We start from the raw sequence: 114,240 nt of genomic DNA, 5'->3' as shown, positions 1-114,240 counted from the left end.
ACGTTAATCCATACCCCATGATCTCTCTTCACAATATGTTTTGCATTAGAAATCATACATGTGACAATTTGCGATACATTTAATATTCCTTCCTTTCGATCACTAGCCGTGATCCATGACATATGAAACCTTACCTCGGTAAAAATTGAACAGCTCAAGTTTGTGTGGTTGACTCCCTTTTGAAGAGCTAGGTTTTCAATCATCTCAATCCCTCGTGCTCTATGAGTAGGCTGAAGAACAACCATATCCTCTACAACACTATAATCATTAGAAGGGTCAGGTGTAGTACAAACATAGAGACAACTCTCCTCTTCATTGACTTTGTCATCTTCCTTATCCTTTGCTACGTTGTCCTAGCTATTACTGCTACTACTATGGAACTTTGATGATGGATGAACTTTGATGCCGCAATTGCTACAATATTTGTTCTTGTAGCATCTCTTTGAAAGTGTCTTGGCTTGCCATAAATGGTACTTCTTTTTATTGTAATTTGACCTAGATGATGATACCCAAGATAATGATGCAAGATATGCTACTCCATTTGGTGTAGTCTTCTTTGTTTGCTTCTTTTCTTTTTTGTGAATTGTACTGATGACTTGTTGCATTGAAACTGTGGGATCCTTTTGCTTTAGAACTATGATTATGTTATCATAGGTGTCACATAGAGCACTCAAAAGCATAGCTACTTTGTCTTCTTTAGGGATCTAGTGCTCAATATAGGTGATCTATGTGATTATGCTCATTAACCTACTTACTCGGCGACATATGTCCTCCCCTTGAAGCACAATTACCTTATAAAGATTCTTCTCTAAGATTATTTTAGATTGCTTTTGGTTAGCCCTCTAGAATTGTTCATGCTTGAAGTGTTGTGGCGCAGTCGTTTGTGAAGTGGATGTAATTATCATGTATGGAAGCGATAATTATACCTAGATCTTGCTCATCTTTTGCATGTACCTATGCAACTTGTTGAGTGTGCCTTTAGAGGTGGATGTCTCATTTTCCCTAAGCTTGTAGCCTGTATAGCTATTTACTCATAAGGTATCATCCGTGTAGCTTCATCTGCCACGCATGGAAACCCTCCTCGTTGAACTTCTCAACTTCTTTGTCCCCCATAGTACAAAATAGAGGGGTATTAACACTTGGCAGTGTGCCAAGGTTGGTGTGGTTATTTTGTATTGTGGGTGATTACCTTGAGTGTACCTGATCACTTTTTTGTGTGGTTTATTAGCAAGATATTTTTCACAACTGCTCATTTACCCTATATTTGATATATCACTCTTGTGCCTCTGTAGCACTATTAATTTAACGCGACCTTAGCTCTTTGGTTTTCCTTTAATAATTAGTTTATCATATACTTAGATTCTCTTGCTTAAAGCCTTTATAGAATTATCAATTTGATCTGACCATTTCTCATGGAATGCTACCCACTTGAGCCCTTAAACTTTCACCTCCTGTGGACTTGACCTCTTCCTGTACTACTTAGCATAAATGGATTTCTAAGATAAATATGCCTATTAGGGTTGATGGTTACATTGTATGGAGGATGATTTTTGGACCTCCTATCATATACATACATACACACAAATCTTATGGCATATGCCTTGACGATCTCATAATCCTTGGGTAGGAAACCGACCCTTGTGAAGGCTCTTGATGGGTGTTGAGATTTGGCTTCTATGGGACTCAACCCTTGATGCTCACCTACCACATTTGTTCACTTTTCTCTTCCCCAAAACATTCTCATGTGTTATGTTCTTTCCCTACATGCTTCTCAGAGTCGTCCTCACTCTGTCATGGTGATTTCTTGGCAGAGCCTGCTAAGTTGTCATTGATAATCCCCCCTCTCTCTCTTCCCCCATCCCTTGATCTCACGTGGCTTACTGTACCCTTCGCTATGCCGCTTCCCTGCAACTCAATATGGACCTAACTGCAGTTCTATGTTTCTTATGGTACCTTAGCCTCTACTGCCTCAGATTGCATTGGGATTCTTTGTTGAAGGACGTGATGACTTTTACTGTGATGGAGGGCAAATGACTCTCCCAAAGCCTACATAAAGGTGAAGGGTGGTTCTTCCCCTAACTTAGCCTTGAATCACTGTATTGATCTATCAATTTGCGAGGAAGGGTCGTGTGGCTGCTTGCTGGCATACTTGCTAACATGGATCTTGTTGAGAATTAAGAAGCTTCACCGGTTGGTGCCAAACTGCCTATTGTGGTGTTTTTGGTTGAGACAAATCACTTTTATTGCATTGCTTAATTTGATGTTTTAAATAATTTGCATAATAAAGCGTGTCGCTTGCTAATTTTTATCCTTTGGTGGCTTAACCAGTAAAACTTGGAAGTTTGGCAGTAGCATTTTCATGTGTTATAAATGACTTTTTATCTCATACTTTAACAATCGTTCATATTGCTTTGCATATGTTATTAACAAGATGGAATTGCTTTATGATTATTTGAATAGCAATAGGAGTTTAAAATAATATTTTTATCTCCTTCTACTGGCATGTTGTTACACCTTTCTGTTGTTATCTCGGACTGATAGCTGCGGCTTGATTGATTGAGCCATGTTGCTCCTTCTCTGGTGCCCTTTTGTGAAAAATTGTAATACTTTGTATATATTATGGCAGTGATCATCTTGATTCTTTTTGCCAGTTGATGATTGGTTATCTTGGGGAGAACCGCCTTTGTTTACTGCAAATATATTGATGAGATTTGGATGAATATAGATTTAGACATGATGAGGCTGGTCTTGACCTAAATGTGGTGTTTATTCCTTCCAAACTAGAAGGAATACTTGTTTTAGTTAAATTATTTTTTGCACTAACCCTTTTAAACTAAATATTTTTTGCCTTTTTTAGAGTTTTGACATGCTCTACCCTATGGTAGGTTTACTTCTGGTTTTCTTGGAACACCTACTCCCTTAGGCGTAATTATGGGGATGTTTTACCTGCATGCTGACAAACCTTTCTAACTAATTGCTTAAGTTATGTAGATTGAGAATACTTTAGTGATAGTTATATTACAGATCCTGGCTAGTGTTGGGTGTATATAGCAGGAATGATAAAACTCTAACCTAATTTACATAGGTAGCTTATAAACTATGTTGAATCATATGGGTTCTTGAAGCTGTGCAGTTTTAGCTGCATGGCACTCTGTGGCTTTACTTTGAACCGCCCCTGAGGCAGACTAAACATTATGCTTTTCCTCTTTGATTTTTCAAAGAAAACATGACTCTGGTATGATACAGATTGGGCAGTAGCATCTGGTGGTGGTATAAATGATTGTCTATCTCATATTGTAACAACATCTTGTAGTGTTGTGCAGTAATTGCTTTGGGAATCTAGCAATTACACTAAGAATCTAGAATAATCTAGTATTACTCCCTCAGCTGGCCTGGATACACTTACCCTCTTGGAGATAGTGTTTGGGATGAATGGCCTTCAGGTTGATATACCTTTTTCGATTGATGACTTCAATTCTTGAGTTTGAGAAGTGAACTAATGACTTAATTTCTTTTTGCAGTAAAGAAAGATGTATAACTTATTTGGTTACATCATGTTTTTAATTTTTTTAAAGGGATCTTTCTGACACTTGGATCATAAGGGGTGGTGGCCTTCTGATCTCAATGAATACTCTTTAAATTTAAGGGGAACTTTTGACACTTGGATCATAAGGGGTGGTGGCCTTCTGCTGATCACTATCAAAACATATGGATATACACTTCTTTTGGATTATAGAGTTAATTTTTTGTGTGTAAAGGGATCTTTTTGACACTTGGATAAGAAGGGTGGTGGCCTTCTAATCACTATAAAAAAATATGGATATATACTTCTTCTGGATTATATACTTACTCTTTGATGGATTGTCAGTCTCCTAAATACTTTGCACTATTTGATACTCTAAAAAGGATTGTAGGTTTAAGTTAAAAAGTTTTTTTAAGTAGGACATGGATAACAATTGATACGTTCATTGACACCTATAATATGTATTCAAGGCTAATAAATATGCTAGCTTGTTTATATGGATGCAAGTGAGAACTCTATCTTTACTTAGGATCTTTTTGGCTTAGCTACTATCCGACATTAAAGAACCCGACTTCCTCTACTTTAGAACCATTTTTTCTACTATCTCATGTATAAATGTGCGCACTAGAATGATACTTCATTCTCTTTTTGATGTACAAAAACAAATCTAAGAGTGAGTCATTTTTGTGCTAATCTCTCTCCTTTGTCTAAAGCGAGCTGTCTTTTGAACTTTTATGTTCTTTTGTGTATAAGTTTAATACAGCAACACACATGTCCTAAACACAACGTTCTCCCAAGAAGCTGAGAGACCATGACGTTGGCTCTAGAAAATTTATGTCTATAGGTTTTGGTCACTCATTGTCTCTATAATTCCTTGTTAGGTTGATAGGTGTTAGGTGGTCTTTCCTTGTCTATTGATTAATTATTTCGATTCTTTTGATTTCAGGAACATTTTACCTGTAAACAAACTACTCTTGGATGGACGGTTCACTTGAGGACTATCCAGAGAAATTGGTAAAAGCATGGAAAACTTCTATTACTGACTATAAACAACACCCATACTATTTTCTTGTGTACTAGTACTCGTGCTGTAATAAATTAAATGTGCTTTAAAATCTATCTCTCTCTACACACACACACACACACACACACACACACACACGCACACGTATAACTAGTTACAGCGTATTGCTACTTCCTTGGTAGTATTAGCTGGGGACTGTTGGCTTGGGGAACCTTTGGTGAATCACTGGCTTGAATTCACTTGGTGATTTTTGAAAAATGTATCATGAGGTGGTACCCTAATGGTACCTAACCCACACACACACATATGGTACTGGCGTACTGATCCTAATGGTACTTGTGCATTGGTACAAGAACTAGTACTGATACTAGTGATACTTGTGTATTGGTAGTGGTACTATATTAAAGTGGATTGATACTGGTGCTACTGTGTACTAGTATTGGTACACACTAGGACTGTTGCTATTGTACTGGTATTGTTTGTGTAATGTATTATACTGGATTGGTACTGGTGCTACTAGTGTACTGGTATTGATATAATTTACTGGGACAATTGGCCTGGGATACCTTTGGTAAATAACCGGCTTGAATTTGCTAGGGTATTTTTTAGGTGGTGCCTTTATGGTACCTAACCCTTAGTTAATAAATGAGTTCTGGGTGGGCTACCCGGCTCTATAAATGTTGTCTTCTCTGATTTATAATGTAGTGGCTCCCCCTTGGGACGGGTTTGCGATTCAGCACTCTAAGCTGTGTGTGTGTGTGTGCTTTCCTCGAGTGTTTGAACTTCTTCAAAGCAGGAACTTGCGGATGCCATGGTTTTGCATTATCGACAGGTGTCTGCTGCTCCTTCTCAAACATCTTTGGCTGCTCGCCATGCGCGTCAATTGATGCTTTCCTTTGTTACTCCGATTATATCCCCACAAGATGCATGTGGTCTTGAGGACCCCTTCACTGCTTCAGAATTGCATAGTGCGTTGCTTGCTTTGGGCCGCTCGCGGTCTCCCGGCTGGGATGGGCTTACTGTGGAATTTTTCCTCTCCTTCTGGGAGGATCTTGAGCATCCGCTGCTTTACATGATTAATGCGGCATGGGAGAAACAAGATTTGCCGACATCTTGGAAAGAAGGTTTACTTAAATTGCTGCCTAAGCAAGCGCTTTGTGAGTGATTCTCTCATTGGCGTCCGATTACTTTGATGCCGGTGGTTTATAAGATATTGGCTAAGATGTTGGTGCACCGCATTTAAGGACCATCTTTTTGTAGGACTCCATCAGGCTCAATATGGTTTCATTCCACGTCCCCAGACTATGGATAATCTGGCTAATGTTTTGATTGGCATGGAGTATGCTAAGTACACTCAACAAGATGTGTTGGTTATGCAAGTTGACATTGAAAAGGCCTTTGACACTGTACAGTGGGACTTCATTGCCGCCACCATGACGTGTTTAGGGTTTGGTCCTAAATTCACCAATGTGGTTTATTTTTTGTATGCTTGTAGTAAGTCTTCGGGGATATTAGAAGGTGAATTAACTGAATCTTGGCCTCTTGGTTGTTCGGTCAGGCAGGACTGCCCCCTTAGTGCTCTGTTGTATGTTGTTGCTACTCACGCGTTGTTGACTTATCTTGATCACTTGACCTCTGTTCAGAGTCTGCATGGTCTGATGTTACCTTCGAGTCGTACATTCATTGGCCAGGCTTAAGCTGATGATTCGTTGTTTATGCCTGTTCAGAGTCTGCATGGTCTGCGGTTACCTTCGGGTTGTACATTCATTGGCCAGGCTTACGCTGATGATTCGTTGTTTATGCCTCGTAATCAACAGGAGGATGTCAAGGTGATTATGGAAGCCTTGGAACTGTTTGGCATTGCAGCTGGGCTTAAAGTCAACTTTTGTAAATCAAAGCTTCTGCCTCTCTGTTCTTGTGATTGGCATAGTATGTTGTGGCCTGGTGAGATTGTGTCTTCAAATGTGATCACTAGGCATTTGGGTTATCCAATTGGATGGAATGTTGCTCACTCTCAGAAAGTCGATTGGGTTATGCAACACTTGAATGTCAAATTGCATTACTCGAACCTTTCAACTTGGCCCTTGCATGTTCGTTTGCGAATTATTCAGAGTATCGTGTTGGCATATGTTCAGTTCTTTTTGCCACTGATGCATTGGCCTCGCCAATGTCTTGATTCTCTTATATTGGACATTATGTCCCATTTGTGGCGGACTCATGCTACCAAAAAAGGCTTACGCTTGCTGTCGATGGAGAAGCTTTGCACTCCTAAACGTTTTGGTGGACTGAATATCTTAAATTTGCGCAGGCATGTGTATGCGCGGAAAGCTATGTTGTTGCCCACTCTTGTGCAACAAATTCAGCCTTGGACTTTGATGTTTGCATTCCTCGGTCAGCACGTTGTTACGTCTGCTTTTGGCCGTTGGCAACCCTCTCTCTGGGAGGTGCTTTTTGGCAAGATGGAAGGGCACATTCCTGGATGTCCACTTGCTTCCTCTCTAGTATCTTCTTGGAAAGAGGTTACGATGCATTTATCGTGGACTCCTCGGCAGGAAGGTGATTCGATCCGATTGGAAAGTCTCCATTGGAGCCGGGCATTCTCTCTTACTTTGGTTGACCGCTCACCCCGTCAGGCTTACTTTCTCTCTGGTCGTGGCATTCGAGTGGTCGAGGATGTGGTCGATGAGGCTGGATATACTTTTGAGTTTTCCTTGGTTGCTCGTCGTTTTGGGTTGGGCATGCATTACCGTCGGTTTTGGAGAGAGCTTCAAAGCATGTTGCTCGTGCCTGTTTCACCTTTGCCTGATGGTGATCACATGTTTGATTGGGCCTTTCAGGAAACACCTTTTCGAGCTATTTCTGTGGGTCGAATTTATGCTATTCTTCTACCACGACCATGGCTTGATGGTCATTGTAATGCCATTTGGCGCACACACAAATCTGGCCTCTGGTGGAGGAGGCTCCTCTCTGCCTTGTGGAAAAGCCATTTGCCTTTGAAGGAGCGTTTGTTTCTTTGGCGCTGTTTTCTTGGAGTGCTTCCTGTTGGCACTTTTCTTTGGGCGCGTCATATTCGTCCTTCTTCTTGCATTCGTTGCTCGACTGCAGAAGAGGATATTTTTCACTTGTTGTGGGATTGCTACGTTACTAGAGACTTGCTTCGACATGTATCGGCGTGTTTGCAGCTTCGTTTTCCTTGGGTTGTCTTTCACAAAAGGTTCTGGGCATTTGGCATTTTCTCACCGACGTTACAGCGTTTTGCGGTCTTCTTCATGTGGGTTAGATACTGGGCTTTCTGGACCGTGTGGAGTCAGTGTAATGCTTACATGGTTCATTGTACTCATGTGGATCCATTCCCTCTCTTCAGGCTTTCTCTTAGGCGATCGTTACGATTTGCTTAGGAAGCCGGTGATATCACCTTAGAGATGCATCAGCTTTCATATGAATGTTTTTAGCTACACTCTACAGATGAGGAGTTCTGTGCTCCTCCCCTTGTATATGATCTTTTCAGTTGGTTTTCCTCGCTTTGAGGTTTCCCACTAGTAAATTAATCAATCAAATTTACAAAAAAAGTGTGTGTGTGTGTGTGTGTGTGTGTGTGTGTGTGTGTGTGTGTGTGTGTGTGTACAAGGGGGCACTGCTGCACCATTCCCCTCTTGAAGCCGGGCCCACAATACGACTATTAAGGAAGGTGGCTACTTGCTCCAAACCCTATAAAAAGGTGAGCTTTACATGGTCACTTAGCATTGGTGTTGTGTGTGAGTACTTGAGTAGTTGTCTATACATTAGGACTGTGAGAGTTTTCCTGCAGAGGGATAATGTTAAGTGTCGGAGCTATGGCAAACGGCATGGATAAGCATGCTATTGTGGAGCTTGCTACTCCGACTCATTCTCATATGACTTTTGGCATTGAAATGGACTGCTATTGTTTGATGGTTGTGAGTATTCCTCATGCATATGCCGATAGTGGCACTTGAATAGATTCTTCTGCTGAACTTTATCTCATGAAAGCTTGTAAAGCACAAGGGGCTTCATTTGGTTTTTTTAACCTTATAAATGATTTTATCTTTGAATATATTATTATCTTGACCTTTCTTATTATTTATCTTTGAAAGCAATCTAGTTGGGTGACATCTATAACACGTGGGATACCCATGCATCACGTGCATTCGGTACCAGTGCTAACTAAATGTTGTGTTGTTTCCATGGGTGCAAGTGAGGGTTACCTTCTCAGCTATTGTTTTCAAAGTTCGTTGGCTTGAAGATGCGGACTATTATATCTTCTGGCTCTCGATTTGAGCACTTGTGTATAAAGACCCTTCTGTACTATGAATGGAAATTATACCTCCTTTTCATTGACATAGTGTCTAGTGTCTTTTGTAAAGTAAAAGGATTCTTTGGTGAATATGTTATATTGTTATTGAAACACATACACACCTAACACCAAGAATAGTAGTGATACTATTCAAAGACCTAGCTACTATATTTTAATCCCTCAATGTCTATCCTAGATAATTTTGCCTTGGACTGATCCTTGAGGGGATGGGGCTCTCTTCACACGACCCTTATAGGTTTGCCTGGTCGGTTGAAGGCTGAAGAAGCTACCACTTCTTACCTTTGGTGGAATATTTCTCTAAATAACTTTTTATGGACGTCGCAAAACTTAGCACCATCTCAAGGGATAGAGCTTCCCACGGTGCCTCTTTCTACAACATCATTTCAGGTACTTAGATGCATACATGACCCTATGGCATCTGAACTGATAGTAGGGGCTTCATTTGATCTAGCCAACTCTTTGGTTCAAACCATGTCGTTTGATAAATGTGTCCATACCCTTGCCCAACATGTCAACAACTCTAAGGAAGGGGTGGTAGAGTTATCTGAATTCAATGAAAACATTCTTGCCCTGACACTTGCTCACAAAGGGGAGTTAGCCAAGTTCTCTTCTAATGTTTTGAGGAACAGGTTACTTTTTAACAAACTACACATTTGAGGATTCCTTTGGGATCAAGAGCAAAACATAAAATATATCGTTGATAGACTATGAATGACAACCATACTTTTTTCAAACTGGCTACCAAAGCCTTAAAACTCCTACAGGAGTAATGTCTTCTCTTCCTTGAAGACATTATCTAATATTGTGTTGATAAGACTGATTTCACCCTTTTCAAGAACATTTTGACGTATTGGCACATCTCTGCTAATGCTTCATACTCAACTTTTGTTACTCTCATCTACTTCACAAGGCAGTAGGCCCATACACAATGGGCTTATTGCCAACCCATTGTGTATGGCGCCTGGGATAGGGTGCGTACACACACAGTGGTACTTAGTTATAGTTTTTGGGATTTTTTTTCACCTCCATACTATGGGATTAGTCCCGTATCTATTATCTACAAATAGGGTTTCACTTAAAGGGTTTACTACCCTATTACCATCTACTTGCCGTGAAGGCACACTGGCTCTCTCTGCAAAACGTAGGTGGCCTCACCATTGTATAATACTGTCGGTTCACTCATGGTGATTGTACTCATGACCAGGGTCTGGCGGGCCGACTCCCTCCTTCCTCTATAGAAAGAGGGGAGGGCACTTCTCAGGCCCTCACTTAGCTTTGTTTGGTTATTACTATGCCTAGTGAAATTTGCGTTGTGTCTTGACATTGAAGCATGGAGCTCACTGCTTCTAGTACACAAGTCTGCTTTCTTGGCCATTTTGGTTTTCATTGCAGGTTTTTTATAAAAGAAAAAAAAGGGGGAGCATTATATTGAGGTTACTACTGTTGAGGAGGTTTTTTTAAAAAGCATATTACTCTTGCTCTGTTATGGGTTTGTGATATTCCTTGCTGAGAACCATATAGGGCTAAACATGCCCTGGCATGGTGACTATGGTCATTTGCGGATCTGCTGAGGATACAAGTGTTTACTGATTGTCTATTACATGAGGTTGTTCTGCCTTTTTTTGTTGGGGGCTCCTTTCTGCCGGTTTGCTGAACCTGACTTTACTTGGTTAAGGGCTACTGAGCATACCATAAATGGCCTAAACTAGCAGCACCGTACTGCTTGAATTAACAGAAACTGTCGCTGTGTGTATATATATATATATATATATTTTTATTTTTATTTTCTTTTACTAGTCGTATAAACTATCTCTTTCTGTCACTAGAATAAATGGAGGTACCATTTTTTCTATGGTTTTTAACCATAGTTTCCAGTATAAACTCGCATTTCCTTTTGGCTTACTAATTCTGTCACAGGTTGGCTGACTACCTGGTGCCGTACTGCATGAGGGTTTTTTTACTGGTTTAAATATTTGTTATCATATTAATGATAAGCTTGTTAAGGGGTTGCTGCTCCATCCTACCATATACCATTTGTAAACTTATATTGGGCCAGGTAGCACGCTTTTATCTTTTTCAAAAAAACGATTTTATTACCAGTAAAAACGACAAGTCTGTTTTACTCTTTCCACTGGCTCACTGACGATTTAATGTTCCCATTTACTTGGGAATTTCTTGGTTACTGGCCGATTGTTGCTTAGGAGGAGTTTTTGAACTTAAAGAAGTTTTACCATTGTACATTGCTTCTTTGCATCATTATAATATGGGAGGCCGCCATTACTGCAGTGTTTGTGACTGTTCCCAGAAATGCACTACCTTTCAAGTGTTACTTAGACTTTTTGATATGGTGGAAGTAGGGTGTGAACCTACTACTTATGGGTATCAGATGATTCCTTGGTTACACCAATTTTTTTTGGGTACCTGTTGGCTATATCCTGTCATATTGAAAAATCTACAAAGGTTTCCTGTTTTTTCTCACATTAGGAATTACATAACATATAACATGTGAAGATCTTTTCAAAACAAAGGAAAAATCGTGTTCTGATTTAGTTTCAACAAGAATTTCTTGCCACCTTGGCTGGCCATAAGGTGATAGAAGGTAAGTATACCCACAAAATTGGCGAGTTTTGATAAAATGGACCGAATTACCTTGCCATAATTTAAAATAACACTTCATTGAATTAGCCTATGGCTAGGATTAGAAATATTTAAAGAAGTTTTTTGCACTAATTGGTGCCTTTAGTAAAAGATGATTAAAAAAAGGGGGGGGACTATGACACTTGGATTAGAAAGGGGTAATGGCCTTCTAATCAGAATGATGTGAAATTCTTCTATAGTATCTTCTTGGGTTTCTTTTTAAAAAAAAACATTTACTATGGACTAAGCTTGTAAAAAGTTGAAAAAATTTGTAAGATTGGCATGGATAACAACTGGTATAGTCCATTGATACCTTTAAAACACATCCAAGGCTAACGTATTTGTTGTCTTGTTTGGATGGATGCAGGTAAGGACTCTTTCTTATCTTGGAAGGTTTTTTTACTTTGGCAAGCTGACCTACACTGGATGGAACACTCACTTATGATTTGGGAAGTTCTTTTACTATCTGTATATACTGGAAGGGGACCTCTTTCCTACAAACATTGTACTTAAATAATTATAATACTGAGGTGTTTATGTACTTATCTATTCTTTGTTCCATTGCCAACTGTCTTTTGAATGTAAAAGTTCAATTATGTCTTATTATCTAAGATTAAACAGCTACACACACATCCTATACATAAGGTTTTTCTTTTTAGGGAAACCGGGATGCTGGCTTTGAAAATTATCTTTGAAATTGAGTTCTTGGTTGGACCGACATTATGTAATCCCTTGACTGGTTGACTGGTGTTAGGTGGTCCTTCTTAGACTCTATTTCTGGTCCCCTGCTCATGGCTACTATAGTCTTTGACTTTGCCGATTTAAGGTTTACACGCCCAAAACTACAATCACTGTTTCTACTTTTATTTATGTTTATATTGTTCCTTTTTCTGGACTGCATACCCTATAGAAAGACAGCCCGCATGAGCACTAAACAGAACCCTGAGAATCATGCAAATGTTTTCGAACAGATTAAGCTATACCTTAAGGACCGTAAACCAAAAAATGCTTTGGCAGTTAGAACTAGGCCCTTCCTTTCTAGGAAAGCCAAAGATTGTATTAATTACTACGGTAAGTGAAAGTAAACCTCACCACACTTTTTTGAAATATTGCAGACTCTTGCTCTCTCACAAGGATTGGAATTGACCTCGGAGCCCCTCTCAGTGACCACATCTCTTGTACTCAGATATATTAACAACTTGGATGCTTCTCAACTAATATATGACTCGGCTCTTACCTCTGACAAGAAATTGTCTGTCTTACATATGCTGTCTTTTAATGATTGGGTCAAAATTTTGGCTACTCTGGATAAAGACTCCATGGAAGGGGTGAATTTAATTACCCAATACATAGCGCAACTTCCCTTACTATCCTCACAATACCAACAAGAGCTTGCCCTATTTTCTTTCTCTGGTGCTGATCTGTTTAACTTTCTAAGGAAGTTGTGAGGTCTCAATCCCTCTTTTGTCTGTACACCAGCTACTCCAACTATTCCACAAACTGGTGGTATCTTTTGTTGGGATAGTGCAGCCCTTGAAGCAGTTAAGGAATTTCAGAGTAATCTTTGTTCTCATAATGACTCTAACCTCCTGGAGATGGTGCCTAAGATATCCAAAGTTTTTCCAGTCTTACCTGTTAGACAAATTGAATTTGAAATTCTTGGGTTTGACCATCAGCTTTGGGTCCTGCCCAACAAACCGTTCTTAGTACCCATTTTGAGTGAAACTTGGGTTTACCTTGCCAACCTCCCTGCCTCTACTGTGGAGGACTGCAGACTCAAGATTTTGAAGGAGGACAATTTATAGACAAAGGGGAGTCTATCAAAACACCCTTCAACCTCAATCTCATTGACCACTCCAAATGCCCCTCCAATAGCGGCCTCTACATCTATACCAAAGGAAACATGGAATTTGCTAAGGGTAACCCGGATTTCTACAATGAATCCATCTGGAATGTCTTTTGACCTTATGTAAAGTGTGCCTACAAATTTCTTGACCCTAAAGCCTCTTGTGAATCCAGCATCATGTGGTTCGATCATACCATTTGGTTTATTTTCAACCATCTGGACCTACTCTTCCCAGAAAAACCTGTGGATTTTCACCTCTCCCTCATTTTCTCTTGGTTAGGTGGCCAAGCTAAGTAAATTGTAATTGCACAGATTGCCTTTGACATCTTCCGTGGACTAATGATGATATCCTTAAGGAGTTAAAATCTGATGAACCTGGGATTTACTTACCTACTTATGCTAACTTTAAAGGTGTTAAGATCATCACTAGTTTACTTAAACCATGTATTAATGAATATGACTCCCCTGCTCTTAAAAGACCCAACTATTTGACTACCCCCAACTCCTTCACTTCCTTTCTAAAACCTAGCTCTTCCTCTAACCGGGGAAAAGCTCATAGCTACACTAGGGGTAGAGGCAGGATTCCCCCCATCACGAATTTCTTTGAAATGTAATCCTTGGTGATATTGCAGGTTACTACAAGTCCTTGTGGAAGAAGAACTCTCGACAAAGTGGATCCGAACAAAGGATTTATCTACATACACTGTCTCTTTCACAATGTACTTCTCAATTGGATTCAACCAAAAAATCTTTTTTGTGTGTGCTTTGAACTATTTTTTGGCAATCACAAATTACTTGATAATATACTCATAGGATGGAAGTATCAATATCCCCTAAAGAATTTAGTTTACAATAATGACTTTCTTTGGCAGGATTCTATTCCCAATTGTACATGCTTTCGATTTACCACCTTTGCAGGAACTTTGAGGCACATGGAAAACATGTTTGTACCTATGATCTTAGCATTATTGAAAATATTAAAATACGTAAAATCTTGGCCAATGGGCTCAATCATATACCTAACTTTCCCAAAAACCCCTACCTTGCTCTATCAGCTATACTAAGCCGCCTCATTGACCTTGTCAGTGCTCTCCAACTGGAGATGACAGTCCTACCGGACTTAATGAAAGTTGTGAAGGAATGCTTCCTCGAAACATATCACAAATACTTTTTTTTTATATTTTTGATTTTCAAAGTATTTTTGATAAATGGTTTGTTGTCAGGCTTGACAAAAGCTCTAACCATCCCACTCTTATTTGCAAATACCTTGTTTGGAAGGCTGCCCACGATCGAGTATCTAGAAAGGAATTCTGTAGTATTAACTCTTCACTACAAACAGTGACTGATAATATCTCAAAATACCTAGGGAATCTAGGCTACCCTGTATAGAACACTAAGCTACCTATATTATTTCCCACATATAAGATTCATAAGCATAAGTTCAGATGGATATCTGATGCTTCCAATGGTATCTTTACTGATATCACCAAGGATATTACAATATGCCTTGACCTTATACTAGCCGAATTTGAGCTTATTTGTGCCACTAAACAAAAAATCTGCCAGGACTTCTTTCATATTTAGTACAACCCCTTTTGGCTTATGAGAAACTCTACAGAAGTCTCGTTTAACCTTCCACAGCAAATCTTCCACATTTTTTCTGCGGACATCCCCTTGCTGGGGAACTTGGCCTTAAGACCATTCTTGCCAAGGTGATTAAAATGGTTTTCTCCAATGCTAGAAAGAAGAAACTTTTTTACATCTCTCTTTCCAAAAAAACCCAGCTGGACAAACAAACTCACTCCTTACACTTCAATGAAGCTAAGCTTGGCTTTTACATCTCCTGGCTGCTTTGTAACTGCACTATAGTTTCCGGCGGTTTATGCTTCAACCAATGCCTAGGCATCCCCATGGGATTCTCTTGTTCTCCACCTATGTGTAATATTTACCTTGCTTTCTTTGAATACAATTGGTTTCTCAAAGCCATGGAATCTTGCAAAAATAATCTTTCACAGTTCAGACATACCTATAGATATATGCATGACTTACTAAGTGTCAACAATAAAGACTTCCTCAAAGAAATTTTTCTGATTTATCCTCACTGCCTTAAAATTGAACCCACTGCAGGGGATCGGGGAGCACCACAGACGGAGAGTGAGAGAGAGAAGGAGGCACACACACGATGTGGGTGGGGAGACTGTGAAGTGGCAGCTCCCCCTATACAATATACTCACTATATGTATAGGGTAACAGTGGGCGGGCGCCCATGACCTGGGCGACCGGTCAAGGCACATAGGCCTTAACCCCAACAACCTCCCACTTAAAGGCCAATGTGCCTTTAAGCAAGATCTACTAGTGTACAACTAATAGAAGGTGAGATATTCTCTCAACCTATGCCCACTGACTCTCGATGAGCTAGTGCATCCGGCTCTACTAATAGACAAACATCCCACCTGCGGAAGCCACACAGAGCTAGCTCCAAGATCTGCAAAGAGTCGACAAGAGCTCATGCACTCCTGCAAGTATCGGTCCAATACCTGCAAACCTCCCCTATGCTCTATGCCAAGATCAGTCATCGAACAACTAATCAACCCTGCTGCAAATGCTCCCACTGCAGCTGCTATGTCGGGCCTCGAGATAAGCATCTCGTACATGAGGACACCGAACGTTGATGCAACCCTGGCAACCTTTGCCACCTCCAACTCAGAACTCAACTCATGGCAATCCTGTCCCCTATCATAGAGACCATGGCACTTTGACTCCGAGCTCTGGAGTGACTCCTCGTGCCCACCACATATCACATGTGTACCAAGAGTATCCATCTGTCCTGAATCTGCATCAAGCTCTGGGATAAGCATATCAAGAAATGACTCCACAATAGCCGACATCTCAGCATCCATGTGAGTCATCTCTTTCATCACCTCTGATAACTCATCCTGTTGTGACTCACTAGAGCTTTCCTGCTCTACCTGTGCATCCGTAGACGCAACCTGCACAACAAGGTCACTGCTCTGCACTCCATGCAAAGCATCCTGCAACCCACGAGCAAAAGAGACTGTTCGGATCTCTCGCTCTCTGCATGGCTGTAAGATAATTGAGACTGGACCATCTCGTACCAGTACTACATGCAATGGGTACCATGTGCCAACTCTAGCACCTCTCGCAATCACTAGCGAACCCAAATGCAACACAAAAGATCGTTGAAGCAGCGATACCCGACATCCACTATCCCGTAATTGTCTGCAAATCGCGTCTCAGATTTGGCACATAACGCACATGACGTAGGGTAAATCTCATACCACTGGGCAAGGACAAACATACGTCTCCTGCACCCTCAATGTCATACACAACACCATCAGCAATGTGCACACAACCAAGTCTCCCACTAGAAAACGTGTTAAACCACTCACGATGCGACGTGACATGGAAAGTAGCATCTGAATCTAGTAACCAATGTGAACACAATGTGCAATCCGATATGCAATCCGTAGACATAAGATTGTCTGAAGACAAGCTAGATGTAAATGTGACATCGCCGTCACAAGCATACTCAGTAACCACCGTACTGATCTCACTAGTATCTATCATGCCCAAATCTACATCACGCATCTGTCGCCTCCATTGTCTCAAACGCCTGAAACATCGACGCCTAATGTGCCCTCTATGTCCACAATGCCAACATGTCAAGTCTCTACGCCGTCGAGACTTGCATGTGGGACCAATCTCTCCCATGGACATAGAAGTGGGACTAGACTCCCTTGTAGACATGGATGTCGCGTACATAGCATGTAAACTCTGCCATAAAGCATGAGTTGTAGTCTCCCTCGAGACCTGTCAGTAAACAGACTCAACCAAACGCAAATGAATCGTAGACATGGCTAACTCATCAAGATCCTGCCAATCATCATCACGCATAGACTTGGGCTTCGCCGATAAACCACGCAAGGGTTTATCCTGCCCCAAATCCGCCAATGCAACAAGCATATGCTCCTTCCAAGCAACAAAATATGCACCATCAAACTGTGTCAGACCATAACGCTGGAAGTCAAATGAAAAATCAGCCATAATGCTCGCAAAAGAGCAACCAACAATGAGTAGCAAATGTCAACCAAATCAGCCCTAAACTGGCTCGAATCGCATCAACAAAAGTCTGCAAATATGGCTGCAAATCAGTCCCAAAACAGTCCCAAATTTCAGCTCTTAAACAACTGCATAAACAAGTCACAAACGTGTCCCACATCAGCCTACAACTGAGCCATACATGGACACCTGCAAAGAGGAAACAATGGCTGAAAATTCAGCGCTCAAATAAGCCCTCAAACCTGCATGTAAACTTGTAAACCTGTAGCTGAAACCTGTTGAAAAACCTCAAGCCATTAGTGCTCGAATCCGGCTACCTAGCTCGTAGCCACACAAGCATACATCACAATACTCACTCCTGTGAGTGTGCCAAGATAACTGTACGCCTGTCAAACCGTGAGCTAATCACCAAGCCCACACTGTGCGGTATCGATGCATACACACGCACAAATCTCCCACCTGCAGAGAACATCGCACGCAAATAATGAGTGCAACCCGCAATCTCTACCTAGATCGCATCAATGATGCGCAGAAAACTCCTGGGAAAATTTCGCCAGAGTTTCGTCAGTAAAACGGCCACAAAACCAGTAACCAAACTGACTGCACGCTCAAAACCATGAGCAACCAAAGCGCATCAAACCGCACTCCAAATGCATGCACCAATCTCCACACTTTGCATACATCATTGCAAACACCTGCAAATCTAGTACACAAATATCTGCTCTACCTGACTGCCAAAAAACATGCTCGAGGCATACATTGCCGAGCTCAAAATGCAATCACATTAGTCTCCCTGAGCATCAAACCACATAAGGAATACATCGTATCCTCCCACCTGTGAGGAAACTTGCAGCAAATATCACTCTCATATCTGAGAGCAAACCATGTGTGAAATCCTCGACACACAATAAACAACTGCTGCTGCAGAAAATTCAGCGTTAAGAATTTTAAAATTCTGATATGACGAGCGCGTCCGGAACATGCCAAAACCCCAAGGTAGACTCCTGGATCACATGTATCCGAGTCCGGGTGTGAAAGCTATACCAAAAACCTCTGTTTCGGCCTAAAAACGCAGCATAAACTGTCAAAAGAGGGCTGAAAAATGCAGCTCCTCAACCGTAGCTCGAATGAGGTTTTTGATGGCTCGAATGGCTTCGAAAGGGGGGTAAAACACTAGGACATCTGATGGAAACGCTCTCGAAAAGCTGAATTTGCCGATGCCGAAGTCGAAACCCTGTTTGCACTCTTGAAAGTGCGCGCGCGCGGACGCGATTTCGGGAATGAAACCAGCTCTGATACCAATTGAAGGGGGATCGGAGAGCACCACAGACGGAGAGTGAGTGAGAGAGAAGGAGACACACACACAATGTGGGTGGGGAGACTGTGAAGTGGCAGCTCCCCCTATACAGTATACTCACTATATGTATAGGGTAACAATGGGCGCCCATGACCTGGGCGACCGATCAAGGCACATAGGCCTTAACCCCAACACCCACATCTTTATATGAGATCATTACACCCAATGGGGCTTTTTTGCACATCAGTTCAATTCCTTAACCTTTCTATCTCTCTTCATGTTCCGTCTATCGATGGATATGACCTAAGATTTGTTTGGAAAAGAGATCTCCTGAAACTACCACTTGTGGAATTCATAAAAAAGAATAGCAATAGGCCTCACAAGGCTACTATTAGCTCATGTATCAGCCTGCTACACTTAATTTGCTATTCTTCCTCTGATTTTTTTCTTGCCTAGGAGGATGTTAATTTACTAATCAGAAAGTATTGCCTTAACGGGTTTAATAGAAACCAGGTCTGCAACATAATTACACAATCTCTCACCCAACATAGTTGGCCTAGGCTACACTTTAACTAGGATAATCTCATTTCTCTAATAAGGTAGTAGGCCCATACACAATGGGCCTACTACCGACCCATTGTGTATGGCGCCTGGGTTAGGGCGGGTACACACACACACAATGGTACTTAGTTATAGGTTTTGGGCTTTCTTTTTTCACCTCCTCACCATGGGACTAGGCCCATATCTATTATCTACAAATAGGGTTTCACTAAAAGGGTTTACTACCCTATTACCATCTACTTGTCGTGAAGGCGCAGTGGCTCTCTCTGCAAAACGTAGGTGGCCTCACCATCGTGTAACACTATCGGTTCACTCATGGCAATTGTGCTCATGACTAGGATTTGGTGGGCCGACTCCCTCCTTCCTCTATATAAAGAGGTGAGGGCACTTCTCAGGCCCTCACTTAGCTTTGTTTGGTTGTTACTGTGCCTAGTGAAATCTGCGTTGTGTCTTGACATTGAAGCATGGAGCTCATCGCTTCTAGTACACATGTCTGCTTTCTTGGCCATTTTGGTTTTCGTTTGCGGGTTTTTTATATAAGAAAAAAAAAGGGGAGCATTATATTGAGTTTACTACTGTTGAGGAGGTTTTTTTTTAAAGCATATTACTCTTGCTCTGTTACGGGTTTGTGATATTCCTTGCTGAGAACCATATAGGGCTAAACATTCCATGGCATGGTAACTATGGTCATTTGTAGATCTGCTGAGGATACAAGTGTTTACTGATTGCCTATGTGTGTGTGTATATATATATAGGTACCATGTTTTCTATGGTTTTTTACCCTAATTTTTGGTATAAACTGGCATTTTCTTCTGGCTTATTAATTCTGCGCAGGTTGACTCACTACCTGGAGCCATACTGCATGAGGGTTTTTTTACTGGTTTAAATATTTGTTATCATATTAATGATAAGCTTGTTAAGGGGGTGTTGCTCCATCCTACCATATACCATTTGTAAACTTATATTGGGCTAGGTAGCACGCTTTTATCTTTTTCAAAAAAACGGTTTTATTATCAGTAAAAACGACAAATCTGTTTTGCTCTTTCCGGTGGCTCAGTGACAAGTAATGTTCCCATTTACTTAGAAATTTCTTGGTTACTGACCAATTGTTGCTTAGGAGGAATTTTTGAACTTAAAGAAGGTTTACCATTGTACATTGCTTCTTTGCATCACTATAGTATGGGAGGCCGGCATTACTGCAATGTTTGTGACTGTTCCCAAAAATGCACTACCTTTTGAGTGTTACTAAGACTTTTTGATCTCAATAAATATGTACTGCTTATGGGTATCCGATGATTCCTTGGTTACACCAATTTGTTTTGGGTACCTGTTGGCTATAACCCGTCATATTGAAAAATCTACAAAGGTTTCCTGTTTTTTCTCACATTAGGAATTGTATAACATATATCATGCGAAGATCTTTTCAAAACAAAGGAAAAATCATGTTCTTATTTAGTTTCATCAAGAATTTCTTGCCACCTTGGCTGGCCATAAGGGGATAGAAGGTAAGTATACCCACAAAATTGGTGAGTTTTGATAAAATGGACCAAATTACCTTGCCGTAATTTAAAATAACACTTCATTGAACTAGCCTATGGCTAGGATTAGAAATATTTATAGAAGTTTTTTGCACTAACAAGAATTTGAATTCAAAGTCATCCACAAGCCAAGTAAAGATTATTTTGAGGTAGATTTTATATACGAGGCAATGCCAATTGACATTATTAGCATGAGGTTGTATGATGAGCTCCCTGATGCAACCTTGTTCAAAATTGAGAAATATATGGAAGAACAAAAAATGGAAACCTACCTGCAAATAGGAGAACTACCCATTGGTTGGCCTATGGAAAAGGAATGAGGACTGATCATTCAAGCTAGGAACTTCATGTGGGCAACCAAAGCACTATACAAACTAGGGAAGGAAGGACTGATGAGATGGTGCATGCCAATCGAGGAACAAATTGAGTTGCTAAAAGAAGCTCATGAAGAGGAAGCGGGAGGACACATGTCAAGAGAAGTAATATCCAAGAAATTGTTACAAGTCGGATACTTTTGGGATTTCCTCTTCAAGGAATAGCAAGGCTAGGCCAAGGGATATGATGTGTGTCAGAGAATGGGGAGTCCCTTACCCAGCAACATGGGGCCATTACAATTGATTCAACCCATGGCTTCGTTCATGAAATGGGAAATTGATTTCATGGGACCCTTCAAAATATGAGACAGTAGAAGTATATAGTGGCAAAAATTGACCATGTCACCAAGTGGGTAGAGGCTAATGCGCTCACAGATAACACAACCGAAAAAACATCTTGTTTCTTATGTGAGCACATTACTACCATGTATGGCTTCTCACTGGAGTTAATCAATGACTAGGGCACACATTTCTTGAATGAGATAGTTGAGGCTCTGACATAAGTATTTTCAAGCACCAAATCAATGAGCTATTATCCAAAAGTACAAACAAAACTTTGAAGGGCATATTAACAAAAATGGCACAAACAATGAAAAGTTCCTAGGATATGCATTTACACGTTGCACTATGGGCATATAGAATAACGCTCAAAGTAACAATAAAACAAACATGGTTTCTTCTGGTGTTTGGGTAGGAGGCCATTGTGCCATTTGAGTTTACCATCCTAGTGTTGCAAACTTTAGTTTAATATTAGGTAGAACTCAAAAGCAAACCTTCAGAGTCGGCTACTCATAGAATTGGAAATATTGGATGAGATACGTCACAGGTCCCTGTGGAAATAGAAAGTAGCCAAAGAAAAATGAAAGCCTATCACAACAAGCAACTAAAAAAGAAAATGTTCGCGGAAGGGGACTTGGTGATGTGATTCCTTGGGAAGCTAGACACGAAGAAGAATAGTTTGACCACTAGATGGGTGGGATCCTATGAGCTCTACCATCTTTATCATAATGGTTTATCCAAACTAAAAGACCTTCAAGGAGTTTAGCTCCCAGATTGATTAAACATGGGAAAACTTAGACGATATCACGGCAGAGGCCAAGGCCAAAGTGGTCAAGGGGAGGCCAGGGTACCAAATTAGGAAATTAACATGCCACCAGCTGAGGACACCTCAAGTGAACAAGGTTGACAGAATCGACATCCTGTTACGCACCAGAACCCAACAAGGGAAGTAAAAATGACCAGGGCCAAGCGCCGACACACAGGTCGAACACATGAAAATGAGGAATCACAAGAGAATATTAATCGAGCTAGAATCAAAGGAAGGACACAATGACTAGCATTTAAGAACCACTCCATACACTATCACTCTCACGATTTTATTGCTATTAATGGTGGGATTTTGAGCACGTTCATCAATGGAGAATAGCATGCAAGGTGGCCCAAGAAACCTAGGAGTGGAGAATAATGATCACTCTACTAGTTCTATGCGTTCATCGTTTCCTTCTCTATCTGTGTACTCTTCCTCACTACACTCCTCATGATATTCTTCCTCCTTGTTTGCTAAATGTAAGTACACCACAAGCTTATTTTTGTAGTCCTGCACGATGGATGCATCATCTAGCATCCCCAAGGCTATGAGCATCAATGTAGTTGACCTTGACGAAAAGAAGCAATCAAGGTTTGAAGTGCACAATTAAGTAGATGAGACCATAGTCAACGAACTAGTGTAGAACTATGACAAAGAAGCACGTCATACAATAATCAAAGGCAGCATTGTGAGAGCCATCAAAGAGTCTTTAAGTCAGCACTTGGGCCTTCCAGCACATACAGTAGGGTAGTAGAGATGGACACCTGACATGATGGCTCAACACTTGGGCAAAACAAAGAAAGATGTGGCCAAAAGAAAGAAGGGAGCCTAGGGTGTCCCTACACAACACCTAAAGGAGCATGCAAAAGTAATGAAATTGGTGGCCCATCTGGTGTTTGAAGGAGGACAAATACCTCTAAGAACAAGTCTTCATGGAAGTGGCTAGTGTGTTTAGAAGGGGTAAATGTGACTAGGCCAGACTACCAGAGAAGGCCATAAACACGCAAATGACATCCATCAAGGAAAAGGGCAAAAATTATACACCTACGCTTCCATATGGCAAGAACTATATAATCAAACCAAGAAGGGGGAGGTGGCAAACAAGAGTTCCATGAATGACAAAGGGACATCCAAAGGAGGAAGCTCAACTTTTGAGCCAAAGAAGCTAAATACTTGGGCAAAGATAGTAGAACAAGGAGCAAGTCTTGGGGATAGTAGTTCATCTCAAACTAGCCTCCAGAAAGGTCCCCTGGCATTGCTACAGAATTCCAAATGTGATGGATCAATCCAATCGCATAAATCTATTCAAAAGAAAGTCTAGAAGAGATCCTAGGGCCCTTGATAATAAAACATCGATATCTTTAAATCCAAAAAGCACCTCGGGTACACAAAGTAAAGGAAACCTAGCAGAAGGGGACACAAATAGAGTGGAATGATGCACTGAGCTTAACGTAGACTTGGAAAAAGTATTATGAAAAAATGTAGAAGCCATAAGGGCATCTCACAACCAAGGCACTAGATGACCTCCAAGGCATAATACCATCTAATAGAATGCCAGTAATAACTATGCAAGAGGAAGAAGCCAACCCAATTGTGGAACTGGAGGCACAACTCAATAATGGTGGCCATAAACACTATGACCCTCCAAGCACAACATATGTTCAAGGCAGCTATTAAGGGGTCAATCAGTTCTAAAATCAAAGAGGAAAAGGTGGCCACCACATAGTTCATGGGCTTGTGGTACAGGTACTTGGGCCCGCTACTCATGTCAACCACGATCTGAGAAGCTAATTCAAAACAAGGGAGGAGAATGTTAGTGGTGAGAATCTTTGTAGGCCTCTAGCAAAGTGGTAGATTGTAAGTCTTCACAAATGGATTTTTGGTTGAGTTGGTGACATTTACCCTATCCTCATTGGAGGAACTACTTTGTTGGGGTAAACATGATCAGGCCATATTTTGAATAAACTTCAATCGAATCATCTGATAATGTCACTAACAAAAACTATGTTGTAGGTATCACATGATTTGTCATTCATTCCTACAACATACTTGGCAAAAACAAAGCATTCCAATTGGTTAGCATGCAAAGACAATAAAGAGATGTTGAGTTTGTATGATGCATGCGTGTCCAATATGTCCAATTCTTTGCTTCAAAGTGTGAAAGTGCTAGCTTTTGTGGAGGACATATATCATGGGGCTATACCATCTACAAACTAGTTGGCTCGTCCCATAGAACAAGGGCAAGTACCCACACCAACAGCTATTGCAAGAGAGGTTGAGGATTACATCGGAGGAACTCCTCTCTATCCGCATTCAACTGTTGAAGGGGATAATGTTATAGTATCTAGGAAGTGAAAACAAGAGGGACATGTCAATTGTCAAGAAGAAAATGCTTCACATTGGCCAGAGTACCTGACGCAAAATGTTGCACAAAATTGAAGAGGTATGCAAACAACTAGTAGAGTGGCTTCTCAACAATTCAATGAACATGATGAGTGATTGGTGATAGAGGATACACATGAAGAAGAGTGTAGTGAATTGATGAATTTGGAGGCTGCAGGATACACGAAGAAGAGTGTAGTGATAAAAACATGCAATACGCATTATCGACCAGGTATCTCAATTCAAGCCTCGAAGCAAATTGACTCAACAGTTACAATGGAAGCTCAAAATTTACAACGTATTGTTGATAAGGCAAACATGTCTGAGAGATTCGTGGTTGGTACAACCAATTTATAGGTTTAATACAAGGTATAAAGTTCACATCGCAAGTAGTCCAATGTGTACATGTGGAGACTTTGTCGATTGAGTGGCACAAAGCAAACCATACATGGAATATTTACTTTCTATTCCATTTCTACTTTGGATTGTGTGAACCATAACATATTTATCCATCAAAGCAAGCTCACCAATAAGAATATACTTTGAGTGTTCAATTGTCATTGTACTGTGTAGTCAAAGCTAATGATGACCCTATAAGTATTGTATCCCAAGAACACACATGCCATGTGGTCTAATTTTACCTTGCATTTCTACTTGACACATTTTGCAGTAATTCATTGTCATAATGTTGTTGACTTCTTGTATGTGCATAATTGTAAAGTGTATTACGTGGCCTAAACTAAGTCAAATTTTAGTTTCAATAGAGAGAGAAAGTGTGTGGGAGAGCGTGGGGGAAAGAGAGTGAGATAGCAAAAGAGCTAGAAGAGAGAGAATGAGAGCACATCTTGAGAATGTAGTGAGAGGGGTGCTTGAGAGATAGAAAGAAAGAGAGGGAGAGATGGGTAATAATAAATAGGTTGAGAGAGGTATAAAGAGAGAGGGAGAGCTAAATTGTCGACTACAAAGACACAAGGGGGGAAGAGAGATAGAGAGACCACTTCTCTCTGTGTGCATAATTGACTTAAAGTTGACAGAGATAATGAGAGTGATAGAGGGAGTGAGAGGGAGGGATAATGTAGAGAGATAGTGAAAGAAGCCCTATTTACACGCTTTGAACCCTAATCATTATCCCATCTCCATGAAGCACATTTGAGACCACCTCCTATGCTTAGTTCGACAAGATTAACAAGATTATAATCTATCGGGTTGTTTAAGCATCTCTCTTAACAAAGAGAGATGGATAACATAAAACAAAGCTCCCTCCCAAAATCTTACTCTAACCCACTTCGCAAGTGAGCATTTTTTGTAAAATACAAAATTTAGAGAGAAAGAGAAAAAAAGCTCGCTCCATTCTAATCCCCTTGTTGCATTGGTATTAGAGAATAACTTGTTTTCTTTTCTTTCTAAAGAATGTACGGTTTGAGCTAGCCACGTGTGTGGGTGTTACATGAATTCTCTTATTTACAAGAGGAAATTCACGATGTCTAATATTCAAGAAATTGACACAAATTTGTTACGCATGAGTTTTAATGATGATGATGTTTCTACACAAGGAATGACATTTCACACAGCAATTGCAAGAAGCACAAAGAAATCCTAATTTGCAAGCATTCATTCAAGAAAAATTACAAGCTAACAACTTAATTTCTTCCACAGGATGGGTACCAATGATAGAGACTACTCTAAAGGAAGAAAATCCTGATTTGTCAAAGACTAATCAAGCAAGAGAGATGAATCTCCCTCAAGACTCTCCTGAATAGCATCACTTCATGTGGGCATAGTCCTCCTGTACACAATGGATTTATCTACATAGAGTGACAATGAGAGCAAAATTTCCTATGACGATAAGATAGCTCCATGAAGAAGACATGTTAAGTGCTCTTTAGAGTATAAACCAAGCATATAGCTAATCCAAGATTAAGCTCTTCCTCTTCTCTAGAAGAGTTAAGCAATCATTGAAGATCATCCAAAAGACAAAGACAGAGGATGCCGCCTTCATCCTCTTCTCCCTCTTTTGATCCATCAAAGAAATCTTTCCTCGCATGAAATCATCATGTATCTAAAGGTAAGAGGAAGAGAGGACACAATTGTTCTCATCGTGCATGGAATAGGGCCCATCGTATGAAAAGATTTAAAGAAGGTGGTAAAAATATTTATTTCCTTTCTTTTGGAAGCTATGGTAATATTGATAAAGTATTGAATTCTATTCAACAATTTGATGTTGCTTTTTGGGGGAGAGAATTTCACAAAGCGGTCCAAGCTACACCTGGCAACTATGTATCTACAAAAGGCTAGCAGACAATGGCGGGCTAGTCTCAATGCTAAAGGAGAAGCACCCAAGACTTAAGAAGGAGTGTTCTGCAATCCTAGTACAATTTCTCAACAAGCAAACAAAGGATGAAATCTTAACTAATTGGAGAAGTCTCAACTTGGAAAGAGGTGAGTCTATTCAAAGGTTTCTGAACAAGTTTTGAGACTTACATTTCAAAGCCATTGTCTACAAAAGAATAGATTTTGTGGAGCAACATTGACAATTTTAAGTAGGACTTTTGGAGGATATGCGAGAATATGTCAATGCATAGAGGCCCAAGACCATATTGAAAGTAATTCATCAACACTATGGGGTTGCCTCTAAAACATTTCCTCCTTCTGGGAAAAATGCTCACAAGTTTCCTAAGAAGGTGGATAAACCTCAAGGAGAAGCGGAATTCAACTCGGAGTCCAAAGCCAAAAGCCAAAGCAACAACCATGACAATAAGAACCATAAGAAGAAGGAGAGGGAGTTTAAAAAGGTAGCAATAAATTCATGAATATACTCAAGTTCTCATGCACAACAACTCATGTCAACAAGGAGCTCCACTATGCTATGCATGGGATAAGATTTGAGATCAAGATGCTTTCATTCTATTTGATCCTAGTTCTACCCACAAATTCATCTCTTGAGATATGGCTATCAAGTTGGATATTCATGCTTCTGAGTTGGGTCCCTTCAAAGAAGCAGATGTGGATTTTGAACAAAAAAAAGCTCAAGTTACTCCTCTAATTGGTAAACACTACCAGGGATTTGTTGAGCACAAAGACTTTTATATTTCCCCTTTGAAGCATGAGGATGTTCTTTCAAGTTCACCTTGATTTACACCTATGTCAGCTAGTCTTCAATTTTTAGAGAGTTATGAAATTTCGGCATAAGGGTAGAGAAGTAATCTTTCAAGCTAATACCAAACGTAGCACAATTCCTTTTGTGTCCCAAGAATCTTCTCATAGATCAATGAAGAAATCTATTTTTTTGTACATGGTTTATGTCAAAGAGTTTGTGTCTAATGGCGAGCTACTCTCTCCTCATAATTCTAATTCATCTTAAGAAGATTTTCCTTTAAAAGCATTTCTTGATGAGCATGCCTCTTTGTTTACTAACACTATTCTTGATGAACTCCCCCTTCTAGAGGTGAAGATGACTATAAAACTAAACTCTTTCTTGGAATTTATCCCCCTAACAAACCCCCTTACCTCGTCTCTTTTGCACAGCAAGAAGAGATCATGAGGCAAGTGTTGGGGTAAAGGCATTGTGCCTTTGCCAAAGGTCAAGTGTCCGATGCCGACCGCCCATTGATCACACTAACCTTATTCTTCATATACCAAAGAATAAGGAGCTTCTCATATCTTGGAGGCTTGCTCCACCACCCACACAACGCTCTCTCTCTCTCTCTCTCTCTCTCTCTCTCTCTCTCTCTCTCTCTCTCTCTCTCTCTCTCTCTCTCTCTCTCTCTCTCTCTCCGGCATCACAATGCGTATACATGCATTCCATGCTCGAGTGCACTCACAAGTGATAACAAAGTTGTAGGCTAAGCTTGTGTGCGCACCACAGGCTTGCAAGTGGGTTTGCTTGTATACACGAAAGCTTCTACGCCAGCATTGTGTGCATGCAGATTGCAGCACAAGAGAAGCCTGTATTGCAGGTCTAAGCTTAGGCATGTATATTCATCTTGTATAGAGCATGTGTAGCTTGCAAGCCATTGCTGATTTTTTGCAGAGAAGAAGTAGGAGCAGGAAGTGATACAGCTTGTTTTTGTTGTTTTCGCCTCTCGAAATAGATTTTTTTGCATTTCTCCATCGTATTGTTTGGATAGATATGATCTAGGAGTCTAGGTTGGGTTTTTGGCATATTTCGAACACGATGGTAATTTCCATTTTTTGAGTTTCTGATCACAGTATATGAGGTGCAACATCAACAAGTTTGTGCTGCATTTTTGGGCCAAAAAATGATGTTTTTGGCATATCTCTCACACCCCGACTCGGCTTTATAGGATCTAGTAATCTATCCTAGGGTTTTTGCACGTTCCATGTTCTTTATATCAAAATTATTAAATTTTGAGCACTAAAATTTTTATAGTAACCTACAACAATCTCAACATATAGAAGCTTTGTAGTTTGATTCCTACATTGCAGAGCATTATGCCTTTTTCATCTTTGGCTATGTATATCACACTGTGGTGCTATTTGAGAGAGAAATTACCTTGCATTTGCAAGTGCAAGTCATTCTTTGGGAAGTGACTTTCGGAATATTACACATTCAAATGAGGCTCTATACGCATTATGATTGTGTGGATTTTTCTCCAAAGAGTGGTTTTAAGCACAAGACTTTGTGCGGATCTGCTATGTATGCATATGCAAATACAGCTTGAGCTAGGTAGAGCTCGCAAGTAGTAGATTCATAGGTATTTTGGATAGGTGTAGTAATCCATAGAGCCACTCATTCAAGAGCGAACTAATTTGCCAAGGCTTTAGTAGTTTCATGTATACCGTTTTCATGCGGTTTTGTTGAGATTTTTGAGTTTTTACTCAGTTTTCAGAGAAAAGTCTATCGAGCTTTTCTTAGATTCTCGCCATACTTTGAGTGTATCTACAATTTTACTCTCTGATGGTTTAATGGTCAAGTTTGACTCCCAGTTTGATAGGTTTTGTCAGCTTGGACACAATTTAATGTGCTTACACCCACTCTCACACCACGAGTGAGAGTTGCCTATCCTCGTGTCACTACAGATGACATGCTTTACATTTTTTCTCTAGATCTTTGCCAACATTTTTCTTGTCAAATGCGTTTTGAGTATGTCTGCTCACTATTTGCATATATGGTTATGCGCGTTACGCTCAATTGAATTGATTGTCCCAAATTGTGTACCTATAGATAATAGATTGTGGAGCTATTTTATGCATATGTGAGCATTGGTTTTGATGCAATTGATCATGTTTTTCATGATTGTGTAGTGGTTGAGGTATCTCCCACTTTGTTGCTATTTTGCATGGTTTATGGTTGAGATTTCACTTGAGCTTTTTGCTCAGTTTATCGGGAGACTCTGCCAATTTTCTCCTAGGATTTCTCGCCATAGTTTCTTGGCATTCACTTATGGTTGCAGATTGTGTGATAGCTTAGAGTTGACAATGATGACTCGTGGGGGATGGCGGTCTCATAGTTACTGCTACTTGCGTTGTTGGCATTGTGGGCACACAGGGCACACTAGCCTTTACTGTTTCAAACATATGACGCAGCAATGAAGATCTATGCATGATGTAGATACGGTTTTGACACATGCTAGAGTGGTGGCTTCATATGCCAGTGACAATGATGTCATGTTCCTTTAGCGTTCCTCTTGCTTACATGTCTTCTAGAGGTGACACTTCTTTCATTGATTGTTACATGAAGATGTAATTTTTCATATCACACCACATCGTGAGTAGTTTAGCACCTTCTCTAGTGGGAGCTTTGGTTATCTACACTTGGTCGATGGTTTGATATTTGACATTACAAGTACAGGAGATGGTTGCATATCATTGCCTACTGGTGCATCCTATACGCTGCGACATGTGCACTATGTTTCTCAACTAAGATAGAGTTTGATCTCAATGAGACAGTTAATAGATTGTGGGTGCAAAACATACTTAGAGAGCAATCTTTTCAAATGCATTGCAGTTTGTTAATGATTGCCAGGGGAGCCCGTAGTGGCTTGGTATATCCTATGCATGTATCTGAGGTATGAAACGACATGGTCTTGATTTTGTTGATGTCATACATTGAGCGAGAGACAAAACATGTCTCCTCACGAGTGAGCTCCAATATGCTCAAGAGTCGAAGCATTTAGCTATGCAAGACATGCCAGTAGACTCTGTATAGCGAGAATGCTCTAATGAGACACAACAGAGGTTGTCAGAGTCTGTGCATGTAGAGGTAGAGCGACAATGCTCTAGTGAGACACAACAAGTGTTTTCAGAGTCTATGCAGGCAGAAGTAGAGCAGGTTTGCTAACAATCCTAGAGACATAGTCAAAGATGATGGACATGGAGTTGTTTGATATGCTCATACTAGAGGCTGATGAGTTGATGCAAGGATATACAATTCCTCCTATGGGTGAGAGGGACATAGCCATCTCAGTATACATGCAAGCTCTAGCATGGATACACGTGCTTGCCTATCACTAGACCCAATACGACTACATGTAGATCAATGAAACGAGCAAGAGGGCATAGATTGAGAGAGTCTCTCACTTGTTTTCTTGTACATGCTAGTAGGTTAGCTTGTAGAACACACTTATTGGCACATTTGCCTTTAAGTGGGAGATTGTTGGGGCAAAAGCGTTGTGTCTTTGTCCGAAGCAAGGCGTCCGATGTCCAGCCACCGACCGACCACACTAACCTTATTCTTCATATTCCAAAAAATAAGGAGCTCCTCATATCTTGGAGGCTTGATCCACCCACACAACACAGTCTCTCTCTCTCTCTCTCTCTCTCTCTCTCTCTCTCTCTCTCTCTCTCTCTCTCTCTCTCTCTCTCTCTCTCTCTCTCTGTGTGTGTGTGTGTGTGTGTGTGTGTGTGTGTGTGTGTGTGTGTGTGTGTGTGTGTGTGTGTGTGTGTGCGCGCGCGTGCGTGCGTGCGTGTGTGTGTGTGTGTGTGTGTGCACATTCCATGCAGGAGCGTCCTCACAGCAAGTCAATGAGTTAATGAACAAGGGAATGATTCATCCAAGCTCATCTCCTTCTCTCTGGTACATTTAGTGCAGAAAAAGGATGGTTCATGCTAGATGTACGTGGACTATTGTGCTAAGAAATGAGGTTTTTTTTACAAACTGCAAAGCTCTTTCTACTTCAGTAGGATTGACCTTAAAAGAAGTTATCACCAAATGTGTTGGGGTGTGTGACACATCCACACCACCAACTAGTCAGAACCCTCTCTACATTGGAAGCCTACATATTTGACATCACTGCTTATGGCAGTAGATTCTCTCTCCCAAATCTAAACAAGAAGCCTAAGCTACACACTTTGTATCTACTTTGCATCCTATCGCTACCCCATCACTCTAGCCCACTTTGTACTCATTTGCACATTAATCTACTCATGTTTTTCTATCTCCATTAGTGTCAATCTCTCTCTTATCTCTTGTAATTAACTCTCTACTCATATTGTGAATGGATCGTTAACACTTTTGTCATAACACCATTCCCTTTCATGTGGTATCAAAGCCAACGGTTCACACCTAGGCCTATCTTAATTACTTATCTTAGATCCTAAACTTCTCTCTTCGCTTAGTTCTAATTTACACACTAATTCACTTGCTTAATCACTCTTCCAATTGGATACATTCATGGCAATACCAATGAGCTTCTATTCTTTTGATTGAGTTTATTTAAGAACTTGATTAGTGTTTGTGCTTTCTCTAATCAGATCTTAAACTGCTCTCTTTTCTTAGTTCTAATTTACACACTAATTCACTTGTTTAATCACTCTTCTGATTGGGATATGTCCATAGAAATACCATTGAGCTTCTATCCTTTTGATTGAGCTTGATCAAACACTTGTTTAGTGTTTGTGTTGTATCCAATAAGCTTATGATTGAGCATCTGGTTGCGTTCTTGCATTTAATATGCTTGCATTAGCATTTAGCATTTTCATCGAGAAATCTCTCTTAAGTTGATTGATTGGGAAATTTCTCTCTCATTCGCATTCAATTTCCAACCAATTCTTTGCCTCAATTGGTGTGCATTTTCATGTTTTATTTTGCTCATTTTTTCCCTTTAATTACTTGTGTGTGCAAGAATGTCTTTACAAACTCTAACAATCCTCTAAACTCTGGATTTGGAGCTAATTAGCCCGCTAATCTCCATTCTATTCTTTGGTGTGTGTGTGTGTGGAGTTCTTTTTGCTTGTGTGAATCCTACCAAGACCCTATTACCTATTGTTGGATTCCACCTCAAGCAACCCCATGTGGGGTGTGTTGGCTAAGGCCTTCACTCTAACTTAGGGGGGAAGCGTGGTCATGTGCTCAAATCAAAAAATCCCTTTTAGCATCTAGCGGAAGTCAACAGTCGTTGAATTCACTTCATAAGGTGTTGATTCCACAAAGGGGCAGTTCATATGAAGAGTGCCAAGTTCCCTTTTCTTCTTGACGGATCGGGTGTCAAATCACTAAATTCACTTTACTTTGAGCTTTAGTCTCTACAAGGGCTCCGTCTCATGCCAATCCTCGTCTAAGGCCCTTACTCAAGGGCCTTGGATGCCAACCCTTGTCCAAGGCCAAGCAATTAGCTGACCTTCACCCCAACATGCTCATTGCCATTTTCTCACTAGCCCATGCTCCTCCTCGTGCTCACACCAGGCTGTTATCCTCTCAATTGGGCTACTCATTGTTTACTACCGGAAGCTCAACCACCTAGATGTTGACACCTATTTACTCTTTTGGGCTCATTTGAAATTGAGGTCTCTTTTTGGAGCTTTTTCCCACGATCCTCGAGATCCTCAAGCTCTAGTAGCCGTTCCCACTAAAAGCCCTATTTGTCACAGTAGCCACCGAGGGCTAAAGGCACCAAAGGGATTGAACTTAACCCATTTGAAATATATGTGATATTCAATTTAAAGGTTGTAAAACCCCACACCATGCATTTGCAAACACATATCTCCGCATTTGCACAAACCTTATGCATTCACATTTTGCACATGCACAAAGAACAATTACTTGGCTTCATAATATAATCAAACTTGTACAAGGATCAAACATTGCTCGACAATGGGTTAGACCGTCCTCACTAGCATAGCTTTTTAAAAAAATTGGCACACATATCATGGCAACATCGGCATCTACATTAAAGATTTTCATGACACATTTGGAGGGGAGGAGAAGCATCCACGCAACAATTGTTTATAAGACTTTGTTGCCGACATTGGCCACACAACACAAATGACATCGGAGAAGCCCCATTTGTATTTGACCTACAACCTAGTTGCCTACCATTCTCTAGGTGATGTATATTTGGTATATACCCTTCTTTAATTTTCAAAGGACATGCATTTTGATCCTACACCCAATTGAAAATTATCTAGGGAGGATATTTTTTACTTTGGTTAGTACACCCTATTGTTAAATTCTCCAAGGAAGGACACCATTTGTAATTTTGGGTGCTACTATGACACACAAGGGGAGGCTTGTTGGGGTGTGTGACACATCCGCACCACCAACTAGTGAGAACCCTCTACATTGGAAGCCTACACATTTGTCATCACTGCTTACATCAGTAGATGTTCTCTCCCAACTATATACAAGAAGCCTAAGTTGTACACTTTGTATCCACACTTTGCATTATATCACCACCCATCACTCTAGTTGACTTTGTACTCATTTTCATATTAATCTACTCATGATTTGTTATCTCCATTAGTGTCAATCTCTCTCTAATCTCTTTTAATTAACTCTTTAATCACACTATGAACGGCTCGTTAACATTTCCGCCATAATATCATTCCCTTTCAAAATCCACACGCAAGATATTCATAAAACCGCATTAAAACCACTTTTGGTTTATATTAATACATAGTGATACCTTTCGGTCTCTCTAACATAGGGGCTATATTTAACCGAATGATGGATAGGCTATTTTGTAAATTGAGCTTATACAAGGCGTTCTTTGGTGATACCATAATCCATTTAAAGACTCTTAATGAGCATAAAAATCACCTTACGAAACCTTTTTAAGGATTGCATGATCATAATCTTTACATCAACGGCAAGAAAAATGAAGTTTCCTTGCAACAAATTCAGTATGTAGGTCACCTAAAGAAATCATTGTCTTACCTCAAAAGCTAAAAAAAACCAACCAAACTCTAAGGCCTTTGCCCATTCACAAGCCAAAAGCTTCTTTTGTTGTAACCGGAATTAACAAAATGCCTCTGAAACTCATCGAAATTCCCAAAATACCATTATATAAATTTTAGATGGATTGCTCTAAATTTTACACAGTTTAATATTTTTATTATAGAGATCTCTCATTAACTTTTGTATATATAAAAATTTTCACCAATGAGCTCACAAATAGAGGCATTTTGTGTATACTAATAATAAGCTACTTCAGGTTGAGAGCCCACAATACCATCCAAAATCCTAGTTCTATCATCTTCGGTTGAGGAAAAACCAATTTTCCTATGAAGAGTTGCAAAAAAGAAGGCGTTCAGAGATGTTTGAGAGAATAACAAAGGATTTTTTTGGGAGTTTGGAATAATAATTTAAGAAAATTTTTGGCAAAATATGATAGGGTATTTTGGGAATTTCTCCCAATTCCAGGGGTAACTTGATAATTTTCCCTAAAATTAAATCGCAAAAGGAAGATTACATAAGGCCCGAAAGGTAAGGTAAAGGATCTGACCTCGAAAAGGCAAAGAAAGGTCCTTGGTTGGGGTGTTGGTGGGGGGGGGGGGGGAACAGAGTATACAAACAAGCAATTTACAAATTACCCAAGTTACGTAGCCATGAGATAATCATGATACGTCAAGATTCTTTTGTCTAAGTAGAGCCTAAAGAGAGTAGACAACCATTTTTGCCACCTGATAGAATTTTGACAAGTCTTAATGTCCATTTCAAAGGCATCCTTGATTAAAGACATAGCACAATTCATTGCCTTAGAGAGGTCAAGCCTAAACAAAGGAAAAGGATGGAGATTGGGACGACCATAGACAAAGGTGGATTAAAGCTAACCAACGAGCGAGGTCAAATTCTCATGTGGGCTGTTTTTAAGCATGGTACTGAAAAAGTAATGTGGGACCAACCTATTTTCTTGGAATAGACAAGTTACGCTAGTCCCACACAAGGTACACACAATATAAAAGCAAGGTAGTCCTCTTGTCACTATATGCCTTTTGAAAAGACTAAGTAAGGTTGATGGCATCAACGAAAGAGAAGTGGGGCACGGATTGGATCCGGAGTGTCCACTTGGTGATTTGAGGAGTGGGCAGGCGTTTGACTTTGCTGGCAAAATAGAGTAAACATGGGCAACATACATTACTCAAGAACGCCAATCTCGCACGAATGTGCCCACTGACTAAGCATGTTGCATGATATCCACGCGGTTAGAAAACACCAAATAAGTCTCAAAAGTGAATGTTTCTTTAATGCGAATAGACTCTCAGAATTCAAAAATCCTTCGTAAAAGACGTCCTGTGCGTGCCTCTGCTTTGCTAATTTCACAAGTTTGTTGTTACAAGCATGGAAGAGCATGGAGGTAGCCAACTTGCTTTATGCATAGCGTGAGGGGTACCTTCTCTCCCTCACCAACATGTGTTTCATGCTTAGATTATTCATCAACGTGTGTGTAATAAGACATAAATGAACTTTAACATTCAAAAGACAGGTGGCTTTAGAGAAAAGGCAATGATTAGTACAAAAAAAACTCAGTCTTAGAGTTATCTTTGTACATGGCTTATGAGAATGAGGCCTCATTCTAATATACAATGATACTGACTCATTAAAGAAGTACTTCCCAAGTAGTAAGAGCAAGTGTAATCATGGACATTCATTTACTTCAAGCCAAAAGAATTCCAAGAAAGGATAGAGTCCTCACTTGCATCCATTCAATCAAAGACAACAGATACATTAGTTTTGATTGCGTTTTACATGTGTCAATGGATAATATCAGTTGTTATCCATGTCTAACTTACAACTTTTTTTACTTTAAACAAATATCCAATGTGTACATGTATTTCAATGTTGTAGAAAATTTTCTTTTTTTAACTTGTAAAAAATACCATTACTCCTTTGAATTATGGTATTCATTATATATATGGTTTTTATATAACCCAATTTTTAATAAACCTTAAATAAATATTTATATATGTATCATTTTAATCAAAAGACCACCACCCTTTCTGATCCAAGTGACTTAATACCACCATTAGTTCAAAGTTATTTTGTGCCTACACCATCAAGATTTTACGTAGCAAGTTTGTCATTCTTTTACTTAATGTGGCAAAATTAGTCAGACAACTCTCTTAGACTATCTTACCACCTCCATCTTTAAAACCATTAGTCAAAACATAGTAACTTTGTCCTTAGCATTAGATACAACCGTCAAAACCATCGTGTTACACTTCAAATAGTTTCTCTGTTGCTTGGCTTAGGCAAAAAGAACTTAGCTAAGCATATCAAATCCTCTACTTTTAGTTTGAGTAAGAGGAACCAAAAGAATATCAAAATTGTATACACAAGTGTTCATAAGCCATGCCTTAAGTGAAAAAAACTCATTATATTCAAATTGTTCAATCACGGCATGGTTATCGAAAAACCTCCATCATGGTATGCAATGTGACCCATATCATAGTGCGCAATATATCATCAGTGTGACACCACGATCAACCCAACAAAAAACCATGCATCAAATGCAACAAAGACTCATCAGACCCGGCCCCTGCTTTTTTGTTAAATAGTTTATCTCAATATTCCAAGCCAGTACGTACACTGATGTATCTTGCTTTTTTAATGGCATCAACGGCTTAAATCCATAGCTAATAGCCCAAAATGTTGAGTAAGTACGCAGAACTAGGAGCCCAAAACCTAGGGCTCATACTTATTGCCATGCTTACCCGCGAAGTGAATGGGTACAACCTAATACCAATTATCACTAAACATTAAAAAGATGACCAAAAGTCCCAGTTTTTTTGAAAGCCAGCCAAAGCATTCATGTAGAGATATCTACACCCGTGCAGTCATAAAGCACAAGGCATGTGAAAAAGCCCTTTATAAATCCTTGCAATCCTCATTTATCTGCTCAGGCCAAGTACGCTTTATGCCTAAAGTCGAAACAAATCAAAAGAAATTATATCGACCATTGTAAAAAAATTGTCATCAAATAAAGCCAAAGAAAGTACAGACTGGTTTTATTTTAATGCTCATGGCCGCTAAATCTCAAGCCACACCATTTCCCCGTATATCATATAAAACCAAAACGTATGATGTGAAAAAAACCAATTAAAATTTTTTTGTATAGAATACGGACCTGGAAAGCGCCATATTTTTCCACAAGCTCCACGGTTAGACAATAGGCAAGCTTCTAGAAAAAGCCCTCAATCTCTCTTTACACCAACACAAACACCACGCAAAAAGGCTAAGTGAGAGACTCAAGGCCATCCTCACCTTTGTATAGTGCTTGATGATGATGCAGACCTATGTCTCTCGATTTCCAAAGTGTCTGGCTACAAGCGACATCCGTCATAGCCCCTATAAGGGGACTGAGTGGGAGAGAAGAGAGAAAGAACATCATGTAGCATACGGGTGTACAGAGCTCATATGACAATAAGGTCATGAGATAGATAATGTAAGCGACAGGCATGAACTACTCGATATGCACAAGATCATTTAACTCGATACCCAAAAAAACCCGCCAATTAGCATTATTATGGGGTAATGTCCCATACTCTATGCGCCTTTGACAGGCTTAACAAAGTTGTGCTTTATGAGGCCACTCCAACAAAGGAAGAGGGGAAGAGGGGAGATTTTATATTTGAGGGGTCGTGAGGATAAAGAAATCAATGAAGAGTCGGTTTTTGTACTTGGTTTAATACTAGCTGTAAAAGTACTTAGGTGTGTGTGTGTGTTTTTTTTTTAATGTTACTTTACATAAATATCCACAAAAGAACATATACATGTTCAAAGACCAAGATAACCAAACAAAAGACAAATGATCTGCATAAAAAAATCTTAGGTAGACTATTTTATACAAATAAAAATTCAAGGTGATACGCGTCACCATCCTTGTAATATAAAAGAAAAGTCAATTTATAGCAATTATTTGCTTCCTTTTTGCTCAATCTTGATCACAATACCTATCAATTGAGACCAAAGAGAGTAGCCCTCACCTGCACCCATAGAAACAACACAACAATCAATTAGATTTGATTCTTTATGAAGGTGATGCACGAGCATCTTAGTTGGTATGCATGTCACTAAGGCCCAAAAGTAGGTGCTATCAAACATTATATGAATCTTTTTGTACATTAGTAAGGTTTATTAAGATAACTCAAAACATACAAATTTCAGAACAGCCCATTTTATGACAAGAGTTACCAACCCATTTCTTTATTCCAAAACCCATATGTTATGATTCCACGGCCGATAAGTCTTATACAGGATACACCATTGTTGTTTTTTTCTATGGAGTTTATAAAAGTTTTTAGGGGTATATCTTAAAATTTGCCTCGTCTTTAGGAGCATAGTAGGCAACATATTCTGCGTTGGCATTTTTTTGGTTTTTCTGAGACTTGCACCCTCTTTATCTGATCCCAAATTGTACTCATTCGAGCAATCAACCTATCCTCTTTACTTGGCAACAACAGAGTAAAGATTATTCAACAAAATTTTGTATTATGTCTAGCCATTTCAGACAAACCATCGTAAGCCTTCAACTTATTTTTATAACGACATGATTTGACTAGTTATCACATCAATATGATAAATCTAGTACCGCCAAGACGATAGATACTCGTTCAAGATCAAAGTTCACAAATGCTTCCTACTCAGCCAGTTGAATCCTAACAATTTGTGAATGTAGAAGAGGATGATTGCTTCTGGGATGCAGCTATTCACCTAACTGGACTGTATCCACAGAGAGAAGAAGGCTCGCTCCAAAGCTGGACAAATTGTCTGGGCAACCCAACTGAAGCGTTGCTTGATAAAACCTCAAGTAACCATCAAGATAGGGTAGTAACCTACCTAGCCTTACTTTACTCAAAATCCTACCTTCCAGATTCATCATATGAGACAGTTCACAAATCAGTCGTAATGCCAACATTCCAACACTTCTTCTTTTATAGCTGCTAGCCTCACCCTACAACCAACCCTCGGCCTCAACCCGGTCCAGTGGCAAGGTGACATCAAAATAAAAGGTCAAAATGTCATACTTGACTTCTACAACTATCCAACTACATCCCTTAACTTCACAAATTTGGAAGCCTGATATCTCTTCCGCTAACAATTAATCTCATTAAGATAGAGGTCTTATCCTACAGACTACTACTATTTTCCTCAGCAAAGAAGAGAGATTAGTAACACATTGAAAAAACCCAGAAATGCATCAAAAAGTTCGACCAGCAATTAATCCCATTAAGCCATAGGTCCTATCCTGCAAACTACCGCTATTTTCTTCAGCAAAGAAGAGAGATTAGTAACACATCGAATTAGTTCTTACAATATTGTCCTAGCTGGTATGGCAAGCTCATTTCATGTAGCCTAGAAAGGGAGAGCCAGGCAAGAAATTCTTCACCACATAGACAGAAAAGCGTAGGCCGGCTGGCCCTAGCAAGTAAGGAACACAAAAAGAACCATTCTCTATGTACTTGGTTGACAGCCCAACATACCCCATGAGCATGGTTATAGAACACAGATCTTTAAGCTATGCAACCCATGTTGTATATTAGCAGCCCTTCATGTCATCAACAAAACCCACAAATACATCAGAGAGTTCGGCCAGCAATTCATCTCATTAAGCCAGCTATCTTACCCTACAGCCTACCAATATCTTTCTTAGCAAAGATGAGAGATTAGTATCACGACGAGAGGAAAAATAGTTCACATTCTAGTACAATATTTTCCTAGCTATCTTATCCTACAGCCTACCAATATCTTTCTTAGCAAAGACAAGAGATTAGTATCACGACGAGAGGAAAAATAGTTAACATTCTAGTACAATATTTTCCTAGCTGGTATGGTTGGCTCATTTCATGAATCCCAAAAAGGGGAATCCATGCAAGATATTGTTTACTTGATAGATGAGAAGTGTAGAGCAATTGCCCCTAACAAGTGAGGAACACAAAAAGAACAATTCATTATGTACTTACTGGTTGACAACCCAACATCCCCCATGAGCTTGGTTACAGAATACTGATCTTAAGTTTAGCCACCCAGGTTGTTTTATCCTTATTCGAGTTGTTTACCTTGGTCTTAAAGACCCCAATTAAGGTACACAACGGTTTTTTTTTTAAAGAGCCCTCCCTCCCAACCCTTGAGGTTAGGCAGTTATCACCAAATCCTATTCCATTCAATTTCAATTCCAGCCAGACACCAAATATCACATAATGCCCATATCCATTCTCAAAACATGAAACTCAGGTTAGAACCAATCCAACAGAGTGCAAGAATCTCCCATAGTCAGACCCAAACCTTACTAATCAGCACAACCCAAGTGTGAGAAAACGAGCACTGTGCCAGTGCATCTTGCTTATTAGACTGTCTACTACTCCCAAATTAATGCACAGCGACACACATGCAATAAACCTAACCAAATGCTGACCTGAGAAGTAACAGCCAACTCCACAAGCACCTGCTTTCCTTGCCTTTCCCCATGATACGATCTCCAAAGAGAATGCAACCCGAGAGTGTAAACTCGCACACAAGCAGAATAACTCTAAGTAAGGAAATCCTCACCTTTTATATAGCATTGATTGCCTATGTACAGGAATGCCACTTGCCTGTGCATTACTATTGCAAGCCTGTCATCGTCGACCCTCTCACAAGGGGATGTGGATTGCATTGAAGAGGCCTCCAGAAGTTTCCCCCTCTTACTCTCTCTCTCTCCCCATGAATTGGCGTCTGCAGATCGCACCAAATCGGCTGCTTGGCAGATAAAGCACACGCCGCTGCATGCGAATATGCGAGCTACATGCGTCTGCCTTCAGTTTCTCGAGGCATAGGCTAGTCCTGGTCGTTCTTCTTGTTCACTTTTATGGTGGATAAGGGGAGCGGCCGGGCTTGCCCCACCCGACTCCGAAAACAAAAAACTTTGAAAGTGCAGCCAAAAAGCAAGCACGCAGTTAAAATTACTATCTACTCTAAAAACAAGTGATAAAATCACAAGACCCGCCCTTGAGAGGAGTAGTGGAAGGTAAATATCACTATTGCAATTTAAACAAGTGCAGCAATTCTGAATTTCTAAAGGTTGTGTCCTGTTGGATTGGTACAAGACATAGAGCACTACAAAGATTGAAAGATCGCAAAATTTGTAGTGCATACAACCAGACTAGACTTCATTCAATGCAAACCTTTGCACTATATGCTGTATGCCCACTTTCGTCCAATGGGACACAATATTAAGTCCAAGTTCAAAGCCTTGCCATGATTCAATTTTGAAGTGCTTGTAAAATTGTACAAATTTTCTTCCAATGCAAGATCAGAATTGAGCAAGGACTTGTGAATCTTAGCCACAATTTGTTAGAAATATGTGAAAACTTGCTCATTTCTCCTTTTTATTTTCTATTTCCCTAATTTTAAGTTTTTAAATTATTTCTTTAAATTTGTTGTGTAGATGGAGCAGTAGATGGCGATGCCCAACAGTAGACAAGGGGGAGGAGTGCATTAGCGATGTTGAATCCGGTCAACACACAAAGATGCATATAGAGGGTTATGGCTACATTAGACACGAGAGGTGGTTGAGCCGCATTGGACAAGGCAGAACAAGAAATTCTAGTCAGCACAGCCAGCACAAGCCGTCATATTCGTCAGCAATTACAATGGACAACCCTTCATTTTGCGTTATGGGAGCTTCGGCCATCTGACCATATCAGTACTTGCGCTTAGGCTCTCTCATGGAAACCCCTTATTGGCTTTGCTTTATTTTCCAGTCTCAACCTTGGCAGCCACAAACGGCCTTACTTGGCCTCTCCAATGCCACATTCTCCTGCAAAATGGCCTTCAAGCCTCTCGATCTTGTTCACCTTCAGCTCCCGGAGCTAATATCCCAACCCCCTATGCAATGTGGACTCCGCTTTAAAGCTCGCATTACCAAACCACTACTCAACTGCAATACCCCCCTTTTGAATGCTTTTGGCAAGCCTTTAAGGCTAACTGTCTTCTCTCCTTTGTGCTCTCCAAGCAACCTGGCTATGACAGGTCAAGGAAAAAGGTGCAACCTCACGACTATACCCAACCGTAACCTGTCCTTCAAGTACAAAAAGATAATCTTGAGCTCCTTAAATTGGAGCAGTCATTCTGCGTACACACTATGTGACCTCCGTATGTGATGATAAACATCTTTAAACTCTCTGACTAGTTGAGCTAGAAAAATATCTTCAACTTGTTAAAAGCCACATCTGACACATACATTTCAATGACATCTGTTGTGCACTTCATTTAGTACATACTCAACCACCCCACCATCTGCTTGCTAGCTTGCATGCATGGGCTTCTGGCATGTCCTTGAAGAAGCGACAAGGTTTGGCTGGATCATCATTTCCCACCCCTAGTTGCAACTCACCCAGAACATTATTTAGGTAAAATAGGACTCTAAAAGAGAAAATGATATATAGAGAATCATACAATGAGATTGTATAAGAAAACGATGATATATAGCCAATGTACAGAGATAGAGAAAACAGATCATCTGTTACATCACCCTCCTTGCTCAAATGCCAGAGGCTCCACCAAGCATGGTGTAGCCTCCACCTATCGCCTAGATCAAAAGAAACAGCAATCGCTTCCCATGACTGATAGCCATCATCCCTGGACCACATATATGACATTGGCCATAACCTTCTACCTATAAAGCGTGCATGTTCAAGCCGTTTTATATGCCATCTCTTGAAGCACTTGCACCATAAGCAACTGGCATGCCACCTGTTAAAGCGAACCCCATGGCATAATCCACATCAAGAAAGTGTTGCAGTCGGTGTAAAGCTATCTGTAAAGCAATCATTAATAGCACATCTATTAACACCATAGCATGAAGTAACAATACCATGACATTTGCCCTCACCTGCTGTATAGCCAAGCAAACGTGTTCCCTCTGCAAACCTATATCTAGAACCTCTATAATTGGCTCAGAAACCGACGCTTGAGTCCCAAAAGTATGACTTGTTGACACTTCAACCTGCTCTTCAAACTCCTGCTCAATCACCACAACGTTGGACAAGCAATATAAAAATTGATCTGATACCTCATTACTTGTAGGGCTGGCAGCACCTTCATCTCTACAATAAATTGCCGGAGCCACCTCTCCACGGCCACACACCAACTCTCAAACTACAAAATGCACCTCTACATGTCCATCAAGGAAAGGTTTCCCCATCCCCTACATAGACAAATCACTTCAACATGACAATCTTATTGTTTCTAGCTCCTGAAGTCATTCTCAAGAACCCGTTCTTCAACCAAGTTGGATGCACAAACAAACCATACCTCTTCTTCTAGCAGGGACTGACCATCATAAGACATAAGAGAGAGTTGTTCAACTAACTCATTCACATAGGTACCTTTGCACTATGGTCCTCTTCAACCTCCATTTGGCTTGCATGCAACTCTTATAATAATGAGGATGCTCCAATCATGCTAATGATCTCCCACTTTGATCAATGCTCGTTTAGATCCTTGTCTTCTTAGCTCTCGGTCTTCTACACCCGATATGGTGTGCCCCTTTGACTCTCTCAAGACTCATGTATCTCTCTTTGATCTTTTTCATGCGAACCTTCCTAATTTGTGGAGACACCCTTCTCTTGCTTGGCTCTTGGAAACTACCCTCTACAGGTAGCACACCCTTAAATGGCTTTAGCATTCCCTTTTTATCTTGATCGACCGCCCTTGGCCAACCTCCCTGTAGCGCCTCCTCTCTGGACTGTGAGCTCTCCACAATTGGCGGCCCTGCCCTCCTGTTCACACCCGAGCTAGCCCCTCCTCCTCTTGGTTGCTACCAACGAACACCTTCTATCACTTGAAGCGATTGCAGATTCCCTTCGTCTAGGCTGCTCACAGCCTTCCATTCTGGCAATAATCACGAGACCTTATTTCCCTGTTTGCCATCCACAATAGCCCCCTGCAGGGCTCTCTTCTCCTCTCGGGCTCATGGCCTCCTGCTTCTCTGCTTGCAGCTCGTTACTTAATTAACATACAAATGGTGGAGGTCGAGGACCTATGCTCTGTAGCACCCCAAGGCCCTTCACCTTCGACAACTCGGACCTCCCCCGATGCTATTGCCTCCCCTTGCTTATATGCAAGCAACACCCCTTCTCTACAACTTGTCCTCCCTGCTTCTCTGCTCAATCAACAATGGCTACCCCTTTCCATGCAGAACTGAAGCCCAACTCTTCTTTTCCTTCGAGCCCATTGTAGCGCCACCCTCCACTGCGAGCCATGAACTCCACTCCACTGCATGCAGCAGCACCACTCTTTTCAGCTGCACGCTCATTTTCTTTTTCCTTTAATTTTTACTCCAGCTTTACATTTTTATTTAAAACCCTTCTTAGCCTTGCTTCAGTTTCACCATTGCTGACCATATCCGACCACCGAACTTTTTCCATCTGCACACCCATGGCATGGCCTCGATCTCCGAGCTCCACCACATTACAAAACTCGTGCTTAGCCTCCCGTCGCCTCCGAGTGCCAACCTTCTCTACACAGTAAAGACCTTTTAATGTCATCTTGCTTCAATCCGTGAGCGACATGTAAGAGCATCCTTTGCTTCTAAGTGGGGCATTACCGTTGTAAACTGGCTAGCCTCCTTGAGCTTTATACACCATAAAGTCCACGTGGATGCGTGAGACAATTATCATAGCAGGGGGACTCGAGAAGGGGTGGTGTCGAGAAGCTGCCCACAGAGAAGATGTAGCAGACAGGCGGACTCAAGAACGGTCGGTGTCCTATAGCAGACAGGGGGACTCGAGAAGGGGTGGTGTTGAGCAGTTGCCCACAGAGATGTTGTGGCAGACAGGGGGACTCAAGAACGGGTGATGTCGAGCAGCTGCCCACACAGGCAAGCAATACCTGGAGTAGCGGCAGTTGGAGAGGTGATTATGGGAGCACAAAAATCATAAGGTTCCTAGCCCTACACCTTCACTTCCCTTGAGACGGCCCACCTTCAATTCCCTCCAAACGTATTCTAGCTACACCCACCCACCGACCCACCCACTAACTATGTGCAATGATGCCAAAGACACGATGCCATATGCCTCTTCTCAAGACCTCCATTTCAATGCTTCATCATTTTCTTGACATTGTTTTGTAACAATGAATGTCTACTATCTTATTTCAATCAATCACCATTTTTGTCCTAGCAAAAATTGTTTAAAAATGCAACTCAATCTTTTTTCTATTTTAGTCAACAAAAAGAGAAGGCATCTCTATAGCCTTTGCCCTTTGGATAGACTAATAATGAGTGTGCCAAGCTTATGTATAAACTTAATTGCGTGTGCATGTGTTAAAGCATTTCTCATGACATCGTGTCGTCCATCGAGACATTGGTAACCCAAGCATTATCAATAGACCATGTATCATTGTATGTGTGTGTGTGAGTGCGCGTACGTACGCGCATACCCACCCTACCTAGACAGTAGACCCATTAGGTATGGGCCTACTACTACCTCAAAAGAATGGAGAGTAAGGCTGGGTTCACAAAGCATAGCGGAAATAGCAACCTGCATGAGGTGAGCCAATCAAAAGTCGTCGGCTCAGGAGGGCCCATTCACAAGGCGCGGCGGTACTGAAAGCCAAGCCTGCCAGCGCACGGAACAACTTCGAAGATTTTCTTCCGACCCCCCCCCCAACCAGTTGCGGCTTCCGCCCACCATGTAAGCCTGTCAACGTTCCTTTTTTTTTCCAACCAAGGCCTAACGTTCCATTTTTTTCCAACTATATAAATAGAACCCATTTGAGCTAAAGAGTCCATATTTTTCACAGAGAACAACATGAAGTTGCAAGGAGCATTTTGAGGCTTGGAAGCATCCACTGTGGTAAAGTTTTTTGCCTGAAGAACCTCTTCTCTTCCTCTCCTCTTTTTTCATTTTGTGTCGACACAATGATGTAACGTCCATGTTCTTTGATATACTAACCTTTATACTCGTGTGCCTTGATAGATTGAAGATACTTGGAGTGTTACGACGTGCAAAGCTTGTGAAAAGGTATACATGCTTGTGTATTGAAGCACGCTCTATTTTAAGTGTTTTTCGATGAGCATGTCCTAAAACTCTCTCTTGTTTTCTTGTGATGCAGGTAACATGGAGTCCAACACCTCTCAATTTCATGATTCTCAAAGAGAGGATGATGACACCATTCTCTCTCAAACACAATTCTCCCAACCTTATTTCAATCATTTCTCTCATTTACCATTTCCTATGCCTTCTCATGGTTTTACGGCCATGTTGAATTCTGCATCTCCAACCTCTCCTTTCATGAAGCACCCTTCCAACCACCACCATATCCCTCACCTCCTCTAAGTGGCTCAAGCCCTAATTCTCCTATGCTACCACAAGCTAGTCCGAGCACTCCTCAAGCATCACCCATTCTAATTCCGAACCATATACCTCCACCCCTCCCCTCTCTCAATCTTCCAAAGGCCATTCAAAAGCATCTAAGAAGAGACCAACCAATAATGAGGAGGTACCCCAAGGGATCCAAGTGCCATCGAAGAAGCCAAAGACAACCAAAAAGAAGGTTGTTGTTGACTTGGGGAACGATGATGACAACGACAACAAAGGGAAGGGCAAGTAAGTGGAAGGACTTTTGGGTTGACCAATTGGTTCACATTCGGCGAGGGATGAATGAGTAATTCAACAATCCTCAAAAGCAAGGAGTCAACTTGTTGGCCAAGGTGGCCACTCAATTGGCTGGCACTTATCTTGAGTTTGGTAAAGATAGTGAAAGCTGTCATAAAAAAATTTCAAGCTGTGGTAGCTCAATACAGGATAGATAAAGTCCATAATAACATTTCTGGCAATGACAGGAAGCGGACTTGCAACTGGTATGATGTGGTAGATGAATACTACCATGATAGAGCTTCGGTCACACCTCTTAGTCATGCTTCCTCAACCACCCAAGATCCTGCTGCTCTTGGAGGTGACAATAGTGCTTTTTCAGAGGCAAAGATGTCGGAGCCCGAGAAGGCCCAAGCCTCCACCACTTCGACACGTCGCCCACCTCCAAAGTATGAGGAGTCATTGGTCCAAATGGCCAACACAGGGAACATACTTTTGGAGCATCTTAAAGACTCCTCTAAAGAACAACATGCCTTGGAGAGAGAGCGAATTCAGATTTTGGCTAGAATGCATGCCACCTTGAATGGATATCTTGACCTAGCTAGGAGTGCTGACAAGTAGAGAAACTCAAAGTCTTTCGCACTTATGCTCTATTTTTGGCGATGCAAGCATAGAAATGTTTTTTGCAAGGATATCTAGGCTTTACGTTGTTGTAACCCATTTTATCATGATGATTAGTGTACTTTGTTTCCATGAAATTTCTATTTGAACACAAATACACACATGAAAAATACAAATCATAATAGTACTAAGCATTCTCTATTTTTCACAATGTATTGCAAGAAGAAGATGGTTCTCTCCAAGGACTTAGCACTCCATTGTGCTTGGTTGTGTTGCGTGGCAATTAATGGGTTGCTTAAGGAAACGCACATGCGCAACGAGGAGGCTTTAGTTCAATCCTGGCTCCATGTGACACAATGCATGGCACGTTCTATTGATTATAAGAAGACTGCAAATCGAAGGAGAGGGCATAAGCTTAGAAAAGCTTGGGCATACCCTAGGCCACAACACTTTCTAAACGGCTATTTGTTGGGTGCATATTCGACGCGCATGTTTAAGCGGTGTCTACGGGTGAGCAAAGAAACTTTCCATTACCTCCGTGGTAAGCTTGCTCCTTTCTTGAAGAAGCAAACCACAAACATGAGGGAGGCCATAAGTGTTGAAAGTAGAGTGGCCACGGCTCTCAATAGGCTTGCTACAGGAACAAACCTTGATCCCTTAGGTGATCTCCATGGGTGTACTAAAAGCACAGTGTATAAAATTGTCCATGAACTTTTTAGGGCAATTGTGACATCCGGCCTTAGGGATCTCTATATTAGATGGCCTTCAAACTCACGTTTTGCCACACCAGCAAGTGAGTTTGAGGCAATACGACACATTCCCTTTGTAGTTGGTGCCATAGATGGTTCTCACATTCCCATCATTGCCCCAAGGGACAACCATGTAGATTACTTCAATCGGAAAGGGTTTCATTCAATCCTGCTACAGTTAACCGTGGCCCCAAATTGTTCAATATGGAATTATGATGTGGGGTGGGCTGAGTCAGTCCATGACTCCTTAAACTTCACTAGAAGCGAGCTAGTGCAACGATGTACAAAAGGTGACTTGGGCAAATTATTTTTTGGTGGGCAATTGCGCTTACCCATCACGGCCTTACATGCTAGTGCCCTTGTGCCCTTCAAAGGATGCAAAGAAGGATTGTCACATGCAAAGTACTATTGGAATTTCATCCAATCAAGCACTAGGATGCCAGTTGAGAGAGCCTTTGGCATGTTGAAGACAAGGTTCCGTATATTGCTGAAAAGATGTGACATGAATTTAAAATATGTGCCAGATGTTGTTCCTGCTTGCCTTGTGCTCCACAACATTTGCATTTGCCACGGAGAAAGTTTTAACATGGAATGGGTACGAGAAGCTGAAGCAGACTTTGGCACTTATGGTTCAAAGGGAAGAGGATTGGAGAACAGCTACATGCTCCTTGAGGGAGCTATGTGCTACTATGCCGATACAAAGAGAGGACGCAATGGACCGTGCTCAAGGAGGCGATGAAGGTTATGACTTTGGTTCAGGTTCAGAGCAACGAGACAATCTCGCTAGGACAATGTATAGAGAGCATGCAAGGGCTAATGTACAAGAATTCTTTGGCAATGATACCTTGGCAGAGATGGAGTCATCATCAATGGAAGCATCATCATCATTAGCTTCTTCCTCTTCTACATAGAGCTTTGTAGAGAAACCTTTCATTGTGAAATTGGCATGCTTATTATGTTTGTGTCCTCTTTCAGCTTGTATCTCATGAGATTCCTTTAATACATCTTCAATGTAGCTTCTCTATATGTGTTTTCTAAAGGTTTTTATGTTAATCAAATTTCTCTTCCGCCACCCTGTGTGAATGCATGGGGCGGCGGAAGATATGTTGGTTTTCTATTTCCACCTCCCGTGTGAACTGATGGACGGCGGAAGAGTTGGAAATGAAGCTCTTCCACCTGGAAAAGGGTCTTTTTCTTTGCTATTTCCGCCGCCCTCTTGTGAACCCAACCTAAGTGAATGTCAACCTTAGCTCCGGGCGATGGGAGGTCAACAAATGCAAGTTTTCAATATGCCCATGTTTACATTTGTGTGCAGGCATGGGAGCTCTTTGCCCTCCCTCCATCTCCAACCTTGTTCCATGCACAATGGCATGTTAACTATGGAAAGAGATTTCTCTTTCTTAAGCAATGCATCATGCACATGTTTCATGGTAAGCTTGCTCATCAACAAGTGGTTTCCAAGTTGATTTTTGTGGATAGCTAATGCTTGGTAAGAGATTAGAGAGAGAGAGAGAGAGAGAGAGAGTCTCGGAATTACCTGCCACCATTGCATGCATGCACGTGCCCGCGCACATACACTCGCACACACTTGTTGATGAGCAAGCTTACCAAGAAACAAATGTTGGCAAGGAAGACTACCCCTCATGTTGTGCGTAAAACGGGTTGGCTACCTCCATCCACTTCCATGCTGCAACAACAAGCTTCCACACATTCCAATGGAAGAGGCCTTCCATTGCTCTCTCTCTCTCTCTCTCTCTCTCTCTCTCTCTCTCTCTCTCTCTCTCTCACACACACACACACACACACACGCACACATGCTTGTTGATGGCAAGCTTATCATGAAACACATGTTGGCAATGGAGAGTAGCTACCCCGTAGGCTATGTGTGAAGCGGGTTGGCCACCTCCTTGCCCTTCCATGCTTGCAACAGCAAGCTTGCACATGTTCCATTGCTTGCGTGCATGTACACACACATACACACACTTGTTGATGAGCGAGCTTACCATGAAACGCATGTTGGCGAGGGAGAGTACTTACCCCTCATGTTGTGCGTAAAGTGGGTTGGCTACCTCCATGCCCTTCCTTCAATGCGTGCAATAGCTAGCTTGCAGAGTTAGAAAAGCGAAGGCAAGCACAAAAGTCTGTCACGAACGATTTTTGAATTTTAGGCATTCACTTTCGATGCTTATTTGGCGTTGTCTAGCCACGTGGATATCATGCAACATGCTTAGTACTCGTGCCATGTTGGCATTCTCGAGTCACGCCTGTTGCCTTGGTTTACGTTATTCCGCCAATGAAACCCGAAGCGTCCCTGCCGTCAAGGCCATGTGAGCGCTCCAGATCCCCTCGCCCCATTGCTCTTCAACCTCATTTACTCCCATCCAAAGGCATTTAGTGACGAGCATGTAGTGCCACACTTCGGAACAAAACAAGTGTAGTCCTAACACAAAGATAATTTAAACAACGTTCACATATACTTGTGTTGTTGTTAATGAGTGCTAGCTTAGTTGGAGCAAGAGCCCCTTGTGTCTAACGTCTTGGCTTCAAACCCCCTTGACAACTCGTAGCACTTAAGAGGAGGTTCTCCTAGTCCATACGATGGATTGGCCATCCTTACCCGACCAAGAAGACTCACCTTAAGCGTCGGGTTGCCTCCACCTATTATGGGGGTTGAGTGTGTAAGTAATTCTGGAAAAAAAATATTGTTATCTACCTTTCTCTGAGCCTTGCAAAAGAAGCACTCAATAGCCACAAAAGTCACAATCACTAGCGAGCTCCACAACCGTTCCACCAATGTTGAGCGTATGCAAGCACCTTAGAGAGAGAGAGAGAGAGAGAGAGAAGAAGAAGAAAAAGAGAATTTTTCACGTCGTAGAAACTATCTATCTGACGAGGACAGTTGAACTACAGACCGGGTTATTCAAAAGGGAAATGGCATAACCAATCTACCACAATTGGGTGATAGAAAGGTCATACCATTTTCCTGACACCCACACACACTCGAGAAGAAGAGAATTGGTCCCTTGATTTTTCTACTTACCTCCTTTCTTTGGTTGTTCACCTTAAGACATCAATTTTGGGTACCAACTCATTTGTTTGGCTGACTCTCAGTAGATTGGAGTTGTTACACCCTCCATAGACATATCCTCCTATTGGCTTACAACTTGCTCTTGTGCTTATTGTTTGCTCAGTGGAGGAGATGATCTCAATGGCTCATATAGAGAGCTGTCCCTGGCTTGCCTCTCCATTAGTCTTTCCTTACTCTTGGTGGGCATGCATCATATTTGTAATATTACTGAGAACTGACATCAACAGTTGTAAATGGTTGTAGCATGAAAAAAATCTGTAAACCTTCATAAAATCCATTTCGACCTAATTTTAATATCTTCCAATGCTGTTAAATTTGAAGTAAGAATTCAAACTTCTCCAAAAATCGATAAGCCAACCTGCGATGCAGAAACCAGCATAGCCCAGATCCAAAAACGGAGAGGACAATGCATCTAAGCTCGCATACATCTCTTTACTGACGTAATGCTAGATAAAGCATTCAATAGAAGTCTTTATTCAACAAGGGCAATTGCATCACCAAACCATCCTTAATGTTTTACAGGCAATCGATTTGTCCTAGCACCAATCCTACAGGCTGCAAATATCACCACACCTTGGCACACACTAGCACAATCCTGCACAAGGGACGCAGAAAAAGAAAGCACTTATTGGCAGATCAGACAGATTCATTAACTTTTTAGGGTCCACACAAAGCATTCTGTGATGGTAAACAAAAGAGCTAAGTCATAAATTTTCAAGAGAAGGAAAGGTTAGAGAATGCAGAAGAAAGATGCAAGATTCAAGGCCGAGAATGATTTGCTGACTTGAATCCCAAAATGTTTTCAATATTCAACTTTCTACCACACATTGAATGTAAACCGGTTAGATGGATCGAGGAAGTTGGTCATACATGCAAGGAAAGCTTCAAATGCTTCTCCTTCAGGCCCGTTTACTTGTACAAACTCATACAACATCCAACGAACAACTTCAATGAATAGGGTTCTCCATTTTTGTTCCTAAAATGGAGAAAATTAGGAAAATTGACCAACTCTTGTGAGCTTGAGTAGTTAGCTACAATGAGAAGAGCGTTAATAAGATGATAAAATTGCACAGCAAGAACTTGAGGAATGGGAGTAAAAGCCCAGTAGCTGCCCCACTCGTACTGGGGGCAGTGAAAGCCCTGCAGCAAAAATGCCAAAAAAAGGTAAAAGCAGACAAGTATGATCCAAATTCACATGAATGCAGTTATTTAAATTTGAAAGTAAACATACGCTTTTTGTTTGGAAGCAAGCAGACCACAATAGATGGCATTGTCTGGTACTGCTGCTTCTGTCTGGATGCTATTCTCCGGATTGAGCACACGGATGTAGAGCTCCTGTCCCAGGTACCAGTTGGGCAGCAGCTCCGAGCGCAAGTTCCACATACCCACATTGTCCAGTTCTACGAGTACTGCTGTCCAAGATCTTGGAAATACCTATGAAAATCCCCCATTTTGGTTGAAATGAAGAGAATTCATAATAAATGAACGAGCATGAATTGAAGTGTCAAAGAAACTCTGAAGATGGAAGGTGAAAGAGAGACAATTGGAAGGTCAGAGGGCACTTCCATTCTCTATATAAGTCATTCTAGCATCTTATTTTTGTTATTTCATTCTTTTAGACTTTAGTCAAGTTCTCCTTTAGACTTTAGTCTACAAAAACCTAGCAAATAAATGAAATTTTCAAGAGTAGAGAGAGGGTAGGATGGCAGGGTAGTGTAAATTATTAGCCCCAACACATTCAGAAAAAAGGCCGGGAGCCACACACAAACGAACCCATACACAAACTCGTCTACTACCTGTGTTGTTGACCTTGCTACTGCATCAATCTTGTTGTAACTCCCCCTGTTAGCTTCTGTCCATTCTCCTGAGCCAAACCTGCCCCCAGCACCATGTTTCAGCTAAGCTCATACTCATACATAGAGAGCAGAAAGCTTAAAGTCGTACCCAACAACAAAGAATGCGTATCCATCCAAATGATAGCTCTGAACGACACTGTCGTCATTCTGAAATATTATCTCCATAAAACCTCTATATCCTCCAGAAATTACAGAAGTGAGGGAAGTCAGAGATGCAGGACTGTTTGTACTGGGCCTGCTAGGAAAAGCATCCACAATAAAGACTCCACTCAGCCTATAATAGTCAGCAAGTTTGAGAGGAGTAGATGGGGTGGCATATGACATTCCATTTAATCCATAACGTAAAGACCCTCCTCCTTGGATGCTCATGGGTCCACTACCACGCAATAGCAACGTCTGAGACACAGCAATCTGACCATAATGAAATGATCCTTGGGGGTTAGGCCGGGCAGCACCTGCTGACAAGTTCCACCTGCAAACAGCTTTTTTGCAGAAATAATGAGCTATTTAGGTCTTGAGAGCACGGGCTATCGAGGCAATGCTTAAGGCAAACAACGCTTGCAATTTGCTTATTCATACTTAGAAACTAGAAGCCCTAGCCCAAAGACTTGCAATTTGGGTTAGAATATTAGTAGGTGAAGAATCCACAGAGACAGAAAAGATATGCTTGGGAAGAATGCAGCCAGGATGCTAGTGTTGTATTGGTAGCGTAACATTGTGATTGCTATCTGAAATTTTACAGTTTAAATTCCTATTAAATGGTTTGATCGTTGAATATACTTGAAAGAGGCCTAGCTAAAGCCTAAGGCTCTACATCTTTTCAACAAATAGCATTCATAATATCCTTCCAAGAGCAAAAACCCCGTGTGTATCTTGAAGCCATGTGTGGAAACTGAAGCAAGAGCAAAATATGCAACGACATTTGAGGCAATATTATTCTCAAAATTGGAATGCCTGTGGACATGCATGCCACTTAGGTGCTCTCCCAAGCTGCAAATGGAGAAATTCCCTTCTTGAGTCTTTTTTCAGACAAACATGGAATACAAATAATAATCCATAGACATGTTCAAGGCGTCAGTACAATGAGCATGAAAGCCTGTTTTCATGGTTGACAGTACAAGACAACTCTTTTAGTTGGATCTGTCATAAGCCTATTGCTTCATCTCTTTGACAATGTGCATTGCTGCTTGTTATCATTTCAAGAGCTCATGGTGAAATCACCTCTTGTACTAGTGGTCGCACTTGGCAAGTTGCAAATGGAAATATGCCCTGAGCAAATAGGATGTAAAAGTGCCTTGGTCTAGAGTTCTTGCCCATCTGGTCATACACGTATACGAGTGGAGGGCAACAGTCACAGATTCAGAGATTCAGAGACAAAGGGAGGCTCTCCTCTAGTCACACATGCATACGAGTGGAGGGCAACAGTCACAGATCACGAACTTCCCTCAGAGAGCTGCTCCACATCAGGCAGAAATTGTCAAAGGATGTTGATGCCCCAGAGCACTAGGATACCAAGCCCAGAGAGTACATCACAAAGGCCATCAGAGAGATTTGACTGCGACACGAGCAGGCCAGATAGAGGGAGAATAAGCGGGCTTTCTCAGACCCTCTAGCTATGCCGTGGGGGCTCTTCAATCCCTACCCACCTATGCATGCCATTATACACCCCCAGTTTGATACCAAATGGAGCTAGATCGTCCTTTACATACATCATTCATCCCCTTAGCCCTACTAATTTCAAGTCCATTAGAGTTAGAGCTCCATCCTTTCATCCCTCCTCCACATGTAAACACACTGCCACGTCAGTCTATTCATTACGTAGCATGTTTATTTTCAGCACACTGGTCCTTTTCTCTGGATACCCAGAGGAGAACAACATGTACACTGCTCCGTCTCATAGGTGGACTTCGGCCTTTAGAAGGTGTTGATAAGGCTGATGTATTGTGTGATGAGGATGTTGATGATGAGGAGGATGTAGGTTAGGCTTATATACCTGCCCACTTTAGGTGCCCACATTATTTTTATCTTTTTGTTCCCCAAGCACTGTAGCAGAGTCACACATGGATGTAACCTTTTGGTCTCACAGCTCATTTTGGCCTTTTGAAGACTTCACATACGCACGCACTCATACGCCCATGATTGAGGGCACTTGGTGACACCCCCCCCCCTTTCCAAAATGGCTCCAGCCGACTCCGCCCATCTTGAACTAGGCCACCACCACAAAGAACTTGTGCGTGAAGCCATTATAACAGACCACAAGCTTCAAGCGGAGTCGAGCAAATTGAAAAAGGGATCCGAGCCCTTGGAGAAAGAATGGGAGAAAGAAAGAGAAAGAGAAATAGAAAAAAGAGGAGGATAGGACTGCACGAAAGAGGAAAATTGGACACGAGAAAAGGAGGTGATGAGATTGACCGCCTCAAAGGGGACGTTGTGTCAGACCAGTCCTCAAAAGAATAAGGAGAAATGCCCGTTGTGCCAACAGAAAACATCAAGGAAGAGCTCACCAAGGTGATCACTACGAGCATAGAGGAGAAGATTGAAGCCAAGAAGGATGGATGGGTGGAGGTGATGAAGGAAAGCCTTCACAAAGAGGTACAGGAAGAGTCACAAAAAGAGAAATTGCAATTTGTGCACAACACCTTGAAGGAAGAGAAGTTGAGGCAACCCGCCGCCTCAACACCTGCATCACCAGCATCACCAAGAAATCATCTCTTACACTAATATGGAGTACTGGGCAAAGATCAAGCTTGAAAATAGGAAATTTGCGTTTTGCCAGGTATGGGAAACCATATTCATTAAAGGCCAAAAGAAAGAAAGGGGTTACCTTATGGATTGAGCTTGAGTTAGTGACCAAAGTGGATCCTGACCATCATCTGGTGGCGGAGGAAGTGAGCCAGTGGCAGGGCCCCTGGAATTACTGTAATGCAGAATAGCTACTCCATTTGGCTGTGACCACTTAGTTATGTCAACAAAACGAGCACTTGCGACAATATAATAGTCTGAGCTAGCATCCTGATCCATGGTGACTAAGAAAGAGTAGCTCTGCCCAACATGTACGTCCAAAGAGCTGTAGCTCTGCTGTGCCACGTAAGACCCTTCAGTTTCCACCAAAAACAAATTGTGGTTTTGAATCCGGAAGTTGAGAGACGAGCTTGAACCCACATTTGAAACACGAAATCTGTACGTCTTTCCTGTCAAGTGGCAAAGGAAGAACACACTCCAATTCACTGAGACCTTTCAAGAATGTTCAGTTTCAATTTCATATTATGTGCTTTCCTAAGTAAGCACAGTATCGAGTGATAATTCATTACTAGCAAACTGACCAGTTTCACAAATTTAAAACAGTTATTCCTCAAGAGAGATAATTCCTATCATATAAGCAGCAATACCTCAGCCTGCACAGAGGTGAACTCCATGAGAAGAAAATGACATAACCAAGAGCAAATTGAAAGAAAATGTGCCCATTCATAGGCTTCCAGTTATACCAAGCCCACCACGACAACCTGAAATGAAGGACAGAGATCATTTCTACGGGCAAGCAACGACCAAAGATCAAAACCAGGAAAAGGAAAATAGGTTCTATTGAGACCCTTGAAAAAGCCTACACTAATTTCAGTTCCGGTTTAGGACCTTTTCAAGACTTCGGTCCCTCTTAGGAGCTATCAATGAGATCATAACATGCTTGGCCTCAAAATCCTCAAGAGCACCCACTCACTCACTGCACTTTACACAATAAAATGGGGCCTGGGCCTTGGCGAAGGTAGTCATATCAGTTTCCACATTCAAAGAAATGATGGACCTATCTACAAGTGTCTCGTTGCTCTTAAATAAATAAAGCTACTGCTCTATGCCATGTTGATAAGAATTGACTACTGATTAAGACAGACCTTATGCCGAAAGGGAGAAAATGTGTCCATAATTCTGCCTAGCAACGAGATCCCACATCCCATTCTTCTTGCTACCAATCAACACCAATGTCATAGCTCGTCTTCATGGTTCAGGGGAGAACATCCAAATCACTTCTATAAATTCTTTGTGGCACATTTTATAGTACTCATAATCCATTGTCTGTGTCCATCAGATTTCTGAACAGTGTACATCCTTAATAACCAATCTAATCTCATGGATGCGTTCCCTTCTGATAGCGAACTCTCATACCACTCCTGAAAAACCAATTAGGCCCTTGGTTCCTACTACTCAATTTGAAAATTGGTGTTGCAGGGTCATGCAAGCTAACATTCTTATCCGCTTGCCATGCACGACAGTCTTTCTTTAGATGCCCAATCCCTTGTTCATTCCTCAGCTATCATGCCCTCACTTACAAAGACCGCCGCATGGTAGTAACTGATTGTAAAAGCTACCGGTTGTCTTTCTTGTTACCAAGTTCCAATGTCCCCTCTCCTGTTTTTACTGCACTCATACCAGGCATGAAGGCAATCTCATATGCTGGAAGCTCTTGGGATTAAGAGCTTAGTTGCAGCATATTCCATCATTTTCCCTTGCAATTCCATCCTTATTGGCAGCAAAGGGGTTTTTCCTATTCGCAAAAAGAGCACAAGAGTTTATCCCAAATGGCAAATAGGGAATGCATTCCTCCAAGGTTCTCTATGTTCCCCAGCTCCGATTGCATCTTATGTCCATGCACGAGGTGTGCAAGCTTGGCATGGAGGTGGTCTTCACGAAGCATTCAGTTTCTATTCAGGACCGCAGCTCTGGCAAGGAGGTCAAAGGGAGCACGGCTGAGTAAGTGCCAAGGTCTCTACTCAGCCACGTTTAAGCAAGCATACTAGATGAGAAACGAAGTACATAGAGCATACAAGATAGAAGACCACAAATGGTCCAAAAGTCATTTGCCTCAATATTTCAACCAATTCATATATTTATAATATTGTGAAATGTTTTGAAAAAAGAAATGGTTCAGGATTTGAAATCTGTTTCTATGATGAGCAATATACCCATATTGCAAGAAAGGTAATGGACGTAGGGCACAAATGGATGTCAATTGGGACATTAATAAAGGGACTTGAAAAAAGACTCCTTTTCAAGGGATACATTTTCTTGCCTTGATTGTTGTCAATAGGTTGGGTGACTCATTGATTGAATGAGCAACAGTTCCAATACTGTAAGGCGGATAATAAATGCAGGGAACAAAATGATGTCAAATGAAGACACAAGTGCAGTTTTGTCACATATCAAGGTTGGGAGAAATTTTGCATCAGCATTGAGGAAGTATCCCTTTTCAAGGGAGCATTGCCTCCTCGCTCAAATCAGATGTTTACAGAGACAAAAACCTGTACATCATGATAATAGTTAACCCAATGTAAGAGATAGAGGTCAGTACTTAGATTCCTCCGCAAATTGCCCTGGTAGAATAATATACAGATGTAATAGATATCATGCCATAACAATGAACACACCCACAGCAAGTAATTGTCTCATAAAATCATTGTAACAGGGAATGGGGGGAACACAGCCCAAAACTTCCGAAACGGTGTTCCGGACGAGTCCCGTTCCCGAAACGGAGATGGGAACGGAACACCGTTCCGGAACGGGGTTTAACCGGAACGGTGTTCCGGAATGGGCGGAACATGAGACAAAACAACGAAACACGGGGCGGAACGGCCAAAAGTGGGCTTTTGGGGGCAGATTTAGGGCTGTTCGGGGAACATATTTGGTGCAAATTGAGGGCAGATTTGGGGGCAGTTTTGGGGTTGTTTAGGAGTTTATTTGAGACTAAGATGAATGGAGGTAATTCAATCCTTACTTTAGGTGGACCGTTCTAGCCCCGTTCCCGTTCCCGTTCCCGTTCTGGCCCCCCCTCCTCCTCCCTGTTCCCGTCCCGTTCCGGACCCTCCCATTCCCGTTCTGGGTAACTATGCATAAAATAGCTCACCCCCGCCCCCGCGCGTGCGCGTGTGTGTTAAGTGTGTGTAAGCGAGCTGCTACCCGTTCTATTGCCCTGTGCAGCATTCTGCCATCATGAGCTCCTGCACAACCTGCGGACTCCTCCACGCTCATCTGCCTGCTGCCTTTGCCCCTTCATGTGCCTGTCGAAGCTATTGACTTCGTCGACAGCGTTGGGCAGCTAGCAGCTTCTGGCAGACCTGCAGTCCTGCGGGTGCGTCGGTGCAAGCGTGCGTGTGTGTGTGTGTGTGTGTGTGTGTGTGTGTGTGTGTGTGTGTGTGTGTGTGTTTGTTTGTTTGCTGGCTCTCTGCAGTTTTCTGCCCCTAGCTTAGCTTTGTACAACCTTCCTTCTTTGCAGTTCTATAGTCTTGGAGTGTCTGTAGGTGTGTGAGGAGTAATTGTACAGCATTTCTTCCTTGCTTCTGTCACTTGGTGTGTGTTTGTTTTTGTGTGTGTGTGTGTGTGTGTGTGTGTGTGTGTGTGCGCGCTTTTGAGGAGTGGCGTGTACCGTGTGCGTACCTTTAGATTTGACGGAGTGTTTTTACATATGGCTTTTGCAGCTACGTATAGGATAACCCCTGCATCTACAAAAGACGCAAAGCGATGGACTCTTCATTGGCTGATGCGATGTCCCTCATCAAGGAATGCTTACACGAAGATTTTGAAGATGCATGCACTACCTAGGAGGGCCCGGAACCTGAGAAAGTGGTCCTCATTCCTATTCAACAGCTGATGGTTCCTGTCGCATGTATTGCCATGGGCTCTTACTAAGGATTATAAGTCTCAAATGCCCAGTGTGGGTGTAGGTGGTGGATTTTCCCCGTACATGGCATCATTTTCTTCCGTTGTTGTTGGCTGCCCAATGGGGAAAATGGTTTGCCCTCCCAGGTTGGATGCGAATACTAATAGATTCTACATCTTGTGGGACATAACAGATGTTCCTACGCCAGCAGGTATAACATTAAATTCAGGTGACTCATTCGTAGGGAAACGCCCCTTTAAGATGAAATGGGGCAAAAATGCCAACTCATGTTTACATTGTGGTAAATTCGGTCAAATGCAATTGGAATGTCAAGAGCAGGACCTTCCGCTTCTACCTTACTGCCCCCAAACCTTCCCCTCCCCCTCCCCCAACCCCCCCCCCCCCCCCCCCCCCCCCCCCCCCCCCCCACCACACACACGGCACTTGGACATAATGGTGCCTCGACTGTAGCAGCGCCCTCCTTCGAGGATAAGGGGAAGAGGAAACAGGTATCGATGTCTACAACACATTATTCCATAGTTTCAAAAGAAAAAGAAAAAGAAATAGGAAAGGGCAAAGACAAGGACACAGTGAGGAATGCTTGGATCGTTCCCAATGTAACAAACTGCTGATGTGTCGAAACCGTGATTCTGCTAAAACCCTAACCCTAAAATCAAAAACCTTAATTCTGTTAAAACCCTAACCCTAAAATCAGAAACCGTAATTTCTCCTGAAACCCTAATTCTGTTGAAACCCCAACCCTCAAATCAAAGACCCTAATTTTGCCCAAAACCCTAATCTTGTTGAAACCCTAACCCTAAAATCAAAAACCCTAATTATGCTTAAAACCCTATTCCTGTTGAAACTCTAACCCTAAATTCTGCCCGAAACCCTAACCCTGACCTTGATTTGCTGACGTGGCGGGCTGACACATGGCGGACTGTACGGACACCAACACGATTTACGAAAAGCTGGCAGCTTTTGGCATTGCTTTTTGGACCAGGAGCTTTTGAGTTTTTAAGGCTTTTCACTGTAATTGCTTTTTAGGCCAAGGGCCTTTAAATATGAGGTTAGGGCTCATTCTCTAGCATGCTTCCTGGAGAAGGTGCAGATTCTGGAGTACCGGCTTGTACTTTGTTGATGCAATATAAAGAAATACCGAAAGGGGCGCCAAGGTTTGGGGCCAATACTCTCTGATTTCAATATGTTCTTTTCTATTGGCACGTGGTGCCCGCCTTGTGACACCCAAAGAGACGGTTAAGGTTCGAATCCCAACTTCTTCCCGTAATTATGTGCCCTTGCTGAAGACTGCATATAAATAGCTTGTACACAGTAGAGAGCGGTACTAATTTGATTACATGTTAACTTTACACAGAGCACTGAGAAGAAAAGAGAGCAAAGATGCGTTGAGTAACTAGAATGTCACTGGCACACGCAGACTAACACCATGTAGGCCCCAGAGATGGGCGTCCCTTTCGGTATTTCTTTATTCAATTGATAATGGACAATCTAACCACTTAGATCCAACTCTCACCCAACTGTCCAAACCTGTCAAGGGCTAAAAATGCAGGTTTCCGACCGCAACATACGGGCGCGAAGATCCCATGCAGCTCAAAAGTACACCTCTAGGACGGATTCCCTCGCATTTTAGAAGCTTTTCAGTGAGTTGTAACAAAATTTCAACGCATTGTAAATCCCTATTTTGCCACTGCCAAGTGCCCAAAGCCCTATCTAAGCATGCCAAGGCCTTTCAGAGGCTCCCCTGGTGTTCTCTTGCAATTTAGGTGCGAAACCCTAAACATGCAAAAAAACACAACATGCTGTAGTTCTCTATTTTGGATCGTTTTTAGTGGAGCGAACACATCTACGCGTGTCCCAAGGGGACCCGCGTGCAATGGGACAGTTCCCCTGTACTTTGGACGAGTTTTCGTGCGAGAATACTCTCCAAATTTGCAATCTTTCGTTATGGAATTGTGCGTACTTGTGGGGATTAGCAATTAGCTAATCCGGTGTTCAGAAGGCTCTTGCCTTGGCAAACGCGCATAAAACCCTCAGAATTGTAGATGATCATCTGAGTAGGCCAACTAGAGGGGCATTACCATATGTCCAACGGGGGGAGAGAGAGAGAGGCATGAGAGCAAATCATCGTGCTACATGAGACAAAGGAGAAGGCAAGCTTTCAATTAAAGTTGTGAACCGCAAATCATCGCGCTACATGAGACAAAGGAGAAGGCAAGCTTTCCATTAAAGTTGTGATCATGCACCCACTACTCACAATCACTCTGTAATTCACTTGTGATAAAAAATCAGCCTCCACTTCAAAAATGGGTGCCCCCTCTTGGGATGGATCAAACAAAACCCCTCTAGAGCATAGTTACCAGGAACTGGAACACGGAACGGGAACACGGAACAAAATGCCATTCCCTGTTACGAGTACTCACGTTTGAAACACGGAACGGGGATTCGGAACGGGAACTTGGAATGGGAACGGGGAACGGAGACCTGAAAATGGCCATTCCCTGTTACTATGCTCTAGAGCCGCCAAGTGTCTAGATTGCCTTTTTTGAGTTAATTCTCTAGTTCCCACCAACTTATAAGTTGTGAGTGACTTGTCGAGTGACCCAAATTCCATTTGGCGTGCACAGGCTTCCATACTCGTCAGAATTCACTGCCAACTTGCCCGACTAGTCAAGACTGACCGATCTAGACTCCCGATTGAGAAACCCATTCGATCGCAGCCCGTTTTCACACTAGCCAAGCAATGTCTACTTGCATCTTTTCCAGGGTTCCGAGAAAAACAAGTAAAAATAAAATAAATAAAAATATGTAATACATATTTAAAGAAGGCAACACGAAACATACACCTTTTGATGACACACCCCACCCTTGGAATATTGCAAGCGGCCTCGCTTGCATGCCAATAATATTACATGCTGATATCTCTTGATATCACATACATTCTATGATGAGAATCGAAGACATACATGCTTGCGGAAATGTAGCATTGGACGATAAGACAATCCCACCAACCTAGCTACCACACATATATCAAGCATAGAAGTCATTTGATGTACTCTCAAGCACAAACTTCTTTAGCGAAATTATGTATGGAAAGAGTAGATACAATTGCTAAGCTACTCCTTTAAGCATCATAAACCGTGCTCTCACCTAGCTCGAAAGAGCTACATCAAGCATAGTTACAAGGGACGGGGGGGACGGGCCCTAGGGCCGGGGGACGGCCGTAACCGTGACGGGAACGGCTGGGAACGCTGAGGGACGGACGCAAAACGGCCCGGACGGGCGGGTCGCAGGGGGGACGGACCGGGGTCGGACGGACCGGATGGGGTCGGACCGGAACAGATTCAAAAATATGCCCATTTTTGACCGTTTGCAACGGCTCTGTGCAACCCCAACTGCCATATTTTTGGAGCCTTGGCCCTTGGGAGGCTATAAAAGGCTCCCTTGGGCCTCTTAATACTCATAGTCTCAATGCTCAATGCTCATTCTATTTCCCTCAAGCTCAAGGCTCAAGCTCATTCCATTTCCCTCAAGCTCAAGGCTCAAGTTTGAACTTTGAAGCTCTCCTCTCCCTCTTCTACCCACTTTGAAGCTCTCCTCTACTCTCTCTCCACACAAGCTCTCCACTAACTCTTCTAACTTCTAAGCTCTACTCTCTCGAGTCTCTAACCATCATGTCATCTCAAGCCAACTCCACTTCTCAAGCCGCTTCTTCTCGAAGGAGGCCCGCCGTACAAACGTGGTCGTGGTGGGATGAAGTCGACTTTAGCTCGCGTGGCAAAGGTGGCTGTGCAAGACGATGGACATGCAAGCTATGTCCATACAAGAGATCGGGTGGTTCAAACAAAGTGCGAGCCCATCTTCTTCATGAACCCGGTCACGAAGTGAAGTTTTGCCCTCATGTAGCTCCCGAGAAGAGGTTGGATCTTCTTGAGAAGCTCACAGTGTATGAGGTTGCGGAAGCGGCCAAGAGGGGCCGTTTTGTTGCCGTTGATCCCTCCGCCACGGCGACACCGCGAGAGCAACGGGAAGCCAACCTTGACGACATCGCTCGAACCTTCAAGAGCCATGGATCTACACCGTCCTCTTCCGTTCCGCATCGCCAAACCACTCTCAACGAAAATTGGAATCCTAAATTGAAGAGGTGGATAGGTCGGTTGCCCGATTCTTCTTCCACAACCACATTGCCTTCCATGCTTCGCAATGAGTTTCCCTTGGCATATGCACATTGCAATCTTCCATTTTGTATTCATAATGGGTTATAACTTCTCGACTCTCGACTCTCGACTCTCCAGACTAACACAACATGCTCTATTTTGTGTCGATAGGTCTCCATACTTTCGAACCATGGTTACAAAAATAGAGGAATATGGCTCCTCTTATGTGTCACCTTCATCGGAGAGGCTTCACACCACCCTCCTTGACAAAGAGAAGCTTGCCGTGGAGCAAGCAGCCCAAGCAACAAAGGTTTTGTGGGAGACCAATGGCGTCTCTCTTCTTGTAGATGGATGGAGCGACACCCGCAAGCGGTCCATCCACGGGGTGGTGGCCTACTCTCAGGGGGAGATGTACTTTGTGGAGTCACATGATGCATCCGATAGTGGCAAGGCCGCCGAGATGCTTGCTGCGGAGTGGACAAGCACCATAGAGATCACCGGCCCGGAGAATGTCCTTTGTATGGTTGCAGATGGAGAGGCGTCAAATAGGGCAGCCGGAGCTATCATTGAAGGCATGTATCCCAGCATCCATGTCACATTTTGCATGGCGCATTGCCTCAATAACCTCCTCAAGGACATAGGGAACTTGTCATGGATTTCACCCACCATTGGTGACGCCTCTCGAATTGTCTCCTTTGTGCTCAACCATCAAAAAGTGCGCCATGAATTCTCAAAGAGGAGCCACTTGTCCTTGCTCAAATATTCAGAGACAAGATTTGCATTTAATTGGCTTATGCTAGGCCGCTTGTCTACATGTGGCGGAGCCTTAAGGGGCCTCTTTCTCAGTGATGAGTTACAGGCCATGCCGGAGTCTACATCAGCAGTAGGATTGAAATGCCGAGAATGGGCCGACCACGCCGCTTGGTGGGAGGAGGTGAAGACTCTTGACGCCATGGTCAAGCCTATTCTACACCTACTTCGAGTGGTGGATAGCTTGCAGCCATGCATTGGCAAAGTCTATGAAGCCATGGATCGGATGATAGAGGCACTTGAGAAGCTTGTGCCTGACCCTGTTCAATATGCGGAGATTCATGGCTTGTGTGAGTCGAGGTGGAATGGATACTACTCTCCACTTCATGCGGCAGCTTATGTGCTTGACCCTGAGTTTCAAGGAAGGCGTCAAGAGACCGACAAGGAGGTGAGCAAAGGATGGCGGCTTGCATTGGAGCGCCTTAAGCCTAGCAGTGACATTAGGCGCAAGATTAGAGACGAGCTACTCAACTACAGGCAAAAGAAGGGCTCCTATGGATGTGTAGATGCACAGCTAGATCGCAACAAGATTGGCTCGGTTTTGTGGTGGGAGGACTATGGAGGAGATGGCCCACATTTGCAACGCTTGGCTGTTCGTGTCCTTAGCCAAGCATGTACCACTAGTTGCTTGGAGCAACTATGGAGTGTGTACAGCCACATTGCCTCTAAGAAGGGAATCGCCTTGGGGTTCAGAGAGCCAATGATTTGCTGTTTGTGAGCGCTAACTTGCGCATGCTTGCCAAGAGCATCACACACAAGGCAGATCCTTTCACTGAGTGGGAGATGGCACAAGAGAATCCATCTATGGCCGATACTCTTTTGGAGGAGCTAGAGGAGGATTTCGAGCCTCAATGCGAGCCTCCCGAGCCCTCATACGTCGCTGACGATCTCGACTACGACGACGATGTGGAGATTCAGCAGGCGAGCACTTCTTGAGTTTGATGATCATTGATCACTCGACTCTCGAGTCTAGACTCTTGAGTCTACGACTCTACCTACTACATAGCCCTTTGTACTTTTTGTTATCCTTCAAGCCTCAGGCTTATCCTAAGTCCTTTAGGCTTTTTGACTCTTGAGCCCTTGTGCCATGCACTTCTCATTTTGTATCCATCGATCATCGATATTTTATTAGCACATTTCAGCCTATATGACTCGTGTTCTTTGGTCTATTTAGTGTAAATTTATGGTCAAAGTGATGCTCTATGTGTGTGGCATGTGTGTAGGTCAAAAAATGCCAAAAAAACTCTCTTTTTTTTGCCGTTCCGACCCCCGTCCCCGTTTCCTGACTTTTGCCGTCCCGACCCCGACCCGCCGTCCCATGTAACTATGACATCAAGTCAATGTGGATTCCATCTGAAAGGCTTCAAGATATAGTTGCAACAGGTGAATCAACCAATTCAGACTCTTCCATCCATTTAGCATCCAAATTTGGATAGTTCTTGAACTTCACCAGATAGCATCTTGCAACCTTTCCTCTAACCTACCTTTCCTTATGTGCCAATATCTATTCAGAAACAAGGATCTCATCCATTCTTCCACTTCGGGGTGTGTTTCTCATCAAGCATATTCTCAGGCACATCACCAACAAAGGGCCTTAGAAAACTAACATGACAAGCATTATGTTTTTTCCAGCCTTCTGGTAGCTTCGACCTATAAGCTACATCACTAATCTTTTCTGAAATGTCAAAAGGACCATAATATCGGATACTCAGCTTTGTAAACAAATGTCCCTTGCCTTTCCTTTTCCTTGACCAGAGCCTTTTCAAAGCGCAAAAGTACCCAATCACCAGGTGAAAATACAAATTCATGATGGTGACAATCGACAGCTTTCTTTTGCTTAGCCTGAGTCTTCTCGGGAGCAATCTTTATCTTCCTGTATGTTTCATCCATATCTGCACATATTTGTCTACGTCAAATATCTTGTCCTTAGTTTGCAAAATGGGTGGGACTTTCTTCCCTCCTTCCACTATCTCAAATGGAGCCTTGTCTGTCGACATATGCATAGTGTTAGTATAATCATATTCAACCAATGAGAGGGTGTTCCCAAGTTGCCTTGTGCTCTAACACATAACATTTAAGCAAATCTAGGACACTAGAATTTGCCTCTTCTAATTGTCTATGAGTTTGTGGATGAAACGAAAATGAGAACTTTAGCGTACTGCCCACGTTCTCAAACAATGCCTTCCAAAAAAAAGTCGTCATACATGGATTCCTGTCACCCATTGACAATTGACTGAGGCATCCCGTGACACTTAAAAATATTGCTCATGAATATCTTGACCATGTGTTTTGCCTTTATCTTCTTTCTAACAAGAAAGAAATGGGCCTGCTTACTGAACCTACAAATAATAGTCCAAATCCCATCATTGCCTGTTTGCGTTCTTGGAAGATCAAAGATAAAGTCCATCACTATGCTTTCCCGTGGCCTATCACGGATCAGCAATGGTTGCAACAATCCCGGTTGCTTTTGCTTGTCAAATTTGACTTTTTGGCATACTAAGCATGACCTTACAAATGTGTCAACATCTTGACGTAAAGCTGGCCAATAGAAAAATTCTTCAACCCCTTTCATTGTCGCATCAATTCCAGCATATGGTGGAGCATGACTTTCCATCAAAACCTTTCACACTAACTGTTTAGTAATGCATAACTTTACATGCATGATGAGAAAGTCATTCCTAACCATATAGTGCTCATGATGTTGCCCATCAACAAGCTGATCATAGATCCTTGCAAAATCTGAATCTTCAGCATATTGTGTCTTCATTTCGTCTAGATCACAATGGTCCAAAATTGACACTGCTGAAACTTGGGGCTTTCGTGACAACGCATCAACCACCACGTTCTTTTTCCCTTGCACATGCACAATCTGAAAATAGAACATTGACAAGATGTTTGCCCATCACATGTGTTTTTCAGACAAGTTCATTTGTTTGAGAAAATATCGCAAGGTTTAATGATTTATTTGGACAACAAAACCAGCCCCTAACAGATAGTGTTTCCAACTAGTGAGAGCATGAATTATTGCTAGCAATTCTTTCTCATAAACTTGAAGGTTCTTTTCGGTCTTCAAAAGAATTCTGCTCTCATATGCGACTACTCGGTTATTCTGCATTAGAACTGCACCAAGACTCTGGCCACATGCATCACACTGAACCACAAAAGGTTTCAAAAGATCTGGGAAAACGATTACCGGATCTGAAGTCCGCTTCTTTTTCAAGTGTTTGAAGGCTAGAGTTTCCTTGGCTGTCCATTTGAAACTAACTCCTTTCCATTGCAATGCATGGAGTGGAGAAGCAATCTTAGCAAAATTTCGAATGAACCTTCTATAGTAGGAACATAAGTCTAGAAAGCTTCGAATGTCATGTAGGGAATTCAAGTCCGGCCATAACCTAATTGCTTTCACTTTGGCCGGATCCATGCGCACCCCATCCTTTGAAACAATGTGCCCAAGCGAGTGAATCTCTTCCAAGAACAATTCACTCTTCTTCGCATTAATGAGTAGCCTATTCTTACGTAACTCATTGAAATCTGTGGTCAAGTGATCCCTATGCTCCTCTTCAAACTTTGAGTAGACAATCATGTCATCAAAGAATGCACCCATGAAGTTTCTATGTGGTATAAATATTATGTACATCATTCTATTGAACATGGCAGGAGCATTTGTGAGACCGAATGCCATGACAAGAAACTCAGTGACTTGCCGAGTGGCCCAAATTCCATTAGGCGCGCACAGGCTTCCATACTCATCAGAATTCAATGCTAACTGGCCCAACTAGTACGAGACTAACCAAACTTGACTCCCAATGTGAGAAACCCATTCCGCCGCAACCATTTCACACTGGCCATGCAATGTCCACTTGCACCTTTTCAAGGGTTTTGAAGAAAACGAATAAAAGTAAATCAAATAAAAATTTGTAGTACATATTGAATGAAGGCAATAGAAAAAATGCATCTTTTAATGACACTACATCTCAAACAAAGCTTTCCTATAATGATAATAAGTCTCTAGCGGAGGCATGGGATAAGGTGGTGCGATCGTATAAGGAAGTGGTTACAAGAGAACCACCTTCCTTGCCAGGTGCCCTCCAGGCCTTCTCTTCTACCCCTTGTTGTGATGCACTTGTAGTTGTTTCTGTGGATGTGCCGATGGGCACCAACACTTAATTCTCTTGCTCATTTGTCCTCTATACATACCACATAGTATGCATAGTATGCATAGTTCTTTCATATGTATTTCGTATAATGTGTGGGTTATGCAATCATGACAGGTGGAGGCTAACTTGACACTATGTACATATAAGGAAGGCAAATATGGTAGTTCTTCAAGAGCATAATCAACATCATTTTGCCGGCGATACATCTTACTTTGCGAGATATTGGATAGCTTATGCGATCAACGCCAATTACTCGGGAGTGCTTATGCTTGTTCGACATGAGTTACAACAAATTGTTGCTTACAGTGACCAAAATGGAAGATGGATGGTGATTCAAGGTATTGTCAATAGGGAAGCCTTTGAATTTGGAGGAATATATGTTGTCACAGCCTCTACTGATCACACAAGATTATGGAGTGATATCTTATGCACAAAGACTTCCAAAATATGATTGAAGCAGTGATTCCTCCTCTTGAGACTCATATGTTTTTTGATGTGGATGTAAATCACTCCTCTTGAGACTCATATGTTTTTTGATGTGGATGTGGCCTGGTATCGCTTTTGTTATGCATATACAAGCAGTCATACAAGACTGTGGTACTTGGTGTATGCAACGGCAAAGAGGCAAGGTGGAAGCACATAAGGCAATATGCCAAGAGTTGGAAACTCTTACAAACTCTAGACAGCTCTCTATCTCTAAGCAAAGACCTTATGTGTTGCTAAAGTCTCTTTGATGCATCATAACACGCGAAAACTGGACAAATGGAAAGTCGGATGAATATGCTCTTATGGATAAAGGATGCTCACCAAACTATTTTTTAAGCATGTGCATCATTCGCAGCAATCTATGGCCATAAGAAGAGTGAAGGACAATGTTGGACAATAGACTAGTAAAATACAATCAGCGTCACCATGAAACGCGTTTCGGCAGGTAAGGATAGGTGAAACATTTCGGGCCTTGAAACGTTTCGCTCACCAAATGAAACGCAAGCCATTTCACTAACAACAAGTTATCATAATTTTAGTTTCAAAGTCGCTAAACGCACGTTTCGGTCTCATGTTTCACTGTGCTCTCATTTTGGATTGAAACGTTTCGTGGTGAAACGCCGCGTTTCAAGGTGAAACGTTTCGGCCTTGAAACGTTTCGCGGTTACGCTGAATTATACAATTAGTCCATTGCATCGTGAAACATTTTCAGCGAGTGTTTGCAACTCCTGAAACTCCGTCGCAAGAGGTCTTGCATGCTAGACAATTGCTCTTATCATATGTACATCCTATTGTGACTAAGGAAGATGCACATACATTTGAGGCTGCTTTTACTAAAGCTGAACTATATGGTAGTCTAATTCATCATGGTCATTGGAAATCCCCTCGGTGGGATGGTCTCACGGTTGAGTTTTTCCTCCATTTTTGGGAAATTCTGAAACAACCTCTACTTTTCATGATGAACCATGCATGGGCTACGCAATCTTTATCACAATCGTGTGGAAAGAAGGTCTGGTGCAACTGTTGCCTAAGCACGCACTTTGTGAATCCTTTTATAACTGGCAGCCTATTACCCTTATGCCCGTCATATACAAATTATTGTCGAAAATGATTGCTATACGGATTAAAGATCACTTGTTTTCCCGCATACATGCCGCTCGATATGGATTTATTACTCGTAGACAAATTATGGATAATCTTGCTAATTGCTTTCATCGGCATTGAGTATGCAAAGTATACTGGCCAAGATGTGCCCATCATGCAAGTTGATATAGAGAAGGCATTTGATACTGTTCAGTGGGATTTTATTGCAAAAATCATGGCGGGCTTAAATTTTGGGTTGAAAATGCGTCGTGTGGTTTACTTGTTGTATGAACACAGTCAATCTTCTGGAAAATCAATGGTGAGCTTACAGAGTCATGGAATCTTGGTTGTTTACTTAGGTAAGGATGTCCATTGAGTGCTATGCTATAAGCCTAAATGCTATTGCCACTCATCCTCTACTGCTTTATTTGGACTCCTTAACGACATCTTGTTAATTGCATGGATTGGAATTACCTTCTCGCAATTATTTTGTGGCGCAAGCTCATATGGATGATTCCATGTAAATGATGTTCGTTTTATCATGCATGCCTTGCACATTTATGGGTTGGTTGTTGGGCTTCATGTAAACTTCCGAAAATCTAAGCTTTTGCCATTACACCAAAACAAATGGCACTCTATATTATGGCCAGGTGAAATAGTAAACCCTCATCAGATAGTGAGGCACCTTGGACACCCGTTGGCTTGGTCGGTGAGCAATTCTAAATATTTGGATTCGGTGGAGCACAAGATTAGATCCAAGTTACACTATTGTAAATTGTCCACTTGGTCGTTACAAGTGAGCCTTAGAATTGTGCAGTCCATCTTGATAGCATATATGCAATTTTTCTTACCTTTGTTGCATTGGCCAGCTCGCCAACTTCGGGCCTTGATGTCTCAGATCTTGGATCATTTCTAGTCTACTTCCTCTCATAAAAAGGGTTGCGATTGCTTGCTATGGATAAATTATGTACTCCAAAGAAGTGTGGTGGTCTAAATATCATGCACTTGTGTTTGCATCTTATTGCAAGGAAGGCTACACTAATATTGGTACTGGTGGGGCAAAGGCAACCTTGGATGTTGATGTTTGCTTTTTTTTGCTCTCATGCGGTTTCTACACTTGCCTTTGGACGTTGGCGGCCTTCTTAATGGGATGTTGTTTTTGGAAAATTTGAAGCTACCATTCCAAGTTGCCCCCTTGCTTCCAGTCTGATAACGGATTGGAAACAAGTCATAAAGCAATTGACATGGCATGGTAGGGATGCTGAGAGTGGCAATTCGCTTAGACTTGAAAGTTTTAATTGGTGTTTGGTTTTTGATAAGAACTTTGTTCAATAGGCTCCAAGATAGGCGTGCTTTCTCTCCCAGAAAGGTATTGATGTGATATCGGATGTTGTAGATGTTGATGGGCATGTACTCTCATTTTGACAAGCGGTTAATCCTGGCCTTGGGATGCATTACAAAAACACATGGAAGATAATCACGGACATTGTTGATTCTAGATCTCCCATTCTACCGCTTGTTCTAGAGGATCGACTTAGTGATTGATATTATGCAAGATCTTTAATCCTCTATTTAGCTGCAAAAAAGGCACACTATCATTTGCAATTATCTCTCCGGCTAGAGGAACACTGTAATAAGGTATGGCATATGGATAAATGTGTTACATGGTGGCGCAATAGAGTTATGTAAGTGTGGCATGCTAAACTTCCATTGAAAGAGCGATTATTCTTGTGGAGATGTGTTATTGGGGTCCTCCCAAGTGATAAATTTCTTCACTCAATAGGAGTGACCTTCTCGAGATGTGTCGATGTGGTGAGGGTGATGAGAATATTACACATTTATTGTGGTTCTGTTCTCACACACCTCGGTTTGTGGATTGCATCACTACTTGCCTTCGCAAACGTTTCAACGGGGTGCAATTTGGCCGGTACTTCTAGATTTTTGGAGTGCTTCCGCCACTGCTTCCACGATATGCATGCTTTTTTGATTGGGTAAAATTCTGGGTGCTTTGGACAGTATGGAAAGCACGTAATTTTCTCATGTTCGAACAAGTTCAAGTGGATTTTGTTTTCCTCTTCAAAACTTCCCTTCACCAGTCTCTGACATTTGCTAGGGATTTGAATCTCTCCCCTCTTCACTATGAGCTCTACTTCGATTGTTTTAGATTTACAGCATGTAATGTTTCCCATGGGTTTTCCTTGCCTTGAGGTTTCCCATTAGTAAATCAAATAATCATACTATCAAAAAAATGTGTGTGGGTGTGGGTGTGGGTCTGGGTGTGGATGTGTGTGTGTGTGTGTGTGTGTGTGTGTGTGTGTGTGTGTGTGTGTGTGTGTGTGTGTGTGTGTGTGTGTGTGTGTGTGTGTGAGAGAGAGAGAGAGAGAGAGAGAGAGAGAGATGAAATCAAATGTTACGTTATATTAACGTCTTCAAAAGGCCAAAATGACCTATGACACCAACAGGTTACGTCCATGTGTGACTCTAGTATAGTGTCTAGCGAACATAAAATTAAAAATAAATGAGGGTACCTAGAGTGAGTAGGTATGTAAGTCTAACCTACATCCTCGTCGTCATCATCATCCTCATCACATAATACATCAGCTCAAAAGCATATTGTCACAAACTGGTGCCAGAACACACACACACACACACACACCCGCCCTACTGTTGTCCCGCCGAAGTGCAATGTACGACTCCCGCTGAAAATGTTGACTATACGGATTGACACGTGGCTGGCAGTGTACAAAAGACGAGCTGTTGCGTGGGCTGTTTTTCTACGCAAAGGGCTGGAAATTCTACGCAGCTTTTGGGCGATGCTTTTTGGCTACGCGATCTCAGATAGAGAGAGAAAGCTACGTAATGTTTTTAAGCCTTGCTTTAAACACCATAAGAGGCTTGTGAGAGGTAAAAAATTAAAAGTGCTTTCAGGGCACTTTTTTATGGACAGCTTTTTATGAGAAGCTTTTGGGGCTCTGCTTTTGGCATCCCTTGTACTCTTTAAAAAAGCAAGCAGGGCCTCATAACTCAGAGCATCTAGACGTAGAGTCTTAGTGTGAGCGCCTGCCCGCACTCTTGTACTTTGAACAAAGATTAATACAAAAAGAATACCGAAAGGGGTGCCAGTCTTTGGGGCCAATATCTCTAGGCACAGAACTCCGTCGGGCCAATGTCGAATCAATTGTGAACTGTGAACTGTTTATTTGTGATGTCACGGTAGATTCTCGACTTGGTGTGTCCAAGTCTGTTACAGGGGTATCAAAGCACGGCCGATTTCTTTGCTACGGGAATCCGATCCCTTTTTTTTTTTCCCAGAGCACCTCTAGCTTCAAGCAAGGATCAATTGACTCCTTGTGCATCCGGAGATGCGAGAAGGGATCACAACGAAGATTCATGCGAGGAGTTTGGTCTACCTCAACCTACTCAGGCGGAGCGTCGAGAGAAGGAGCGTCAACGATTGATCGGCGACGCAACAAAGATGATGCTCAATTTTCTGAACGATCCAAAATTTGCAAAATATATGAGCGATACTTCTTTCGAGGAGGTGCACACACAGTGGCAGAAGACCACAAAACCACCCCGAAAACTCGCTCTCAAGAAACCTCCTATTCCCAAGAAGTATACAGAGAAAGAATTAGAAGAGGTGGTTGATGCACGAATTGCTCAGCTTTTTGACGCGCAAAACAAAGCTAAAAAGCAAGACAAAAGGCAAAAGAAAGGCACTGACTTCCCAAGTTATTTGGGTCGTCAATCTACTTTTGAAAAGGCAAGAAGGCAGAAGAAGCGTGTTCGATTTGAAGGAGTACCCAGTTCTTCTTCTTCTTCTTCTTCTTCTTCTTCTTCTTCTTCTTCTTCTTCTTCTTCTTCTTCTTCTGACAATTCTTCTAGCTCATTTGACTCGAGCGAAGAAGACAGAAAAGGCAAAAAGCGAAGCAAAAAGCAATGCTTCGGAAAGGGCAAGAAAAAGGCAAAGAAGCCTAAATCTCGTCCAGTGATTGACGCTACTACAGAGGACTCGTCTACATACAGTTCGGACTCTGATGACAGCAACTTTTATGCAAAGAAGAAGAATTTTTATAAAGCCAACCAATATGACTTTCAGGAAGACAAAAGCAAGAAAGTCCAAGAGTTTAAGGAAGGTCAATTAAATTTGACACTTTTTCTCGTTATAGAGATGCTTCGAAGGCTTTGTCTTTTGTACAACAGTTTGACATCGCTTTCTTGGGAGGACGTTACTCCGAGCTCTCTAAGATTCGGAGAGTTGCCTCTTACTTTAAGGGGAATGCTCGAACTTGGTGGTCCACGCTTCTATTAAACAAGACTACGCTAGTTAAATGGCTGAAATTCAACAGGCTTTTTATTTCTTCTTGGGCTGACTCGAAAGTATGAACGCGATATACGAGCTGCTTGGAACCTTCTTCGGATGACCAAGAAGGATATAGTGGACGCTTATTGCGAGACATTCTGGAGCTCTTTTCTACCCGCCTCTTCATTTAAGATCTCTTTTGAGGAACAGATTGAGCCGTTTACCTTGGGTCTTTCTACAGAGATCCGAGATCACTGCTTAGAACAAAAGTCAGCTTCCATTCAGGAGTTGATGAGTCATGCAAAACGGGGTTTTGCCATTCACTTCGGCAGTTTGACCTACCCCACCGATGAGATCATGACAAAAAAAGCCGAACAGACTTCGACAAATAAAAGTAGAAAGAGAAAGAGCAACCCAGAAAAGAAAGATGCACGACCCAAACTCACTCCTCAGGAGAGAGCTCGCTACATAAGGGAAGGGAAGTGCTTTGGATGCAGGGAAACTGGACATATCTCCGCGAAGTGCCCTAAGAAGACACAGAACAACAAGGACGACAAAAGGCTTGAGAGTTCGAGAGCAGTTGAGGAACATGGACAAAAAGGCAAGATAAAAACAGGACTAGTTCCAGATTGCGTGCGTACCGATCCTAGCACGATGGATGAGGAGTACAAAACTTTGCCGAGCTTGGGGCAAAGTGAAAGACCAAGAAGCCCTAATGTTCTTTGATGGAGGAGCCAAGGCCAACTTCTTTACACCGGAATTGGCAACGCGGCTTGAGATCATTCCCGATTGCATGGGACCACTAGCGGAGGTAGTTCTAGCGGCACCCGGCAGGGATGTAGCCATTACACCTGTCATTGGCAAACTTCGGTTGCATTGTCAGGGGTATTTGGGGCATGAGGACTTTTACATAATGCCTTTGGAAGGTTGTGATGTCCTCTTGGGAATTCCCTACTACCATAAGAACAACGCCGTGGTCGACTATCGGGCTAGAAAAGCGACTTTGACTAAAGAAAAGGGCAGAACCAACGTACTTGATATTAAACTTAAGGACGAGTCTGTCCCTATTATATCAGCTTCGGCCATTTCAAAGTTAATGAAATCCAGTCTGTTTGTTTACTCGATCTTTATGAAAGAGTTGAGTGATGAAGATAGGACAAATATGTCTGTACTTGATAAAGAACGCCAAGATTTTCTCCACTCTCATGCTAATTGCTTCTCAAAGGGCCTGCTAGGCGAGTAACCACCCGCTCGTCCTGAAGATCATACCATTGATCTGATACATAGAAGCACAATACCAAACCGGCCACCTAACCATGTAAGCCAAGCCCAGAACAAAGAGAATTATAAACCAAGTGAAAGACCTCTTGGAAAAGGGTCTTGTCCAACCTAGTACTTCATCGTAGTGCTCTCCAGTGTTGTTGGTTTTGAAGAAAGACGGATCTTGGAGAATGTGCATTGATTATAGAGCTCTCAACAAAATCACCATCAAGAACAAATTTCCGATTCCTAGGATCGATGATATACTCGACAGACTACAGGGATCCTTGTGTTTTAGCAGGATTGATTTGAAGAGTGGATATCATCAGATCCGAATCGCGTCGAGAGACGTCTACAAGACAACCTTTTGGACGACTTTTGGGTTATTTGAGTTTTTGGTGATGCCTTTTGGCCTAACCAATGCTCGTGCGACTTTTAATCAGATGATGGACAAGATTTTTCGAGAGTACAGGCTATTTGTTGGCACTTTCTTTGACGACATCATTGTTTTCTCCAAGGATAAGGCAGAACATAAAGATCATTTGCTTCAAGTCTTTCAGGCATTACGAGATCACAAGCTAGTGATTAATGCCAAGAAAAGTGAATTTTTCCTACCAAAGATACACTTTTTGGGACACATTGTGTCAGCAGCAGGATTGCAGATGGATCGGGCACAGATAGAGACTATCCCTGATTGGCTCGATTTGAAGAATGTTCATGAAGTTAGAAGCTTCTTGGGATTGTGTTCGTCCTACACGCGATTCATTCGAAATTTTGCAGAGGTTGCTTCCCCTTTGCATATCTTGACACAGATAGGAGTCCCTTTCTCGTGGGGACCCACAGAGGTGACTGCCTTTCAAATATTGAAAGAGAAATTGACTACGGGACCAATTTTAACTTTGCCGAACTTGCAGAAGTCATTTGAAGTATATTGTGATCTTTGTGGTCGTAGTCTGGGTGCGGCCTTAGTGCAAGAAGGCCATGTCATTGCTTACGAGAGCCGATTGTTCTCAAGGCCAGAATTGACAACACAGATTTATGAGAAAGAGCTTTTGGCGGTTATCCATGCTCTTACTCAGTGGCGGCACTACCTACGCGGAGCGGATTTTATTGTCTTTACAGACCATCACAGTTTGCGCTAATTCTTGTCACAGAAGCATCTATCAGAAAAGTAGATGCGGTTGGCGACATCTTGTCACGGTTACACCTCTAGATTGTCCATGTTCAAGGACAGAAGAATTTGGTGGCAGATGCTTTGTCTCAGAAGCCGTTGGTTCTTTCGCAATACATCATAGGAGCTTCGAGGATATGGTCGACCAATAAGCCAGAGATCCGGATTTTCCAAACATTTTCACACGGATACGGGATGGGGAGATAGTAGCGGTATATTCCATTCGGGATGGCTACTTGATGAGGAAAACCATGCTGTGCGTTACACAGCCGTTGAAAGGAAAGGTTATAACCGAATGCCACTGTCCACCTTTTACGGGTCACCGCGGCATTACTACCACCATGCAAGGGATAGAGAGGTATTTCTTTTGGCCGAGACTCAGCAAGGATGTGGACGAGTTTGTGCGCAGGTGCTTGGTATGCCAGAAGGTCAAGTTTGATAAGCAAAAAGCAGAGGGATTATTATAGCCTTTGCCCATACCCACCCGCCCCTGGGAAAATATTGCAATGGATTTCATTTTTGATCTCCCGAGAACACAGAGTAGTCATAATGGTATCTGGACTGTTATTGACAGATTTAGCAAGCACGCTCACTACATTCCAGTGAAGAAAACACTCAAGCCAGATCACTTAGCGAGACTGTTTGTGGCCCAGATTTTCAAATTAAATGGCATGCCTAAGACGATTCTCTTAGACACGGACCCCAAATTTATGAGTTTGTTTTGGAAGGCAATTTGGGAAAACATTGGCACGCGGTTGCAGTTCTCGTTATCTTTCCATCCGTAGATTGACGGACAATCTGAGATTGCCAATTCAATGGTTTTAGACTTATTGAAGTCTTATATCTCGGATCAGAAGACTCAATGCAAAAAGTATCTATCTTCAGTGGAATTTGCCTACAATAGCAAGGTACACTCTTTGACGGAGAAGGCGCCATTTGAGACTGTTGAAGGTGCTGCGAAGGTTCCACCCTTCCTAAGCACGAAAGATAAGATTTTTGAAGCTGATGAGTGTACGCGCGACTTAGACACGGCTTTTGCCAAGGTCCGCGAGGCTTTGCAGAAATCTCAAGAACGACAGAAAAAGGCAACAGATTGCCATCGTGGCAATTTGAAATTGAAGGAGGATGATTGGGTGCTCTTACGTTTTGAGAAGGCACACCAAAGAAAGAAGAAAGGAAAGGAGAGGTTTTTTCCAAAGCTTAGTATGCGATACTACGGACCTTTCCAGATCTCCGAAAAGATCAATGATGTCTCCTTCCGATTGAAACTGCCTGACACTTGGAGGATTCACAATGCATTTCATGTGAGTCTCTTGAAACCTTTCAAAGGTGATGTGCCTGATGATGGGGAGCCCGATGAGCAACCCAAAGTGGAGGAAAACGAGGAGATCCTTGTTCCTGAACAGATTTTGGCACATGAGGACACAAAGAATAAGGGTAAAGTACGAAGGCAGTTCTTGGTTAAATTCAAGAACTATCCTGCATTGGATGAGAAGTGGATGGAGGAGGAGGACCTAGCAGATACTCCTGAGATTGTGAACCTTTACCTTGAAGCTTTTGGTTTAGCATAGTCTACTCCAAATGGAACCCAAAATTCACCTTGGCCGCAGACTGGTGTAGTAGGATGCACAAGAGGGGAGTTACTCCGCTCCTTTGTCAACAGATGCCTCAAATTTTTGAATACTAGAGTCACTAATGTCTCTTTGAGCTTCAGGGATACTGAGAGCTGACAGTATTCTACTGTATGACTTTATGAAATGGAATTCTCGAATATGAAACTGATTTGTTCTTGACTTGTTTTTAAGTGCAGGAGCTAATAGACGAAATGACTGCACCATTTTAGTCTAAATGATCTTGAATAGACATGGTTGCTATAGGGGTTAGTCAATTGAGCATCTATGAGGTCCTGAGTGGATATAGATGCGATTGCTAACTGCATTGCCAATAAATCATGGTCTAAGATCCGAATGAATGTTGAATGTGATTTGTCATGTGATGTCCTGTGATGTCTAGTGATATCTTGTGATGTCGTGTGATGTGACTCCCGATTGGTATGTGTGCTAGATGTTTCTTCCTAATCCGTAGGTACTAATAGTTAGTGTTTGCTAGGGCAGTTTATGGCCTCTGTCTGTTTTGCAGGCGTAATCGAGGGAGATTACAATGCTTTCAAGAGGGGGGTATGTCACAAACTGGTGCCAGTACACACACGCACGCACGCCCTACTGGTGTCCCGCTGAACTACATTGTACGATTCCCGCGGAAAATGCTGATTGTACGGGCTGACACATGGCTGGCGGTAACGGAAGGCGAGTTGTTGCATGGGCTGTTTTTCTACGCAAAGAGCTGGAAATTCTACGCAGCTTTTGGGCGATGGTGTTTACAGCGAGGCTTAAAAACATTACGTAGATTTCTCTCTCTATCTGAGATCGCGTAACCAAAAAGCATAAGAGGCTTGTGAGAGGTTTAAAATTAAAAGTGTTTTAAGGGTTTTTTATGGACAGCTTTTTATGAGAAGCTTTTCGGGCTCTGCTTTTGGCATCCCTTGCACTCTTTAAATTTGTGGGCCGGGCCTCATAACTAAGAGCATCTGGACGTAGAGTTTGAGTGTGAGCGCCTGCGCGCACTCTTGTACTTTGAACAAAGATTAATACAAAAAGAAATACCAAAAGGGGCGCCAGTCTTTGGGGCCAATATCTCTAGGCACGGAACTCCGTCGGGCCAATGTCGAATCAATTGTGAACTGTGAACTGTTTATTTGTGTTGTCGCGGTAGATTCTCGACTTGGAGTGTCCAAGTCTGTTACACATATGGGGAGGGGTACAATCATATGTGGGCTAATGAGAGAGAGAGAGAGAGAGAGAGAGAGAGAGAGAGAGAGAGAGAGACCTGGGTCAACATTGTAGGTTTGCCATAAGATGCCTCGTGGAACAGAGCTGTCATATGGGTACGGTCCTTTCCCATTTATTACCACTCCATCTGGAATTTCTGATAATTGTCCCTTCTCTACACTAGCTCGAAGTGCCTGCACATACACTCTCTCTCTCTCTCTCTCTCTCTCTCTCTCTCTCTCTCTCTCTCTCTCTCTCTCTCTCTCTCTCTCTCTCTCTCTCTCTCTCTCTCTCTCTCTCTCTCTCCGCGGCCCACCCCTGCTGTCGCGCGCCAGCATCCCCGCAAACCCCCCTGTTGTCGCACACTCCCAACAACGCCCGCGCCCACCCCGTGTTGTTGTGTTCAGAGAATCTGCAAAGCAAATTTTGCAGGCTTTTCAAAATGTTGATGTATGCTTGATGTGGGAACAAACATGTATGCATAATGCGGAAACACCTACACATATAGTGTGAATTCTCTCAAGAACTCTCTCCCTCTACCTCTCCTTTTGCGGCTTTTGAACATGAAAAAGCAAAACGGCAAGAAGACCCTATGGAGGATGCCATTAAAAAATGCAAGGAAGAAATGTGCGAGACCATTAACAAAATTAGCCACAATCTTTTGGGCACAATAAAATCGCATGAAGAACGCGTGTCGGCTCAAGAAAGCACGATAAACAAACTTGAGGATCGAGTGACGGCCAAAGATAACGAGATCGAGTTACTCAAGAAGGAGCTTGTAGAGTTGCCAAGGTGGTCTCGTACGGTCACGTAGGAAAACGTACGCTACTTTCAAACTAGAAAATTTTATGTCGTACGACATGGTTACGTACGTTCAAAAAGAAAAACACGCAATTCTTAACCCTAGATTTTACACTTAGGACAAATAGACAATTGATTATCACATTGGACAAGAATGCAACTTGCAAGTGCCAAGTGCCAACACTCAAGAGTTGAGAATCAAGACAATGAGACACAACGGGTATGAACTGCGACCGCATTACATATGTCATAAATCAAAAAGCTAAGTTGAGATTTGATAATCGAGATGATACAAAAAAGTAGGCCTTTTAAGCCTCAATCGTGCAAAAAGTGGAAGTAGGGTCAAAAAAGATATGAGAGACACTAAAGTCTAAGAGCTTTCTCCGCTTTCATCATCATCATCATCTTCCTCTTGTGAGTTATGCTCATCGATGTCATCTTCATCCTCACATGAATCGGATTGTGGTGTGTCATAATCTCCCTCACTAAGGAGATTTCCCTCCTCGTCATACTCCGGCTCTCTAGGGTCCATAGTGTTGGATCTACGAATAGACACATCGTCCAAAACAGAGGCCGCCGCAATGGAGCCGCTTCCCGAGCCTCGCCGCAGATAGGTTGTAGGAGTAGTAGCCTCCATCTCACGCCCACAGCCACGAGCATGGGAAGCTCTTGCACCTCTACCTCTTGTAGCCGAAGGGACTCCACGCACAATGACCCTCTTGCGTGATCATGTGCGAGAAACCCGTCGATCAATCTCGTCTAGCTCCAAGTAGAGCTCACGGAAAATTTGCTCCTCCATCATATCACGCTCTTTGTTGACACTTTTGAGAGTATCAATTGAGAGCTTGCAATCATAAACATTGACCTATTTGACAAGTTATACAAAAGTTCAAAAGAGTCAAGACTCAAGATAAAGTTAGGCTAGTTAGCACATGTGAATTGGAATGCAAAGCAATAGCCCATATGAGTCAAGAGGCAAGTGTATAGAAAGAGGGTTTACTTGTCTAGCCATAGGCATCTCATGCATGGAGCGCAACATTCGGAGATTGGAGCGACAATAGATGAGCAGCTCCAATTGCTTTGTTGACAGTTTGTTGCGAATTTGGTGTGGATAAGCGAATATGCGGACCAATTTCGCTCGCATGCACCGGATGAGCAATCCTATATTATATTCAAAAGATAGTGAGTATCATGTACATTGTATGGAATATAATTCATGAGAGAGAGAGAGAGAGAGCGCCAAGGCCCAAGGCTTAAGAGGGTTTACTTGTCCAAGAATCCTTAATGCAACTCTTTGAAGGTGAGGTAATTGGTACCCGAAGCTCTCCCACCAAAAAAGAGGCTTCACCAAGGACTCCCTCTTCCAACATATGGTGGAAGTAAAAGCCGTGCCTCTTTGGTCTCCATAGTTGATTAGCTCTTGAAGGAATGCGCCGTGATGATCTTCCGAGAGGGCCTTGGGAAGGAAGTTGCGGCTCTCTTCTTGTAGCATTTGGTTTGTGAAAAGATCCGGCTTCTTGTAGACCGGAAGCAAGAGAGCCGCAAAGTGGTGAATGGGCCTCTTCATAAAATCCCATCTCTTTTGGAAAAGAAAGAGGATATCATCTTTCTTGGGGGAATCTTCAAAGACATCACTACAAAAAGAGAGAGAGAGAGAGTGGTGAGGCATAGACTATAGAGCAAATTAGCAAAAAACATATTGTCGACTTGAGAATGGAGAGCAAAGGAGATACATCATACCGTGTCCCATCGGGTGGACCATCAAGAATGGTTGATGACTCTATTTCCTTGTATGCCTCATCCATGAAGTGGTGAAGAAGGCCTATGGTAGATCCCTCCATGTCGGTAATTCGGAGCACTCTGTAGATGGGCAAGATGGCTACCACAAGACCCTTCACCTCTTCCCAAAATTCTTCTTTGAGGGAAAGCCGTTGGATGGCCTTTGCCTCTTGTGAGGTTGCCGAGTTCTCTCCATCACACCATTGCTTGAACTCATCGGACACCATGGTTTTTTGCACTTTGTTTTGGACATCGTAGAGGCGCTCAAGAAGAAGCCACATAGAGGCAAATCGTGTTGCCGAGGGTTTCTTCAACTCCTTGTCGGAGTACGTGCGAAAAATTGCAAGTACTCTCACCTTAGCATTGATGAAGTTGACGATAGTGAGAGCTTGGGTGAGAATGGCCTTCACCCATTCTAGTTCTCCTATGTCTTCCATGAGAAGATCGAGGCAATGGGAGGCACAAGGGGTCCATACAATGTTCTTGTATTCGGCCTCAAGTAGTCGGCTCATGCTAGTGCAATTGGATGCATTATCGGTGATCACTTGCACCACATTTTCGGGCCCGACCTACATTAAAGAGAGAAAAATTTAGAACACTTATCAAGAGGGCAAAAAGTAGTAAGTACATACTACACATTGCACAATGCACATTGCACAAGAAGAGGGACAACTTAAACTCTCACCTCTTCTATTGTCGTCTTGATGTGCTTGTAGATGAATTTTCCCGTTACCTTCTTGCCTCTTGCTCCCGCATCAACCGTTCTCAAGAAGTAGGTGCCAAGAGGGCATGACACAAGTATGTTAATGATGCCCCTCTTCTTACGATCGCTCCACCCATCGGAGAGAATGGAGCACCCATATTTTGCCCATCCGGCTCGCACGGGCTCAAGGGATTTGTCGATTCTTGCCCGCTCTTCGTCGAGCTTCTTGGTGCGCATGTCCGCATAGGATGGACCCGTCCACCCCTCACATGGACCGACGGCCGCAATAGCTTTCACCATCCTCTTCCACCGCTCTAGTCGAAGGATGTTGAAAGCAAGATTACACTCAATGATGGTGCGTGCAATCTCAATGTCCGCAAACCTTTGCCTCTCTTTGAGGAAAGACAATGGACCGGAGCTCAAACCATAGTTACCCGGAACGCGGAACGGGAACGGCGACGGGATCCCCGCGGAACGGGGGAACGGCTAGGGGTTCGGAGCGGGAACGGGAGGTATAAAAAACACCCAAATAGTGCATTTTTTAGCTTCTTGTGTTTAAATACAAGGAGTATTAGAGTGCTTTGACTCTAATACTCACAAAAAACTCGTTTTGAAGACCATTCAATCTTGCTATGACTAGATGATGTGAGAGAGAGAGAGAGAGAGAGCTTGAAGGCTTAAAGCCTTGAGCCTTGAGAGAGTGAGTCTTGAGAGTGTGAGTCTTGAGAGGGAGAGATCTTGAGAGTGTGAGAGGGAGAGATCTTGAGAGTGTGAGAGGGAGAGAGCTTGAGCCTTGAGGATTAGCTTGTGGAGAGAAAGGGGGAGGGGGGTGCATTTTATGAGTCCTTGAGGCCTTGCACACTTCAAAAAGAAGCCCAAACATTTACTTCAATTTTTTCAATTTTTGCCAAATTTGTTTGTAGCCGTTGGCCGTTCCAGGGGCATTCCGGAACGTTTTGGGGGCGTTCGAAACGTTCCAGAACGGCCGTTCCGGTTTGCACTGGCCACCCGGAACGTCAAAAGTTTCGAGACGTTTCGGAACGTTCGGGAAGGGAACTGCCCCCCTGGAACGCCGGAACGGGGGCTAGGGGGCGTTCCCCGGTAACTATGGCTCAAACCCACCGATTGCAAGAGAGAGGCTTGCCTTGCTTGCTTTGGAGGACGGCCACTAGCACTTGCCAATGCCTTCTTCGTATTGGTAGCCATTGAGCTTGCCGTCGCGTCACCGCTTGCAATGGAGGTAGAGGGAGAAGGGCCGCTTGTATCCTCCTCCGAGTCGGTAACATCAATGTCGGGCGCCACTATCTCCTCTTGGGCTCTCTTCATCCCCGCCTTGCGCCTTTTCAAAGGGAGATACTTCTTCTTGCACTCTTCCAAAATGTCGTCGAGTATATTGGGACATGGACCGGCTTCACCTCCCATCTTTGTCAAGTGGAGATGAGTCGAGTGGAGGAGGAGATCATGATCTTGGGACAATACTTGCATGTCCACCTACAAACGTGTCGTTTGTCCCTCACTCTCTCATAGGAACGGCAATGCTTTTCAAAAGCTTCATGAAGGCGGGGAGGCATGATAGAACACTTGAAAGTTGAGAGATTTAGAGCTTGAAAGTTGAATGCCAATGGAGAGCTATGAGGGAGGAATGGAGAGCTCGAGAGCTATGGAGGAATGCTTCATGGAGGAATGGAGAGCTTGAGGGAGGAATGGAGAGGCTAGAGCTTGGGAGGAATGGAGAGCTTGAGAGCTATGGAGGAATGCTTCATGGAGAGCTATGAGGGAGGAATGGAGAGCTTGAGAGCTATGGAGGAATGGAGAGCTTGAGAGCTTGGGAATGACTCATGAGCTTGAGCCTTGAGTTGGAACATAATGGAGAAGAAGAGGGCATCCTTATATAGATTTAGAGTGTACACACTTACCCTTGAGGCTTGAACACAAGAGAGAGTTAGATAAGAGAGAGAGAGAGAGAGAGAGAGAGAGAGAGGAGCCTAGGTCCTAATGGAATCCAAGGTAAAGGACCAAAGCAATGAGAGAGAGGGAGAGGGAGAGAGAGGAGCTAATGGAATCCAAAGCAATGTGCGAGGGAGAGGGAGAGGGAGAGAGAGGAGCTAATGGAATCCAAAGCAATGCTCAAGGCATGTGGGAGGTGAGGGGGGGGGGGGGGGGGGGGGGGGGGGGGAATCCTATGCCAAAAAGTCACGTAAATTCCTTGCAGTCAAAAGCGTAGTCAACGTTTTTTAAGCCGGTCAAACGGACTAAAAACTTGCCAGACGGAACGGACGGGACGACACCGGACGGGACGGGATGGGACGGGCGGGACGATGGACAAGAACAACCCTGAGAGTTGCAATCACAAAACAAACTCAAAGAGGGAGAGCTCCAACCCTCAGTAGTTGAAGAACTCAACACAAGTAAAGAGCATGTAAGCGCCATCAAAGAATGCGAAGAGCAATACATAGAAATGAGGACTTCGTGGGTGGATGTTATTACAAAGACCAACTTGAAAGCAGACAAGGCCGAGAAATTGATCGAGATCGCCCGGAAAGGAAAAGGGTCCCACACCCACCATCATTACCTTAACACTAGAAGAGGAACAAAGGAAGCGTGTGTGTGCCTTACACGTAAGGATTTGTGACCTAAAAGACAAAGATAATGTTGATGACGAGGTAAAAGAACTCATGAGTATGATGGGAATTAATGAGCCGACACGTACAAAAGCTTGGAGAGTAGGCAGTAAGAAAAGTAGAAGCAAGGGAGAAACCTCAAAGGAAAGGGCACTTATCCTTCGTTTCCTCTCCATGGAAGCAAAGGACTTCTTGAAGAAGAGACCGACTCTTAAGAAGACGAGTATCTTTCTTGGAGATGACCTCACACTCCATGGATTGATGATATTGTGTTGATCTCTTACTCACCGGAGAGTATGCAGCGACATTTGGATGCATTACAGAGCTTTGCAGAGGATAGTAGATTGTAAGTAAACCTTGGCAAAACCAAGGTTATGGTGTTTAATACCACACCGTAGTGGATCAAGAGATCAGCACGCACATTTACTTATGGTCAAGACACTGTGGAGTACACAAATAATACATCTATCTTGGGGTAGTCTTCAATGGGCCAGGGTTTTCTTTGTAGAGAGCAACAGATACTAGATTGACCATAGCGCATGCAACCTTGGGAAGATTGCAGAGGACGTGTTCGACAGTGCAATTCCAAAAACCCCAATCAAAGCTCTAGCTCTTTGGTATTGTTATGTCCCGCTCATAGGTGAGGGGATCTAGCCCAGATGCCGTCGTGATGGGGTTCCAATGTCCGGGCGAACGTAGTGTGAACACGGCCAGTGTGGCCGGCATTATTATAAAAGGGACGTCAAGGCCTCATTTGCAGTTATCAACCCTCATTGGCAGAGTGCCAGTGGTTAGCCCGCGAGGCTAGGAGTGCGCGAGGTCACCTGGAGGAGGTGAGGCCAGGTGGTATGGGAGGCTCGGTCTTACAAGTACACGTCTACATCCTCGGACGCTGCCCCAGCACGGGGAAGCTGACGGATGGTGGTTGTCATAAAATCATAGTTGACACGTACGGTCACGTACGATGGTTACACGTACGAAGACGTGCGGTACTAATCGAACTAAAAAAAATTAGACGTACATTGAAGTAACGTACGATGCAAAAAAATAAATCATATATTTTTCAGAGCTTTTACTCTATTATGAGTAACTACTTAGTATTAAGTACATACAACTTAAAGGAGATGTCCTACAAGTAAGAACATTAAAGATTTGGCCATGGACATTCGAAACGGCAATGTTCGAAAACAGATGATCATGATTGCATTTGATTTCATAATTCATTACATAAGTAGAGAGTCGAGGCTCGAGAGATACAAGTGACAAAAAGTAGTGACACAACTCATAGTCTCATGGCCCATGGGTGCAAACTTTAAAGCATAAAGAGAGAGTTCTAAGTGCTCATATCACTCTTATCACCGGAGTTGTGGTCCGAGCTTGAGCTAGAGGTAGCTACATTATCCTCATCACTACTTGCATCAAATGCACTAGATGCAAGACCATAATCTCCATCACTAAGGATGTTGCCCTCATCATCAAACTCTGGCTCTCTAGGATCCGCAAGCCTAGAAATGGACACATTCTCCAAAGTGGTGTCCGCCATAGTAGATCCGCTACCCGAGCCTCGCCGCACATAGGTCTTGGGTGTCCGTGCCGACGATCTTCCACTCCCACGAGCAACAAAAGTGGGATCCGCTACCCAAGCCTCGCCGCACATAGGTCTTGGGTGTCCGTGCCGACGCTCTTCCACTCCCACGAGCAACAGAAGCTCGCACAACCACCTTCTTGCGGGACCGTGTGCGAGAGACACGGCGATCAATCTCCTCCAACTCCAAGTAGAGGTCTCGAAATATTTGTTCCTCCTTTGGATCGCGATCTTTGTTGAGACTCTTAAGAGTCTCAATGGAGAGCTTGCATTCATCTACATTCACCTATTTGTCATTTACAACATGCAAGAAGATTAATGGAGTTAGCAATTTGGCATGCCAAAAATATGAGCACATGATACATCATACATGTGAAAGTATAAATAAAGAGTATGATGTAGCCAACTCAATTACCTGCCTAGCCATTGGCATCTCATGCATGGACCTCAACATGCGTAAATTGGAGCGACAATAGATAAGCCGCTCCAATTGCTTCGTAGAAATCTTGTTGCAGATCTTGGTGTGTATAAGAGAATACGCCGACCAATTCCGCTCACATGCACGCGATGAGCAATCCTAGAGCACATAGATGATAGAAGAGAGGCATGAGATTTGAATTGTGGGAATTGAGAGGTGACTTATGCCACATGAACGATGAATGTCAAATGATGACATGATTGAGATTATAAATTTATAATTTATGGTATGGTATTATGTATAATTATTAATATATATGATATACTTGTCCAAGAACCCTCAATGCCACCCTTTGAAGGTGAGGCAATTGATAGCCAAAACATTCCCACCAAAAAAGAGGCTTCACTAACGAATCCCTCTTCCAACACACCGAGGAAGCGAATGCCGTGCCTCTTTGGTCTCCATAGTTAATGAGCTCTTGGAGAAACTCTCCATGGTGTTCTTCATTGAGTATCTTTGGAAGGTACTTGTCGCGCTCCTCTTGAAGTGCTTGATCCGCAAAGATGGATTGCTTTTTGAAAACCAGATGCAAGAGGGCAGCAAAGCCATGGATTGGTCGCCTCATCCAATCCCACCGCTTTTTAACAAGAAAGAGAATGTCATCTCTCTTTGGAGAGTCCTCCAACACATCACTACAAAGAGAGAGAGAAAGATAGTCAAGCATGGAAGGGTAGAACCGTAGATGGAAAAAGACAACTTACACTGTACATAAATCATAAGGTGAAATGTTTACCGTGAACCATCGGGTGCTCCATCAAGAATGGTGGATCTCTCAATCTCCTTGTAAGCCTCCTCCATGAAGTGGTAAAGGAGACCTATGGTAGACCCTTCCATGTCGGTCATCCGAAGCACCTTATACAATGGCAATACCACCATGACAAGACCCTTGACCTCTTGCCAAAACTCCTCCTTCAAGCAAAGCCGTTGGATGGCCTTTGCATCTTGTTGGGATGATTGGGTCTCTTCTTCAATCCATGCTTTGAACTCATCCGAGACCATTGTCTTTTGCAAGTTGGTTTGCACATCATAGAGGCGCTCAAGGAGGAGCCACATAGCGGCAAAGCGTGTGGCGGAAGGCTTCTTCAACTCCAAGCCAGAGTAAGTGCGATATATCGCAAGTACTCTCACCTTTTTGTTGATGAAGTTGACGATGGAGAGGGCTTGGGATAGAATGTCCTTCACCCAAGGTAGGTCGCCAAAGTCCTCCAAGAGGAGGTCAATGCAATGTGATGCACATGGAGTCCATACTATGTGTGGATACTCCGCCTCTAGCTTTTTGGCCATGGAAGCACAATTGGAGGCATTGTCGGTGATTACTTGAATGACGTTGCTTGGACCGATCTACATACGGAGAAAGAAGGGAAAGTGAGAAGATCCAAGGCAAAAGACAAAATTGAAAATAGTAGATACTTGAGAGTGGAATCAAAAATTTTACCTCTTTTATGGCTTGATGAATGTGGCGGTAAATGAAGGCACCCGTGACCTTTTTCCCCCTTGCTCCCGCATCAACCGCTCGCTAGAAGTAGGTGCCAAGAGGGCATGAGACAAGGATATTAATGATTCCCCTCTTCTTGCGGTCACTCCATCCATCGGTGAGAATAGAGCAACCATACTTTACCCATCCGGCACGCACGAGGTCAAGAGACTTGTCGATTCGTGCCCTCTCTTCATCAAGCTCCTTGGTGCGCATGTCATGGTATGACACTCCCGTCCACCCTTCACATGGACCAACCGCGGCAATAGCCTTCACCATGCGTTTCCAACGATCCGTGCGAAGAATATGAAAAGAGAGATTGCACTCAATGATGGTGCGTGCAATCTCTATCTCCGCTTGTCATTGCCTCTCTTTGAGGAAAGACAATGGACCGGAAGTTCCACCGTTTGTGCAAGAGTAGCTTGCTATGGAGGCCGCCCACCATGACTTCTTTTGCTCTTCTTTGAGACGCTACCACCCTCGGTGGAGGCCATGGTAGCGGCGCCGGATGCAACGGACATTGATCGAGAAGTATCCTCTCCCGAATCGGAGAGATCATGGTCGGGCGGAACCACCTCCTCCGATGCCTTTCCAACCCCCTTGTGCGTCTTCAAGGGGAGATACTTCGCTTTGCACTCTTGGACAATGTCGTCGGGGATATTCGGACAAGGACCCGCTTCCCCTCCCATCTTGGTCAAGTGGATGATAAGGCGGGTGGAGCTTGAGGTCATGGTCTTCGGGCAATATTTGCAATACCATTTGCAAACATTTTGTTGGAATTAGGGTTGCAAAGAAACACACAGCTTGGAGAAGACGAAGGAAGCTCAAGGCACACAATAGAGAGAGTGTTACTTAGTGTGCAATGGAAAGATAGATAACCCTAGAGTGATGGCCGTATATACAATGCACGGGGGAAAAAACCTCCTACAGAGGGAAAAAATGCCCCGACGGTCCTAGTGTGTTCACACACATCACTACCACATGTATATGGTAACAAATCCCCCCTGGAGTAATGCGGTGAACGAGAGCTGGCAAAAGTGGGAGCAAAAGTCTCTTCATAATCTATGCCTTTTTGTTGTGCATAACCCTTTGCAACAAGTCGAGCCTTATGGCGATCGATCTCACCATCCGGCTTGCGTTTCAACTTGTAAACCCACTTCGTACCAATGGCCTTTTTGCCAGGAGGCAAATCACATAAAGTCCATGTCTCATTGTCTAAAAGTGCATCATATTCTGATTGCATGGCAGCCATCCAATTTTCTGAATTCTGTGCTTCATCAAAAGACAGAGGCTCCTCAACATCATGTAAACTAGACACAGCCAGAGCATAACAATCTGATGCATAAGATGCATGGCGAGAGCCTGAACGAGTACGACTAGACAAAGGTGCATCCAATTTACTGTCACGCAAAGTGTGCACCAGCCATTTTAGCATACCTCTAGCCTGCTCATTTTCAGCCCTTTCCTCATCAAGTGCATCATGTACATCTGCATCAGTAATAGGCTGATCTAAAACATTTTGAGAAACCCCCATAGGCTGTACATTTGCCTCATTGGAACTTACATTCGTATTTCCACCACTGAAAAGAGGCAACAAAGTGTCATAAATGTCCTGTGAGCTTACATTATTGTCTCTAGTACATGATAGCAAGAGCTGAACAGAATCTTCCACAAACACTACATCCCAAGAAACCAGAATACGTTTTGTTTGCGGATGATACAACCTGTAACCTTTGCTTTCAGCACTATAACCAACAAAAATACATTTGACAGTCTTATCATCCAATTTTCTGCGCTGCACTTGTGGCACCAAAGCATATGCCAAACAGCCAAAAAGCATATGCCAAAAAGCCAAAAACACGCATGTACTCAATAGAAGGCTTTCTATCATGCCATGCTTCATATGGAGTAATAGACTGCAAAGCTTTCGTAGGACACCTGTTTAGTACATAAGTGGCACACATGATGGCCTCAAGCCAAAAAGAATGCGGCAAAGCTCGACTTTTGACCATACATCGTGTCATTTCCGTCAGTGACCTGTTTTTCCTCTCAGCAACACCATTTTGCAGAGGCGTATAAGGCACTGTACATTGGTGTTTTATCCCACGACTAGCCAGAGATGCATTAAATTCCTGAGACATATACTCCCCCCCTCGATCTGAACGGAGGGTGTCCATAGTACATTTCGAGACATTTTCAGCCATAGCCAGAAATTGTTTGAAGCACATAAAGACTTCAGACTTCGCTTTAAGCGGAAATACCCATGCATGCCTGGAGTAATCATCAATGAAAGTCACGCAGTACAAGTAATTGCCCAAGGACGGAGTTTGCATGGGCCCACAAACATCACTATGCACAAGCTGCAACCTGCATGTGGCCCGAACTGAACCATCCTTTGGAAGCTTAGAACGCTGCATCTTACCCGAAATACAGCCTTCACAAACATGTTTGATAGGTGCTTCATGAGGTGGCAAAGAAGCAACCATATCAGATTTCTGCAATAGCAACAAACTGGCAAAATTCAGATGACCAAAACGTGCATGCCAAAGTTTTGCATCTGAAATAGCCCTTGAATCTACAACAGCATTTGCAAAATTTTGTCCACCCTTGTCATACAAAGTGAGCTTATACAGCCCACGGCACAAAAGCCCAGATGCAACAATTTCATCACCAAAACTGAGATCATGAACTATACATTTGTCATCCACAAATTTGACTACAAGTCCAAGTCTAGCAAGTGCGGATACACACAAGAGATTCTTCTTGATCCCAGGTACATAAAGTGCATCAACAAGTGTAAAGGAACTGCCATTAGCAGCAGTGAGCACAATCTTTCCAACTCCCTAAACTGGATAAGAGGCGGCGTTGGCACAAGTGACTGAATTCCCATGAGGGACAGACTCGAGAGAGGTAAACAATTCACGATGTGAGATAATGTGCTTTGTAGCACCACTGTCGAAATACCACACATGTGAATCTACAGCAACTGACAAGCATGCATCATGGACAGCAGGATTGTTAGTGCACTCTGCACTAAATGCCCATTCTGCATCAACATCAGCAACACAGTCTCCTTTTAGAGAAGACTCAACAATGGCTGCATTTGTAATGGAACCAGCATTTGCAGCTGAACCACCCTCTTTCTTCTTAGCGTCTTTGGCCTTCAACTTAGGACACGACTTGGTCAAGTGATCATTGGCTTTACAATAATGGCAACGCATCTTCTTTTTGCCCTTATCACCAGAATTGCCAGACGAAGTGCTGCCAGCAGAAGCATTAGGAACAAAAATTTTGCCACTCGTAGCAGAACCATAGGAAGTGGCTGCATTACTGTTACCACCCTTTCTTTGAGAAGCAATAAAAGCATGTTCAACTGCACGCTGCCTAGTCCTGTTTTTTCTGGAAAGTGACTCTTGCAACAGCAATGTGCATAATACATCAAACTTGACAACTTCTAGATTTCCTTGGGTCATAAGTCTCCAAGTACTAACAAAAGTCTGGTAAGAATCTGGTAAGGCATCAAGAACAGTCTGCACAAGGAAACTGTCTGAAATAACTTCACCTGCAGAAATAAGTTGCTCATTGATATCCTTGGCACTAGCAAGGAAAGTATCCATCTCATCTTCCTCATGCATAATCTTCGACTCCAGCTCTTTACGCAGCAAAGCAATTTTAGCCTCATTGCGGCTTGCATAAAGACCTGCTAGAATATCCCAAGCCTGTTTTGCTGATTTTGTTGAACAGATGTGAGAAACAATGGTGTGCTTCACAGACAACGCAATCAATGCATGAGCCTGCGCATCCTTAACATCCCAACAAGCTTGTTCTGCCGTAGGCAAAACAACTCTAACAGCTGCAATCCTTGCAGCAAGACCTGCAACATCCTCAACATCGCTTACATCCTGAGAGCCAGGACGTACATCAATGCCCTGCACAATGTTCGAGACACCCTTTGACACAAGAACATGTTGCATCATATAAGCCCACATAGGGTAGTTGTTCCCATCCAACCTGTCCTCAACGGCAAACATCTTGAACAGATTTGTGTTGTTGTTGTCAGCCATGGTAAATGCTGCACCTGATGTGAAAACTGCCCGAAAATAGGAGAAACGGAGCAGGAACAACCAGTGCTATATAGTACAAACCGTAGAAGACTATAAGGCACCTGTTATGCAAAAAACGGCACTGACAGAAATTCTGCACAAAATGATGAAATAGCCTGTGTTGTACTGCCTGTAGTGGAAACGAAGGCCGAAATAAGCCCAAATGAAAATTATCAGCAAACCAAGCTCTTCGAGGTTTCCCAAAAATTTTGTCGACCTGCGAACGCTCTCCAAAGCTCATTGAAATCGGAGAACGTGAGCAGGCGTGTGCTGGAGCAACTGGCAACTAAGCCCGGGAGGACGTGACCTGCTCTGATACCAATTGTTGGAATTAGGGTTGCAAAGAAACACACACAGCTTGGAGAAGATGAAGGAAGCTCAAGGCACACAATAGAGAAAATTCCGTTGACTGCTGACGTGGCAAAATAGTACGGATTTCCGCTTTTCACACTTGCAATGCTGACGTGGCAGGCTGTACGGATTTCCGCGTTTTGCGCTGGTTGATGATGTCGCACGCTGTACGGATTTCTGTGATTTACGCTGGCAACTTTTTGGCTTTGCTTTTGGACCAGATGCTTTGGAGTTTGAAGGCTTTTCACTTTAAACTGCTTTTGGGGCCTAGGGCCTTTAAATATGAGGTTAGGGCTCATTCTCTAGCATGCGTCCTGGAGAAGGTGCAAAGTTTGGAGTACCGGCATGTACTGGGTTGATGCAATATAAAGAAATACCGAAAGGGGCACCAAGGTTTGGGGCACCAAGGTTTGGAGCCAATACTCTCTGGGGTGGAATTCCGCCACTCCGTGTCGCGTGTCGTCTCTCTCTTTCAGTTCACTTGTTATTGAAGTGCTAAAAGTCTGTTCAGTCTGTTCTTTTTCTATTGGCACGTGGTGCCCGTCTTGTGACAGTGGTATCAAAGCATCAAGCGTGTGCTTTTCTGAAAGCATACTAATCCTACCAAAGAGCAGCCAGAGCAAGATTGCACTTCCAAAGCTGCATCAAGCGTGTGCTTTTCTAAAAGCATACCAGTCCTACAAAGAGCAGACAGAGCAAGATTGCACTTCCAAAGCTTATTGGAAATTTTAGGCTCGTGCTCCGACCCAGACTTATTAGCGACTCCCACCCTTACTTCATCGCGCATCGGATGCGCTCCCATCTTCACCGCTCATGTCTTACAGGGCATAAGCCATTAAGATCACTTGCAAGAGAAGGATCCAAGATTTGTTTCGAGCTGCTATTTTTCTCAGAGACAGATACTATGCTGATGTCTATAGCTACCAGGCCGCACACTTCCAAGGACTTGGCAAGCTTTCAAGAAATATTTTTTTTGCACGAACTTATATGGTTTCTGACATCTTATTTCAGAGTGCAACTTCTTGCAGAGTGGGGTATCTTGAAATGCTTGCCATGGAAACCCTAGCAGATTATAACTTGAAATTTCTCGACATCTCTCAATAGATGTCTCTTCACGAGCAGATGACCTTGGAGATCCATTGCGATTGCTATACTCTCTCTTTCAGTTCAGTTGTTATTGAAGTGCTAAAAGTCTCTTCAGTATGTTCTATTTCTATTGACACGTGGTGCACGTCTTGCGACACCAAGCAGGTTTTTAAGCACTTGCATCATTCAAGGGCCTCTCAAACTATTAAGCGGGTCATGTTTCAACCAAGAGCTTGGACAGCTTCGAAGCGTGAGCTTGCAGATACCATGGTGTCCCATTTTAGGACTGTTTTAGCGGCTCCCCCCTTGGCCTAGGCCGCAATTCTTCATGCATGTCAACTTTTGTTATCTACAGTGCATTCAATTGTCTTGTCTCAGGATGCTTTGGCCCTGGAGGTGGCTCTTACAGAGAATGAATTGCACTCAGCTTTGCTTGCTCTCGGAAGATTGCGTTTGCCTGGTTGGGATGGGCTCACTTTGGAATTTTTTGTCTCTTTCTGGGAGCCTTTGATAGAACCTTTACTGGATATAATGAAAGTTGCATGGGTGACATAGGATTTGCCAATGTCTTGGAAAGAGGGTTTATTGAAGTTGCTGCCTAAACAAGTGCTTTGTGAGCAGTTCTCGCATTGGCGGCCAATTTCTCTTATGTTGGTCATCTATGAAATCTTGGCTAAGATCATTGTGAATCATATCAAGGAACCTGTTATGGCTGGTATCCATTCCACGCAAGATGACTTTATTCCTCCTCACCAGATTTTGGATAATCTGGTTAATGTATTGATTGGAATGAAAATGCCAAATATACCCAGCAGGATGTTCTCGTAATGCAATTACACATCGCAAAGGCTTTCGATTCAGTGGGATTTCATTGTTGCTACCATGCGGGCCCTTGGTTCTGGCCCAAAGATGGTCAATGTCATTTACTTTTTGTATGCTCGAAGTACACGTTCAGGCCTCTTTGATGGAGAGATGACAAAACCTTGGCCTCTTGGATGCTCTGTCAGACAGGGTTGCCCGCTTAGCGCCTTGTTGTACGACAAAAGACGGGCACCACGTGCCAATAGAAAAGAACAGACTGAACAGACTTTTAGCACTTCATTAACAATTGAACTGAGAGAGAGAGAGAGAGAGAGACGACACGCGACACGGAGTGGCGGAATTCCACCCCAAAGAGTATTGGCACCAAACCTTGGCGCCCCTTTCGGTATTTCTTTATGTTGCATCAAAACAGTACAAGCCGGTACTCCAGACACTGCACCGTCTCCGAGAAGCATGCCAGAGAATCAGCCCTAACCTCGTATTTAAAGGCCGTTGGCTTGAAAAGCAATTGGAAGCTCTCCTACTTTCTGATGCGAGAAGAGGAGGTACCACCTGGCGCATCAGAGGGGGTAACATGTAGTTCACAAATTGTTGAAAACTTTGCAACATCGGAAGATTCTGTTGAGGATGCCGCGAAAGAATGTCGTGGAGTTTGTTGAGCAAAAACTGCAAATATTCTGCTAAATACACGAATTCCAAGTCTTGAGTTCTTTATGGCTTATGCCTTGTAGGACACAACGATGAAGACAGGAGCGCGCCCGATGCGCGATGAAGTTAGAATGGAAGTGGCTAATAAGTCCGCGGTCGCAGGCCGAAGATACCTCAAATACAATTCGAATAGCTTTGTCTGCTCTTTTGTAAGACCCGTATGCTTTCAAAAAAGCACACGCTTGATGCTCTGATACCACTCACACAAGACGGACACCACGTGCCAATTGAGAAGAACAGACTAAACAGACTTTTAGCACTTCATTAACAATTGAACTGAGAGAAAGAGAGAGAGAGAGAGAGAGAGAGAGACAACCCGCAACACGGAGTAGCGGAATTCCACCCCACAGACTATTGGCCCCAAACCTTGGTGCCCCTTTCGGTATTTCTTTATATTGCATCAACACAGTACAAGCCAGTACTTCAAACTTTGCACCTTCTCCAAGAAGCATGCCAGAGAATGAGTCGTAACCTCATATTTAAAGGCCCTTGGCTTGAAAAGCAGTTACAGTGAAAAGCCTTCAAAACTCAAAAGCTTCTGGTCCAAAAGCAATGCCAAAAAGCTGCCAGTGTGTTTTGCGGAATTCCGTACAACTGCTACGTCAGCAGTCAGCGCAAAACGCGGAGCGTCCCTACAACTGCCATGTCATCAGTTTTTGCATGAGTTTCTGTGTGGGTCTTGCTTTATTTTACTTCCTTTATGTCACTGGGGCCCCATCGAACGGGGTCCCCATAAGTTGGTAGGACTTCTTCTTTTGTTACTTGTTCGTCTTAGGGTTTAGGCCCCTCGGCCGGCATCTGCAAGCTGGCTCCCTTCTTCAAGGCTTTAATACGTCAGCAGTTTGTGACATCTCCCCTTCTTGATAGAGAGTAATCGTTTGTAACAAACTGCTGACGTGTCAAAGCCCTGAAGAATGGAGTCAACTTACAGATGCCGGCTGAGGGGCCTAAACCCTAAGAGAACGAGTAACGGAGGAGGAAGTCCTACCAACTTATGGGGACCCCGTTCGATGGGGCCCCGAGTGACATAAAGGATTTAAATAAAGTTGGACTCTCAAGACTTGCACAAACTGATGACGTGGCAGATTTTTGAAAATTGCCTTGACAGGATGACGTGGCAGGTTGTACGGAATTCCGCGTTTTGCACTAGCTGATGACGTGGCAAGTTGTACGGATTTTCGTAAATTGCGCTGGCAGCATTTTGGCTTCGCTTGTGGACCAGATGCTTTTGAGTTTGAAGGCTTTTTACTTTAGATTGCTTTTGGGGACTAAGGCCTTTAAATATGAGGTTAGGACTCATTCTCTCGCATGCTTCCTGGAGAAGGTGCTAAGTTTGGAGTACCGGCTCGTACTGTAATGATGCAATATAAAGAAATACCGTAAGGGGCGCCAAGGTTTGGAGCCAATACTCTCCGGGGTGGAATTCCGCCACTCTGTGTCGCGTGTCGTCTCTCTCTTTCAGTTCAGTTGTTATTATAGTTCTATAAATCTGTTCAGTCTGTTCTTTTCTATTGGCACGTGGTGCCCGTTTTGTGACATCGTTCGCGATTACAGCATATTTGCAACACAACTCAAGATAGCTCAAAAATTTCCGAGGGACATTCCAAGGGATAATCAGTTTGCTCGTTTCGTTAAGGAGTTAGCTTCTCCTTTCGGCTCTTTTGATCAAGGAGTTAGCTTCTCCTTTTGGCCAGATCGAAACTCTTGATATTCCGGTGTAGTAAAATTAGCCATCACATCAAACCGTACTGATCTTCCACGGGTGTCTTGATGCACTAAAATTACATACCTAGGCAATCTCATCCAATTAGGAATATTCAGTGGTTGGCACATCACAATGCAATACAAATGGTCACATATGCATGTTACAAGACATAGAAACATAAAGCCATCAAGAACACTCCTCCCGCATAACCTAACAAGGTTCGGGCCGGGAGATATTCAACGACTCCCTCATCATTCCTCCCGCATAACCTAAAAGGGTCCGGCCCGGGAGATATAGAGGCCTTTTACAACCAAACACCCCCAAACCGCAGCCTGCTTCGTTTGGAGGTGCTGAAAGTAACCACTACTCAGACTTGTTGATACTCCTCTTGCATAACCATCCAAGTCCGGGCCGAGAGTCACAACAACAATACTCACCCCGTAAAATAACCACAAGGGTCCGGGCCATGAGTAAAAACAACACTTTTCAATCATCATTTCTCACTACTCCACGCGGGAGTAAAATCATCAATCATTGAAACCAGTATTAAAACCAGAGTCAAACATTTTAAATCGGCACCAAAACAAGTTCAAAACAAATACCATCCATTTCAAACAAATTCTCACAAACAATACTTCTAGCTATAAAGAAAAACAAGTAGAGAGTTCATTCGAGATTTTGTTCGAACAATGGAACTTTGAGGACGATTGGCTTGTCCTTCTGCATCACAGTGATGGTTCGGTTCCGAACCTGGAGAGTTGCATCATTCTTGTCGTGCCAAGGCATGCCCAAGAGTACGTCGCAATTGCCCAACTTCATGATGTGCAAATCAACTTTTCCATGATTATTTTGAATAGTCATTGAAATAGCACCAATGAGCAATACTACTTTCTGAGTTGCCTATGGCTAGCTCAGCTTCAATTTCTCCACCCTCTCCATCATAATCAAAGTGCGTTTGCTTTAAGAAGTCTAGATGGATGAAGTTCTCTGTAGCTCCGGGTCAAAGAAAATAAGAGCTTTGAAGCCATTGATTTTGCCATATGCTCGACACAATTCATTTGTACTCTCAAGGCATATGCCATAAATATCAGGAACTAGTCCAATAGCAAGAGGTGGCATTGGGGTTCTGTCGACTATTGGTGCGGGCGTCAGCTCCTTTGATCTATCAGTGCGTTTGGGACATTAGAATGATTATGTCTTGTTTGAAAGTATCCAAAGCATCGGCCTTCTTGAGTAAGGTGTCTCGTTGTTGAGGCGTCAAACGAGGCCTTTGCGGTTGATTTTCACGAGACTCTCGAGAATTTGTTCGTTGTTGCCGAGAGTTTTGGTTAGTGGCCGGAGATTCTTCTGTGTTAAACTCTAGCTTTCCTTTCATCAGTTTGTAGCCGACTGCAGCATGGTCCATAAGTTCTTGCATGGTGGAGACCTGCTTGGATAGAGAATATTCCTACAATGGTGATGGTAGTCCAATGGTGTATCGCTCGAATTGGGCCTCCAAGGGAATAGATCTAGAGAAGGACACTGGAAGGTACACGTCGAGAAACCTTTGGTTATATTCGTCCATGGTTTTGGTGGCAAGCATTTTCAAGTTTCCCTACTCTACCAAAATCCGGACTTCAAACATAGAAGTCATGTAACTACATGCAAAAACTGTCTTGAAAGCTTGCCAGGTCCTTCGAACATGCGGTTGTGTCGCTTGCGATCTTTCACCACGGAAAAAGTGAAAAATTTGATTGTCATGCCGCCATCTTTGAAATCTTTGGGTTGGTTAGGCGCATATCTCGGGTATGGATAATTAGGGTATCCATATGGGCTCCAACCATTGTAGGCTGGTGGTGGCGGTGGTGGTGGAGTTGGGAGCAATGGCGGTGGCAAAGGCGGTTGCACTAGATCAGGGTCAGATGGCTACACCATATTCCTCAAAACTCTCCCGATCGGAAAAGAAGGCTGAGAAAATTGCCAGTTGAAAGCTCTCGTACTTTCTGATGCCGAAGGAGGAGGCAAAGTTACCAAGAACGGGAACGGGGAATGGGAACAGGGGCCTCCGGAACGTTTCGGAACGGGGGGCCCCCGAAAAAGAGGAACGAGAACGAGGGCCGGAACGGTAAACTCGAATTATGCTTAAATTAGGGTGGATTCAACCTATATGTTAGTAGAGAGCCACACACACTCATTACTCCAAGTAGAATCCTATTTAGGCATGCTTTGCAATGATGCTTAAGTCTTAAGGTGCGGTCATGACTCATGACACGAATCCACCATTCACATGACACAGAAGCATCTTGATTCTTCATAGAAAGGACATTAACTTAACTTAAAATTAAAAGAGTCCAGACTCCACACAAAAGCTTGGAGCAAAACAATGATACTAGATAGATCATGACGATGGCTTACAAGGCCAGCCAAGGCGCTACAAAAAGATATAAGGAGCAATCAGTCATGACTCATGAGTCATGCTTGAGAAGAGCCTCCTGTCTCCCAATCTGTAGTGGTGTCCTGGATGTCATGAATATCATCCCAATCCTCCTGCATAGGCTCATCCTCATGTGTAGATGTTGCCGCCTCTCCAAGCACCTCTGCCTCTGCCTCCATCTCCCACTGTAGAAAAGGGTCTGTCACTTTAGATGCTGACTTGCAAAGCATTCGTAAGTTTGCACTGACAAAAACAAGGTCCTTTGCTTTCTCCACTCCAAGTCGGTTCCTCTTTCTAGATGCAATGTGGCTGTAAACACTCCACAATTGCTCCAAGCAAGAGGAGCTAACCGCTTGGCTGAGAATGCAGATAGCAAGTCGCTGAAGATCGAGACCATCTGAACCATTTTCTTGCCACCACAAGACCGAGGAAATCTTGGCGCGATCAATTTGGGCATCGGCAGTCCCAAATGATCCTCGCATATCCCTGTAAAATGCAAGCTGATCCTTGATTTTGCGCTACATGTCTCTATCACGGTGAAGCCTCTTCAAAATAGTGTTCTAATGTGTATTTACCTCTGAATCATGCTCCTGTATTGCACCTTGGAACTCTAGATCCAACACAAAAGCTACACCATGAAGAGGTGAACTATAGGAGTTCCACCTGCTGCTGCATAGGTCTTTGATTTCTTCAAGCCTATCTGGGTCCTTCTCAAGATCTCCAAGCGCCTCCACCAGGCGATCCATTGCTTCATAAACCTTGCCAACACAAGGTTGCATACCATCTATCACTCTAAGCAAGTGAATCACTGGTTTTACTATTTTGTCAAGAGTCTTTAGAGACTCCCAGAACTCAGGATCCTCTACCTTCTCTGTACAAATGATCCCTGCTGCTGTACGTGCATGGGAAGTCTCAACAAACTCTGTACTGATGAAGAGTTGCCGCACTGCACTCTGACACTCCACAAATCGGCCTACCATAAGAAAGTTGTAGGCAAAGCGGGTCTCACAATACTTGAGAAGAACTTTCCCCCCCCCGACCGCTTCAAGAACTCTGCTCAAAGGACATTGTGGTTGTTGACAAAAGAAACCACTTTGGCTGTAGATGCAAAGAGAGGCTCTATCCAAGGTAGTTTGCCGAAATCCTTCAGGAGGTTGTTAAGGCAATGCGCCATACAAAAGGACACCGTGATGTGGGGGTATGTGCCTTCTAAAATAGCCCCGGCTGCCCTGTTCGATGCCTCCCCATCAGTGACTAGCCCTATCACAAGTTCGGACCCAATGGTCTCTATGGCGGAGGCCCACTCTCCTGCAAGGACATCGGTTGATTTTCCTGTTTCTGTAGCATCATGGGAGTGGGCAAAATACATTTCCCCTTTGGAATAGGCAACAATGCCATGAATGGATCTCCTCCTAGTGTCGCTCCATCCATCCGCAATGAGGGTCACTCCATACTTGGTCCATTCCCTCTTCATGTTAAGGGTTGCCATCTCCACAACGGCCTTCTCTCTATCGAGTAGAGTAGTGCGGAGGGCCTCGGAAGAGGGTGGCACATATCGTGTCCCATACTCTCCTATCCTTGTGCACATAGTCTTGAAGTACTCCGACCTACACATAAGAGGTAACACATAGGTATTAGGATTCAAAATTAAATTAATAAATTGGTCAATATATCTAAATCCAAAAATGGAGGAATGTCTTACCGAGCCTTTATGAAGGGAATGTGGTCATGATAGAAGAAGCGTGCAACACTTGCATCCACATCCTCCTTCCTTTTCGGATCCCAAGTGGCATGTAGAGTGCGTTGGTGCGGCTTGAGAGTGGAGACCGGCGTAGTATTAGGGGTTGAGAATGCCGATCGAAATGATGTCGCCCCCGTCTCCGTCGTCGCCGCATTACTATTACCACCGATGGATGAAGAAGGTGTAGAAGAGGGAAAGAGCAAATCGTTGGGGTCGATTGCGGGGCGCTTCGGCTTGGCCGCATCCTTCTCTTCCTTGTTGGCTTTGATGGCGGCATCCCTAGCTTGAAAGACCTTCAACAAATGCTTGTTGACCTCCTTGCATATTGCCACTTGTTGTCCCTCTAGCGTAAGGAGGTGAGCGCGGACTTTGGTTGTGCCGGATTGCCTCTCGAAGCCGCATAGTTTGCACTTCCATGCACGGGCACCACCGAACTTTCCCAACACTCGGGAATGCACTTTGTCCCACCGTGATACTTCCTCCTTCTTCTTCTTCGCACCCAAGGGCACACGTTTACTTGATACGGAAGCTTGCGCCATGTGAGACTCGAGAGAAGGAGCGAGCTTCAGAGAGAAAGGGAGAGGGACTCGGGAGAGATACGGAGAGGGAGAGGGAGAGATGGAGTGATAGGGAGAGGGAGATGAGGGAGATATGTATTATGGAGAGATGGCGAGCCGTGAGAGAGAGAGGAAAAGGGAGAGATGGAGAGAGGGAGAGTGAGCTTTCACTTGAGCCTTGAGGCTTAAAGCCGTGAGGCCCAAGGGAGAAGGAGAGAGAGCTTGAAGCCTTGAAGGTTGAGCCTTGAGGAACTTGGAAGAGGCTAGAGCCGACATAGAGAGCTTGAGAGCTTGAGCCTTGAGGGAAGGATGAGACTATGAGCTCTCAACCTTGCCCTTGAGGCATTATATAGGACTTAGAGAGCTCTACCCCTCCCCCAAACGTTCAAAAATGGTCCCTAAATGCCCCTTGTTTTTTTTTTTAAACGGTCTTTTTTTTCAAATTTTGAAATCGGCCGTTCCCGTTCCGTTCCGCTCACGAGTTCCCGTTCCGGTTCGACCGTTCCCTACCCGTTCCGCCCAACTGTTCCGGTTACACCCGGGAACGGAACGCCGTTCCGTTCCCATTTCCGTTTCGGGGACCCAACGGCGTTCCGTTCCCATTTCCGTTTCGGGGACCCAACCTGGCCGGGAACGTGTTCCGGGAACCGGAGAGGTCCGTTCCGCCCGTTCCCTGTTACTCTGGGAGGAGGTACCACCTGGGGCATCAGAGGGGGTAACATGTAGTTCACAAATTGTTGAAAACTTTGCAACATTGGAAGATTCTGCTGAGGATGCCGCGAAAAAATGTCGTGGAGTTCGTTGAGCAAAAACTGCAAATATTCTCCTGAATCCATGAAGTCCAAGTCTTGGGTTCTTTATGGCTTATGCCCATTGCCTTGTAAGACACAACGATGAAGACAGGAGCGCGCCCGATGCGCGATGAAGTTAAGGGTGGAAGAGGCCGAAGATACCTCAAATAAAATTCGAGTAGCTCTGTATGCTCTTATATAGGACCGGTATGCTTTCAGAAAAGCACGCGCCTCATGCTCTGATATCACTGACACAAGACGGACACCACGTGCCAATCGAAAAGAACAGACTAAACAGACTTTTAGCACTTCATTTAACAATTGAACTAAGAGAGAGAGAGAGAGAGAGAGAGAGAGACAGAGAGAGTAGCGGAATTCCAACCCACAGAGTATTGGCCCCAAATCTTTGCACCCCTTTTGGTATTTCTTTATATTGCATCAATATAGTACAAGCCAGTACTCCAAACTTTGCACCTTCTCCAAAAAGCATGCCATAGAATGAACCCTAACCTCATATTTTAAGGCCCTTGGCCTAAAAAGCAGTTACAGTGAAAATCCTTCAAAACTCAAAAGCTTATGGTCCATAAGCAATGCCAAAAAGCTGCCAGTGTGTTTTGCGGAATTCTGTACAACTGCTACGTCAGCAGTCAGTGCAAAACGCGGAGCGTCCCTACAACTGCCATGTGATCAATTTTTGCATGAGTTTTTGTGTGGTCCTGCTTTATTTTACTTCTTTTATGTCACTGGGCCCCATCGGACGAGGTCCCCATAAGTTGGTAGGACTTCTTCTTTTGTTACTTGTTCTTCTTAGGGTTTAGGCCCCTCGGCCAGCATCTGCAAGTTGGCTCCCTTCTTCAGGGCTTTGATACGTCAGCAGTTTGTAACATCTCCCCTTCTTGATAGAGAGTAATCGTTTGTAACAAACTGCTAACATGTCAAAGCCCTGAAGAATGGAGTCAACTTGCAGATGCAGGCCGAGGGGCCTAAACCCTAAGAGAACGAGTAACACAAGAAGAAGTCCTACCAACTTATGGGGACCCCGTTCGATGGGGCCCCGAGTGACATAAAGGATTTAAATAAAGCTGGACTCTCAAGACTTGCGCAAACTGATGATGTGGCAGATTTCCGAAAATTGCACTGACAAGATGACGTGGCAAGCTATACGGAATTCCGCGTTTTGCGCTGGCTGATGACGTGGCAGGCTGTACAGATTTTCGTAAATTGCACTGGCAGCTTTTTGGCTTTGCTTTTGAACCAGATGCTTTTGAGTTTAAAGGCTTTTTACTCTAAATTGCTTTGGGGACTAAGGCCTTTAAATATGAGGTTAGGGCTCATTCTCTGGCATGCATCCTGGAGAAGGTGCAAAGTCTGGAGTACCGGCTTATACTATGTTGATGCAATATCAAGGAATACCGAAAGGGGCGCCAAGGTTTGGGGCCAATACTCTCCGGGGTGGAATTCCGCCACTCCATGTCGCGTGTCGTCTCTCTCTTTCAGTTCAGTTGTTATTGAAGTGCTAAAAGTTTGTTCAGTCTGTTCTTCTCTATTGGCACGTGGTGCTCGTTTTGTGACATCGTTCGTGATTACAGCATATCTGCAACACAACTCAGGTTAGCTCAAAAAATTTTGAGGGTCATTCCGAGGGATATTCTAAGGGACAATCAATTTGCTCTTTTTGTTAAGGAGTTAGCTTCTATTTTCAGCTCTTTTGATCAAGGAGTTAGCTTCTCCTTTCGTCTAGTTCGGAACTCCCGATATTCCGACGTAGTAAAATTAGCCATCATCCAGACCGTACTGATCTTCCACGGGTGTCTTGATGCACTAAAATTACATACCTAGGCAATCTCATCCAATTAGGATTATTCAATGGTTGGCACATCACAATGCAATACAAATGCTCACATATGCATGTTACAAGACATAGAAACATAAAGCAGTCGAGGAACGCTCCTCCCACATAGCCTAACAAGGTTCGGGCCGGGAGATATTCAACGACTCCCTTATCACTCCTCCCGCATAACCTAAAAAGGTTCGAGCCAAGAGATATAGAGGCCTTTTACAACCAAACGCGCCCCACACCGCAACCTGCGTCGTTTGGAGGTGCTGAACATAACCACTGCTCAGACTTGTAATACTCCTCCCGCATAACCATCCAAGTCCGGGCCAGGAGTCAAAACAACAATACTCGCCCCGTAAAATAACCACAAGGGTCCGGGCCATGAGTAAAAACAACACTTTTCAATCATCATTTCTCACTACTCCACCCGGGAGTAAAATCACCAATCATTGAAACCAATATTAAAACCAGAGTCAAACATTTTAAATCAACACCAAAACAAGTTCAAAACAGATACCATCCATTTCAAACAAATTCTCACAAACAATACTTTCTAGCTATAAAAAAAAACAAGTAGAGAGAGTTTATTCGAGGTTTTGTTCGGACAACGACGATTGGCTTGTCCTTCTGCATCACAGTGATGGTTCGGTTCCGAGCCTGGAGAGTCACATCATTCTTGTCTTGCTAAGATGCCCAACAGAACGTCAAATTGCCCCGCTTCATAATGTGGAAATCAGCTTTTCCATGATCATCTTGAATAGTCACTGGAAGAGCACCAATGAGCGGTACAACTTTCTGAGTTTGCCTTGTGGTTAGCTCAGCTTCAATTTCTCCACCCTTTGCATCATAATCAAAGTGCATCTGCTTTAAGAATTCTGGATGGATGAAGTTCTTTGTAGCTCCGGGTCAAAGAAAATAAGGGCTTTGAAGCCATTGACTTTGCCATACGCTCGACACAATTCATTTGTACTCTCGAGGCGTATGCCATAAATATCAGGAACTAGTCCAATAGCGGGTCTAGCTCTCTTAGCAAGAGGTGGCACTGGGGTTCTATCGACCATTGGTTTGGGCGTCGGCTCCTCTGGTCTATCAGTGCGTTTGGGACAATTAGAATGATTAAGCCCTGTTTGAAAGAATCCAAAGCATCGGCCTTCTTGTAGTAAGGTGTCTCGTTGTTGAGGCGTCAAACGAGGCCTTTGAGATTGATTTTCACAAGACACAAACCTTGGCACCCCTTTTGGTATTTCTTTATATTGCATCAACAGAGTACAAAACAGTACTCCAAACACTGGACCTTCTCCAAAAAGCATGCTAGAGAATGAGCCCTAACCTCATATTTGAAGACCCTTGGCCTGAAAAGAAGTTACAATGAAAAGCCTTCAAAACTCAAAGCTTCTGGTCCAAAAGCAATGCCAAAAAGCTGTCAGTGCGTTATGCGGAATTTCGTACAACTGCCGTGTAGCAATCAGCACAAAACGTGGAGCGTCCGTACAACTGCCATGTCATCAGTTTCTACGTGAGTTTGTGTGTGGGTCCTGCTTTATTTTACTTCCTTTATGTCACTGGGACCCCATCGGACGGGGTCCCCATAAGTTGGTAGGACTTCTTCTGTTACTTGTTCTTCTTAGGGTTTAGGCCCCTCGGCCGACATCTGCAAGTTGGCTTCCTGGGCTTTGACACGTAACAGTTTGTGACATTGTATGCCGTTGTCACTCACCCTCTCTTATTGTATTTGGATCACTTGAGTTCGCTCGGTCGTCTTCATGGCCTAAAATTACCCAATGGAAAAGACTTCGCAGGACAGGCCTATGCTGATGATTCGTTGTTCATGCCTCGTAACAACCAGGATGATGTGCGCAAAATTATGCAGCATTGGATACATTTGGCTTGGCAACAGGCCTTAAGGTTAACTTTCGAAAATCTAAACTCTTGCCTCTTGCTGTTTGTAACTGGCATCATCTTTTGTGGCCTGGCGTGATTCTCGATCCGCATGTGGTGGTCAGGCGTTTAGAATATCCTATCAGTTGGCAAGTTAGTAATACGCAACAAATCGATTGGGTCATGCAACGCTTGAATGCAAAATTGCACTATTGGAAATTGTCTACATGGCAGCTGCATGTTCGACTTCGTATAGTGCAAAGTAACATGATGGCATATGTTCAGTTTTACTTGCCGTTGCTACACTGGCCTTGCTCCCGCCTCTCATTGCTTATGTCTACTATTGTATCTCACTTGTGGTGCACCAGTTCTCATAAGAAAGGCCTCCGCTTGTTAGCAATGGAGAAACTTTTCACTCCAAAGCGTCTTGGCGGGCTGAATATTTTAGACCTTCATCGCCATGCATTGGCAAGGAAGGCTATGTTATTGACCACTCTTGCATTGCAGTCTCAGCCATGGACAGTTATGGTTGTTGATCTATGTCAACATGTTGTCACTCCTGCCTTTGGTCATTGGCAGATTTCGCATTGGGAGATTGTGTTTGGCAAGATGGTCGGTAATATTCCTGGTTGCTTAATCACCCTCTGGCTTGCTCTCCGCTTGGAAAGTTGTTACAGATCATCTCCCTTGGCATGGCAGGCAGCAAGCAGATGGAATTCGTTGCGTTTGGAAAGCATTTATTAGGGCAAGGCGTTTTCTTTTACCCTGGTTGATCAGTCGCCTTGTCAAGCCTACTTCCTCTCTGATCGTGGCATACGCACGGTTGATGATGTGGTGGATTCATCTGGGAATTTTCTTACCTTTTCTCAAGCGCAGCACGCTTTGGGTTAGGCCTACATTACCGTCAGATTTGGAGCTTGCTTCGGCATATACTGGATGTTCAAAGTCGGACCGCAGCAAGCTAAACCTTTTTAAGCCAAGATAAACTTCTCACCTGCTACCATACGTAGCTAAGTCTAACAAATAGCTTTTAAAATATGCTCCGAGGTCGAGCCATTTATATAGACAAGCCAACTACTCATTGTAAAAATGGCTAGAAATTTCTTTGTACCCAAATGCTTTTAACAAAAGCAAACTCTTAAATTACTTTAAATAGGGTATGTTAGCCATATATCAGAAAAATAATCCATCGTCTGTCAAGAATTTATCCAAAAATTTTAACTATCGGTGCAGAAGATATCTATTGGCTTAGTAACCATAAAAAAAAACCAGAAGATTTATCGGATCCGAACCTCTAAAAAAAGATCATGTTGGGTAAGCAAGATAGTGAACCAAAAGCTAAAGTCAACTAGGAGTATCTCAAGACGAGATAAAGGCCAGTACTTTGCAACAAGTAAGCATATTTATCAACATTATACCATTAAGGATTGCATTTTAAAATATTAGCAAAATTATTAGCCCAGAGAAGTAATTGCCAAGGTCATAGAAGTATTAGCCAGAGCCAAAAAGCCAGAGCTAGCCATCAAGCAGGCCAACTCAAAACCAATCCTTTTTCTATTTAAAGAGGTGAGGGCGCATTTTGCCCCTCACTTAGCTTTGCGTGTGTTTTACTTATGTCAAGAGTGAGGACTGTGTGTTTTCTTCACCTCGTGTTGTACCAAGCATGGAGCTTACAACTCAGCAAACTCAGGTTGGTCACTAAGCTTAGCATCAATAATTTTGTTACTGTAGTTTTTTTAAATTAAATGGTAAAGTGTTGTTTCATAAAAATGCATGTATTGTAACAAATGGTGTACTTAAATAATCGGGATGACTATACTTAGCATGGCATGATATAAGTGATTGGACCTCTGCTTGGTGGGCTATGTTCCCCATTCTACAGCATGGTAAGGACCACTACAGTGGTCGGCTTTGACTGGCATTACATGATAAAGGTGGTCTTTTTTGGGAGCATTACTATGGTCTTTTTTCAACTGGTCATGACTTAACTGCATGTTCATTAAAAAGGGGTTTTCCATACCCAATATTCACTGTTTTTTTATTGTTTGATAATGGAACTTAAGCAAATCTAGAAAAAAAATTTAGGAGGCATAATCATTTGTACAGCCTGATGAAATTAAAACCACCGTGTGGTGGGCCATGGCAAAATATGGCACATCTAAGAAGTAACTTTCCTTGTTGTTTAAAACAGGTATAATCCATCATATGGGTTGGCTAAGTCTATATAGTAGGGCCGCTACTGCTTACTATGTTGCAACACTATATAAGAAAAATGTGTTGTAGACCATGTCTCCTATCTAGACACAACTAGCGAAAGACATCTGCATAATGAAGCACAGATATCAAAATTCTAGTTAGCAAGTCAAGGCCACCAAGCTTCCCTATGTTACAATACCATACCCACCTCAGGTAGTATGTAATGTACAAAATCAATTTTCCATAAGTTTTCATGATAAGCAACTACTGCAGAGATTGCATAGATTAGATTTAATAAATTTTCAAGTCAAGTGAGCAGGACTAGAAACCAGTAAAACCATTCTCTTTCAATATACTAAAGTAAGAAAAACCTATCATAATCATCCACCAGAGCAAGAGTTAATCTAAAACCTGAGAATTTCAGGGAAATATAGAACTGTGAGCAGAAGTAGTCCCAAAATATTCTCCAAATGTCAGGGAAAAGCCAACTATAATTCCAATGTCATCTTGTTCTCTCATTACCCCTTTCTTTAACCAGTACAACCAAGTTACCCATATCAAGTTGTTTGCACGGGACACGATATATCAAAAACCCAATGCCCAAAAACTAAAACATTTCTGTTTTTCCTTTATGCTAAAAAGACACACCCGAGTCTAAGTGAAGGGAAGAGCCCCTCACATTAATATAGGGGTAGTGGATGTGTATGTATCAGAAGCATGTCACCAGGCGTCACCCAAACAGCATGCCGGGTATGGGCGCACTCTACAAGCCATTCGTTGTGCGCAATCAATATCGGGATCATGAGTGGGCCCTAGAGAGGAGGAGATATTATGAAAAGGTTGAGCTACAAGCCTCGCCGGGCCACCATCATCATGAGAAAGGGAAGGGGATCGGTGACGACAGATAGTGCATAGAATTCCTCGCAGTGGTTTAAGCCAGGAGACGCCGTACAGGGACAGGTTTAATATTTACCTTTTAAAGTTAGAACCTCAAGAACTTGTTCTTATTTTTTTTTCTTTCTAAGGTTTAATTCCACAAGGGACTACTCCCACAAAGTTAGGTTTTTAGAGGCACCATGCTATCCTCCATAGCAAAAGTTAGTAGTAATCATTATGTATAGTAAAGTATCAGGTAAAACTCCCATAAGGCAACAACTCAAATTTAAATTAAGTGTAAATGGTTGGATATCACATTTTTTAACCCAGATGCAGTGATTCAAAACACAATCAGAATCCTTCCAGATACTATCATGGTCAAAAGTTGTGACCAAGTGTGTGTGTGTGTGTAAGTGAGCGCGCGCGCGCAAAAAGAGGAAAATGGTATAACCTTTCTATCACCTAAGTGTGGTAGATTGGTTATGCCATTTCCCTCTTGAATAACAGGTCTTGAGTTCAACTCCTCGTCAGCTAGATCCTTAAGGTCTCTTGGGATAGTTTCCTACAATGTTTAATCTCTTTCTCTCTCTCTCTCTCTCTCTCTCTCTCTCTCTCTCTCTCTCTCTCTCTCTCTCTCTCTCTCTCTCTTAATCATAGTAACAGGGAACGGGCGGAACGGGGCCCTCCCGTTCCCAGAACGCGTTCCCAAGCCTGGCGCCTCCTCGAAACGAGAACGGGACCGGAACGCCGTTCCCTTCCCAGGCATAACCGGAACGGCAAGCGGAACGGGGCTTGGAACGGCATCCGGAACGCGGAACGGCGAATCCGGAACACCAAAGTTTTAAAAAATGACAGTTTGGGGCAGATTTTTTGAACTTTTGGGGGGGTGTTATTTCCATCCTCTCCTATATAAAGAAGGGCTTTAAACCCTCTCTCTCTGAAGCTCTCTACCTCACCCTCTCCCTCAAGGCTCCCTCTCCCTTTCCCTCAAGGCTACCGTTCCGGCCTCCGTTCCCGTTCCGCCACCCCGAGGGCCCCCCGTTCCCGTTCCGTGTAACTATGCTCGTAATGAGCACAAGGTGGAGTGTGCTCTAGCCGGCTGGCTCACTAGCTGATGTGGCGTTCACTTTTTTGCTGGCTGCTTGTCCAAAGCCCACCTCTACCAGCCAGCCAGCTCAAAATTGGCAGGGCCAATGAATGCCTTGCAACGCAGCTCACCTTGTCATGATCTGGTTCTCCCGCCAAAGATGGTGCATTTCCTACCTCGTGTTCTCCGGCTGGGCTGTCCGTGTGCTCAATCACCTCGATTTCAACCGACCAGCAAGTAGCTTCATCAGGTCAATTCGACGACCTTCCTCTCCATGTGCTAATGCTCTCTCTCTCTCTCTCTCTCTCTCTCTCTCTCTCTCTCTCTCTCTCTCTCTCTCTCTCTCTCTCTCTCTCTCTCTCTCTAAGATCTCTTGGAATAGTTTCCTACGACGTTCTTCTTCTTTTTCTTCTGCTCCTCCTCCTCCTCCTCCTCTCTCTCTCTCTCTCTCTCTCTCTCTCTCTCTCTCTCTCTCTCTCTCTCTCTCTCTCTCTCTCTCTCTCAATCTCAAAAAGAGAAGAAAAAGGGAGGCTGACCTTGTGCCCAGCATTGTACCAGTCACCAATGAGGATAGTTATGTCACCATCTGGTAAGCCAAAGGGAACAGAGATAACAACTCGATTGGTGATGGTAAAGCCACCATACCCGCCTCCTGCTCGTTGCAACCCCAGTGAAGGGAAGTAGAAGTAGCTACCAATTTGATCTTTGACTTGGAAGTTGTAAGTCCAATTCCACTTGGGAGGAATAGCACAGTTGGTCCCTGACACTCCATCTTGCCATGAAGTCCGCCTCTGCTGAATACCATTCCTGCATTTTCATCTTCATAACGGCGGCTCAGAGAGAAAGGCGGACAGATACAGAAGGAAAAGGTAGGACATACCAAGTAATTAGGAGGTCTTCATCCAGATTATTGACTACGTTAATCACAAGGTTGTCGTTTGTGGTTGACTTGATTACAGGTCCCGGAAATTGTCCGTTAATTCCAATGACCTTGAAGACAAGCAGACAAATATGTTGGCTTGTACATGAGTGAAAGAGGGCATATCCCAAGCAGAGACTTTGAGGAGCAGGCAAGGAGTACAATCGAAGGAAAGGGAAATAAAGGTCACCTGCTGCTGTACACCGAGGGGAGCCACGGTAACGTACGAGACCTCCCATTGCAGATAGAGGGAGGCGTCCAGGGCTTGGACTGCCCATCTCCATTCCCCTGCTGTCACGCAACTCCAAGCTACCCATATCCACACCAATTGAAGCCAGCTTTGGGCGGCCATGTCCACTGCTCTTTAGCATCTGATTGACCCCTCTCTCTCTCTCTCTCTCTCTCTCTCTCTCTCTCTCTCTGTGTGTGGGTGTGTGTATTGGAGCTTGGGGATTGTGAGCTTGACAGGCTCCAGAAGAAGAACGCCAGCCTTAAGGGAAACGTTGGAAGCAAGACGAATAAATTGCTCTGCTCAGATGCAGCACTTGTAAGACGCTAGCTGCGCAGACAGAAGCTCTGTTCTGAGGGACGTGCCCTTTAACAGAGCTGTCTTGTGAAGCGGGAAAGCAGGCTCTTCTGCCATTTTCGATTCAAAACTTTACTACTAGCCAGCTGATTTACCTTAAGCAAGTTGCTGTAGGAGTACTTTAAGCTGGCACTTGTAAAGTAGCAAGCTAGCTACTCATCATAAAGCAAACAAGGGTATTTTTGAATGCTAACTTTGTTTCCTTTTGGTATATGCTTTTATTGGAGGCTTATGGCAAGGGAACCTTTTTCCCCTCATTTTATGTATTCACTAGTATGGCCTGGGCCACCTTAGGAGGCCCCCTCCCCGTCCCTCTCTCTCTCTCTCTATACGTGCATTGTTCACTTGTGTCATTGGGGTTGCAGGGAACACCGCCAGATGAAGCTCCTTGCAACATGTGGTCGGGGGGAGGGGCCGAAATTCCTCCCCACTTTATATATAATATAGATATAGATTCAAGGGCATGCTTCAAA

At 43.1% G+C, this 114,240-nt stretch overlaps 3 protein-coding genes and 1 pseudogene across 3 annotated transcripts; all 4 read right to left on the bottom strand.

Moving 5' to 3' along the window:
• Positions 1-43,261: 43,261 nt before the first annotated feature.
• On the bottom strand, positions 43,262-43,992 carry LOC147451057 (uncharacterized; the record flags this gene model as incomplete). The annotated part of the gene is made up of 2 exons (XM_086520010.1): positions 43,262-43,656; positions 43,732-43,992. Coding segments are annotated over 2 exons (375 nt in total), but the record flags the coding sequence as incomplete, so codon positions are not given.
• An 8,646-nt stretch (positions 43,993-52,638) lies between these two features.
• Positions 52,639-113,870, bottom strand: LOC147451054 (monocopper oxidase-like protein SKU5). Its single transcript, XM_086520009.1, has 9 exons — positions 113,372-113,870; positions 113,143-113,252; positions 112,799-113,069; positions 80,729-80,864; positions 56,576-56,942; positions 53,840-54,223; positions 53,692-53,770; positions 53,127-53,329; positions 52,639-53,035 (listed from the first exon to the last, which is right to left on the bottom strand). Exons 1-9 carry the CDS (start codon positions 113,531-113,533, stop codon positions 52,927-52,929), a joined length of 1,821 nt encoding a protein of 606 aa, XP_086376135.1. The 5' UTR covers positions 113,534-113,870; the 3' UTR covers positions 52,639-52,926.
• LOC147451056 (uncharacterized) lies at positions 81,798-84,190 on the bottom strand (annotated as a pseudogene).
• LOC147451055 (uncharacterized) lies at positions 89,257-90,390 on the bottom strand. The gene is made up of 3 exons (XM_086520967.1): positions 90,256-90,390; positions 90,073-90,153; positions 89,257-89,978 (listed from the first exon to the last, which is right to left on the bottom strand). Exons 1-3 carry the CDS (start codon positions 90,388-90,390, stop codon positions 89,367-89,369), a joined length of 828 nt encoding a protein of 275 aa, XP_086377093.1. The 3' UTR covers positions 89,257-89,366.
• Positions 113,871-114,240: the final 370 nt, after the last annotated feature.

Source organism: Adiantum capillus-veneris, chromosome 9 (genome assembly GCF_014529385.1).
Source record: "Adiantum capillus-veneris isolate H3 chromosome 9, ASM1452938v2, whole genome shotgun sequence".
Lineage (NCBI taxonomy): Eukaryota > Viridiplantae > Streptophyta > Polypodiopsida > Polypodiales > Pteridaceae > Adiantum > Adiantum capillus-veneris.
This window is presented reverse-complemented; position numbering and strand designations above follow the sequence as displayed.

Excerpts from the sequence above, each read along its gene's own strand:
- LOC147451055 (XM_086520967.1), bottom strand. The coding sequence starts at position 90,390 with ATGGTGAAGGCTATTGCCGCGGTTGGTCCATGTGAAGGGTGGACGGGA. Across the intron at positions 90,154-90,255 it reads ACCTCGTGCGTGCCGGATGG|CGAGCGGTTGATGCGGGAGC; the intron begins GTAAAGTATGGT and ends ACCTACTTCTAG. Across the intron at positions 89,979-90,072 it reads TTCATCAAGCCATAAAAGAG|ATCGGTCCAAGCAACGTCAT; the intron begins GTAAAATTTTTG and ends CTCCGTATGTAG.
- LOC147451054 (XM_086520009.1), bottom strand. The coding sequence starts at position 113,533 with ATGGCCGCCCAAAGCTGGCTTCAATTGGTGTGGATATGGGTAGCTTGG. Across the intron at positions 113,253-113,371 it reads CCCTCGGTGTACAGCAGCAG|GTCATTGGAATTAACGGACA; the intron begins GTGACCTTTATT and ends CTTGTCTTCAAG. Across the intron at positions 80,865-112,798 it reads GGTACAATGCTGGGCACAAG|GCACTTCGAGCTAGTGTAGA; the intron begins GTCAGCCTCCCT and ends GTGTATGTGCAG.